This window comes from Amblyomma maculatum, chromosome 1 (genome assembly GCF_055883805.1).
Source record: "Amblyomma maculatum isolate TAMU_Amacu chromosome 1, ASM5588380v1, whole genome shotgun sequence".
NCBI lineage: Eukaryota > Metazoa > Arthropoda > Arachnida > Ixodida > Ixodidae > Amblyomma > Amblyomma maculatum.
Window position 1 is genome coordinate 282279132 of NC_139344.1, and position 144179 is coordinate 282423310.

Below are 144179 nucleotides of genomic sequence, written 5' to 3' on the forward strand. Positions count from 1 at the left end.
AGCCGGGAAATATATGATGTTGACTATTGCGCTTATTATAATCATGTTGATTATGGCGCGTTAAGTCGTAAAAAGAAGAATCGTTTATATAGATGATTTTGACCTAGTATTAGGCTAATAAGTACCAGAAAAGCGGCAGAACACCTGGCGAATACTTTACCTGTCTTGACTAAATCGGCAGCTAGTGCATTTGATTGGCTTTATAACAGAGAATTGAAATACCAAAATTTTAATCGCAAATTTTTGTGTGTAAAAGTTGCAGAACGTGTTGAGAAATTCGTTTCACTTGTAGGAAAGCACTGGACAAGGGTTGGGAGCGGCCTCAGTTCGCCCTTTCATACTGTGTAGCCATCTTCTACCTCGTAAGTGACGTTATCGTGGTCGCTTTATTTCGCTTCAAGCAAAGGCCGCGAAGTTGAACTTTGCCACGTGAGAATGCGCTCCTAGACCACGAGAAACCATCCTAGACCCCTTCACTGATTGAAGGAACTGGATCACGCAAAGCTAGCGAATTCAGCGGTCGCAACGATGGTTTCGTAATTATGAAAGACGCGCGCTTCTCTCGCGATATGGGACGATACAGCCTCGCTCCTGTCGCGTGGTATTCCTTGGCGCGTTCCTTGTAGTTCTCATTCAAGTGTGGGATTGGCCATAAGGCGTCGCTCCTATTGCGCAGCGTTTAGGGTGCCTCGATGTTCTCTTAGCCACATGCCATTCTGGTAAAAGCCGGAAGCGCCTGAAGCGGAGGCGACGCGCATGAACTTTCTAGGATTTTTTCTCTTTTTGCCATCGCGTCACCGCTCCCTCATCGCGTCATCGGGCCGCCGCCCTATCCCATGAAGTCGCGCTATTCGCATGATTGCTGATGATTGCGTCCTCTATCGCGCAGTGAGTAACATATCTCATCAAGCAGTTATACCAGGTTTCCCAGCTAACTTCAACCAGGGGTTACAAAATAATGTATTCAAGGTAGGTCAGTGAAACCAGTTGCATACAACTACCAGCCTCCTTGTGCACCACAGACAATTTTTTTATTTAGCAATTACTTAATTATCTAATTATGTTAATTTTTCTAACTTACTAAATATTCACCTTAGACCGAAAATGTGAATTGGAAAGTTGTAGAGCACCTTCAGAAACTCCTATTCCTATAATTGCGATAAAGAAAGTCTCACGTGTATCTTTTTTTCCAGGCTCAAAAGAAAGCCAGCGAAATACAAATAAAACCACATGACTAGCGCATTCGCGCGCAACGATTGCGGTGCTCTCAGTCGCGGTTTGAATGAACGAAATCACCTGCGGCCGGGCCTCATTGGCCACGTTGCAGCGGCAGGCCGTTAGCTTGCGATATGGCTTCTTCGCCTGCGTCAGCCAGCCGGCGCACGTGACGGTGCATGTAGCAGCGAGCGCGGCGAGCCGTCACCACCGAGATTCTAACAAGGTCTTTGCATCACCTTCTCTCCCATCAGCGAACGTCACGACAAGCGGATGAGAGATAAAGGATCAGCCTCTGAACCTGCTCGTACAGGCTTGGGTAAACGGGCAAGACGACATCATGTGACTCGACTCAGATTCGCGCCCGCAACTTCATTTGCTAGTGCTTTATCGCCATCCGCCTATCGTGACATAGGTTGCTGGGGTGCGCAGGCCAAGATCTCGGTGGCGATGGGCGAGCTCGAGCTCGCTCCAACTATGTCAACATTTCAGCCTGCCGCTGAAACGGGACCATCGGATCACGGCCGCAGCTTATTTCGTTCGCTCAAACCCCGACTGAGAGCACCACAATCGTGGCGCTCAAATGCGCTAGTCACGTGGTATTATTTGTATTTCGCGGGCTTTCTTTTGAGCCTGGAAAAAAAGATAAACATGAGACTTTCTTTATCGCAATTAATGGAATGAGGGTTTCTGAAGGTACTCTACAACCTTCCAATTCACATTTAATGTCTAAGGTGAATATTTAGTAAATTAGAATATATAACATAATTAGCTAATTAAGCATTTGCAAAACAAAAAATTCCCTGTGTTGCACAAGGAGGCTGGCAGTTGTATGCAACTGGTTTCACTGACCTACCTTATATATATTATTTTGTAACCCTTGGTTCAAGATAGCCGGGTCACCCGGTATGCACACACTTTACCTTGCTTGTCCGTGTTCGTGCTGTCAAACCATCTCTCATTTGTATGCAAACCAACTTGCCTGCAGTTTTCTGTCCTCCAAAAGTATAGACGTTGAATATTAGTTGGTCATATGGAAGTTCGGATGTTTTAATTTGTGGTCTGGCAAATTCCACAAGTTGACTTTTAGCGGCGAGAGTGTTTAGGAGAGGAGCCTCTCGGTATTCTTCGGCTCGTCTTTACAATTGCTTGTCCCATTAGTTCATGGCCATAAAGTTGAACAGGGTTCAAGTGTACACTGCAAAGTTGAATTCTGAGGTTTCCGGACTAGTGTTACGTTTCTCGATCAGCATCCTTAAGATTAAAGTGCCAAGTTTCATCATAGTGCTTTATCCTCCAAGACACTCAGTCTTGTTTCAATAATTGCAATGCTTTTAGTGTCCTGTTCAGTGAGCGTCTGAGCATTTTCTACCTGCTACCAGTCTGGTGTGGTTTCCTTTTTAAAGGAAAGTGCGGTATATGCTACAAGTATTTTTCATGTAGCGTGTTAATGTGCAGAATATAACCTTCAATTGTTAGCACTGTATTTGTCGCTGCTCTTGTCTAGTGTACGTGTTTTTGTTTACGCTGTTCTTCACAGGACACTTGTTAGCGTCAATATGTACGCGTCTTTTGTCGCCAAATGGTCCAAATTTGCTCTGTCACAGCGCCGAGGGTAATTGCGTTTTCGATATTATAAGAAAATTGATCTGACTGTCCCTTATAACGGTCTACTACAAACCTCTAACTCCAACCAGATGTCTAACTGCCATACTCATCAGAAATTAGTTCTCCAGCCTACTATTTAACGTTAACCATCTGTTTTAAATGTTCGGCAACAGTGGTAATATTTTACCCCATAAGCAAAGCTCGCACGCCAACAGCCTATATTTTAAATTTTGGAAGCGGACTCTTTTGTAACACCTGGGGCCCTTTTCTTGATACGCATAGCCGCTGTTCGGCGCCGTATTGTCTGATTGGTTTTCAGAATAGTCACGTGTTTCAAATTTGTGGCGCGAAAGTTTGAGCTGTCGAAATGACTTCTTGCGGGGAAGTGAAAATGATGTGGCCTTGCAAACGGATTTTTAGCAGAGATATTCATGTTGCCTTGATGGTAAATATAAGTAATTGTGGAGGGAAAAGGAAGGTATGAATTGCAGAGAGGAAAGCACTTGTCCTTGAATTACGAATGGGGTGAAATGTACTGCTTGCTGTCAAGAGGCGCTTCCTGAAATCTGACCGGCTGATGCTGTGCAGCGAGAAATACTTCATGCATACACATCATACGGTGATGTCAAAAGGACGTTTCATAATATAAAGGATGTGCTGCCATTGCCGCAAATGGCGGAAGTTGGGCGCCACATTTGGGACCACATTGAGACAGAGTCTATGCATTGAGAAGAGCGCATAAAAGCATGGCGAATTTCACGTGGAGTATAGGCCGTTGTTAGCTCACTACAGCTGGGTAGACAGTTACTCTGGGTGGTAAAGTGAGCTGAGACATCTTGTTGTAATTGCAGATAGCCCTGAAACGACGTCGTAAGAGTACTTTTCAGCTGCGCAACCTCTTTGAGGTTTAATAACCAAGACTCAAATTTACAGCCGCACAAGGGCACTAGCAGTACTCCCGTTGCAAACGCTTTGCCCTCATAGAGCAACCATCGATCCGCGTGGTTGTTGCCAAGCGCAGCAATGGCAGTCTGCTAATTCAAGCGGTTGATCTGCGCGACACAAGGCATTTCGGAGAACACGCGATGCTTTCGAATTATCTGTCTGGACGGTTCGTGAGTGCGACATCCTGAAGAGTCATATAGTGCGGTGGCTGTGCAAGCATGGATGGATGGAATCAACTTTATGGAACTTCGCGGCGACATGCAGCGAGGGATCACCAAGGACTGCCTTAAACGTCGGCCCCAAACTATCTTTTTTGTCTAGCACTATGCTTTCACTTCCATTTTCATGAAATGAAGAGCCTTCCCACGAAGAAAGAACCATTTAGAATTACTGACAGCTTCGTTTTTAATAACGTAAACTATGTGCCATGTGCATATGGCGCATGGTTGCTTGCCACATGTGATGTGTTTCATGTAAAGCTTTGCTCAGGTATGCATGAAGGCTCACCATTTGCTGTTTTTTTTTTTTAAGGAAACAAAAATAAATACTCAAGAGCCCGTTATAACGATATGCTCTAATCAATGCTGTCATTGACTTTTTTGTGCTGATTGCTTTTTTATTACAACCAAGAAATAAAACTCCTTTTATTGCTTTGCATTTTACCGTTTCGACACTAAGGGATGCGCGCAAGCGGAGTAACCCGATAGCTTCATGCCGCGATTTCCTCAGTCATATTTCGCCTGCTTTCCCTTCGCTCAGCTTGTCCCCCTCTGCACCCCCGTGTACAGTACCGTACTGGGCATCGCCTAATTAATCTCCCTGCTATTCCGTTCTTGTTTCTCTTTTTCAGACATCTTTCAAGTTTGGCCGGAGCCTTTCGCGCGCTAGTGCATGAAAAGTAACCGACTTATACCCCTGTCACACGGGCACTTGTAAGGCCTCTTTCTTTGCTCCAAAGGCGGTTGACGCGCAACTACACGGCAGAGTGGTGAGGCCTTTGCAATAAAGGCTCGTAGCGGGAAAGACGGTCGTTAGCGGCCTTCAGCTGCGTAAAGGAGCTAGCCCAAACCTGAGCGCCACCGAGCGGGCAAAAAAAAAAAACCCAAAACGCTGACACAAATATAATTTGTAGTATTATATTTAGCCCTAAACGATTCTATTTAGGCGTTAACTTTGCATTTCAATGAAGTTTAAAAATCTCGAGTGTTAATAGAAGACTGCGAATGTCTTCAGCAGCCGCATCGACCTACGTGTCTCTTTGTTGTGAAGTGCTAGAGTCAACTAGAAGATGTGCGTTTACTGCGGTGTTTTTTCTTCGTTGCTTTTTGCTTGTGCCTACATTTGTCGCTTTGTTGTTTGCTCGCTAGTTGCTATTTATTTCATATTGTCTCACTTTATTCAGCCGTTTTATATATTTAATGTGATTTATTAAACATATTGTATTTTATTTTTCGGCCAAATGTCGATGGAGCCGGTTGTGAAATTCAGGCATCTCAGGCGGGCACGCAAAAGTGCACGTCGAGAAATGCGGCCAGAGGACCACGTGAACGTTCTGGGCCCTTATCCGCTTGTGGGAGAACCACCGCGTCCGCCGCCGCGCGCAAAGATGCCACACCGGTAATTCTCAAGGCGATTTCGCACTTTGCTTGTCCTGGCTCTCGTCACTCATAGTTGTGGTTGTAACACGCACGTTGATTGATTACAACTTACTAAAACTTCTTCGAAATCCGAACTAGCAAATTACACCTCGCACGCGAGAGCGCGGAATGCGAAAAAGGCGGAAAGACGAGTGCGCGTCTAAGCGGTCAGAATGGAAAGGATAAAAGAAAAACTTTTGTTACTAAGCACCCACTTCAAACCCTCAGAATCTTTGTTTATTAATGAGTTGGCTTTAGTCTCCCTAACATAAGCAAGGGCAGTCTTGCTCACTTATAACTTAAGCTGAAAGATATCGTCTACATACCTACGGAGAATACGTAAATTATCATCATCATATTCATCTCCTTTGCATTTGCCGTGTAGCTGCGCCACTTTTTAGTTCCGCTCCTTTAATGCAATAAACCTCCCTTGCAGTAAAGACTTTAGAAGTTCCGTGTGACTGGGTTAGTGTAAGGCCCAGTTCCCCACCCACTCACTTACTCTCTCTCTCTTTCTGAGCTGCTTTCCGCGCTTACACAACTCAAGCTAACACAAGACGTCATAAACTTAAGTATACTTGCTCACCTGATGGTAGCTGGTCATAACGCGGCTGTTCAAAAAAGGTGGGCAGCACAGCCAGTGGCTAACACGAATTGCTACTTTGAGACTGCGAGCCTTGTCCTCGGACATGGATCATGCCGGCTGTGCAGGCGTCTCTTCACCAGTGCTGGAGCTGCTTCGCAAATCTGTCGCTTCCTTCTGTTTACGACTAGGTCGTTAATGGTTTTATTTCCTGCATTCAAATGCCGCTGATAAATGAACTTAAGATGTCATCGGCGCTAATGAGGAGCAATGCCACTTTCCACTCCCATTCTGTGCCAAGCCGTTACGAACATTCGGTTGCCGTTCTTTCAGAGAAGCGGAGGGGGAGGACCAAGGCGAAATTGAGGATCTTGATAGCTGGTGCGGGGCGCTGCGGAAAAACAAGCAGAGATTTACCCAAGAACTGACACGCACAAATGAGACACCAGAAATAGACGCCCATCTACTCCACCTGTGGGAAGCGAGGAGGGGACTGTTAAGAAGATGGAAGAAACAGAGGCACAATCGAAAGCTTAGGATGAAAATTGTGGAGATCACAAAGAAGGCGGCGGAGTACGCTGAACAACTGACGAGAGCCAACTGGGGCAAATTCTGCGACTCTCTGCAGGGGACGCTCAGCACTTCCAAGACGTGGCGAATTCTAAAAGCCATCATGGACCCCACCAAACAGAAGCGAGAGGGGCAGAAGTCGCTGGAGCGGTTGCTACACACATTCCCAGGCACGAAGGAAGATGTGATCAAAGCCGTCTACGACAAATGCTACGGAGTAGACCTAGAGGATCCATATCCATACGCAGAAGATTACAAAGGAAACCCAAATCCGAAAATGGACGAGCCGATCACGGAGGAAGAAGTCCGGACGGCAATAGCAAGTGCCACTCGAAACACAGCGGCTGGTGACGACAAGATCACTAATGCCATAATTCGGAACATGAGCAAGAGCAATATCAAGGCACTGGCGCATTTCATGAACAAGCATTGGGAAGCAGGAACGGTGCCAGCGCAGTGGAAACACTCGGTGGTCATCATGATCCAGAAACCCGGGAAAAAATTGGCAATAGAGAATTTGCGGCCCATTTCTTTAACTTCGTGCCTGGGAAAGATTTTCGAGAGGGTTGTCAGTAATAGACTGAAAAATTACTTAGAGGATAGCGCTCAGATGCCGGACACCATGTTTGGCTTCAGAGAAAAGCTATCAGCCCAGGACGTTCTCCTGCAGATTAAAGAAGAGGTCTTGACAGGTATCCCACGCTCGGCAGAACACGTAGTTTTGGCAGTGGACAGTAAAGGTGCATTTGATAATGTTAGTCACAAGGCGATCTTAGATGGCCTGGCAGACACGAATTGTGGAACCAGAGTCTACGAGTACGTTAGGAGCTTCCTGAGTAACCGGACGGCCGAAATCAAGATTGGCAATATAGAAACAGAGACCTTCTCCCAGCCCAACAAAGGGACACCTCAAGGAGCAGTCATTTCGCCCACGCTGTTCAACGTGGCAATGATTGGCCTGGCCAGGCGCCTCGAGAAGGTGGAGGGCATACAGCACGCTATGTATGCTGATGACGTCACCATCTGGACGACCACAGGATCACTCGGGGAGAAGGAAGCGAAATTGCAAGAAGCAGCATCTGTCATCGAAGAATATCTAAAGCAGAGGGGCTTGGAGTGCTCATCACGAAAATCAGAACTGATCAGATTCTGGCGAGGGAAGGGCAACCGCTCTGCTCCCACAGATCAAGGCCACAAGCTCGAGATCCGGCTACAAGGGGAGACAGTGCCCTAAAAGACAACCGTGAGGATCCTGGGGATGTGGCTCCAATCGAATCAGAGGTGTCAACACACGCTTAATCTGCTCAAGACCTCGACCCAGCAAGTCGCCCGAATGATAGCACGGGTGACCAGCAAAAAGATGGGGATGAAGGAGCCCGACACACTCAAACTTGTCCGGAGCCTCGTTATTAGCAGAGTAGCGTATGCTCTACCCTACTTCAATATGACCAAAGGAGAGGAAGACAGAGCGGACGCCATCATCAAAATGGCTATCAAGACCGCACTCAAGCTCCCCAAGAACACACCGAACCACAAACTAGCAGCTCTGGGTCTGCACAATACAATACAAGAATTAGCAGAAGCCCAAATCAAGTCACAGCTAAACTGACTTCTACAAACGAGGACGGGAAGACGGGTGTTGGAAAGACTGGGATATAGCACACACCTACAGGTTTATAACAAGACAAGAGATGTATCGCGGGAAGTCAGAAATTGGTACCGAGTTCGGCCCATACCTAGAAACATGGACCCCCGCCTACACCCGGGAAGAAGGCAGGCAAGGGCAGAGTATTATGAAAAAACATTTGGCCAACAAGACACGCAGCCTTATACGAAACCAACGCAAAGAGGGCGATAGCCACGGTCACAGACTGCGAAGGCCGGGAGGTAGTTAGCGCCTCGATCCAAAACTGTACAGTCACGGAGGCAGAAGAAGTGGCTATCGCATTGGCCATTAGGCAAGGAAGAGAAACGGGAGAGAGTCTGACGATACTGTCAGACTCTCAATCCGCATGCAGAAATTTTCAACGGGGTAAATTATCTAAGGTAGCGCACCAAATCCTTTCTTCCACAAGCGAGCCAACAAAACAATGCACTCAAACACTAGTGTGGATTCCGGGGCATGCAGGGGTCACGGGGAATTTGTACGCAGACAGGGTAGCACGAGGACATGCAACCTACCGTGCGCCCAACAGTCTCGGGACAGAGGACCTGATTCCGCTTGACCCTGACTACACCACAATACTACAACACTATAGAGGCTTGCGGAAAGTATATCCGGAGCCGCATAAAAAGCTCAGCAACGAGGAGGCCATAGATCTGAGGCGGCTACAGACGGGCACCTTCATTAATTTACACATATTACACATGATACATACCACGACATTCAGAGACGAGTGCCCGTGGTGTGGGAAGACCCCTACCCTGTACCACATAACATGGGAATGCAGCTCACATCAACTACAAAAAATTGAAAACCCAAATGAAAGACAGTGGGAGGCTTTGCTGGCCAGCTCAGACCCGGAGGCTCAGCTCTACCTGGTCACAAGAGCTCGCAAACTGGCGAAAGCCAGTGGTGCCCTGGACTGGGGGCGCCAACCGCTCGTCAGCCTCGGTTGAAGAGGCGAAGAAAAAGATCCCCGAGCAGTTAATAAAGTTCACTCACTCTTCAGATGTAACGCTCTTCGCGTCTCGTAAACTCGCTCAGCTTCTCCGTGCGTAGCTGCTGCCGAATGTCCGACCGCAAGTAGGTCACGATACACTGAGACCGCAATGCCGCAAAATGTTTCACTCGCTCTCATTGCAACTCGAGGCGTCCGCGTCGCGGAATGCACCGCAGCAGCTCGGTTCGTGGAGTATCGCCGTTTTTCATACTTGGCGCTAATGTATACAATAGCAGACTGCAGCGGGCTTTTTTTTTTCTACCATTTTTTCTTTCTTCAGTATTCGTAACACGACTGTGCGCTTACTTAACCTGGCTCAGTCCTACTGCGCACGTCAAGCGTACGTCACAATTTGAACAAAATTGTGAATTGTCTAGAATAGAGCCCCTGGTATGCGTGTTCTGTGGAAAGACACGGGTTCAAGAAAGAGCGAGCAAAAAACAGCGACATCTTCGCTGCTCAGCACAACAGACAAGACTCTCCCGATAGTGCAGAGGCGTTTATTCAGAGGTAGCTTGGCTACGCGGGAAATTTCACGCCGACTGGTAGTTTTTCAAGATGGGGTAGATGTTGTCGAAGGCCTTGTAGATGTGCTCCCGGACTTTAGCTCCTGCAGGAGTGCCCAACCATCAATCCGAGGTAATAAGAAATTATACACAAATACCTTGCAAAGGCGCAAAGAATGCTTGCTCGTTGACTGCTAATCTTAGGAACTAAAGTTAGTAAATGGAATTTACGTGTAAATCTTTTTCAAAAACGTTCCATTTACACAATCGAATAGCGTTCTGAATACAAAAATTAGTAAAATAAACGGGACGACACATTTAAATTAAACGGTCTGATGTGGAACACACGCATCTGGAAAACTTTACCTTAAAATTATAATAAAGAACTACGTTCTGTTAAGCGGGGATCCAGGCACTGGTAGCGAGCAGGACCGGAGCAGGGGTGGCCTAACTTGCAGTCAGCTGGTCCGCAAAATCACTTCCTGTTCCTCTTTCTCGGGGATCTGCCCACTTAATCGGAACTTCTTCTTTACAATCTGGCCCCCGCAGAAAAGAGGAGCCATCCTGGCGACTCAAGGAGACGAAAGGAATGCGGGATCGTAGTAAGGCTTCAAACGGTCGACGTGAACAATCTCACGCCCACGGCGGCGAAGGTCGGTGGAAGCGGCTAGCGGTTCAACTAGGTAATTCACGGAAAAAGTCTGTTGGAGCACTAGGTAGGGTCCGTGGTACTTGGAAATAAACTTGCTGGTCAGACCGGGTGGTGTCGATGGGACCCAGAGCCACACGTAAGCACCGGGAGAAAATTGGTGGACAGAGTGGCTGCTGTCGTTGTGCGCTTGTTTCTGGACTTGCTCGTCCGAAGTGAGTGAGCGAGCAAGTTTGCGACATTCTTCAGCGTGCCTGGCAGCTGCTGAAAGCGATGTATACTCTGAGATATCAGGACGGTAGGGAAGGATGGTGTCGAGTGGAGACGAAGGTTCACGCCCGTACAGCAGAAAAAATAGCGAGAATCCGGTAGTTGCTTGAACGGCGGTGTTGTAGGCGTAGGTTATAAATGGGAGAATCTTGTCCCAATCGGAGTGATCGGAGGCGATGTACTTGGACATCATGTCACCTAGTGTGCGATTGAAGCGCTCTGTCAGTCCGTTCGTTTTGGGTGGTACGCGCTGGCTGTCCGGTGGATGGTTTGACATTCGCGTAGGAGCGCTTCGATAACCTCGGATAGGAAAGATTTGCCTCGATGACTTAGAAGTTCACGGGGGGCATCGTGCTACAGAATGAAATGAAGAATAAAGGACGCTATAGTGGGTCCGGTGGCATCCTGAAGTGCTGCTGTCTCCGCACAGCGAGTAAGGTGATCGACGGCCACGATTATCCAACGATTTCCTGCAGGTGTGTACGGCAGAGGTCCATACAAATCGATGCCAACACGATCGAATGGTCGGTATGGGCACGGAAGGTGCTGTAGTGGAGCTGGCTGATGGAGAGGAGGTGGCTTGCGACGTTGGCAATCGATGCACGAACGCACATACTTACTGACGAAGGTATACATACCACGCCAGTAAAAGCGCTGTCGCAACCGTTCATAAGTCTTAAATACACCCATATGGCCACACTGCGGATCGTTATGGTAAGATGCGCGGATATCACTTCGGAGGTGGCGAGGTACGACGAGCAGCCACTTACGGCCATCTGGCATATAGTTGCGTCGATAGAGAAGACGGTCATGAAGGGCGAAATGCTGCGCTTGACGACGAAGGGCACGAGGAGCCGGTGAAAGTGACGAGTTCGTAAGAAGATCGATTAGTGATGTAAGCCACGGATCCTTGCGCTGTTCTGATGGCATGTCGTCGATGGACAAGGAAGACAAGGCGGAGCTGGAGACAGGGACAACGGAGCGTCAGGCGACACTGGCGAGCGAGATAAAGCGTCTGCGTCGGAGTGCTTACGCCCTGTACGATAGATGACTCGGATATCATACTCTTGTAGTCTAAGCGACCAGCGGGCGAGACGGCCGGTGGGGTCTTTTAGTGGAGACAACCAACATAAAGCGTGGTGGTCCGTAACATCAAATGGGCGCCCATACAAGTATGGCCGAAATTTCTGAAGCGCCCGAACAATTGCCAAGCATTCCTTTTCTATCACCGAGTAGTTGGTCTCGGCCTTGGTCAGTGTTCGACTTGCGTACGCCACAACGTATTCATCAACACCGGGTTTTCGTTGGGCAAGAACAGCGCCGAGGCCGGCGTCGCTGGCATCGGTGTGCACTTCGGTAGGAGCAGCTGGATCAAAATGGCGCAATACTGGGGGTGAGGTAAGTATCGTGCGGAATTTCGTAAAAGCAGTATCGCAAGCCGGCGACCAGGTAGAAAGATCTTTGTAGGCGCTGAGAAGTCGCGTCAGAGGAGCAATGATGGTCGCAAAGTTCCGAACGAAACGCCTAAAATAGGAGCATAAGCCTATGAAGCTGCGTAGTTGCTTGATAGATGTTGGCTTCGGGAACTCAGCGACAGCGCGGAGTTTAGATGGATCAGGAAGGATGCCATCCTTGGACACTGAATGCCCTAAAATAGTAAGTTGGCGAGCGGCGAAATGGCACTTTTTCAGATTGAGCTGCAGACCAGTGTCGCTAAGACATTGCAAGACAGTTTCAAGGCGAGTTAGGTGGGTCGCGAAGTCGGATGAAAATACGACGATGTCATCCAGGTAGCAGAGACATATGTGCCACTTCAAACCGCGGAGAATATTGTCCGTCATGCGTTCAAAGGTGGCGGGCGCGTTACACAGGCCAAACGGCATCACGTTGAACTCATAGAACCCGTCGGGAGTGACAAAAGCTGTCTTGGGGCGATCGTCTTCAGCCATTGGAACTTGCCAGTAGCCAGATCGTAAATCGATTGAAGAGAAAAATTCCGCTCCATGCAAAGTGTCCAGCGCGTCGTCTATGCGTGGTAGCGGATAGACGTCCTTTCGTGTGATCGCATTAAGGCGGCGGTAGTCCACACAAAATCGAATAGACCCGTCTTCTTGACTAAAACGACCGGGGACGCCCAAGGGCTACTGGAGGGCTGAATAACACCTCTACTGAGCATCTCATCGACTTGCTCATCAATAATGCGGCGCTCTGAGGCTGATACACGATAAGGACGTTGGCGTAAAGGTGCATGCGTACCAGTATAGATGTGGCGGGCAACAGTCGATGTCCTACCCAAGGATGGCTGCTGGATGTCAAAGGAAGTTCGAAATCGGTTCAGCAAGTCGAAGAGCTTGGCGCGTTGATCTGGAGCGCGAGCACTGTCGATGGCTTTGTCAAAGGCAGCAAGAGGCGATGAAGAAGACGAGGAACGAGGTGGGCTAAGGGCACTTATGCTGTCGGAGATTGTGTCGGCACAGGCGGAGAGAAGCGCCGGGACGGTAACAAAATTTTCTGATCGAACAGGGTCGGCATGCCCAACGCACTCGCCACATTGCAACGTGAGTGGATAGAACGTATCGTTAGTAATGGCTAGTTCGGTTCGGTCGCATCGTACACTAAGGACGGTGCAGGGTAGGGGAAGACAGCGTCGCGAGACGAAAAGGGAAGATGGGGTGAAGAGCACTGTACAATCATCAAGAGAGGCACAGTTTATAGGCACAATAGCGGCAGATAAAGGCGGGATATCAGCAGCATCCGCAACGTGGCATTTGGCTTCCCCAAGAACGTTAACGGCGGTCGGTGCGGTGCTCAGCGCAGAAAACTCTACCTCGGCACGAGCGCAATTAATTACGGCGCGATTGCGACACAAGAAGTCCCACCCTAAAATAATGTCATGAGAGCAGTCACGAAGAACGATAAAACTGATGACGTAGAGAACGTCCTGAATGGTGACTCGAGCCGTGCAGGTACCGAACGGTTTGATGTACTCAGCAGTGGCGGTGCGCAAAGAAACCCCAGAATACGGCAGAACAACTTTTCGTAACAAGCGGCACAGTCTAACGTCAATAACCGACACAGCAGCACCAGTATCTACAAGCGCAAGAGTACAAACATTTTCAACGGTAACTTCGATTAAATTGTTCGGTGGCGAAGCAGGACTTTCACTGTTCGACGAAAGCGCAGTTCTTGCCTGCGGCACTGCGCCTAGTGGTTTTCCGGCATTGGTGAGGTAGAACGGCGACGCATCGGCGACGGAGAGCGACGGCGCGGAGAGGTTGAGCGGTTGTCATGCGAGAAGTGGTCAAAGTGGACGAGGGCTGAGGGGGGGGCGCACGGAGAGGGGACGGCGGCTGCGCGTAGGTGACCGGGCTCTGATCGAAAGCGTACCGGGACGGGCGACGGCGGCACAGGCGTGCAACATAGCCAGGGAGACCACATGCAAAGCAAATCGGCCGATTGTCCGATGTGCGCCAAGGGCATAGAATAAGTGGCGCCTGACGCTGAGTGAAAAATGCAGGAGGGGGTGGTCTTGCGGCAACCTCAGCATAAGACAGTGGAGTGGGTCCGGGCGTCGCGACAGCGTCGGCATGAATGAGCGGAGCTGTGAGTGGAGCGGCATGAAGAGTTGGTTGTCGAGGGGGCAGAAGTGCATTCGGCAACTTGTTCCCGAATAACCTGGCGTATGTTCGAAGCAAGTTGTGAGCTGGATTGCGGAACGTTTGAAATTAGCGATAATTGCCGGGCACCTTCCTCCCGTACGAAGTCCTTGATTTCTTGGATAAGTGCAGAGCTGACAGTACCATCAGACATAGCCGCGATCGTGCCTTCAGGTTGTCGAGGGACGATGCGTTGGCGACGAAGGTCGTCGTAGCTTTGACACATCGGGACAACATCATTTACAGTGCGGGGCTGTTTGGCGATGAGAATGTTGAATACGCCTTCATGGATGCCCATCATGATGTGGCGAATCTTCTGAGCTTCAGTCATCGATGCATTTACACGATGGCACAAATCTAAAACGTCTTCGATGTAGCTAGTGAATGTTTCTCCTTTCTGCTGCACCCGCTCGCGCAAACGGTGTTCGGCGCGAAGCTTGCGGGCTGCAGGGTGACCGAAGACATCCATAAAGCGAGATCTGAACGAGGCCCAAGTTGGAATGTCAGCCTCGTTATTTGTGAACCACAACTTTGCGACTTTTGTGCGGTAGAATATCACGTTGTTAAGCTTCAAGATGTCATCCCACTTATTGTGGGTGCTTACACGTTCATACGACGAAAGCCAGTCCTCCACGTCCTGATCGTCGGTACCGCTGAAGAACGGCGGGTCCCGCCGGCGAAGCATCCCGGAGCATGGAATAGAAGGGGCCGAGGTAGCGGGGCCGGTGGTGTTAGTGCTGGAGTCTGTCATTGAGGTAGGAATTCGGCGGCTGCGGAGCTCCCGGGCGAGGAAATGGAAGAGAAATCCCGCGACCTCCACCAAGTGTTAAGTGGGGATCCAGGCACTGGTAGCGGGCGCTGGTAGCGAGCAGGACCGGAGCAGGGGTGGCCTAACTTGCAGTCAGCTGGTCTGCAAAATCACTTCCTCTTCCTCTTTCTCGGTGATCTGCCCACCTAATCGGAACTACTTCTTTACGGTTCCAATAATAACGCCTGCAAGCAGGCTCGTAGATAATGTAGCCTGGCAACACTGATCTGCATGCACGCCCTACCTCTCGAAGCTTACCATTATCACATCGTGATGACGCAAGGGCGGCTGTAACCAAATTGTGCCATGACATAAGGCTTTTTGCTTTACTCAAGAAGGGGTGAAACTCATTTCCCAAGCTTTTCATACCACATAAACGTCTAGCTTATGCGTTACAAAACAATGCACTGGGTGTATTTTTTTTTCTTTTTTAGCATGTCCAACATTTTAAAAGGAAGGTAACTGGTCATATTTTTTCTTGAAGCTGTATTAGGGGCTATGGTGGCCACCAGGTAAGAGGCAGAATTCTTTAAATGTTATTTACTTCGCTAATTAACTAAATAGGTTGACTTCTTAATTTTATACTTTGGGGGATATTTTCATTTGTAGAATGTAAACTCGTCCTCCAAATAGTATAGCCTAGAAAAAGAATTGCTCTAACTTAACCCTGCTGAGCTCAGACGAAGCGAAAGCTTCGTTAGGCTCGGTTACAATCCTCGTTAATCGTCATCATCATCACTATCAATACTATCATTATTATCAACTAAATATACCATCATTATCATCGCTGTTGCAATCAATATCATTATCACTAACTGCCTCGTCATTATCACCGCTACTGCCATCCTGACGCTAGAGAAGGAGAATTCATATACGATCTATTTCTCACGGGCCTGACGTGCAGTGGTTTGCGCGCTTGGCTGGGGTAGCAGGGACAGTGGCTCGATTTTCGGTGGAGACAGATTCTAAACCGAAAAGCTTCTCTACAAGTGTCGGAGCCGAGCTTCGCGTATGCCGTATGCCGCGACCGAGTGACGTCACAGCCAAGGCCAGCTGTACAGCCCCCTCGCCAATCTCTGCCGGTGTTGCCTAGCAACGCTTAATAGGTGTGCGACTCCTTCTCATTAACAAAAAAATTAGTCTTCATCCGGGAATCGAACCTCCATCACTTGGATCCCCAGCCGAGCGCTTTACCGCTGTGGTCGTGAAACACTCTACATAATTCCGCTTGTCTACCGTGAGGATAATAGCGGGATTCCGCGAGTTACAGATACTGCGATTGGCACGCAATTTGAAAGTACTAAAGACTAAAATAGTTAAGTCACTCAATTAGGGTGAGGTCAAGGATGTGACGTCACTCATCTGCCATCAGCTATAAGGACAAAGCGGGAACAAGTGCGCTCCAACGCCGCCGGGCGACGCTTCTTGTCTTCCGCGAGTGACAGATGCTGCGCCTTTCCTTTCCTTGTAAACGAATTGTAGAACGCCGGTGAACTTATACGCGCTCGACATGGATGCCAAGGAGAGTTTAGCTGCTGGTGAACGGCGCAGAAGACTGGAGAAATTAACTTCTTCTGATCCCAAGGTAGTCACTGCTTTTCGCTACGTATATCCAGGCATAACAGAGCTAGGTCATCTTTCTTTTTTTTTTTTGTAAGTGTCAATATATTCGCTGCCCATAGCAGCACTTCCAATCAAAGATCAAAGGTGGCGCATGGTACTTGTTTATAGCCACTCTATGTCATCTGGCTCATTAAAGGCCAAACGTGAACAGTCTCTGACCTTGACCCGAGGTCGGGTAGTGAAGCTTTCGCTTCATATTCTTCTGAAAAGATATTGTTACACCTTACACAAGACCTACAGATATCAGCCAGCTAAGTGGCTTCACATCATAACACAGCGCCACCGGAGGCGCCCAAAGTAGGCCGCCTCGGCGCTATGATGCCGGATTGCAAGCGAAATGACTGTGCGCGTTGGGTACCGACGCGACGGCTACGAGGCTGCGGAAACAGACAACGAACTGTCGCGCGCCCATCTGGCTCTCGGGTGATGCCAACATATTGACAAAACCTCTGGGTAGGCCAGCTTTGTGTTACTGAGTGAAGTCGCCTATCAGGGCTTTGTCAAAGCTATTTGTGGGCCCTTCAAGAGTTTTTTTTTTTTTTCTCGGCTATAATAGCTGGAGGACGAGCTCCAATTCCGCAAATACCAGCATACCTCCTAAAATAAATATTTTAAAATTCATGTTTCTTGCTTATTGGCGATATAATTGAAGCATTTTCCCTCTTACTTAGTGCCCGCCGTAGCCCCTAACATAACCCCAGGGAGAAATAAATTCAAAGCCAGTTACATTTTTTTTTTTTTTTAATTTTTGACCCTTTAGAAACGTCCGGTATACCTATATAGCATATCATACAAAACATTTTCTAAGCGGTAGTTTTTCTAACCACTTTAGTCAGCAGTTTTTAAGACGATCTACAACGTTTCCTTTGACACTTGTTCTCGAAGCCAACAGTTAGGAAGCTATCTCATTGGCCCACTAATTAAAGACGTTTAAAGAACAAGCATACTGCACACTAGGCCATGCGACTCTCCACTCCCCTGCATTGGTTTCTCTGGGTGGTGACAGACCACTTTTTTTAAAGACTTCTTTACATTTAGTTGGCACACCCGGCATATGGTTGAACAAACAAGGATAGGGAAAAAAGGGGCTCGTGGACTCGGAGGTCAATGTTTTAGACCGCATAGGCGGCGCGTGGTCGTTTTCTTCTACATTCTAATGAATTATCTTCCAAGTACAAAAATAATTGCACTATAATTTCCCATTATTCAAAAACACACTTTAATAATTACGCGGACGCTATCGTCTTCATAGTGGAATGCGATAGCGTTCAAAGCAATGCTGCTGCTATAAGTGTTTTGTGCACGCTGATAAGATCAACTCCGCCATGTCACGTGGTCTCGTGATGTCGCTCAACCCTGCGGCCATGTCAGTCCCGTCCCGTGTAAAATGCACTGCTGTTGCGACCAAAAGACATATGCTGCGCTGCGCTCTGGATCGCCTCGATCATAGCACTCTGACAAAAGACTGCTCTCGGACCTGGCCACAGCCCACAACCGCTATTGACGACTACAAGCCATTGTTTTGCCACGTGGAAGCGTTTAAGGGACAGAACAAGGACAAACAAGAACACACACGAGCGCTAACTCTCAACAGTTTATTGTGAACCACAGGGCAGTAAACATACACATTGTGCTGGCGCAGGAGGACAAACAATTTCAATACTTTCTCAGATAATCTGGTTCCTTTCGAGATAGTTCAACAGATTATGACAGTTTCTGCAGTGCACATCAGGAAAACCACCTCTCTTTTCTTTTACATTAACGATGCTCGCGAAGGCGTTCGTTCAGGCACTTTCCACTTTTACCTATATATTTCTTTCTGAATGTCAATGGTATTAAATAATTGATTCCATACATTCAACGAACGTGCTTACATGTTTAGTGGTACACGCACCATTTTTCGCAGGGCCAGATTTTGTCAACTTGCAGAGTTTGTGCAGCTTTTCAGAGGCTGAAAAAACGACCTCGACAATGGCCCTTTGTACAATCTTTTTCAAGCGATAGGACAAAGTGAATGAATAGAATAATAGTAACTTTTTGCTTATTTGCTGAAAGAGGAGGTAGGATACTTAGAGGGGAAGAGATTTGATTCGGAAGGATTTCGGAAATACTTGCAAGGACATGCTTAGGAGACCTGGCGTCAGTTAGGCTCTGTACTTGTTCAGCAAAATTTGCTGCCATTAGCTGAGGGCAGGACTTTTTTATGGCATTAGATAGGCATAACTTTGCAATTACCCTCTTAACAAGTTTGGAGTGCGCAGAATCCTGTGGGAGCAGTGGCTTGTCGGCGCGTGGCTCATTTTTTCCAGTAAATCTGATCGTCCTGAAATAAAATGTTGATATCAAGGAGCCGGACACTGTCCCCTGATGGCAACTTATGAATAATGACTAGAGGCGAGAAGTCTGTGCGTATGAAATTTAGTATGTTAGAGGCAAGTGATTCGAAGGAACCAGAATCACAGTCTAGGAAGATTAAATAGTCGTCAACGTATCTAAAAACTTTTGTTACCTTTAAGTCAACAAGGTGGCTGCAAAGCGCTCTGTCAAGTTCGGTCAAGTATAGATCGCTAAGCACCCCCCCCCCCCCCCTTTTTTTTTTTGCATATATGGCGACTCGTCCCTATGAATAAAATTGGACTTGAGATAAAGGCTTAAATGTTCTAAAAACCCACTGCTAGACGTACCCGATGCATTCTGGGAGGGAATGACTCCAAACTTGTCAATGCAGGTTTGAACACAACTAAACAAACTAGCTTGCGACAAGGAATAAAACAAATCCTTAATATCTGTAGAGGAAGCTCGTAAACCCTGAAGCGGTGGAGACTTTACGTAAGTAATAACAGCAATGCAGGGAGTCCTTGACTAAGAAGGGATCGTCGATTTGCAACAGGCTGAGCTTTTCTAGAAAGAAAAGAGCAATACACTTTTGCCACGTGTCAGAGACAATCGCCCTGAAGGGAACGACCACCTTGTGCGTTTCAACACTGAAGAAGACGAACTTTGTGTGCTGCCTGCAGGCAAAGAGGGCGGTTTTACTCTCATGTCCCACGGGTTGTTCCATTCAAAGGCCCTGGAAGCAGTCGCTAATGCTTTCGAACCTCACCTGAAGCGGTCTATTTCTAAGCTAAAAACTAAAGCGAAACAGCTTTGTAACAGGCTGCAGCTACAAAGAGATTTAAACGGCATAGAATCGTCCAAACAAGATCACCTTGACCTCTTCTTCCCCCCTAGGTGCCCACCTCCTCTTTCAGCAAATAAGCAAAAAGTGGCTATCCTTCCATAAATTCACGACTTGTCCTATCGCTTGAAAAAGATTGTACAACGGGCAAATGTGAAAGTCGTTTTTTCAGCCACTGAAGAGCTGCAGAAATTCTGCAAGTTGACAAGACCTGGTCCTGCGAAAAAGGGTTGGTGTACCACGAAATATGTAACCAAGTTCGTTGAATGTATGGAATCAACTGTTCACAGCATACCCTTGACATGCGGAAAGAAATATATAGATCAGAGTGGAAAGTGCCTGAACGAACTCCATTCGCGAGCAACGTTAGAATGTAAAAAAAAAAAAAAAAAGAGGTGGTTTTCTTTATGCACACTGAAGAAACTGAAGATTGTGTACCTATCTATATGGAGCATGCAATGTCATAACCAAGAACCCTAGCAAATTTGCCCGAGAAATCACTGAAGCAGAAGTCATAGATAGCTTAGGTGACTTGTGCATCGCGAAAGGGTCTGTTGGACAATCTCGAAAGGAACTAAATTATCTGAGGAACTACTGAAATTGTTAGACCTCCTGCGCCTGCGCAATGTATCACCATGTCGTGTATATTTAATAAATTGTTGGACGTTAGCGCTTGTGTGTCCTTGCTTGTCCCTGCGCTAGATTTGTTTGACATGTGTTACCGACAAGCTAAAATTGCCACCTTAATAGTTTAGCTTGTGTCACAAATGGCATCTGCGCTTCTGGCTGCTTCTCTGTTTTTTCATCCTTCTCCCATGTGAAGGGCAGACAAGCGGTAAACAACGCAATAGAGTTCGAGACAAAGTTTGTTGAAAAACTGCCCATCAAATGGTTGCATTGTGCAAAGCAACTGCCGCTGAACGTGCACGACTAGTACGAGTTTCAAAAGTGAGCCGATAATTTGCGTTTTTTTTTTTTAATTGCATTCCCGTGCTTCGCGGCGACCATCGACATTTGTCTTTCGAACGAATTCTGCCTTTGACGTTCAAGCATGACGTCAGTGGTAAGGAGCTGTCATTGACTATCCAAACACAGAAATTCAGTAAAGAAGATTGGGGAGACTACTGACGAACCAATCTACGATGATGATGTAAATATATGCCACAAGATCCCGATGCGAAACACAGATAGGATAAACATTGCCGCCAGCTTTGTACGCCTAAACCAGTGTCATGCTTTTGTGGTCAAGGCAATCAAGCAAAATATTACAAATTAGAAGCTTGGCTACTATGACAAAGGGGTGATTCATGTCAATGAGCATCTTATGCCAGCCAATAATCAGTTGCTGTCAGCATAAATGGCGAGCAAGAAAAAGGTATCTTGGAAATTTGTCTGGACTATGGTGGACAAAAGTTCTAGTGCGGAAATGCGAAAATTGTGACGTCATTAGATTAAAGGATAAGTTCGACCTGCAGACGATCAAAGAGTATAGGAGGGTTTCATTAGTCACTCGCCTCTTTTCAAGTGCACTAGTTATTACTCTGGATTATTATCTCGTCTGCGCCCACTACAATAATAAATGATTCCATGCCAGTTTTACGACTTAGCTGTCGGTGCTGCTCGATCGGCTCAAGATACAACCAACATTCAGATACCACAGACAAGAGCCGACGCAGCAAGGTACCTTCGACTGCTCGTCTGAAACGAGACTATAAAGTCGTGGTCTACCCATGCAGCCTGGACATCCCGTTCGCACTGCTTTCACCCTTACTTAAACTGCAAATACTGTTCGGCCTCCCCCGCTGGGACGCTGCGCTGCTGTACCGCCTGTGGCTGGGAGTGGTATTTACAAATGCCTATTCCCAGCTCATCGCAATGGCAGACTCTCCAACGTGTGAGCAGTGTGGGTGTGATAAATTTTTTCAGCTCATACTTTATGACTGCCTTCGGTTTCAGCGAGTTCAGTGCAGCTGTGACTCTCGTCCTCTAATAGAAGCAAAACGTTCGCAACCTTGGACAAGACCTTCATCACAAAGGAAAGCGGTGAAGGCGCTCCTGAAGTTCGTAAAGGACTCGGGGTTGAGTTCCCAACTATATCCTTAACCTATAACTATAAATTAACTATAGACTTAAGCTATAACTTTTAAGTGCACGCCCTCTGTTCCTTTATTAAAGGTCGATGGACACGTGACAACATTGTTTCCGCTCTTTCCTTTTTTTCCATTTATCCCCCTCCCCACCGTGTAGCACAGCCTACTGAACATCACCTGATTAACCTGTCTGCTTTTTTGTTCTTCTGTATCTTTTTTATTACCGAACAATATCTTATCTTCCAGTACTGTGTAAAGTATTTAAAAGCGTAATTAACAGTAGGCTAGAGCATTTTTTTCTAATAAGAACGTTATACAACCCTCCTAATAAGACTTCATAAAAGGCAAATGTACAAAACGAACTTTATTAACGGTGAAAGACCGAATCATTGACAGCACTGAGCACCGCAGGTATACTCTGGGGCTGTACTTAGACTTCCGCGAAGCGTTCAACTGTGTTCAGCATGATATCATCTCGAGAAAGCTATCTGCCTATGGTGTAAGAGGCGTAGCTTCTAATCTGCTGAGAAGTTATGCAATAGATCACAGTACATGGTAGTAGGTAGTATTTGTTCTGACACTATTTCTTAAGCAAGGTGTCCCTCAAAACTCTATATTAGGACCCCTTATGTTCATAGTACACACTTATGACATCTCTTGAATACATGAATCAACCAACATAGTCATATATGCGGACGATACCAATGCATTCCTTACAACCCGTTCGATGTCTGCTCTAGAAGATAATAAATTCTTACATTAAAACGTTGCATGTCCGATTACGGGCTCATAAACTTAGATTTAGGCTGAAATAAATTATATTACGTTCTGACCGATTAATACTATCGAACGTTATATTTTAAATGTCATATATGAAAATACGCAACAAAAACAAGTCAATAACTATAAATTACCAATTTTTTGATTTACTGAAAATCTTTTTTGAAGCACTCACATTTCCGGACTACGGGGGACGTTCGGAAAGTAAGTTTCGTCATTTATTGCACTATTTTTCGGCATAGTCACCACCGACATTGAGACATTTTTTCACAGCGTTCAATCAGCTTGAAGAACCCACTATGAGAGAAGTCAGCGCCCTGCGATGGTACACCAAAGCCACACACATCAAGTCTCGCATAAGATCAGATGCGTCGCTTTGGATGGGAGCGACTGGATCACCCGGTCTACAAGGCTAGATCTTGCCCCATCGGACTTTCACCTGTTTCCTGCATTAAAAGCCGTACTCTCTGAACGCCACTTCAAAAGCAGTGTGGAGGTGGAGCAGGTTGTGCAACAATTCCTTGCATCGCAGGGCACCGACTTTTACCAGAGTGGGTTCTTCAAACTGATTGCATGCTATGAAAAAATGTATGAATGTTGGGGGTGAATATGTCGACAAATAGAGCAAGTTATACATTCCATGACACATTGGTGCATTTCTAGGGGTAAAAAGAAATTCCATGTGAAAATAAATGACGAAACTTACTTTTACAACGTCCCTCGTAGTTGATGGCCTGAGCAAGGTTGTCGGTATAAGATCCCTAATTAAGCACGTACCGCTCTGTGTCAAGAGTACAATATACTATGTTTTACATTATTCGCGGTTCACTTAGTGTGTCCGTAATTCGGGTACGTCAACCCATACAAATCTGCAGAGTCATGGTCGTTTGAAAAAGGGTTTTAAGCATGATTAAAGAGTATTATGGAAGACCATAACAAGCCTGTACTGCGCCATTATTCCTCTAGCACAGCATGTTAAAGGTCGATTATATTTGTTACTTCCGCGTGTTCCAGTACATCCATGGACAAAGACTGGATACATCAATACCATATAACAGCCCAAGCAGATATGAACTTCGAACTCACCAGACGTTTACCCATAAAGTTTCCTCGGTTCTTAATAGGCTTAATCTAAATGTTGATTTCTCCGTTAGCAGTATTATATCTAAATGTAACATTAAAGTATATCTGACTGCAAACAATTTTTCAGTTTTCCTCAATTTATAACATTTGAAGTTCTCCATTGACCTTTTATCTTTACACGCTGATGGAATTTTCTTGGTAATGTCGATTGTACAAATCGCCAATGTTAGCAGTTTACTACTGGATGTTCATGCCAGATTCATGTATAACTGTAAATATTCGGTTGATTTTGTTTTCTGCACATTTTGTGTTCCAGTTGATATTGAATGTGTACCAGTACTTTTAGAACGAGAGGAAGAAGATGGCTTACACGGTATGGAAGAACACTGAACAAGGGTAGAGGAGGGGGGGGGGGGGGGGGAAGCTTCAGTTCGCAGGTCAAATCAACGTTTCGAAAGTGGACTTGTCTTCATCTGGGCAGAGAGATCATCACTGGCAGGGGTTTAAATATGCTTTTGCTTCCGAATAAGAAAAGCTGGGGAGGGGGAAAGTGGGTGAGAAGAAAGTAGGTCAAGGAGTGTGGAGGGGAGGATGGGTAAGAAGAAAGTAGGTCATGGAGGGCAAAAAATATTTTTAAAAATATTTCTTAAGTATGTATTTTTCAGCCCAGAACCGGGCAGGGATCCTGTTGCCTGCAAAAGAAATAAAAGCGGCAGCACCAGGAAACACTACAATAGGGGGTGGACGATTAGTCACCACCTAAAGCAGGTTCAGAGCAGATACACCTTTCTTAAAAAGGGACAAGCTTTCTAAAGAGCCCTAATAAGGAATATATTAGCAGGGGAACAATTGTTAAAAACTTTCCACAAAGGAAAGAGGGGGGGGGGACTAGAAGGAAAAAGAAACATAACCCCGCAGTGAACCACACCTAGCACGCAAAAAAAAAAAAGAAAAACCGAGGGCCAACTTAAGTAGGAAGTGATAAGGCGAAAGCATGTTTGGATAAACAAGTGCAACTTATGCTATTGCGGAGGGGAATGGAGTGTACATGTGCTGTGAATAAAGTGCACAATTTGCGCTATGTGGGATTGTTTTCCCGAATGGTTATGGTGCAGAGGGAATATACTTAAGGGATTCTAAGGTTCCTTTAGAGATATTTATTCCTGCTGGTTCCAATGTTCTAAATTTATGGATTAGATATGCCTCTCTATTTTTTGTCCCTTGCAGATTTAAAGCCTGGCTGGAGAATATATATAATTTAATTTCTTCGAACTTATGGTCTTTTTGATTGAAATGCTGGGAAACTCCTTTCGAGAGGTTTTTGCCTGTGTCTGCCCGATAGCCATTAAACCATATGTTCATTGGTTGCCCTGTCTCTCCAATGTACTGCTTATGACAGAAGGAGCATTCTAGAAGGTAGACAACTTTTGAAGATGTGCAGTTAAAGCCCGATTTTATGTGAAAAGTGAAATCGCTTGCATTACTTTAACCTTGGCGTCTTTTTGTATATGATTGCATGTCTTACATCTAGGTCAAGAGCAAGGATGTGGTTGTGTTGGATGCTTTGTCAAGTTTAGAATGTACTAGAATATCTATGAGGTTTGTGTTACGTTTGTATGTTATCTTTGGTGCCTCCGGGAATACTTTCTTCAGGCGTTCATTACACGTTAGCATGGAGTGGTATTTCCGCAGTATATTGTTTATGTTTGGAAGGGCATTGGAGTATTTTCTTACAAAAGAAGCCTGGCGTTCAATGTTGGCCTTTGGTCGTTTCGTGAGCACATCGTTGCGATTTAAATTGCTTGCTTTTTGAGGGCCATATTAAGGGAGTTACCGGGATAGTTCTACTGAAGTAGTGTTGCTTTCAATGAATGTAGTTCATTTAGGTAGTCATTATCATCGCTACATATTCTTCTAAGCCGTGTCGCCTGTCCTACAAATACTCCTTGCTTAAAATATCTCGGATGATGACTCGTAAATCTAGGTATTGTTGCTTATCCGCTGGTTTTCTGTACAAGAAAGTTTTAAGTTTTCCATTTTCCACTGACGCCATGGTGTCGAGAAAGTCGACTTTTAATTGTGACGACTGACAAGTGAATTTAATGCTACTGTGATGATTATTAAGATTCGAGACGAACGTCTGGAGTGAGTCTGATCCATGCTGCCATATCATGAAAATATCGTCAATATAGCGAAGGTATATAAGTGGCTTTTCCGGAAATGAACTTAGTATATTGGATTCTAGAACTCCCATGATATATTCATGGGAGTTCTAAAAACCTCATAAAAACTTTATAAGGAAAACAAAAACCTCCCGAAAACAGTTTCCCAGCATTTCAATCAGAAAGATCTTAAGTTCGAAGAAATTAAATTATATCATCTCCAGTCAGGCTTTAAATCTGTAAGGGACAGAAAATATAGAGAGGCATATCTAATCAATAAATTTAGAACATTGGAACCAGCAGGAATAAATATCTCTAAAGGAACCTTAGAATCCCTAAATATATTCCCTCTGCACCATAACTATTCAGGGAAACAATCCCACATAGCGTAAATTGTGCACTTTATTCACAGCCCATGTAGAATCTATCCCCCTCTACAATAGCATAAACTGCACCTGTTTATCCAAACATGTTTCCGCCTTATCACTTCCAACTTGAGTTGGCCCTCGGTTTTTCTTTTTTTTTTTGCGTGCCAGGTGTGGTTTTGTGTGGGATTATTATGTTTCTTTGTCCTTCTCGCTCCCCCCCCCCTCCTCCTTTGCAGAAAGTGTTTAAGAATTGTTCCCCTGCTAATATATTCCTTATCAGGGCCCTTTAAAAAGCTTGTCCCTTTTTAAGGAAGGTGTATCTGCTCTGAACCCGCTTTAGGTCGTGACTAATCATCCACCCCCTATTGTAGTGTTTACTGGTACTGTGGCTTTTATTTTTTTATTTTTTGCAGGCCAAGGGATCCCTGGTTCCAAGCTGAGAAATACATACCCAAGAAACTTTTTTTTTTATATTTTTCTCCTGCATGACATACTTCTCACCCATCCTCCCCCTCCAGAAGTGAATAAGACTGGGCGTGTTGGTTAGACATTGTAAATCAAAGAGCACAGCGCGGGAACAAAAACGACGACCCCGTTGTTCCCGTTTTTGTTCCCGTGCTATGCTCTTTACACTCTCCCTCCACACTCCTTGACCTACTTTCTTCTAACCCACATTCCCCCTACCCAGCTTTTCTTCTTGGGAAGCAAAAGCGTATTTAAACCCCTGCCAGTGAAGATCGTTCTGCCCAGACGAAGACAAGTCCGCTTGTCGAAACATTCGCTCGACCTGCGAACTGAGGCTCCCCGCCCTCTACCCTTGTTCAGTGTTCTTTCATAACAATTGTTTTGTCGCATATGTGCTTAAAAACTGGTTTCGTTTATGGTGTTAAAGCCCCAAATTGACTCAGGCTACCGGGAACACTAGGTGACGGAAAAGCGCAAGGGACGGGACCCAAAGAATGAAACAAAAAGACACACATGGGTGCTGACTGCTGGCTTTTCGGGTTGCTGTCTGCTGGTCTCGGACAGTGTCTTTCGGCCTTCGCCAACAGTTTGCACCCCCCGAAGTTTTGGCTATGCTTGACGGATTCACCTTGTCAGCCAGCCAGGGGAACCAAATCCTGGAGCTTCTGGTCCGAGTGGCAGCGGCAGACCCGCCTCTAAATAGAAGCCCTTTACCTTCAGTTGCACTCCAGCCAAGCATCCAACGTAACTTGGAAGGAATGTGCTCGAATGCTGGACAGCACGGTGGAACTCCTATGGCAACAACATATGCGCGAGCTACGCACCTGGATGCCAAAGAAGCCCTCTGAGGCCTGGAATCTCGAGAACACCATTGACAACGTTGTCTTACCGCACGATGTTCAAAATGTTCTCAGCCATGGACCGAAATGCGCCGTAGAACTCAAAAATTCAGCAGTCAGCGCCTGTGTGCGTCTCTTTGTTTCAGACATTGTGTCCCGTCCCTTGGGCTTTTCATCTCCATGCAGAACCGACTAGCCCACCAACTCGCTCTTCTATGAGGGGCGCTATGGTGGAGGGCTCCGGAAATTTAGACCACCTGGGGTTCTTTAGCGTGCACTGGCACCGCACTGCATACGGACGCCTAGCTTTTCGCCTCTCTTGAAAAGCCACCGCCGTGGCCGGGATTCGATCCCGCATCCTTCGGAAAAGCAGACGAGCGCCCTAGCCACGGCACCACCGCAACGGGGTTGTTTAAAATTTATGCTCGGATATGTATCCCTACACTGTTAAGGTATCATTTCACTGTTCTGTTAAACTGCATTCGGGCGCCGAGGCCTCGTCAGGTTTTTCAGCATTTTGCCTCAGCTGTGCGTTCCTACACATAGATAAGAAATAAAGAAAAAAAAATAAAGACAACTGAGCTGGTTCACCAAGGTGACGGATTGGTGAGCAGTGGACAACCTCGGTTCGTTCTCTGAATTTTTTTAGCGCGCCGGCACTATGCATGCTTCTGTGGCGTAGAAAAAGTCGTTGCCTGTCTGTGCACTTGTCCTCACGAGCAGGTGGAATGTGACATGGCCACAAAATAAGAGATCATTGGCTTCAGCGACATCACGTGACCACAGATCATAGCTGAAATAGCACGTCTTTTGAGACGGGAATTCGAGTCTCCGGGACACTTGAACCCCGAGTCAGACACGCTACTCCTAGGCTGGGTAATCTGTGTTGCCATCTTAGGCAGCATACATCCTGTCATGCCAATTGAGGCAAACCAGTTGAAATAGAGCAAAAAATTGGAGGGACCCATCAGCTCCGCCTTAAAGAGTACGATGTTACAGCGTTAATGGCTCCCACCTGCCGGCTTCTCTTGATGATCCTCGTTCGCGTACATGCACTCCGCTATTCACTTATTTACATATACTTTCATGCATGCCCATTATATCATACATTCCCACTAGCAAAAAGTCTATAGGCTACCCCATTATGTGAATGACCACCCAAAATAGATATATACCAACATCAGGTCTACAAACAAAGGGGGTGCTCTCGACGACGACGCTTCCCGGGGGTGCAAAGTAGGGTCATAAGAATACGTGCAATGCTAAGTCCGCAGAAATACATGGAAGAGAAAGTTTTCAAAGCAGTTTTCTGCTCTCAAGGGGCACCTCTGATGTTTTTATTTTTGTTTGTTTGTTTTTTTTTTTTGGTACAGAGCAACCATGAACCTCTTAGAACAGACTTCGAAAGCATGAAATGCCATTACAAAGGCGCAGTCTTTTTAAACATCCCGAAATGTATAGTGGTGCGAGTGGTTTATAGAGGGCGGCCCATAGAAACAAATGTAAACACAACTTACCCGCAGCATTTTTCTCGTTTCGCAGAGCACCAGACAAGATGACAATCATTGATCTGGCGAGATTTTTGAAGAAATATGTGAGAAAGTATGCCACATCATTTCGGAGGCAATCTTTTTAAAATGCCGTTAAAAATATGGTTTCTGAAGCCGTACATACTGCCGACAGGCTCGTTATCCGCTGGGTATTTCTCCGAATTCCGCAAGCTTCTCTTGTAGCCTGATATACTGCCATACCGACTAAATTTGCTTACCAATAACGGTCGTTCAAGGTGTGCAGCCTAGGGAAAGCTACATTCAAAAAGTACTGCTCGATCGTCATGACAAGGGAACGAGATAGAATGGCCCACTAACAGACGGCGCCGCAGACGACGCTCAATTCGAGCGCGGACGACGCCGGCGTCCGCGAACGTGACTTGTGTGAGCAGACGGGCATTTTGGTCGTCTGCTTTTGCGCGCGGTTCGTTTATCGTGCTATAAGAGGACTACCTCCAGATTGAAATTTTGTATCATTTGAGCGGCAATATTGTGACATATATGCCCTGCATCGCTGGACGCTAAAGAAGACAACGATCAGAAACAGTGACACAGAAGACGACAAAGTGGTAGCAACGTTCAGTGCTAGAAGAAGGTTAACGCTGTTGTGATTCTGTGCTTTGTGTGCTGCGTCAACCTGGACTAACCTTCGTGCACTAACTTTGCCACGTATCATCTTGGTGGAGGTGACCAAAGATCCCCGTGTGCACACATAAATCCATTTAAGCAGCCGAAAGCTGGATTTGCGCAGTGGCCGCCACCTACCTGGGATCACAACGTCAACAACGGCCACTATGACCTCTGAGGCAGCTCCTACCACCGCAACAACATCGGCGCAACCACTCGTCCTCGCAAAAATCCGCCACCCTCCCATCTTCAATGGCGAAGACAAGACAGATGTGGACGACTGGCTGGATGAATACGAGCGATGTAGCCGGAACAATCATTGGGACGCGACCATCATGCTGGCCAATCTGATATTCTATTTGGCGGGAACCGCTCGCACATGGTTTCAAAATCACGAGCATGAGCTGGTGACCTGGGAAATTTGCAAGCAAAAGCTTCACGACTTGTTCGGAAAGCCCATTGGACGGGCTCTCGCAGCCAAAACCGAACTTTCGTCTCGCGCCCAATCCACCACGGAGTCCTACCTGGCCTACATCCAAGACGTGCTCGCGTTGTGTCGAAAGGCGAACAGCTCCATGCTGCAAAGTGAAAAGGTAGGGCACATCCTCAAGGGCATCGCAGATGACGCGTTCAACATCCTCTTCTGCATGGATTGCGCTACCGTCGAGTCGGTGCTTCAAGTTTGCCGAAGATTCGAGCAGGCTAAACAACGACGCCTGGCACATCGCTTTGAGCGCCTTCCGAACACGGCAGCCACATCATCCTGTGATGATCTGGCTCCTCTGCAACAGCCTTCTCAGTCCGCAACAATGACTCGGATCGTCAGGCGAGAACTCGAGGCATTAACTCCTGCACCATTCCCATCTCCAGTGCCTGACACCGTGGCCATGATACAGGCTGTTGTCCGACAGGAACTTGCCAACGTCGGTCTTTCCTCCAACGCCGTACCGCCCTCGTCACCATCGCATCCTGTTCCTGTAGTGGCTGCTGCAACCACTAGCCAAGCACCCCACGTCGCTACGTTAATCGCAATCCTGCAGAGTGGCGCACTACAGATGACAGGCCAATTTGTTTTATTTGCTGTCGAGCCGGCCACACTTCCCGTTATTGCCGCAGTCGCACCTTCCCCACACCTCGTTCCTATTACAACGCTGAACATCGGTACTGCTACGGACCTCGACGCTTCCCTGCCCAACCTTAGCAGCTCCGCCCCGCATATGATGGACCTGGACACTTCCCTGCTCACCCAGATGAACCTCACACCGAAGCCGTATCAAGTGTCCGTCACTCCAGCCGATCTCCATCTCCACGGTCTCGTCGATCTCGTTCACCGCTGCCTCGTCGCAACTCCTTCCCATCATACGCCGGCGCCCACTCGGGAAACTAGCGAGTGCAGCGCCCGGGAGTGACGCTGCATTACCGATCCGCACTGTCAACTCGGAACTGACCCTCGCACCCAGACGTAACCTCATTGACATTTTTGTTTACGGAGTCTCAGTTTCTGCCCTTATTGACACTGGCGCCCACATTTCCGTCCTCAGTTCCTCGCTCCGTCAACGCCTCAACAAAGTCCTCACACCCGCTTCCTCATCTACCGTTCGTGTTGCTGATGGCAATACAGCTACTGTGATTGGTATGTGTACTGCAAGAATTACCTTTGCCGACCGCCATATCCCTGTCCTATTTACAGTCCTCACCAGTTGCCCTCACGACGTTATATTATGACTCGACTTTTTAACCGCACATTCCGCGCTCATTGACTGTTCTGGACTGCTTCATCTGGACCTGCCACTCTGTCCTGACAAACAGGCCTCTGATACTTCAACGCTCCGTCTCCGCTCCTCTACATTTACTCGTCTGCCACCAGAAGCTGCAGTGTATGTGCTCATGTCGCCTTTCCCCTCCGTTCCTGATGGCGACTACGTTGTTTGCCCCATAACCAACGTGACACTGCAGCGTAGAACCGCTCTCCCTCATAACATCGTGCACGTAGAAAATAACAACGCTTATATCCCAGTCTTGAACTTCAGCCTTTTTGTGCACGTTCTTCCTGAGGGCATTACTCTCGCCTAACTGACCCCACTGCCTGACGTCACAGTTGCCGCTCTTTTGCTTGACCCTACTGCTAAAGTGTCGACACGGCCTGCACCGTCCCCTTCTCCGGAGGCTCGCATATCAGGAATGGTTGCACCTAATTTGCGCCCTGACCGTGCTACAGCACTTACGAGTCTTCTGAATTCGTACAGCGATATTTTCGAGACGCCCGCCCAATTCACAGAAGACCTTATCGAGTCGCCATTTCAGAACGACGCGTCATAAAAGATGAAGTGGACAAGATGTTAGCAAAAAACATTATAGAGCCTTCGAGCAGTCCCTGGGCATCGCCTGTCGTGCTTTTTAAAAAGAAGGGCAATACCTGGAGATTCTGCGTTGATTACCGACACCTTAACAAAGTTACAAAGAAAGACGTTTACCCGCTCCCCAGGATAGATGATGCCCTCGACTGCTTGCACGGTGCCAGCTATTTCTCTTCCATTGATCTTCGTTCCGGTTATTGGCAGATCGCAGTCGACGAACGGGACCGGGAGAAGACCGCTTTCGTCACTCCCGATGGCCTGTATCAATTCAAGGTGATGACTTTCGGCTTGTGTAATGCGCCCGCAACATTCCAGCGCATGATGGACTCTCTCCTGTGCGGCTTGAAATGGACGACGCGCTTGTGCTATCTCGATGACGTCATTGTATTTTCTTCTACATTCGAGAGCCATCTCCATCGCCTTGATGCCATTCCTGGCGTCTTCCGAAGAGCTGGCCTTCAGCTGAACTCGAAGAAATGTAGCTTCGGCCGACGTGAACTCAAGGTGCTCGGTCACGTGGTCGACGCCCGTGGCGTTCAACCCGATCCAGACAAAATACGTGCTGCAAATGCATTTCCTACACCCCCTTGTACCAGTGACGTGCGCATCTTTCTTGGGCTTTGCTCCTATATTCGGCGGTTTGTACCTAACTTTGCGGAGACGGCTCGTCCACTCACCAATCTTTTGAAGAACGACGCTCCATTTTGCTGGGACCAAGAACAATCCCAAGCCTTTTCTGCGCTCATTGCAGCCCTCACCAACCCGCCCGTCCTGGCACACTTCAATCCTTCGGCCCCAACGGAGGTACGCACTGACGCCAGTGGTCACGGTATTGGTGCCATACTCGCCCAGCAGCAGATGGGTCGCACTCGCGTCATTGCTTATACCAGTCGCCTCCTTTCTGCGGCTGAACGGAATTACTCGATCACAGAACGTGAGTGCTTAGCCCTCGTGTGGGCCATTACAAAGTTTCGCCCTTACTTGTTTGGCCGCCCGTTCTCCGTCATCACCGACCACCATGCCTTATGCTGGCTTTCTACGCTGAAGGACCCTACTGGTCGCCTGGGTCGTTGGGCCCTCCGCCTTCAGGAATACACTATTTCTGTCGTCCACAAGTCTGGCCGGCTGCACGCTGACGCCGATTGCCTGTCCCGCAACCCGGTAGATCCCCCACCTGCGAGCGAGTGCGACGATGACACATATGTGTTGGCCATCTCTGACCTTTCAAACATTCGCCATGAACAGCGCTTAGATCCCGAGCTTTGCAGCATAATCAATCGCCTCAACACCGATCACCTTGATGCTAACCTTGCTCTGTTTGTGCTCAACAACGGCACCTTATACCGATGGAATATGCGACCAGATGGCGCCGAGCTTCGTCTCGTAGTCCCCGAACACCTGCGTACCACCGTTCTTCAACAGCTGCACGACGCACCCACAGCGGGTCATCTTGGCGTATCTCGTACATACGATAGCGTCCGCCGCCGCTTCTTTTGGCCAGGCCTCTATCGCTCTGTTCGTCGTTACGTTGCTTCTTGTGACCGGTGTCAGCGACGGAAGAAGCCCTCGGCTATGCCTGCTGGATCCCTGCAGCCGATCGACATCCCAGTAGACCCGTTTTCCCGAGTTGGCCTTGACCTCCTCGGGCCTTTCCCACTTTCTGCGTCGAGGAATAAATGGATTGCAGTGGCCACGGATAATACTACGCGCTACGCTGTCACCCGAGCGATACCCACCAGCTGTGCAACTGATGCGGCTGCGTTTCTTCTCCATGTTGCTCCACGCCAGCTGCTCACTGACTGTGGCCGTTGCTTTCTTGCTCGAGTAGTCGACGAAATTCTTCGGTACTGCTCCATTAAGCACTATTTTACCACCGCTTGCCATCCACAAACGAACGGCCTCACCGAACGCCTCAACCGCACGCTCACGCACATGCTGTCAATGTATGTCTCCGATGATCACCGTGACTGGGATATCACATTGCCGTTTGTAACATTCGCGTACAATTCTTCTCGTCATGACACAATGGGCTACTCACCGTTTTATCTTCTATACGGCCGCGACCCTCCCCTTCCATTTGACAGCGTATTGCCTCCCACCACTAACGCCAGTTGCTACGTTCGTGACGCTATCTCCCGAGCTGACGCAGCCCGTGTTATTGCTCGCCGACGACTGGCCTCCTCCCAAAATTCTCAAAAACGGCGCCATGATTCTCGCCACTGGGATGTCCACTACTCTCCGGGCTCTCTCGTCTTGCTCTGGACTCCCGCTCGTAGAGTTGGGCTGTGTGAGAAGCTCTTGCCACGCTACGCAGGACCCTGCCCTGTCTTACGGCCAGTCACTCCTGTGACATACGAGATCACCCCTGTGCATCCGCCGCAACAGTCCGCTATGCCACGCACCGAGATTGTTCATGTCGCCAGAATGAAGCCGTACTACCCCTGCAGTAGTTGGTCCTAGTGCGCACCGGGACTGTGCTTTTCGTGGGGGGGGGGGGGGGGGGGGGGTAATTTGACATATGCCCTGCATCGCTGGACGCTAAAGAAGACAACGATCAGAAACAGTGACACAGAAGACGACGAAGTAGTAGCAACGTTTAGTGCTAGAAGAAGGTTAACGCTGTTGTGATTCTGTGCTTTGTGTGCTGCGTCAACCTGGACTAACCTTCGTGCACTAACCTTGCCACGTATCAATATTTAACAGGAAATGTAGCCTGGGCCACGGCAGCACGTCGCACTACACGAAAAGTTGGCGCGATCACGAGAAGCACGAGAATAACCCAGCGGATAGCTGCTTGTTCAGGAGTATGTCGGTCTTTACCATGCCCATTTATCGAGGCATTTCAAAAATTTATTGGTTTCAAAATGACGTAGCATACTTTGTCGCACTTTTTCTTTAAAACAGCCTCTAACCATGAACCACCTGCCGTGTGCATTGGTGCTCTCCGAAACCGGCAAATTATTTTAGCAAGTTTTCTTTGTATACATGCTGTAGACTTGTATCCTCATACGTTTCGCGATGTTTTAAATATACTCTGCCTCTGTTATGAGATTCCGTAGCTTCACAATGTGTTCTACGATGCTTATAGTTAGTCTGCACCGAATGACGACATTACAGGTGCACTGTGGGGTAAAAAAAATGATTTGAAATTTTTTGGATCCATGTATTCCTACGGGCGCCAAACCTTCTTTTCACACCCCTCTCGGCCCAGCCTGGCGACAGCAGTGCCACCGCATCTTGCTTACGTCTCAGATCAATTTTGGTCTATGGGGAGTATTCACGCGACGTCAAAGCTAACGTCAGTGCGCCGCCGGCGCCAACTTTGCGTCCTGTTCTGACTGGTGCGGTCGGCGGCTCAGCTGCTCTTGTGCGTCCGTTTGCTCTGTCACTTAACTTTATGCTAGCACTAATGTAATGAAAACTAAGTCGCAACCATGAGTGAGAGTTTGAACTATCTGCAAAATCTGCGCTATGCAGAGGGACCGGTGCATAAAAAAAAATGCCTGTGGTTTAGTACTGGTTAAACCTGAATGGAAGCGGAAGCTTCTTTTGTCTACTACATTATTCCCCTATCCAGTGGCGTCGCGAGGGGAGTGCGGTCCGCACCGTGTGCAGCGCTCCGAAGGATGCAGCTGGACGGTGAGAGGGAGGGAGGGGCGGAGAAAAAATGAATTATTGCGTGAAGACGCGAAAATGCTCGCATTGGTGCCGCTGAGACGGTTGGCCCTAGTTTATGACAGACTCCACGCCATTTCAATGTTGGACCGGGCCTGTGTACGTGCGTGTGCCCTGGAAATGCCAGCATTAACTCAATACCCATCGGAAACCCCATGCGCGGGAGCGTGAGACGACACCCGTCGGCGGCCGCGCCGCCGCATCACCTCTTTTTGTGTGCAGTCCACTCCTGTGCGGCGCCTCCGCACAGGGTGCGGGTGACCCTAGCAACGCCACTGCCCCTATCACGCCCTATCAGTGTAGGGCGCTACATTATTAGAGACACTTAAGCTCAGCCATTAAGGGTATGACGCGAGAGCGTAAGCTACCAGCCCACATATAAAGTCATGCTTCAACCATGCCTGCGTGTCGTCGGGGTAACGAGAATGCAAATGGTTCTGGCAGGCTGATTCTGATATCACCCTCCCGTATGAAAGGAGCCACCAGAGTCATGGTCATGATGTCATGGTATACTGATTCTAATGTCACCCTTCCACATGAAAGGATAGTCCCGAGTTGGAGCTCTTTCAGGCACCACCGACACTGACGCTGAAGGCTCGAGTTGGCAGCCGTAGTGAATTTTGCGCTTCAAAAAATGAAACTGTGTAGCACCGACCCGCGTTAGCAGTCGCTGCACGCGACTGCACGGTAGGCGTCGACTTATGGCCGCCCACGTATAAATATGCACGGCATTCATGCCTTCCTTGTGTTCCGGGTTGGTTTCGTCACGAAAACCCAACTGAAAGCAAAGAATCCCTCGAAGGCATGGAGGAAACTACACTGCTCATTACAAGCGGCTGCTTTAAAAATCCCTGGCATGAAGCAGACCAACCCGCGCGTTGCACAATTACATGCGTGGCGTGAAATGCCTCTCGCAGTGATACTGCTGAATTCTTGCAGCTCAAATTTCGCGCAGAAAACACATTTTGATTTTGTATACAAAACTTGTTTGTGGTGCTTGCCTGATTCGATCAGAAGAAGTCTGATATTAGCACCGTCTGTGGTGGCAACAAAGCAAAGAAGCTGCTGTTACAGCAACGACACCGGTTTCGCCACCTTGCATTGCGGGCTCGATATTATTTTTTGCGATGCACAAACCAAACTGTTCAAATTTAATAGTTCTGACGAAACAAAGTTTCGCTTGTTATAAATTATAAAGACGTTTATAGCTCTTCAAACCTTCCAAAACAACTCTGCTCGTCTACGTTTCTCCACCGAATCTGTATGTGTTGTTTCTGTACAGCATGAGATGACGCCTCAGGTGTCATCACTGACACAGCGGCTTGCTTTACTTCGCAGCCGACGCAGACGATGCGAACATCAGACATCTTATGATCGAATGAGGCAAGTAATCCGAACCAATTTGGTATGAAAACGTTTTGACCAACAGATGCCATTTCTGCGCGAAATTTGAGTTACAAGGATGCAGCGGTTCAGGCAAGAAAAGCGCAATACGCGTTATTTATGCATCAGTTAAAGTACTGGCTAATTAACTTTATTGCACACGCAAGTCAGTCACCCTCAGTCTTTGTTGAGCCCTCCATTCAAAACTACGATTGCCGCAAAACACGATGGGAAGGTGTTGGCGGCGCACTGCATGTGCATGGCTAGAAACGGTGAAGCATATTGTCACGTACGTTGCCGCGCTTCTCTTGCCGGGAATACGGCGTGCAAATGCGTGAAGAGCAGTCGTCCACGGATCGTAGTAACAGCTGGCTGCCAGGACACATCCGGAAGATTTCAACCCAGCCCATTGTTAACACAGACTTCCCATCTTCCGTGATACTTGCGCGGTTGAGCCGTGCCACCCATACGTGACGTCGCATCTCGGAGAGTTGTTTCGTTCGGACGGAGTCGTTCGTGTGTACTTCCGGAACTGTAAAAAGGCCGAGGTCCTTCACGCAGCTCTTCCGTTGCTTGCACTGGGCATGGTTATTATATTCTACGACAGCGCAATACCCTATAGCTACGGATGCCACTACTTGTGGAACCGAACGACAGCATTTAATACGTACCGGTGCGGACAGAAGTAAACGGAGCACGCTATTTCTTTCTAAACTTTTTCACGTGTTGCATAATTGAAACTGGGAGTCGTGGTATGTGCAGAGTGTCACTAGAGGGCCAGTACGCATTTATTTGAACAAATAATGCTTTCTTCTCTCCAGTACAGAACGCGTGATTGTAATTTGAACGACAAATCGTGCTTCATTTTCTTATGTCCGCACCGGTACGTTCGCCCTGTTCGTTCGGTGGATACGAAAATCACCTAATGCGCCACAATTATCCACAATGCACAGCGCGCGGCGCGTCAGTGAATACTTCCTATACAGCACCGCTAAACCAAGCTGTACGAACACGCCCGCGCGAGCTAAGAGTCGTGTGTCTGCAAGAATGCAGGGTACTGGAATGCTGCCACTGATCTCATCCTCCCATCACAAAGTTAGCATTTCCAGACAAATCGACTATGCCATATATTGGCGTATTCTCAGCCAACACTACAACCAATCAGTACACGGCTATGCCGGCCATTCACCCGCCTGCCAGAGCCATGCCACTGATTTTACCGTGAGAGCGTTAGACGTCCGTCCCGTTCACAGAAAATCTGGAATCGGCGTTGAGAGAAAAATCACGGCGCTGCCAGGCGGCAGCTGGCAGATGACGTGCCACTCATGCACTGACTGGACGTACGGTTGCCTGACGGTACGTTTGGCAGGAGCTGCCAAATCGGGCCTCTCCTTTCACATGGGAGGAAGGTGATACCGAGAACTAGCCTTCCAGGATACACTTTACTCTAGGCCATTCAGGCACATCTATAGAGCTTATTCACGTGACGTCATTGCAGCTTTACTGGCAACCATGGCACGCACAACGCAACATCGGAGAGGAGGAAAGAAAGAGAGAGAGAGGGCTTACGGCGAATCACGACCCGGCGTCGGTGAAATCCGAGCTCTGATTGTACGGCGTTGCAAACGGGGTCTCAAGTGTGCGACAAATGAACGGCGCGCCGCAGGGAGGAGGCCGGTCACCCGGCGCCGATGGGTAGGAAACATTTTTTATGGGCTTTTAGTTTCGAACCGCCCAACGTTATGGCGTCTCCACAATACAAGGTTGCCACAACTGCCGCCTGCTAAACCTGATAGTGAATAGGGTCTATACGGCTCGGTTAAAGTGGGGCTTTATACGTCGGGTGGTAGCCTACACTTTCGCGTCATGCCATTAAACGCGGAGCTTACGTGTCCCCCCTAATTTTTCGTTCAGAACACCGACGCCACCGAATCTGGATAATCTGGGCAAAGCGGGGCATTTCACGCTATCGCGTTATTAGAGGCACGAATTAAAGAATTCTTGGTAAAGCGTAGTGCATGTAAGCGAACGCGAATCCGCAAAGGGGGCAGCAGATAAGAGCCTATCACGTCCAGCCTTTAAAGCTAGAGCCTGAGTGTCCCTAAAAGTTTTTAGCGGGTTATTGAATAAAGGACAACAGATAGTAGTGCAATATCTGGTTCCAGTTCGTGAGCAAAGCACTACGGCTGCAGGCAAAAGGCGGCGCGAAGACGACAGCGCAAGTGCTTGCACTGTCGCTTTTGTGTTACTCAACGAGTACGTTTTCATTTCATAATAGTATTTCCTTTGGTCATCTACAGAGTTAATGTTGCTAAAACCGCAAGTGACATACAATAAAAGCATATTGAATACTGCAAACACACACCCGCCTAAACAATAAAAACAGGTGTACTGCGAGGTCAATGACCGCCCACTCAAATTAACTGCGCCACCACGGGCTACCGTGTCCTCACCGGTGAGCACCACCTTTCCAGAAACGAAAACCAGCAGCAAGATACTGGGCTGCACCATCCGGTACACCAGACCCGGGAACAGCTCCGGCTCGTAGCTGAAACATGGCCGGGGATAGTACCATGAGCACTAATCATCTGGACAGGCAACTGCGCCACGCTTTCTTTCGCGCTTCCTTCATTCAACGGTTAAAGTAGAAATTAACTACAGGCTATTTCCGAGCTTCACTCGACGGCTGTCTTGTGTCCCTGTTCTCGGGGCTCTCTCGCAAGCATTGTTCATCGTGCTGTTTAGAGTAGGTCTGGAGGAAGGTTAGCTAAAGGCGTTGCGGTTGATGCGGAATAAGGGAGGAATTAGCTTATCATTACACTGCCAGAAATTTCAAAATGGTGGCTATTACGTAGGGTACTTTATCATTCATGGTATATTCCTCCTTTTCTAAAGGCACTTGTCTTCAGCAGCCTTGTAGAGCCGTTTCCGCTACAGTTTGACAGAGAGAAAAAAATACAAACCACAATGCCAGTCGCATTTCTCAGAGCAGAATCAAATCGTGAGCTGCCAGGGACGGGGAAAGCATGCTATATGATCACTAAGAAGCTGGCCCTCCTGGCGGAACATTACAATTTTGAACGGGCGCACTACTACAAGAGCTGATAATAGAAGGATTTTTAATTTTACTTTGGTTCTGGTTTACGGGGTTTAGGTAACGCCCCAAAGTGACTAAGGCTATGAGAGACGGCATAGTGGAGGACTCCGGAATTTTCGACCATCTGGGGTTCTTTAACGTGCCCCGACATCGCACAGCACGCGGACGCCTTGCTTTCCGCCTCCATCGAAAAGCGGCCGCCGAGGCGAGAATTCGATCCCGCTTGCCTGGGCACAGTAGTCCGGCGCCGTAACCCCTGCGCCACCCCAACGGGTTGATAACTAGGAGAATAAGATTGGGATGAAGCGCATTTGGTAATCACTCGCCGATTATGATTAGCAACTTAGCAGTATCACTCAAGAAGAAAGTATATAACAGAGAGAAAGAGAGAGAAGGCAGAGAGGTTAACCAGGAAAGCTTCCGGTTTGCTACCCTGCACTGGGGAAGGGGAATGAGGAGTTTAAAGGAGAATATAACAATTGCACATTATCTGTACGAGGTCAAAGGTCCATTTCTTTTCCTTTTCTTCCTAACCATATCCGCGAAACCAGAAACAGCTGGCCGGAAGTTAAGCGGTCAACACTGAGAATACGGTTACAAAAACGTATCGTAACCTGAATCGTTTTAATACGCCGTCCTTCGCAACTGAAAACACTCAGAGGCCCATTCGTTTTGCACCCTTTCGTGGGCTATCTAACAAGCACAACCCAGGCAGCACTAACCATTGGTTCAATATTGGTATTGTGTTGGCAATGTCCGGCCCAACACATCTCTAGAGCATTTCCAACGCAGTACCAATATTTGGCCTATAGTCTGTGGAAAGCTTTCTTCCGGCCTGACGCTCATTTCCTCTGAGGTGAAATGCTAAAAAAAAAATGGACTCCCGACCTCACAGCGCGCCTTAAACAATGGAGGGGGGTTAACCCTACTTAAACCTTGTTATCAGGAGCGAAAGCACCATCCGCAATGTTTTGAATGTTGCTTCCAAGATATCGGTTAAAGCCGATGTCCTTGTGCAGACGAGACGAAGAGGGCGCTGCTGCCATGTTGCGCGGCCAGTTTGCGGACACGAAAACGTTACGCGATTTTACCGGGCTCTGGACCTCTGGATTAGCGCTTTTGCACTAATAAACACACGCTATCCATGGTACTAGTTGGCTAACCTGCCCTTCAAATCGGACCGCCGTCACCATCCTGTTCATACCGCACAGTTAGAGGCAACGACGCCTTTCAGGCGGCACTGAACCCCCGTAGCACGGTCGTTGACTAAACGAACCAAACCGCAGCGCAAACCTGGCCAGAACCTCTCCCTGTGACGTGTGGACGGTCATAAATCCGCCTCCGGGCTCTCATCGGTTTCAAAGTTGTTTTCTTTTACACATAATTGAGTGAATATGCATATCCCTCCCAACAGCCATCACACCACTGGTTACGTTGGGGAAGCCAGTGCAGGTAGAAAATGTCGGAGAGCTCCAATATGTGGTGGTCGCAACATCTGGAATGTCCTCGGCCACCGACAGCCAACAATTATGGCCTCAACTAACGCATGGCACTCAGGTCGCGCTTCGCCCTTCGGGGCTATACCCACCATGAGAACTGCGAGTGGTTCAGGGCAAGGCTCTCGAGCTTGATGCAGAAGCCAACGTCGCAGCTGGCCACTATGTTCTGCACCTTGAAGTCGGTAAACCTTGCCTGCGAGGGAATTGCGGGAGGACAGTTGTTTCACTCGAGCAGCACACGAAAAACAAGCAGCCGCAGATAAGTATGACGTGAATAGTGTTACAAACAACCAACCCTTGCTCCCGTCCGTATAATGCTTTTCAATGAACTAAAGGTAGCGCCATCTCCTCCATCCTCATGCGCCGCAGCTTCTCTTAAGCGGTGCTAAGGCCGGTCTCGAGGGACAACCGCGCGCTTTCTTCGAGACCGACCGTGCACGGAGTGAGCGCTGGCACTAGGGCTCGCTCGAGCTCTTCAGCGCGTATGTCAAGGCGACAGCCTTTCTAGGTTCATGGTGACGTTCGTGTCCCTTCGCTGGATGTGTCCGCCGGGAGTGTCCGCTGCACTAAATTGTAAAGAAAAATTCCTTCTCCCCCGGGAATCGAACCACTATCCCTCCGATCCCCTAATAAGCGCGCTAACCACTACTGCACGCCGGGCTCGTGAGAAACCGATCGCATTTCTCCTTGTCTAGCGTGAGGGTGATAGTAGCGATGACAATAACGGTGAATTTAGTGACAATGATGATACTAGCGCTAATGATGACTATCAGTTCAGTCGTTCAGTCGTGTCCGACTCTTCGTGACCCTATGGACCATGTCACGCCACGCTTTCCGGTCTCTCACTATCTTCCTAACATCACATAACTTCATCTGCAGTGCCTCGAGGATGCCATCTAACCATCGCGTTCGCTGCCTACCCCTTCTCCGGCGACCCTCAACCTTTCCCAACATCAAATCTTTCTCCAGCGACTCCTCTCTTCTCATCAGATGACCAAAGTAGCTGAGCTTTAACTTTAGAATTTGACCCTCCAATGAGCAGTCAGGGTTTATGGTCGACAATATCGACTGATTTGATCTTCTGGCAGTCCAAGGAACTCTCAAGAGTCTTCGCCAGCACCACAATTCAAACGCGTCAATTCTTCGGCGGTCAGCCTTTTTCACAGTCCAACTCTCGCATCCATACATCACAACTGGAAAGACCATAGCACGAGTTATACGATCTTGGTTGGCAGACTAATGTCTCTGCTGTTTACTAGTCGGTCAAGGCTAATCATTGCTCTCTTTCCCAGAAGCAGGCGTCTCTTAATTTCATGGCTGCAGTCTCCTTCCGAGGTAATCTTGGAGCCCAAGAACAGAAAATCTGTCACAGCTTCCACTTCTTGTCCATTGGTGATCCAGGACTTAATAGGGCAAGACGCCATGATCTTTGTCTTTTTAATGTTCAGTTTAAGCCCAAACTTCTCACTCTTCTTGTACGCGCATCAGAAGTCTCTTGAGTTCCACTTCACTTTCTGCCATTAAAGTGGTATCATCCGCATATCTAAGGTTGTTGATACGTTTTCCAGCAATGATGACTATAGGGGATGAAAATAACGATGCAGTCAGTGAAAAGAGTCCTGCAAAGTGGTTCCGCTCTTGACTTGCCGCAGAAACATCGAGTGAATGTCGATAAAGCTTTGCACCTAAACGCTTCCGTTGGTAGCTCTCAAACTGCCGCATGGGTTCAACCTCCGCCTCTAAGCGTCGGCGAAGTCTCTCAACCCTTTTACTAAGCTCCAAAAGCGAATCACCCACCAGCAGTCTGCGTGTAGTTATCTTACAGCAGCGGTAAAGCTGCCGAAGTGAGATCTAGACCGACACAGTGAAGTGACCTCTCCAGGCTGCGCTCTATCGTTTGCCGCATGTCAGAACACATTACTCAATGTCAAGTGCCTTTTTTGTGAAGTGAAGAAACCCGTCGGCAGTAGTCTGCCAGGCGTGAGCGCAAGATGACCCCGGCCGCGGCGGCTGCGTTTGCGATGGCGGCGAAACGTGAGAAATCCCACTCTGACGCTTGGCAGGCAGCTTCCTCGGTTTGTGCTTCCGATGAACGAAGGCCGAGGGAAAAACATCGAGATTTTTTTTTCTTTTTTTTTTTTCAATTGTTTCCATCGTTAAATCAGCCCAGCCGATTCTATGCCTCAAAAATCGTCCTCCGTGCCGCTTCTCGATTCGCGGATGGCATCGTTAATACCCGTCACTTTCATGTGTGCTGCACTCGAAAGCGCACCAACACGACATCCCGAACGAGAAGCTACGCGAGACAGAGCACGAATTAGGTGTGGAACCTAGTAGCGAACGTGGAGTTGATATGCGCCGCGCGCGCTGTTTGGCACCGCGGGAGAATAGGTATTTAAACAAACAAGAACAAAGTGCGAGAAACCTCTGACTGCATTAGGCAAATGGGAGAGTCGAGCGCCGTGGGCGCAGGCGATGATGCAGGCGGCAATCCTCACAAGATGGCGTACTTTTAGTTTATTGAGGGGCTTTGCTCCCAAATCCGGAATGCTACCCTCTGTCATTGGCGCCATGCACCAGGTGTAAATCAAAAAGAAATTTCGCTTTGCACTGCGCACATTAACGACCGTAATCACGATCAAAAATTATCATGCCAAAGACAGAGGCTCCACATGCCTATGTTATTAGCAACGCTAGTTGAAAAACTGAGCAATAAAAAAAGCCGAAAAGAAGCACGAATAACGATAGCGTGAAAAACAGGACCTGTTCCACGTATTTTGGCGCCCGTATGCTTTTTATAAAGTTCTCAGAGAAAGAGCCTGCTCTCTTGAACGCACATTATTTGTTAGTCTTCCTTCGTTATTTTCTTTGAGAGATGTCCAGGTATTTTTGCTAAAACCGAAGCAAAAAGGAATATACATATATGTGCAGCTGAGAAGGGTGCAGAAAGGGATCTTTCCTCACGGAATTATGCTCGAATACGCATCGTATATTGTTGGGAATATTCGCTACTGTGCGAATATTTAGTGAGCAATCGCGAAGAGCTAGCGCCAGTGCTGCAGTGATGCGCTATTACTTTATGCAGTTAATTACAGCTCTTAAAAATGAAACACTGATCTCCATTAGGTAGTCGGAACATGAAATCAGTATGTAAACTCTACGTTCTGCGCATATGAAAAGTACATTTTGCCGTTCGTGACGGAGCAAGCTGATTAGCGCCACGTCTCATCACGGCGCCCAAGATCCAGCATCAAGGGTTGGTTTGACTGCCTGAACAGCTAAACTCTGAAGGAATGTGCGATGCATTATGAATGGACCGCGTGACAGCACTGAACCCATTCGCCCTGCGCATACCAATCGCGGCAGCATACATGTCCCTTTTTTTTTTTTGTGTGGAAAAATACGGCACGCCTTATTCGAAAAGAATTCGAAAACTTGACAACCAGTTATATTCGTTTCGGAATAATTATGAACATGTACTATTTGATTCGCTCAACGAAACAAATAAAAAAACATATTCGCACATGCCTACCGCAGTAGAAAAATGTTGGCACGGATGTGCATACGCCGTATTGATTTACAACGAATGCCTCGTTAGTAGACGACGCACTATCATTGTCCCCTTATCTCCGGAAAGGCAAGGGTCGCAGGATCACCTGAGCAGCTTAGAACTTTTTTTTTTCTTCCACGTTTTCATGCAGGGATCTCCTGAGCGTCTCGAAAGCTTCCGTGAACGCTGCATTGTCACCATATAGAACGTTGTGGAATCGAGTGGAGCTTCACAAAGTGAGTCACACTGTCAGTACAAATGCAGAATGTTTTCCGAACTGGCCACTTTACTGGACAACACAGTATTCAAGAAGCGCAGCTTACGTTATATCCCAACTTCTGCGTGATCCGAGCAAACTTTCTGGCTGCAATCCTGGCCTGCAGTTCACTGTAAAAATAAAAGTAAATAACGTTTAAAGATCTCGTGTGAACTACCAATTATGCCGGTAAGAAAAACCACTTCAAGCGCTCGTGCACCCCTAAACGATATGGCTAGTCAAGCTCTGCCATTCTAAGGTGGTGACAACGGGTCTGGTGTTTTCTTCCAGGGATCATTTACAGCCAACGCTCCTAGATCATCCAAGTTGGTAAACTGCATCAAAGAGTGGCTGGTCCCAGAGGCCACTTTCCTAGAATGTATGTAAGCGTGTATGTATATAATTGTTACAAGGGAAGCACTGAGGCGTAGCTGCAACTATTCGCCGTCAGGGACACACTCGGAGGACAAACGCACCCTAGCTTCAGTGTCGTCGTTGTTCCTCACACCACAGCGGCAAAATGTCTTCGTTGCCTCAAGAATGGTACCGTAAAAATACCCCCCCCCCCCCCCCCCACGGAAGAAGCAGAGTCCTGGTGCGTACTACACAGGTGAGCGCGAATGATTTATATATATATATATATATATATATATATATATATATATATATATATATATATATATATATATATATATATATATATATATATATTGTTACGCCGCGAGGCGGTGCATTGAGAAGCAGCAGAAGCAGACGAGGTAGAAGCGGCGGGAGCGAGGCGGGCGCAGACTGATCCGGGGTTTCTGAGCCGTGTGCGTCCGTCCTTCATGCGAAGTTCACCTGTATTAAAACCATTTCATCCGTTACATTTGGTGCTAGGCGCAGGGTAAAAACGTTCTGAATCCGCCAGTACCTCGTCGCAGCCGTCGTGCAGCAGGTTTGCCACCTTTATCTCCTCAACAGTACCTTTCAATGGCTACCACCCGCACGACGCAGACTCATGAACAGCGACCTGAAGAGACGACGACCTTTCCCCACCAGCGAGAGCCACGTACGTTCCACGGTGAGCCCGAAGATGACGTTGAGGAATGGCTCTGACATTACGAAAGATGCAGCAAGTACAACCGCTGGAACTCAATCGCACGTCTGTACAATGTTCTTTTCTTCCTCGCTGGCACGGCTCTGACTTGCTTTGATAATCCCGAAGAAATCCTGACAACCTGGGACCGATTCGTTGCAGAAATTACGAAGTCCTCTGGGGATACCCTTGCGAAGAAGGAACGCGCTGAGCATCAGCTTTCCCAGAGAGCCCAGATGCCCGGTGAGACATGCACGCGTTACATCGAGGAAATAATGAAGCTTTGTCGCATTGTAAACTGGCAGATGTCAGAAGAAGACAAGGTAGGGCACCTTCTCAAGGGGATTGCTGAGGATGTGTAACTTCCTCATTTCGCGGGACACCCTTACCACAGCAGCAGATGTCATCAAGCAGTGCCTGGCATTTGAGGCGTTAAAGGCACGTCGGATAGCGCCCAAATTTCGCCGTCTTTCTAAGGTGACAACTGTTTCCGGTATCACATTCCGGAGGCTGAAGACATTGCTTCTATGATCAGGAGGATTATACGCGAGGAGCTGGATATTCAGCGGCAACGGATAAATTTTGATGTACCTTACCACCCGACATCGAGGTCCGTATTATCATGGGAACAACGCACGCCATGGGCTGCACAAAATAACAACGAACCATATTACAACAATGGCGTGGAGCGGACGTCGACCCTACAACCAACATCGCACCCTTATATCCAGCAGCGTCCAGCCCATTCGTATGATGTGCCTCGTGGCACTCCTCGTCGCGCTTCTGTCGCCCCATCTCGGCCTCCAAGGGATCCTGAACTGAACTATCAGACCCGCCAACCACCCGTATGTTACGGCTGTGAGGGCAGCGGACATATCTTCAGCTTTTGCCCTCATCGTCAAATTACCCGACCCCCTGTCCAACGAGCACCGCGCTTCACGAATGGTGCCCAGTGGGAGCAGCAGCCACCCGCTACCTTCTATCGGCCCTCTTCCCCTCAACGCCACGCACGGAATGACTCCCCTGTGTCCGATCGCAGCATCACTCAATTAAGGTCCGGGTTCCCTCGAGGAGGAACCCGCACGTTCGGCTATCAGGTGTTGACCCGGACGTCCTTCCGGATGATTTGGTGGCGGTCGCCAACCGCAGGAACCCCGGATTATGCCTCGATCCAGAAACATGCAAGGTCAGACTTTCTTTTACTCAGCGATCTGGGCAGCGAGTGCACATCACCGAGGTCGACCCTCCCGCCTTCTCCCGACTTCGCGCCGCACGTAGGGTCACGATCGGTTGGACTTCAGTAGAAGTCCAGGAGGATCTACATGTGTCTTTATGTATCTTTGTGCACAGTATGGTCATGCCCTTCGAGCTTGTACACAAAAAACGTCCCCGGATAAGGCGTGTTGTACTCGATGCGCCGGTTCGCACCCCCTTGCGCAGTGTCCCAGACCGATTAAGGACCCAAACGTAAAATGCGCCCCATGCGCAACGGGAGGCCGCCCTTGTGCCCATCCTGCTGGTGACGTCACCTGCACTATCTTGCAGGATCGAGTGGCTCGAATACGGGCAAGAACCAACTATGGCTTTTAGGACCACGGCAACCCCTCGTCCCAACCTTAATGTTAATTTCTTACAAGTAAATTTGGATCACACACGCTGCGCGACTGCCCTCATGGTTAAATGCATTCAAGATTATGACATCACAGTAACTGCTGTCTGCGATCCATACATTACCCCTAAAAAAGAATTTGCAGGAATTCCCCCTTCATTTCATAAAATTTACTGTACTGAAAATCCCCGCTGCGTTGTATTGCTCCACAATCCTAATTTCGATGTCTTTCCTACTTTCATTTCACCTGAGCTTGTTGCCATTTTGTGTTCGACATCGACTTATCAACTTCTTTTCATAGCAGTATATATACCACCTCGCGCAGATATCGAAAGCCTTCATGCTTTACTGGCAACTTGTGTACAGACTTCACCTACAGATAATATTATCATTTGTGGTGACTTTAACGCAAAAAACATCCTTTGGGGCGGAAGTGTTACGGACCTAAGAGGAACTCACGTTCAAGCATTTGCTGCATCCAATAACTTGGTTGTTATTAATAATCCAAATTCCTTGCCAACATATGAAACTCCGTACTCTTCAAGTTGGATTGACATCACATTGGCTTCCCCAAACTTACTAAACGAGGCTTATTTTTGGGACGTTTTGCCAGATTCATCCCTTTCAGAGCACAGATTTATTTCTTTTTCTTTCATTTCTCAACCTTCATCACAGTTTAAGAGGCTTACTAGAGCCAGCTCATGTCGCTTAATTTCCCAGTTAGCGTGTCTGAATTGGTTTCAGCATTTTTACAATCATCAGATCTATTCAGCGCCTGCCCTTGGTAGCGTCCTTTCAAAATTTAATCAGATATTTATCAAACTCTACAACGAAAACTTGCGTTCTGTTAAATCTACATTTCCTGAGGGATCTGTTTGGTGGTCGGTTGATTTGCGCATGGAGCGCTCACGTGTTCGGGCTCTTCGACGTCGTTTTCAACGTATTTCCGATCCTACACAGAGAATTTACCACCGCTCGATTTATTGTAAAGCTCTTGCTGTCTATAGAGCTAACATCAGGCGCACACATGACAATTATGTAAAGGAACTTTGCCCAAATGCTACAAGGAAATTACTTTTTGGCAAGCCATACAAGTATGCTTTTGGAAAGCTCAGGACTCCCTCAATAATTCCTATGCTGAGATACCCTGACGGTACCTATACAGAGACGTTTCAAGACACTACATAGCTTCGGATGAATACGCATATCGCTGTGGACGATCCTTCTTTAGATCTACCTTTACATAATCACGTTAGGGATGATATTAAGCAGCCTTATAATAACTCAGTCCAGGATCCACCGTTCACTCTTGAAGAAATTGAGGCTGTTATAACTTCAATGGATTTAACGTCTTCTGCTGGCCCCGATCTTATCTCTCCTCGTTTTGTCGTTTCCTTGTTTAATGCTCATCCCTTCTTTTCCTCAATTTTCAATTCTTCTCTGTTTTTGGGTCACTTCCCTCAACCATGGAAAATAGGCAGAGTTTTTTTTTTTTTTTTATTCCCAAACCCAACAGACCACCGGACCTTCCGAGCTCATACCGCCCGATTTGTATTAATTCTTCATTTGGTAAAGTACTTGAGCGCTTACTTTATGGTCGACTGTACTACTTTTTATCAAAAAATAACTTGCTTCACAGCAATCAGTATGGTTTCACTCACGGCCGGAATTCTGTCCAGGCCATTTATAAATTACATAAAATATTACAGGATTACAAACAACAGAAGCACCCTGTGGTTTTAATTTCTCTGGACTTTAAAGATGCATTTGATAGTGTTTGGCACCCTTTAATTTTGCGTTTTATAAGGCAGCATCGATGTCCAAAAAATATATATTCCCTTTTAGCTTCCTTCTTAGATAACCGACATTTAACACATCAATCTCCTTCTTGTTCTATTTCGGCTCCTTCTCTTGGTAGTCCGCAAGGTTCGCCTCTTTCTTCATTACTTTGGAACCTTTATGACCTCCTAAATATATATCTCCCTTCCCCAATTCACATTCAGGCATATGCCGACGACACCATTATCCTTGTACCTGGTAAGACAAGTCGCGAGTTATCTACAAGGGCAACCAGCGTTCTGACTTTAGTCCAGCAATGGTGCACCGAAAATCGTGCTCAGTTAAACGCACAAAAATGCCCTTATGTTTTATTTCATAATGGAGTACCAGCATTACATAAGCGTAAACCCACCATCCGTCTTGGAACTCACAGCCTTAAGTGCGAGCCAACTATCAAATTATTAGGGGTTGTTTTTGATTCGTACCTTACCTTATTCCCCATATAAATCACTTGCAAACTAAAACTTTGGCCTCTACCACTAAGCTCCTTAATTGGTTTAATTTACACTTTCGCGTTTCACCTTCTCATTTGCGTCAAATTTATCAAGTCATTCTCCCCTCGATTACATATGCTGCCCCTGCATGGTGGTATCACTGTCCTCTTTCTAGACTAAGAGATCGCGTCCTATCACTACAGCGAATACCACTCCTCGCTCTTACTGGCGCCTACGCTACCACGCGAACAGCTGCACTTTGCGTTCTTGCAAATGTTGTTCCGTTGCCTATTCATCTAGACCAGTTATGTGCCGAGTTCAAGCTTTTTACACTCCGGCAACCTATAGTTTATGGCAACGTTACATACAACCGTTCTGAAATAAAGCCATTGTTCAATCCCTGGGCTGATCATCCCTCAATCAAGTTTAAATTTCATTTTATTCAACTCACCTACCAGGAAGCCATGTTTTGTTCTTCCCAACGCGCACTGCATATCTATACTGCTGGGTCCTTCACACTTGCTCCGCGGGCGCAGCTTTTGTAGTACTTAACTCAACCCAAAACATATTTGTTCATCGCCTTTCTTTGCAGCCACCTCCCAGTGCGTATGAAGCGGAACTTGTAGCCTTTAATTCTGCAGTTGAATATGCTCTTAACAACCCTCCCACTACGCCTATTCATTTCTATACAGATTCTCCGTCTCTGCTTACTGCCATCTCTTCAGTAAATTCGTTTAACCCCACAATTCTCACCATTAAAAAGAACCTGTCGCGCTTATCGTCTCTCGCTACATTCATGTTACTCCAATTCCGGGGCCACTCCGGCATTTATGGCAATGAGTTGGCCGACCAAGCAGCTGGTAGCGCAGGCCAGTACGGCCGTTTACATCCTTCTACTCTTTCAAAACGTTATGTCTGTTCACGCTTACATCGTTCTTCCCTTGTTTTGTGGAGCACATATTGGCGCGAAAATAATGGCAGCACAGAATTATTTAATTGGATACCCGATACCCTCAATATACGACGCATTTGTCCGCCCCGTAATGCGATTACAACTCTAATTACAGGGCATGGCAGATTTCCTTTTTATTTTAAAAGAGTACGTCTCTCCTCCTCTTCACTTTGTTCCTGTGGCAAGATGTGTAATGACGTCCGTCACTACTTCCAAGACTGCTCTCTTACTGCTCCTTTTGTTTCTCGCCTGAAGTCTTTTTGCTCATCAGATATAACAACGTCTAAATACCCGACGTTGCTTCGGAATCCTGTCGCTTGTGCAATTTTAATTCAAATGGTTCAACACATAAGCAGCACTATACCTGACTATTGTCGCTGACATTCTTCTCTTATGTGAACTATTTGCTTGCTATTTCGCATTCTTCAAATTATATGCCGCAGGGTTTATTTTTCTACGTATCTCCTCTGAAAGGTTACCTGTGTGTTTTCTGTTTCTCTTTATTTCTGTCCTAATCCATTATATATATATACATATTCTTTTCGAAACGTGCGTTCCAATTATGTACGTAATTATTTAGATTTGATTTCCTTTTCTTTTTTCTCTAATATTTTCCTTGAATCCATTGTTTTTCTTCTCAGGTATCATTTATTTCTCTCCTTTTTTTTTCTGGCTGCCTTATACTTGAGTGATTTTTGACCTGTTTCCTGTTGTGGCGTGCACGCTGCTGTTGCCAACAGTCCATCCTTGGCTTTACAAGCACCAGTGGATTTCCGTTAGATCCTGTACTTGAGACTGGGGATGAGGGACTCCTCGGAGTTTCCTGCCGACCTCCAACCACGCTCTGTACAGAGGAGTACTTTCAGCCTATCTGATTCGGACACGCCCACTTGCCTGCATGGGGGCGCCTATGGTTGTAGTGCGCAGATCACTTCTACTGGATCACGTTTCTACGTGTCCATTGGTATTTCGTCGTGGCGTGCCCTTCGATGCCGCCAACTCTCCATCTTGGTTTTTACAAGCACCAGCGGATGACCTGCTGATCCTGTGCTTGAGCCTGACGGTGGTGGGGGCGAGAGTCTCGTCGGAGGGTCCTGAAGACCCCCTACCACGCTATGCACAGGGGAGGGCTCCGTGCTCCTGTGTTGAGCAGAGTGCTTAAGGCATGCCTTTCAGTTTTCCTGGATGTGCCTGTGACTGCAGTCACTCTTGCCTACAGAGCCAGGTCCGTATGGACAGCATGCATACTGCTATGAAATGAGTGGAGTTATGTTTTTTTTCTTATTCCTCTGTGATATGTGACATTTTACTTGTTTTGCCTTTTCTGCTGCGGTTGTCACATGAGTCCGATATAGTAATGCAGTAGTTTTTTTTTTTATGTATCTTCCTCCATCGTTTCTCTTACCCGTGCATTTTGCGGTTAATATAATCTGGTTTATTGACGGACGTCTTTTCGCATCAGACTAGATTTAATAGTTTTTTTTCTCTCTCTTAATGTTTTGTCTAGGTATTGCAATTCTTTCTCATCCCCTACCTCTTGTCTGCGGTGTCGGCACTTAATTTTTTTTTTCTTTTGCTTGATTCTTCTGTTCCTAAAATCAGTATTTTTTCTCTCTTTAATTTGTGGACCAACGATTACAATGCCGTAGGAGACTAATGCTCTATTGTTCACCTGATTTTTTATTTCTTTGTTGGGGACTGTCCTGTTTACTATTCTACCTCAGTCTCCCTTTTTTTATGCTTTGGGTTTCGTACGTCTGCCTCTCTCTCCGTATTGTTATTTGCCATTTTGTGTGACGGTGGTTTTGCTGCTGTTCTGGTTCCTGTTTTGTTTCATTTGCAGGTCTGGATGCTACCTTCTGGGTTTTTATTTTTATTCTTCTTAAACCAGCGTGGACCACCTTGCGACATGGACCTCGTTTTTTTTTTTTTTTAATACCTTCTATCGCTTTTAAAAAGTGCTTTTTTTTTTATCTCGAGCTTCTGCTTTTTTTTATTTATTTTTAATTGGTTTTAAGCCTGCCAAAGCTTTTGCTAGTCAGGGCTCCCTCTCATTTTTTTTTTTTCTCAGTTTGAGAGGACGAATAAAATGGTAAAATGGTAAGACCCATGTATGACGGAGGGGAAGCATGCACCCACTGTGACAGGATCCGTTCTGTGTCGTTTCGGGAACAATAACGCTCTCGCCGGAGTGAATGTCAGCGAAGGGGGAGAGCTCGGGAGAACAGGAGGGCCGCTTATCGCAGTGCATAACGCCAAAGAAGTACGGGAACGATGCTATGAAACGACACGACCGAATTGGCATTAACTGTAGCGTTGAAATAAACACATGCAATGTCATCGCTTAGGCGACATGGGGCGGAAGGAAACGTACGTTTCGTTCTCGTATTTGCTTTCCCACCTCTCTCTGTAAGAGAGGGGCCCGCGTACAGGTTAAGGTTGTGAATCAGGGCCTGAAATTTGGCCGGCCAATTGACCATTTGCGGAAAAGCTCCTGCACATGCGCGGCAAAGGCGCAAATAGTGCCCTCAGTAGGCGATTTCGTTTTGGTTGGAAAACATGACCAATGTCAGGGACAATGAAATGAAAGAGCACAATGGTGAGCGAAGCCCTACGTGCACCTATTTAGTGGACGGTTTAAGGTACCAATCAAACTCGCATGCTTTGCACAAGGGCGAGGAAGTTAAATGTTTCACTGCTTTCCTCTAGCACGTATCGTGCGCTCAGCACTGTCTACCCGTGCATTCTTGCGCTGTAGTGCGGCGAATGATTTGAGCTGCTTGTCTCGCTTTCGACGTGTGTGTGTACCTTTGGCTCGGGAAAACATGTCACGTATTTAAAAGTAAAGCCGGACACGTGTAAAAAGGTAGTCTGGATATTTCATGAATGGTTCCCGAGTGCGCGTCGTCTGCTCACGAAGGAGTGTTGGTGTCCTCTTCCGCTGATGCTTTGAGGAGGCGCTGTTCTCTCGCATTTTCTTCTTTTTTGTCGGGGCCGTAATTCGTTCATAGGTGTTTTGTTCTTCTACAGTAGCCACCCTTACGAAAAAGGGCCAATCTCCGTTTTGAGACAAGTAGGTGTAGGCTGGCGCCTTTGACATGTAGATTGCTGGAGTGAGTATATACCTTCACCAAGAGCTATCACCTTACAGAATACGTCAGTGCGGAAGGAGCATCCTGTGCCCTCACAGAAACACTCAACAGCAGCCCTGCAGCATGCTGGCAGGTTTCGCTGAGCCTGCAATAGGGGACCCAAGCATCGCAGGGTGGCGCTGCGGGGGCCAGTGAACAGCGCCCTCTCCGGCTAACGCCATGTAATTGGTCGGGCAGAGTGAATAGCTCGCCTGTAGACTCGTGTTTTTGCGGCTTCTGAACGTGGAGGCAACTCACTTTGCGCGCGCGCGTTCTTTGTCGCTCGCATTGCTGAAAGCTGCTGAAGACCGCAGTCTACTCGCTTTTCGCGCTTGGATTTCCGTGCTGAAAGAAAGCTGTCTTGCGCGCGCGCGCTCCTGTTTCTACTTTTCAAACTCGCGCTTGGACGAAGTGGTGTTTGAAGCGAGTGTGCAACAATCTACACGCTTCGGTGAAGTTTTAAGAAAATAGCCGACAGCGGTGGCTATTTTCGTAGCTCAAATGTCAAAGAGCTGTTAGTCAGCCATGTGAATTCTGTTGAGCATATTGTAGAAGACAATGCTGTTATCGTGAAGGCTAAGTGCGCGTCGCAGGTCAGCGACCACGTCGTGTACGACGTGGGATTTGAGGCAAGTATTTCATTTTTATTATACCCATTTCATTAAGGCCCAGATTTGAAAGGCGCATGCAACAATTCGATGCGCAGTTTGCTTTAATTTCTGAAGAGCTTGCAGATGTAATCTAGTTGGTGCCTATGAACTTTGTAAACATACGTAGATTCGTTCGCATCTCAGGCACGCTTTTCGGTATATGCCAATATGTTAATTTTGATGCCGAGCTCAGAACATTTTATACGTAACTTCCACCTGAATAGAATGTGCATTCACGCGTATACGAAGAAACATCAACCCTTCTGCTGCGAACGAGATATTTTTGCATTTTAATTTTCGAGAATCGCATTCAGCTCTTAATAACTGGTCCCGCAGTTGATCGAGTAATTTCAATCCCACAGAGTAAATGACAGTTCTGGACAAAATCTAGAAAAACAAATTGTCGCTGCGTGGTTATTACTTCATTGTTCCTATAGCTGTTATATTGGTATATAACTGTTTTATTCAATCACTCGCCCCGCCGATGTGGCTCACGCGTTAGGGACTGCTGGTCATGACGACGCGGGTTTGATCCCGGCCGCCGCTCGCTGGAGGCGAACTGCAAGAAGGTATTTAGGAATATAGGTGCCCGTTAAATAATCATGGAAGAGGGAGGAGGGGGGTGAAATTTTCAGGTCTCCAATACAGCTCCCCTCATAGCCTTGTCGCGCTGAGGTGTACGTTAAACACTACAAAACTAAACGAATATGTTCACTCAATTGTATCCTTGCTTTCAGGTCATTTTATATATCCAGCCTTGGAGCTTCAGTGTCTGATTTCTAAAGAAGAAACAATCTGCGTCTTAGCATGAGTTGCGAGGCATCATCCTTGCTCTCTTTTGTTAGTTTTGCTCCGTACGTAATGAGTTCGAAATGAACCAAGCGGCCCGTCTCTGTTATGTGACATGTTTCTTTCGAGCTAGCATGGACATGCCCTGCAAAGCGCCAGATTGCGATTTCCCGTACCAAGTGTACCTGCAAGGCACGAATTCAGGGGCGCTGCACGCATGCTGCTGCTGTGTGCTGTTTAATGAACTCCCGCGAAGATGAGTCCTGCACAAGACAGGCACAACAATGGGGCAAAACCCAGCGGCAAAAATCAGAAGCCCTCTTTAGAGAGCAGCTGGGCCTTAATGAAATGGGTATAATAAAAATGAAATACTTGCCTCACATTGCACGTCGTACACGATGTGGTCGCTGACCTGCCTCACACACACACGAGTAGACACACACTTAGCCTTCACGATAACAGCGTTGTCTTCTACAATCTGCTCAACAGAATGCACATGGCTGACTAACATATCTGCCTTTTTGACATTTGCGGTGCGAAAATAGCCACCGCTGTCGGCTATTTTCTTAAAACCACATCGAAGCGTGTAGATTGCTGCACACGTACTCGCTTCAAACCCCACTTCGTCCAAGCGCGAGTTTAAAAAGTAGAAGCAGGAGCGCGCGCGCGCAAGACAGCTTTCTTCAGCACGGAAATCCAAGAGCGCCAAAAGCGCGTGCGAAGCGAGTAGACTGCGGTCAGGGTGCGAGCGCGCGCAAGCAGCTTTCAACAACGCGAGCGACAAAAAACGCGCGCAAAAAGAGTTGCTTCCGCGCGCAGAAGCCGCAAAGACACGAAAGTCTACAGGCGAGCTGTTGTGACAGCCAACAACACAGCAATACACTTCCCCACATTTCGAGCGTCGCGGAACCACTCCAGCCATGTTTTAAACTCAGCTGTGACACCTGTGTGCATGCCTGCGAAGCCACGGCGGCGGGCCGGCGCGAACACTCACAAAGAGAGGTAACTAGCGACGCGAGCAGCACACGAAGCCGCCAAAACACGTTCGGTCAAGCGCCGCCCCCGACCAATGCTTCGAAATTTTGCCGCATGTGGAGGAGCGCGCGCTGCAGTCGCGCAGCCAAAGTTGAGGTTGGGTTCCTATAAGGAGTAAAGAAACCCAGTATTGCTCACTATTTCATGCAGTCTTAGGACAGCCATTTGTCTGCAACGCGTTTCTATCTAAGCTCAGCACGCGCCATGCAACAGCGACACTTGTACGTATTATCAAGGGACTTTAGTACGTATTGGACGCGAGCGCCACCACTGGAGCGAACTGCGCTAGCGTCGACCTAAGGGAGCAAGTGGGATCCCGTGACTCCTCTGACTGCTGCTGGAGCAGACGTTCGATTGAATTTGTGCATTTTAAAAGCTAATAGTCGCGTTTTATTTCTGTAGTTTTGTTTGATAACCATTCTACGTTCGATCTTGCATCGTTGCTGAAGTGTATTTACGTTGTTGCCATGGTCCGTTATTGCTCTGCATCCGGACGTATGCGACGGAAACAGGCGCAAGCTCCCATTGCTACCCGAAAAATAAGCTCACGGGATCTTCCTTATTCAAGATTTGAATGGGCAAAGAAGCGAGTGGTCATTCTCATGTGTGCAGCAGATATTTCAGCGAGCAAGATTTCGTCCATGGAGTTCGCGCTAAACAGTTTGGTGACTAGCAGCAGAAGTAACGGGTTTTAATTTGCGCTTATCACTTGTGAAGCTAACGAAGACGTATTGCTGGCAAGATGGAAAGGATGCTGCCTTCATGGAGCAGTAAGCTTTCTGAACAAGGAAGGATCGTGCGAAAGACAAAAGATCTCATTCTTCTGAATGAAGGCGTTGGCATGTAAGTTTCACTGAAGTGAACTAAACATTCTGCAGCCACGGTATGCATGATGAGTAGTCTCAAGTAACGTCTGATGTAATTTCAAATGTCAGAGTATGAGAATAAATGGGAAATAAAGCATTACATGTTGTGATATGCTGAGGTATGCATCAGTAAAGCTACTCTGCGCGGGGAAAACAAATATGCGCGCCAGAACCATATATGATTGCCAATGACGTACGGTAGTCAGTGCGTAAGAATTCGCTGCGTGGGAAGCACTTCCTATAAAAATTAAACCACGTCTTCCCCACACTGTACCTTGTCTGTTGTATTATGTTCAAGGGAGCAGGTGAACGGCGCCGTTTCCGCCGGCGCTATTTGAAGGCGGTCAGCATCGGTCAGGCGGCTGGCAGCTCTGCTTCCTCTAGCAAATAATTCTTGTAATTGAGATTCACTGGCAGCTGATTGTTGACTGGTTGCATGGAAGCATCAGTTCCTTCCATAATGGCAACAACGCTGGCCAGTCCACGTGCTCGTCCAAGTAAACTTTCCAGTGAGGCCCACGCTTCTGCAGCTAGCTGAATCGAAGTGCTCTCTTGCTGAATCAAAGGGCTATAATACCTCAAATTAAGCTTAAACAGGCCCAAATCGAATTGTAAATAAATAAATATGTGAATGTAGCATTAGCGCGCAACTAAACTGCATAGGAAACGATCGGACAGAAACAGCTCAACGCGCGTTATCCCACTTAGTGCGTCAAGCGACGACGACATACAAGGCGCGAAAGACGAAGTCGTTGATGGGGTCGGTTGTGCGCAGCGCATCCGCCCCTTTCCGAAGTGGCTGGGCGTTCTTACTCGGTTTTATAAGCGTTCTGCAGTCGACAAATTCGATGAAAACTAAATTGTATATGTTAGTATGAACATTCACCATAAATGCTACAATAGCAAGGTGAGCTATCTGAACAGCGGGAGCACGGCAGAGTGCAGCCTCACTAGCCGCAGGAAACGGCCCGTCAGTAAGCGAAGCTCTCGCGTATCAGCGCGAACGTCACTGAGATAACACAACGAGTCGTTTATTAATCGGTAAAATTTGGCACTTCAGAAGCTCAAGGGATGAAGTCGGCAGGAACACCTGCCCTATCAAGAAAACGTAGACAAAAATTCGCGCGTGTTAATAGTACATCCCATTACGCAGTAACACTCCGCGCATTAGCGATCATGCAATACACGTTCATTTTGTCGATCAGCGTTCTGCACAAGAGAGATACACATGTTTCTAACCAATAAATCTCACCCCGAAACTCAATCGTAGTGAGTTCAAATGATGTGGTCCTTATACTATGGCCCGTATCAACAGCGAACCATGCCACTGCCGCTTGAACACCGCGGTCTTCATAGATGGTACGCATGTTTATTAGTGGTAAGATTCATCTTCAAGTTTCTGACGTGACATTCCTCCTTTAAGCACCGGCCGCGATGCGCCTGGCGAACAGTTCAGGTAGCAAATTGCACATATTGATCATTCAGGCTACAACCCGAAAAGTCGGCGCTCCACATCGTTTCTAAAAACGAAAATGAGATCTCCTATGTCATCTTCTTTCGTCAGCATACGCACGTTTCCGGCAAAAGAGCAACACTAAAACAACATTCAAGCGCACGTGAAGTGCCGAACGCTGCCTTGCGCATTCCAGTTCGAGAGCCCCTTCCCAACCAAAAGTGCCAGCGAAGCTTTCTATTTTGCACGACAGGTGGCGCTCGCTTCTTCGCAAACTGAGGCGGACTAAGTTAAGCCGAGGCCCTGGGGTTTAGAGGCAACAAAGGAAGCGTGAACGAATCGGCGATAGAGGTATCTAAGAGACGTTTGGAAGATTGGTGGATAAATAACATTGAGGAGGACACATGGAAGCTCAATCGAAAACAAACACGGGCATTTAAAGATAACTTGTGTCTAAAAGGAAAGTCGTTAATGTTGACGAATTATCAAAGTTGAAAAATCTGAAAACGAAAGGTCAACTGAGAATTGTGATAACTATCACCACCCCGTTTCAAAGTGGACGCTCCATCCGTTCGTCCGTCCGTCCGTCCATTTTCTAGTGTCGTTTGGACGCTTTAACTGTTTTGTTGCTCTTTTTGGTCACATGTAAGGGTTGAGAAAGCGTTCTAAGGGATGTGGTAGGCAGCAAGTAACCAATCAGGTTGGTACTTGCTGCGACTGGCTATTTATGTGAATGTCGGTTGAGCCCCGAGGCATTAAAACTGAGCCCCAAGGTCCAGTAGAGGGTTCTGAGCTATGGCTTAACGTGTCACCTTCGGCTAGGCCAAGGTAGACAGATCAATGTTTTGCCCAACTTTGCTGTAGATGCTGTCAGTTTTGTAAATTTTTCTGAATTAATGTCAGTTCATCTCTTAGCTCGCATCAAGTGTCGCTGTTTTCCATGTATTATCTGCTCATCACTTCCTGGGGACGATCAACGAAAATTCACTTTTTCTTGGGCGAAATTTCTCTACAGCACAGAGCTCAGTTCAGTTTATGGGGTTTAACGTCCCAAAGCGACTCAGGCTGTGAGAGACGCCGTAGAGGAGGGCTTCGGAAATTTCAACTACCTTGAGTTCCTTAACGCTCCCTGAGATCGCACAGCACACGGGCGCCTTACTTTTCGCTCATCGAAAAATGGCCTTCGCGGTAGGAATTCGATCCCGCATCCATGGAAACAGCAGTCGAGCGCCCTATAACCACTGCACCACGCGGTGGGGCTTTCTACGGCGCAGAGACAAAAAGAGACCTGTATGGGCCAGTTCACGAAGGAGAAAATGTACACACGCCCTCAAAAGGTGAGATGGCCGCTGTCACCTGGGTGGCCTGCTCTGGGCTTCTAGGAACCGACCTGCTGCCGCCTACCTACCGGCGTCCTACTTTGCCGCCTACGACTCGCCTTTGGAAGAAAACCGTTTCTTGGTCTGGCAACCCGGAACTGCATCACAATTCGAAGCGGCTGGAGCGCAGCTTAAAAGCCACCCACCCCCCGGCCACTTCGGGCACGACACCGCACAAAGGATGCCTTACTCACGCTGGTTGATGTTACAGGTTAGTCATCTGATTAACGCGACCTGTGTTAAGAGCAGCGATTACTGTCTTTTTGCGGTGTCGTGCCCACTAGAGATGAATGATGTGTTGAAGCGAGTGTTAGCGTCTTTGTCTGGTTTTCACCTTGCTTTGTGTGAAATTCTGCTCATGCTCGCGGGTGACGTGGAAGCAAACCCTGGTCCAATGAATAAAACTGAAGCTGAAGCATTTGCTGAGGCTCTTGAAATTATTAGTAAACTTGAGGAAGGATATAGTTCTCTATTGGATGAATTCAAAATTGTCAAATAAAAACAAGTAGCAGCAGAAAATGAAGTGCAACTACTGAGTAGTAAAGTGGCGGCCTTGGAAGCGACCCTTGCCTCGCACGCTACTACAGACGATGGGATAAACGCTGCGGATTCGGTTGTTGTCTCAGACCAGTTGGCAGCCATTTCGTCACGATGTGACGATACTGAAAATAGGATGCGACGTTGTAATCTGCTTTTCTTTGGGGTGGAAGACTACCCAAAAGAGGACTGGGCAACGTCTGAACAAAAAGTAATTAACCTCTGCTGGGACAAACTAGGTATCGCCACAACTGGGCAACAATTTGAAAGAGTTCAAAGGCTAGGAAAATATCAGACCGAAAACCAACGCCCTATAATAGCAAAGTTCACGTATTTTAAAGACAAGGACCGCATTGTGTCTTGTGGTTATAATTTGAAAGGAACGACGTTTGCCATTCGTGAGGATTTTTCACTTGCAACACGGAAGGTCAGGTCAAAGCTGATTGAATTCGCAAAAATGCATGACAAGAAAAAAATCAAGCTATCGGTAGTCAAGCTGCGCATGGATTCACAAACGTACATCTACGACATCACTTCTAACGCTGTCATCCCTTTGGAACAATAGCCATTATCCAGATTTGATTTTCCCAACTATCACAAACCTAAACCAGCTGTCGTCTCCTCATTTTTGTCTATTTCATTTGTTAACATACGAAGTATTCTATCGAAACGCACTCTTGTCACATTATTGTCGCGATTCTGACATTATCGTATTCACCGAAACATGGCTCCACCCCGATATCAGTGATCATGAAGCGCTATCATGAAGCGCTATCATTCAATATATATAGGCGTGATCGACCTCAAAGGCGCGGGGGAGGCGTCCTCCTGGGAATAAGAAAAAGTTTTACATCATTCGTCATTGACACTGGATCCGATTTAGAAATAATCTGGACAGCTTGCATGATTTCGTCTTTCAAAATTTTGATAGGTAACTGCTACCGTGCACCAGATTCCGACAGTTGCTTTCCAAATAAACTTCGTGAAAGCATGACGAGGGCGCTTGAACTCTTCCAGGCCGATATCACTTATCTGTTTGGGGATTTTAACTTTCCGCAGATTGACTGGATAAAGCTATCATCTCCTTGTACTGTCTCAACAAATTTCATAAACGTGAGTTTAGATTTTAACCTATTTCAAATAGTCACCAAGCCCACCCGTGGTTTCAATATATTGGACCTCATCTTTACAACAGCACCTGAAATTAGTAACAATTTTTTTGGATAGATTCAGTGACCACAATTTGCTTCAGGTGACTATTAACATTCCGCTACCATTCTGTGGCACTGCGAGAAAGCAAATTCGTGATTACAATAGAACTGATTACAATGCTATCAACACAGAACTTCAGGAATTTTCTGACAAGTTACTGCTCCCTGGTTTCTCTGACCGGTCTGTCAATGACAACTGGGTGCTATTTAGAGAGAAGCTGGCAAGCTTGGTGCAAAACCATCTTCCCCTAGTCACTATAACAAACGATAAATCAAACCCTTGGTTTACAACAAATCATAATCGAATGAGGAATAAGAAAAAACGGCTGTACCAAGATGCAAAACGCCTGAATTCTCCGATTGCTTGGAGTAAGTATAAAAACTACCTGAAAACATACTGCTCTGTTCTTTGTGATGCTAAAGCTAAATATTTTTCGCAAGACCTTCCTTCTCTGCTAAAGAATAATCCGAGAAAATTCTGGAAGATAATAGGTCAGCGTAGCATGAATGAAGACATTTCCATACACGAAATCCATAACATTCCTTACTCTGATGTTGACTGTCCAAAAGTATTTAACTCTTTTTTTACATCAGTATTCACTACAGAAGAGTGTTCTAATGTTCCCCACGTATCTTATTTTGACTACCCGTATATGGCTCCGATTGACATTACATTAGATGGCATAGTCCATTTGATCACTAGCCTTAAGGTATCCTCTTCAAGTGGCATTGATGAGATCAATTCCAAAATATTAAAAAACACTATTTCTGTGTCTAGTACTCTATTACTTCATATATTTCGGCAATCATTATTAACGGTCATGCTCCCTGACGATTGGAAGATAGCAAAAGTGGTACCAGTTTACAAAAGTGGCAATAAACACTCCCGCGAAAACTACCGCCCCATTTCACTAACATGCATCTGCTGCAAGATGCTTGAGCACATTATTACGTCTAATATTTATGGTCACCTGGAATCTAATAATTTCTTCTTTCCCAATCAACATGGCTTTAGAAAAGGCTTTTCTTGCGAGTAACAGCTTTTCGAATTCACTACTGACCTTCATTCCAATATGAACAACAACTTACAAACTGACTGCGCCTTTCTTGACTTCTCAAAAGCATTTGATCGCGTAGCACACTGTCGTCTAGTATCAAAGATTTCTGCTCTTAGCTTAGACTCTCTAACTTTGTCATGGATTCGTAACTTCCTTTCTTATCGCCAGCAATTCACAGTTGTTAATCATTATTCCTCTCCTCTCTCAGATGTTACGTCGGGTGTACCGCAAGGAAGTGTCTTTGGTCCGTTACTCTTCTTAATTTACATCAACGACTTACCGAACAACATTTCATCCAAAATGCGAATATTTGCTGATGACTGCATTATATATAGAGTAATAGAAAGTACGGGTGACCATAGCGCACTTCAATGCGACTTGGATATCATTAAAAATTGGTGTAACACATGGCTAATGACCTTGAATGTCTCCAAGTGTAACATAATCTCTTTTACTCGTAAGCCAGATACTTCTCACTTTCCTTACACCATTAGTAACAACATATTGGCGCGGAAAAATGAATATAAATACTTAGGTGTTCACCTAACACCGAATCTCGTGGGCAAATCACATAATTACTATTTCAGCTAATGCTTCCCGGTCTTTAGGTTTCCTGCGCCGCAATTTACATAGCGCTCCTTCCAATGTGCGTAAACAAGCCTATTTTACATTTGTTAGATCTCAACTAGAATACGCCTCTTCCATTTGGTCTCCCCATCAAAAATACTTAGTCGATATAATAGAATCGATCCAAAACAGGGCCAGTCGTTTCATTACACGGAATTATAGTTATCATTCAAGCGTAACACAAATAAAGCTGGAACTTACGCTCCCTCCGTTAAGACTGCGTCGAGATATTGCCCTTCTATCTCTATTTCACAAATTAATCCATGTCACTCATTCACCGTTATCGCACCTGCAACGACCCTCTTATTCGTCAACCAGATCCCACTCTAACTACAGTTTTGCACGCATTTATGGCAGTACTCATGCCTTTAACTTTTCGGCCTTGCCACGTGTTATACGCCTGTGGAATGACCTTCCAAACCACATCGCCTCTCCGCGCAATCGTGAAATTTTCCATGATCATCTAGTCAAACATTTCATCGGCAACTGTACTTAGGACGTTCTCATCTGTATCAGGAAGCCATGATTGTTTTCACTTTATTTCCCTGTCTTATCACATGTGGTTGCTACGTTGTTACTATTTTTTTTATTTTCCCATCTGAAAGATATGCATCTGTTTTCCTGCCAGGTTAATTTATATGTATGTTTTCTTGGTAATTATTTTGTTCATGTTGGGCTTTTTCTTTTGCGTGGTTGTTATATTTGCAATGATTGCTTAATATATTTTCGTATTTAACACTGTTCATTCCTGCTGATTTTTCTGCCTTTTTAGTCCCTATTATATGTATGTATACTTCTTCTTGTACCCCCCTTGCACAATGCCTCCCTGGAGGCCTGTAAGGTATTGTAAATAAATAAATACTTGCGGCGTGCACTTATCTTGGGCAAGTTGTTTATCCATTTGTGACAAAACAGTGCTGTTTTGTCATAAAGTGCACTCCACCGCAAGTCCTAGGAAACGTTAGCCACAGCTTCTGATTTTCCTGTCCTGCGCTTTTGTGCCCTGTGATCATTACGCAGGCAGCGAAAAAGGAAAGGAAAGATGTAAGGTAAACATCTTGGCCAATTTTTATTCTTGCAAACAGTTTGAACTATCAGTAACAAGCAGTTTTGAAGCAGGCAGTTGTTTGCGGATCCGAGCAGCGTAGTTGTCACTTAACCCATTTTAACCTGTTATCAGTTTGCAATTGAGACATGTATATTTGTCACAGGCAGGCGAATTCTCCTTTGGAAAATATTAGTTTAAAAAATGATCCACAAACTGGCCGACACTGGGTCGACTCTTCCCTTACCATGCACACTTAGCGTGGATCACTGGTGACCCCTAGGTATTTAGCGCTATTTCAAAGCTACCAGTGTGTTTTGAGAGTTATTGCGCCAAACGTTACATAGTCTGAGAAGGTAACTTTTGGTTGCAGGTATATAATTAGTATCGAAGCGAATAATTTCGATGCAAGAATGAAAAGCGCGGGCAAACGTTTTATTTATGAGCATGGCAGAGTCCCTGACAGATGGCGCCCCTGGTTAGTAAACGATAGTGGGAGACTTCCTTGCCGCGTTTTCTTTTCTTGGTGCCTCATGGCAATTTCTTTAATGTAGTAGCAACGATGAACATCATGATGCTATCAGATAGATAGATAGATAGAAACGAGTCAAAAACGTCTATTGCTGTCCATAAGGAAACGCTTTCTATCGCCTGCCAATTCACTGTTTTGAGTGAAACCTAGGACATATTGTAACGGAATGCTCGCAATATTACGGACGTTATTTTTCATGTGTCTACAGTATGTGGCCAAGATCTGCTCCTGTTATATATATTCAGAAAGCTCCTTTGAGCGAGAAAAGCCCCTGCCACTAGGTTGTTTTCTGGAAGGGCGCTGCAGTGAAGGCCAACAGATGACGAAATGAAGCGATGATTTTTTTTTTTCAATGTGTGTGTGTGCGTGTGCGTGTGCGTGCGTGCGTGCGTGCGTGCGTGTGTAAAACGGGTGGTGACATGCACGACTTCTTGGTGATATGTGTGGGAGGGTGCAGAGACGTGACTTCGTAGGTCACGTCGGTGAGTTCCGGCAAGACGCAGTAAGTGTCCACGTAGCGAGGCAGAAGTTTCACGCACATGCCCACACGTCGGGCCGGGGGCGAGAGGAGTACGAGGGGACCAGAAGAGTAGTGGATGTCACGATGCTGAAGGTCACAATTTTTAGAGCGCTGAGAGGCGCCAAGCCGGTCTCGAGCAATATGGCATACGGCATGCATACGGCTTCATCACTCTGATTCTGGCACGCGTATCAATTCTGTGTTCTTTGTATGATCATGCTCGTTGTCTCGACACGCAGCTTTATCAGTTTCTTTGACGCGCAAGATGCTCAGAGATGTTTCTTGAAGATTCTGACCACTCGCGTATATTTCTGCAATATTCTAGATTGTGCTAGTCACCGTTTGCGGGTTTTATCTCGATCTTTCTTTGCAGCCTTAAAATCGAGAGCTGGCACGTGAAACAATCTCTTTCTCTATGGTGAAATCGGCATTCTTTATTCGACGAGCGCTGAGCACGATTGTTTCTGTCGCTGCCGCCGATTGCTTAGTGCTTTTGCAGGCGCAAGTCAGCCCCATAAAGAGTTTATTCAAGGGAATTTCAAGCCTCCTCATTCGTTGCCAACGGTATTGTTACCACTATGTAACAATATAAATAAAATTTTACATTACTGCCTAGTATTTCTATTTTGATGCATATTATGAAACAATAATTTGGATGTCCAAAATGTTAACGTTACTAAGACATGATTCGAATGAAACAATAAAATGATGAAATCCCTTTTCCTACAGTAAGGAGAGTTAAAATGAGGGAACGGGGTGCCGGCATAACCATGGCAAAGGCTGGCACCCTCTGTCAACTAGGTCGCACGCAAAAAAAAAAAAAAAAAAAGAAAACAGGAAAGTGCTCGCGGAATTGCTTAAGAATCTTTGGTGCTAATGTCTTCCAATTAAATATTCTGATGTTAATTTCACAGGCACGAAACATAACAGGCATTTGCGCACCGTTTTCTGTAAACGATCACGTCTTGCTGAAGATTTCTATCAGCGGACAGTTGTGTGTTTTAATCGTGTTGTAAAAACCTTACAATACCTTAGCTATAGCGTCTAAAAATGGATAAGCTGCATGCCGGTTATGCGAGCAGTTTCGCCTTTAGACAAGCGAGTCGTTTCAATCGGAGATTTGGATTCAAATCCTGAGTTCTGTTTAGACTGCGACAAAACGCGACAGTACAATCCCTATAAATTTCTTAGGATCTTGCTCATTCGCGTATTTCGAAAGTACCCCAGATCGCCGATACAAATTAGCCATTAACCATAGGAGCGAGTAACCATGAATTGTTGCCCTGCATGATCTCGTGTTTACACATTTCGCTGTAGCCCCATCGCGGTAATGCAGTAGTTAAGGCCCTCGACTGCTGTTAATTCCCAAGGATGCGGGATCGATTCCCGGATCGAGCCCTGCCAAACACCATCGTATCTTGCACTGGTCGCAAATCATTCAGGATAAAATTAAACTACCATCTTTCGTGAAGAAATCGCTGATGACGTCGGCAGAATTGTGGGCGCGCGGTGGAGGCAGCGCTTACTTTGTCTTGACTTTTTTTACGTGTGTTTGTAGTTCTGCTGACGTTGCCATCGATGACGTACCAACCGGCTCAAGTTTCACCAGTTTCGTGAAAGCTTTTTTCTCATGCAAATTTGTATAACATTTTCGGCGTCATTTACTTATGATGTATTGTTATTTTTGTTTTTTAAATTATTTCGTCTAACCCTTGCATTATTTCTCTTGTTTCTGTTTTCTTGTTTTAATGTTTTCCTGTTCTTGTTCGCATTGAATATTGAGTTTGCACCCCCCTTATGTAATGCCCTCGGACCTTTAAGGGAAAAATAAATGAAATGAAACTTGTGATGCAGACATATCAGGCCTGCAGTGTAAGGCTGCAGACACCTCGCTCCGTGAGTTTGCCGCATTTCCACAACATCCACGAAAGTCGGTGACCTTCTGCTAAGGAGAATATTCGAAAGTTCTTACTGCCATCACTGACTAGGAAAAGCTTCATTCCAAAGCTTTGATGGGAACATGTGAATTAATAGTTTGCAGTACGGCACACGCAAGAATTTAAAATGTATTCATTTTCATGATGGTCATTTGGGCTGTCGAAAAAACGTTTCCATATATGTACTCGGAATAAATACCACGCCCTGTATGCTTCCTCTGTAGAGTACAAATAATTGTGGGGGCCAGCAGGAACAGCTTAGATAAACCATCCCTTCGAGCAGAGCCGGGAGTTGGATAGCTTGCTTTGTACTTTGTTCACCCCAAATAGTTGAGCCTACGCTCTAAAAGCATGCCGGAATCCGCACCCCTCATAAAGGCAGAATTAAGTTTCGGACACATAGCATGCACAGTGTGAACATGCATAAAGCGACCCTCATGGTGCCGTGCCCACAGTGACGTCGGCACTACAGAGGAAACAACGGCGGGGAACACACCTGCGAGCCCCGGTGCAGACGATCTTCCCGGAGCGGAACAGCAGCGCAGTGGTGCGGGGCTCCCGGATCCGCATTATGACGGCAGCGAAGCGACGCGGGTTATACTCTGCGTTGCGCGCGCGCAGAGCGATCTGGCGAAGGTCCAGCTGGCAGCACAGGTTTACGGTGGCCACGATGTTCCTGTGGTGAGGAAGAGGGAGCAGCTGTATGCGTTGTTCTAACTGCTTATAGCACGTGCGCAGATTTTATATTCTCGCTGCTATATAAGGGCAGCTTACCCCTCCTGAGGTGTCCCCTCGTTCCCTGCAGAAGAGTAACCACACACCTGACCAGTTTTGAACTCCAATTCGCCATTTGCCCCTTCGGCGGCTGCTCAGTGTTTTACAGATTCCTGCTCGGAGAAATGGTCGCGACTACCCATCGAATATCAGTAACAGGTGACACGCCTGCACAGGACACCGGTGGCCTCAGGCACACAGCTAGACTCAACTAGTCTTCTTGCCGATCGATTATACTAGCCCAGGCTTACCGCCCGCCTTTCCTGCCTTTGAGGCGCCTTGCCGTGCATACCTAGTTTTGTCTACAAACAGTAGTGGTGCGTTTTAGTACAAGTATAAAAGAACTAATTATTTCTGCTGATAAATTACTGCTCTAAAGTAATTAATTTCATTGCTAAATTATTAGGCCAGAAAATAATTCATTAGAAACAAATTGAAGAAAAGTAATTAGGCTAAAGTAATTTCATTAGAGTAGTTATACTGCCATGTCTGAAACCGGGTACAACGTCAGCGAAGACTTCCCGCAAAGTCTCGTCGTACGCAAGCAGCTTGCTCAGTTTGGAATGACAAGTAACGTGATAATCTAAAAGTCTTACCCGGGCACGGGGCCTGGCGTGGGATGACGCGCTTGAGTCGATTGCACCTAGCATGATCCCAGCCTGAGCCACCACTGCGGCACCAAGCCGAACACGAGATGAGCGGGCCTTCTCTACATCCGGAGTGTCGCAAAGAACAACCGTTCCATGTTAATCACTCATATTGTCACTGAAATGACACCGCCAGAGAATTTGTAGATGACGGATGGTTTTCCCCACGTATCCAGACTTTGATCGCCGAGGGGACGCTTTTCACGGCGCTGGCGAACCCAGGCATCGTCCCATTCCCTTGCGAGCGCTTCTTGAATGCCTGGATTCCTACGACCACATGCCGCGGCGCACCTGGACGACGGGACTTAGTATGAACACTCGACGAGAGAAAGCACGAACTGCTTCACGGCGTGGCCTGGCAACGGGAAGAGGTAGCGCTGAGTCTGACAGGGCACTCCTGAGAGGCTAAACGAATCAGCCACATGACGGAGGAGGGCTTCTGAACATTGTGAAAATATATGCACCACGTCCTCATGACCGCCACAGAACGAGCAAAATGGGTACAGGCTAGCACTTGAACGCCTTGTTGTGGATGGAAAGGCAAACGCGCGCAAGACGGTAACATGAACGACGCCCTGCTGCTATTCAGAAACTTTGTGAGTATCACATTCCAACTTGGACGCATCTGGGAAAGGCCGCTTCCACTAGACATGGGTGGAAGAGTCGGTGTCAAAAGATTGACAAAGATTCTTTAAAGGTGCGATAAGAAACTTGACATCGCCGGGAGGCCTTGCAGACCCCTCAAACAATAGTTGCCTGGGAGTATAAGTAAAGTTGCCTGGGAGTATGTAAAGCCGGAACGAGGAACAAAGTGGGAGTAGGTGCTCCGAGCAAAGAGGCGAAGGTGGTGTAAGGAAGAAAGGTCAAGCATCAAGTCAGGGACATGTCTGAATTCAAGGCTGCTTTGGTCCAACTGACGTGCAGCACTGCGATTACTATATATGTGCCCAAGTAAGGGATGCTAAGGACCCCTGTGTCCCTAAGCTGTTCCGTCATGTAGGCCTCCTGATCTGATCCGTGATTCCATTTCAGAGAAAATAGAAGAACATCTCCAGTTGTAACTCTGTAAGTACATGCCTGCAGAGGTGTTATGCACGCAACAAATGTCAGCAACGAGAGCAAAGGTGACATAACTATAGCTGCACACCAATGTTTCATTTTCTCTGTTCTCAAGCTTCTCTTAGGGCGCATACGGTTGGGGGGACGAGAGCAGAGACGCCGCGCAGTACAGAGCAGTACAGGAGCATGACGAGCGAGGGTGTAACTGTCCTCCCACGGGAACGCTCTCTACGTGTCGAGAGCAGAGCGCCACGACCATGTGACCGCACTTCTCTCCCCTCACCGCCTGCCCGCAGCGGCGGCAGTTGCAACCAGAGGTGAGGCCAACGCTCCGTGTACAGCCGCTTGTTTTGTATGCCTTTGTTCTCACAGCGCGGCGATATGCCTCCTTTGGCCATTTCGACGCCAGCAGCGACTCTCAAACATGAATACAGCACCTGAGCAATGCTTTCCGCTCACCGACGCTTTGAAGCCGCCATTTTGAGCGTCGCCGACTCAAGAGAGAAAAGAAAAAAGATGGCGCGGTTATGACGCTTTATTCCATGTGACTTCTACTCTCGTTTTAGATGAGGGAGCAGCCAGGAGTGCACTCGGGTGCTCTCAGCAGAGGAAAAGCCCTCCTCCTCTAGCATTGGAAGCGGTGATTCTACTCCTGCTCTTCCACTGGAAGGCGCCCGCCCGCTTGTCTGAGAGCACTTTCGAAGTGCTCTCGAGTGTGCCTGCTCTCCCACTCGAATTCGCCATTAGTGAGGGTCCAGCTCTAATAGCCTGTCGGAACGAAATCCTAGCATTCGAATCTCGTCCCCTCACAGACCAGCTCCGTCGACGCGGGGCAGCGCGCATACATAGAACGGGCGTCCCCTTTCACAGGAGGTGGCGGTAGTTGTTAACGTGCTTTGTTTTTTCTTTTATATTTACTTAATAGCGTTATAATTCAGTTTATACTTTAGCAATTTTCTTTAAATTATTTTTAATCCTACACTTCTAGCCTTATGTCAGCTCTCTGCTTTTGAGCCACAAATCTTCTAATCGCTTTTTGTATCTTCCATCGCAGATTCATTCACAAGACTATGGTTATCTATAAACTCTAGGGCCTCCAAGGAGAGTTATGGTACCTGCATCGACATCCGGGTGGGTGAAGAAGAGAATAAAACTGCACGGCAGAAGACAGGACAAGAGAGCAACAAACATGTGTGCTGGCTAGCAATCAAATTATTTATGGCTACAGGTGAGGCGGCATGCAATGGAAACGACAAGGGTAAAATACAAGGGAAAGCAACTGTGCAGCCACACAACCCAATCGAAATCAAGCAACGTCATTGGTTAAGATAGGCATTAGAATAAGATACACTAATTAAAATACGGAAACATTGGGAAGCTAATCTCAATCGGATCACTATCATCACTCGATATAGAGATGAGAACATGAGGCTCGTTTCTGAGGCTTGCGATATATACAAAGGCTTGGCGACACGTGCCTCAGCAGACGGTCGATAACCCTCTTTCAAAAGGAACATGCGTATCTTAATCAGTGATACTGATTGATTTTAATCGGGTTGTGTGGTTCTGCGGTTTCCTTTTGCTAGTAAGCGCATCTGCCTATCCCGTCTTCAGTAGTGCTGTTTTATTATCTTCCTATTTACCCTCTTCTGGAGTCCAAATAGATACCATCCCATTCGAGTAGAAGATGTAAGTTCGATTATTTACGCAATTTTAACACAGGAAACGAATACCATCTTTTCGGTTGGTTATTTTTTTTTTTTTTGCCTTCATCTGCGCATTCTAATGAGCCCTGATCTAGTGTAAAAGAGTCGGGCACTGGCTCTTGAGTTATCATAGAACGATTTCTTCCTGATCTGCCTTTTCCAATTTTGATATAGCTGTACATTCTGCTTCATTTTCTATTGAATTAATCCAGTTTTTACATTCTGCGCTGTTTATCTGCTGCTTAAAGCTCTTTATTTCTCCGTCCTTGTGTCGTGCGCATACTTACTGGTCAGTTTCGTGGTCCTATTCCGCCATTTTCAGTCCCCAGAGCTTTTTCTATGTGACATTTTACATATTTTGGTTGTCCACCAGTTAACTGTATACAATTTCCTCAGGCGTTCTTCATATAATATTTTACACAGCTTCATGTGCTTCAAATGATAGCCAGCCCACATCTCTCTGTACAACCTCGCTTGTGGTTGCGCCATGGGCACCTAGGACTAATCTTTCAACGGCTCTCGGAATTATTTGTAACCTATAAACTGTATCTGTTCCGATGAGCAGGAAACCGCATTCTCGGAAGTAAGCCCTGGCCTGATTATTCCTTTCCAAGTACGTCTCAGTACCTCATAACTGCTGTACTGCCAGTTCATTCAGAGCGTGCCAAAGCCATTAAATATGTCGGAAGAGATGCGCTGTTTGAGTATAGAGTCCCCCATCGCTATTCCACGCTCCCGCACTCGAGCACATTACATCCGAGTATAGACGCGCCTTTAAATGTAAAATTTTTATTCAATCTTTTTTTTTTTTTTTTTCTGTAGCGAGAGCTACACGACGCCAGCCGCTTCGCGAGGTCAGCATGGTCGCGCTGAGCCGTGGTACCACAGCTCCGCCAACTGTGCGCATGCGCGGAGGGACGTCATATTTTCGGTGGACACCTGAACCGCATAGCAACAGTCCCACGCTGACATTGTGTGTTGGTTTATAGGAAAGTAAAGGCATAGTATATGTCACATTTTGTAGCGAGAGCTACATTACGCCAGGTTTTCGAACCGTCAGCGTGGCTGTGCCGTAACCTTTAAGCAGCTAGGGATCACGTCCAGCGAAGCAGCTAATGACGTCATCAGTGATGTCACACCTTAACTAGTACGAGTAATATATATGGCTAATGACTAACTAGACACTTAAGTACTAACTAACGACTAACTAGTCACTAACCAGTACTAACTAATGACTAACTAGTGCTAATTAGCCCTTAGTCATGACTAACTTTGTCGTGACTAATGAAAGAGGTGACTGGAGTCATAACATAATCAGCCACATCATAACCGGAAGTCATGACGACACCAGGCGAATCACGCTTATAAGAAGTTGACCTCGCCGGGCGTCCGATCCAGGCGTCCGTGCGGCGCCTTTAATTTGGCGCTTCCTCAACGCCGCGCCACACAGCATACTGAAGCAGACGCAGTACAGCAGGCATTAGCGGCGTTTCAGATTGGTTTACAAGGAAGAAAAGGCGCAGTATCTGTCACAAACTTTAGTCAGCAGCCAGGTCACTTGTAGCCAGCAGTCACAACTTCGGCGGTCTCGCACTGCGCATGCCAGGAGTCTGTGCGGCGCCTTTCATAAATAAAGCTGAAACCATAGAGTAAACTACTATGTGCAAAAGCCATGTCTTTACTTTCAAGCCAAATCTAAGCGTAGCCATGCAAAGGTAGCTTTCGCGTAACACCAGGTTTAACCACAAGCTAAACCACAGCCAATTTTTTTTTACGCATCTTTCAACTATCTTCTGCCCGCACGCGGCACTGGCTGTGTGGCGGCTCTACTGTCACCGCTAGGACTGCCAATGACGAGGCAAAGTCTAGAGCGGACGCTAATGCTCACGCAAATTAGAGCAGCCCAACGATATAGCCAGGACAGCACCACCATGCAGTCTACTTCAGCGGCTTCTATACCGGAGCCGTCTCAATAAACGAAGGCAGTCACCGGACAGCCTTCCTCATCAATCAGCATGAGCTTTTACAACTGTGCCAGAGCTAGTGGCCACTTTTCTTGTATCTACCTCACCGCGGCATCACTTGGAATGCGTGACACTGTGTGAAAAATAAATGCAGTCCACAACAAATGCATGCTTGCGTGGATATACCGAGAACAGCTGATGATTTAAGTAGACGTTACATCATTGCTTCTGCCAAGAGTGTGCTCACAAGTTACATAATGAAAAGAAGCATAAACTTCATTAACGAAAATCTTCTTGGTGCGATTCCTTGTCATGATGAATAAGAGGGCGCAAACGGAACGTATAGACACAAAAAAATGCAACAGGACAACTGTGTCTACGTTCCGTTTGCGACTTCTTATTCATCAAGAACAGCTTTCAACTAGCCCAACTTTCCATTCTGGTGGTTCCTTGTATATGGATGAAATCAAAACACTAACAACATGCATGCATTCCTGCAATGGAGTTGCCTACGCATAGCATGAATTAGATCGCAGGTATTTTCCTCCCAAACCAGCAAGTTGACCATATAATCCAGTCTGTTTTTGTTACAACGCCAATTATGTGCATCGCAGTAGGCAGAATGACAAGTTCGCGAACGACTACGCATTCGGAGCATGGAGCACATGGACGCCAGCATTGGTCGAAATTATCACTGCTGGTGAGAAACGCCACTTCATAAACTAGATACTGAAGGCAAAATATTGGCTCTCCTATACGATGCCGAGCAGGAAAGGCAAAATAAGTGGTGGTAAAAGCTTTACTGGTCAGCCGAAGAGATTTTACGTGGGGTGGATCGGATCAGGATTGCGGGTTATGGCCAGCAGGCCATGCCTGACGGCAATCACTCCAGCCCATTCAGCCAGCCTCCCCTGGCAGGCCGGGTAGATGCTGGAGACCGCGATCTCCCAGCCCTCGTGGTCGTGAGATGGTGACTGGAATTCTACATGACGTGCTCGAAGGTTGCCCTCGGGGCCACGCAGAGGGTACATTCGAGTTGGCATTGGGACGCGGAAAACAGGGCTAGCAATGCTGGTGAGGAAAGGGCAGGAGCAAACAGAAGTCGAGGATGCTTAATTTGCATGTGTAATAAGGTGTCCCGCACTGCTTGTTGGCCCGGCCCTAAAAATTTAATATTGCTTTTTATTTCAGCTTTGCGCCACCTACGATCATAATGACCGATGGTGATCACTGAGTGGTGTGGAAGTGGCATGGTAATTTGAATGACCGCCGCTGTTTCAGGCGAATCGGTTGCGAATTCGCGCCTGCTTTGTCCGACCATATTATCAGCAATTCTTTGTTGGCTTATCTTAAGGAAGAGAAAGGAAATGCACTCAACTGTAGCTGTGGCACAATTCCATGGGTCCCCAATAAAGGAGCAGGCGCAGGGTTGCCGAAGAGGGCGGACACAGGCGTTCCAGTTAACGAAGCCAGTGAGGTCATATGCAGTGCCGCCAAAGCCTGCAGTGAGCCGAAAAGAGATTCTCGAAGAATGCACACCGGGTGTATGTGTGACCATGCTGAGGCTTAGTGTTTAATTCAACTTCATAAAGCGCTGAGCACAAACAATAAAAAAGGTCCTCAGTATTCAGGAGAAAAAACTGAGATTGAGTTTTATCAAGGTCGTAGCCAAAATAACTTTAGATGTCTTGCCGACAGCGTCTCTTTCGTTTATAAGCAAATGGGCAGTTAATTCTGTGAACCCAGCGAGGCAAATAAGCTGTTATTCTTCGTTTTCGTAGCAGTTCTGCTGAGGCAAGGAATTAAAACTTAATCTCTGCCGTCGGCGCGAAGGTTATTTAAAGTATGTACACATGTATAGCTAACTTTCATTCGTTGCCTGTGTACGCCTTGTTAAGGAAAGCCCTCGGTCTCGTTGGAACGCTATTTTGACTGAGCAGCTTTCTGGGTCAGTCGTCAACCCCTCAGTTTCTTTCTCGGCGTGGAAGTGGTAGAAGAAGAAAGCTATTTTCTTCTCGTCAATACCATCCCCCATTTTCAGGTCAAATCCGTGGCAAGGTCATTGCGGACATTTTCATTTTAATTGCTAAGTTAGCACGTATGATCTTCCACTTGTGAACCATGCGAAAAAGGCAGAAAAAAAATTACGACGCGCGTTTTGTAGCCTCGCCGAACGTATAACACAACATGTTTTGCGGAAACATCGTAGGACATGCTAGGATAAGTAACAAGCTTCCAAGGGTAGAGGTAGAGGTTATGAGCAAGTTGGTTGTTCTTATATCAGAAAACAGCGGAAATAACGCTCAAAGGCACAAGATGGACCGAGACAATGACATCGCTAATTCCTTGACTCGAGATTGGTTGTTCAGCCGAAGAGAACGGCTAAGTTCATTTCTCTTGCGAGAGGCAGGTTGCCAGTAAGGCCTATTCAAGAAACCCGCCGCATCTGTCTCTCAAGTTTATTCGATGCTCACGAAGGCGAACGTTTACGTGCCTACCACTTTGACCAATTTGTACGTCTTTCGGCAGGAAATCGGTATGCTATACACGATTGATTCAGCAGATTCCATGAACTTGTTCTTGTGCTTCTTTTCGCACTCAATCTTGAGAGGCACCAGGCTTTGTCATCCAGCACCGTTTATTAAGCTTGCCAGGAGAGAGAAAACTTTACATTTCCCCTTTGTCCAATCTTTTTCAGGCGATAAGACAAGCCCTGAATGTACGGAATTACCGCAAACTTCTGCTTTCTAGACGGAAACTGGAAGGCATCGGTCTGTTTTGCATGATTAAGGTTTAGGGTGCCTTAGCGACGCTGACCAGGACATGTGCCAGGCACCCTGAAGCAGTCAATTGTAATTGACTGTTTCAATTCTAGACAAGAATTGTGGAAGGCGTTAGAAAGACTAGCTTGCAATGTCCTTCAACACATTTGGAGTGAGAAGAGCGAAGCGAGAGCAGTGGCTTGTAAGTGCATGGCTCGTATTTCCAATAAACATATTCGTCCTCAAATAGCTAATAAAACTCGCCCTCTTGTTCTCTTGGAGCGGGAAGCGCTTCGTTTGCGTCCTGGGCTTCCAAAATTTGTCGCAAACAGAAGCCCGAATTCCTCCTTTGCTATGTAGATTACAATTTCTAACTGTACCTAAGGATATATGAATCAGAGTTTCACCGATCTGTCTATTTTTTTACTGCCAACCGACCTGCTTTTTGGGTGTCCAGTGGTCTAAATTTCACACCCCGCAGGTAGCTATGGTCCCAAATTTGCTAGACCCTTTAAATGTTTCCCTTCCCAATATTCATCCCATGCAAACTAGAAATTCTTCTATTGAAATTGTATTTGACGACATTTTCTCGAATAATGCTAAACATTTAGCATCCTTAATTCTAAACGGATTATTAGAAGATCATTTAGGAGGCCTTTCTGCTAGCTTAACAATAGCAACCGGCGCATCTCAGTGTAACGAAAGGCAGGTGTAGGTATACCGGGTGTCCCAGCTAACTTGAACCAAGGGTTGAAAAATAATATATTTTAGGTAGGTCAATAAAACCAGTTGCATACAACTGGCAGTCGCCTTGCGCACTACAGGAAATTTTTTTGTTTTGCCATTACTTAATTAGCTAATTATGTTAATTTTTCTAATTTATGAAATATTCATCTTAGACCAGAAATGTGAATTGGAAAGTTGTAGAGCACCTTGTCGTGACGCTGGGGCTACGTCGACCCGGCCTTCACTTGGTAGCGTGCAGAGACTCGGGGTTGAAGTAGTGTAAAGAAGACAAAGAACGGAAAATGCTGCGGCATCGCCATCACCATCGCTTGGCTCCGGCGCCCATCTCTCGTGCTGAAGCTGTGCCCTGCGGCTGGCAATTCGACCCTGCTCTGCCCGAATTACTGGCAGCGCTAGACGTTCAAACGAACTATTAAATCCACATCTCACTTGGTGGAGGTCAATCTGAGGTTCCCTGTACCCATCTCGCCCTGGAACTTCGCAGCAGAACGTTGACTACACCAATGACGGAGCCGACTTCATTGCACCTACCTCCGCCCGTCACCTGCACAGGTGCGATTCGTCAACGGGACCCCGCTACCTTCAGTGGAAGCAGCGATGACGACGTCGACGATTGGCTGACCACTTACGAACGGGTCAGCCGTCACAATAACTGGGACGACAACCGTAAGCTCACCAATGTCATCTTTTACTTGAGCGACGTCGCTAATCTGTGGTTTAGAAACCACGAGTCGGACTTTACTACCTGGGCGAGTTTCAAGACGAAATTTTCTGATGTCTTTGGCCGCCCCGCCGTCCGAAAACTCCGCGCGGAACAGCGTCTTCGGTCGCGACTGCAGCTACCCGGTGAAACGTTCACCAGTTACATTGAGGACATTGTTGATATGTGTCGTCGCGTTGACCCGGCCATGACCGAGGCCGTTAAGATACGTCATGTCCTCATAGGAATTGATGACGGCGCTTTCAACATGCTCGTCGCCAAAGGCCCCACGACGGTCAAGGAAATCTACGACCTATGTCAAAGCTACGACGAACTCCGCAAGGAGCGTGTTTTGATTCGCCAGCCTCAAGCATCACTTGCTGGACTAGCCGCGGAGAGGGAGTCATCTAGCCTCTCTGAAAACATCAAGGCTTTTGTACGTCAGGAGGTCGCACGACAACTGTCCCTGCAGCCATATGTTAAGGAGTCGTCACCAACTGGCCTTGTTCCGGAGCTTCGCCGTGCAATCCAACAGCATGTATCTGAAGTCCTCCCTAATTCTGTTCCTCAATCACCTCCGGTCGCACCCTCAATGCCGTTCCCCACGCCCACAATTTCATCGTCCGGCGTTGCGCCACTGAGCTATGCTCCAGCATTCGCGCCGGCTCCTCCCCAGGTATTGCGTCGCTCATATGCCGAAGTTACTTCAAGTCCACCTCCTGAGCCAGCATATGCCTATGCTTCGCCCCCTATGCGTTCGGCACCAACAGCGTTTGCTCCCCCCTTGCGTCAGACACCATCTCCATGGCGCACTGCAGACAACAGGCCTATTTGCTACCACTGCGGCATCCCTGGGCACACTACACGCTACTGCCGGCGCCGAATAAATATGGCCTTTGCTGCGCGGCCTGCGCCACCTTATTTGGCCCCCCAATTCCCCGTCCCATCGGATCCTCCAACAGCATCCCCTGACCCTCCGGACTTCCTGCCTCGTCGTTCGCCATCACCACGTCGCCGCTCCATTTCGCCAATGCGCCGACGACCCGCTACTCAGCCGGAAAACTAACCGCCGCAGTTCGCGAGGCACGAACTGCGTATTCGACAGAATTTCAAAGTCCTCGTCTTAATCCCGCGAATGTTACTGCTGTCATCGTTGAAGGTGTTCATACTCTTGCGCTCGTCGACACCGGTGCCGCTGTATCAGTTATCAGCCAAAAACTCTGCCGCTCCCTCCGAAAAGTGACTACGCCTCTCGAGGGACTATCGCTTCGTACCGCATCCGCTCACAGTATACAGCCGACAGCTATCTGCACTGCTCGCGTCGTCATTGCTGCAGCCTTGTACATCATCGAATTCGTCGTTCTCCCCACATGTTCTCATGACGTCATTCTCGGCTGGGATTTCCTGTCCCAGCATCATGCTATCATTGACTGCGCCAGTCCTCAAGTAGAGCTCATTGAATCGAGTGATGCACCGTCTGATGCCCTGTTCCACGAGCCGTGTCCTCGTTTTGCGACCAAACTCCTCGTAGCTCATGACACAACCATCCCACCCGGAAGCGCTGTTCTGGTTCCCCTCACTGCCTCTTTTACCACCGCCGCGACAGTCCTCTTTGTGCCCTCTAACGTTGTCTGCCGCCGCCGCCACTTACCGCTGCCGTTTGCCGTCCTTGACATGAACAACGGCGCTAGCACACTTCTGGTAGCCAATCCTCTTGCGTCTCCCGCTATGTTGATCGAAGGGGAGTGCCTTGGCCGCATCGAGCCCGTGGACCTTCTGTTCGCCTTTGATGATGTGTCATTCCCTGTTTGCCAAGTTGACGCCTTGACCCCAACTCGTGTGGCTTCCGATCCGCTACAGCGGGACCTTTTTGACCATTCTGTGGACAGCGCTCTAGAGCCGCGCCACCGCGAGCAACTTCTTGACCTTCTACACCAATTCCGCTCCTCCTTCGACATCCCGCAATCTTCCTTGGGCCGCACGACGACCATTTCCCACCTCATCGACACTGGCGCTCATCCACCTCTCCATCAGCGGCCGTATCGTGTGTCGCCGACTGAGCGCCGTGTTATTGCCCAACAAGTCGACGACATGCTCCAACGCGGAATAATTAGAGAATCCTGTAGCCCATGGTCGTCTCCTGTGGTCCTAGTTAAAAAGAAGGATGGCTCCATACGATTTTGTGTTGATTATCGCCGTCTCAACAAAATCACTCGTCGTGATGTGTACCCCCTCCCACGAATCGACGATGCCCTAGACTGCTTGCAAGGCGCAGAATTCTTTTCCTCACTCGATTTACGCTCCGGGTATTGGCAGGTGCCCATGGCAGAGGCGGATCGTCCTAAGACCGCCTTTATTACTCCAGACGGACTATACGAATTTAATGTTATGCCATTCGGACTCTGTAACGCCCCAGCCACATTTGAAAGAATGATGGACACTGTACTGCGCGGCCTGAAATGGAACATCTGTTTATGCTACCTTGATGATATCGTCGTCTTTTCAACCGACTTCCCGACCCACCTGACTCGACTTCGCCAGGTCTTCACCTGCCTAACCCGCGCCGGTCTTCAACTGAACCTCAAAAAGTGCCGCTTTGGTGCCCGCCAGCTCACAATACTCGGACATGTTGTGTGTAAAGATGGAGTTCTGCCTGATCCTGAGAAGCTGCGCGCCGTCGCTGACTTTCCGAAACCGACCACTTTGAAACAACTGCGAAGCTTCGTGGGCCTCTGCTCGTACTTTCGTCGTTTTGTTCGGAATTTCGCAACCATTATAGCCCCCCTTACACAGCTCTTGAAAGGCACCCCTAACCTCTCCTCTTGGTCGCCAGCCTGCGATGATGCATTCGCGACACTGCGCAATGTTCTAACGTCACCGCCAATCCTTCGCCATTACGACCCTACTGCACCTACAGAACTTCACACCGATGCCAGTGGTGTCGGCCTCGGCGCCGTCCTCGCCCAGCGCAAGCCTGGCTTCTCCGAATACGTTGTCGCCTACGCCAGCCGTGCTCTCACCAAAGCCGAGTCCAACTACTCCGTTACCGAAAAGGAGTGCTTAGCAATCGTGTGGGCTGTAACGAAGTTCCGCCCTTACTTATACGGCCACTCCTTCGAGGTAGTTACAGATCATCACGCTCTCTGCTGGCTCGCGTCTCTCAAGGATCCGTCTGGCCGTCTCGGGCGCTGGGCTCTCAGGCTTCAGGAATACGACATCCGTGTAGTGTACCGCTCTGGCCGCAAGCACTCTGACGCCGACGCTCTTTCTCGGTCACCGGTGTGCTCGCCTAACTCATCGTCCCCTCCTCAAACACTCTTGTCAGCACTCACCATTGAGGATATGCCTTTCGAGCAACGACAAGATCCTTGGGTTTCTAACCTGCTAGATATCCTTGGCACTACTTCCGCGGCTACGCATCCTCGGGCACTCCGCCGACAGGCCTCCCATTTCGCCATTCGGGAAGGCCTTCTCTACCGAAGGAACTACAACTCAGACGGCAGAACGTGGCTTCTTGTCATTCCGCGCCACCTCCGCTCCAAGGTTTGTGCCCACCATCATAGTGACCCACAAAGCGCTCATGCCGGCGTCCTCAAAACATATGATCGAATTCGTCAAAGGTACTACTGGCGGGGAATGTACAATTTCGTACGTCGCTACATTCACTCTTGTACCGCCTGTCAACAACGCAAGATTTCTCGCCACCCTGCTGGCCCTCTTCAGCCTTTACCGTGTCCAGCTCGCCCGTTTGATCGCGTGGGAATCGACCTCTATGGTCCGCTACCATGCAGTGCCGCTGGTAATCGATGGGTCATCGTCACCGTCGACCACCTGACCCGTTACGCCGAGACTGCTGCACTTCCCGCGGCGACAGCTCGAGAGGTAGCCCATTTTCTTCTGCACCACTTCATTCTTCGACACGGCGCCCCCCGCGAGCTACTGAGTGATAGAGGTCGTGTCTTTCTTTCCGAAGTAGTCCAAGAGCTCCTGTCGTCTTGTAAATCGATACATCGAGCTACAACTGCGTACCACCCGCAAACAAATGGCCTCACGGAGCGCTTCAACCGTACGCTTGGGGACATGCTCGCAATGTATGTTACATCTGAATCTGGAAGCTCGAACTGGGACCAAGTACTGCCATTCGTAACGTTCGCGTACAACACTGCCACCCAAGCAACAACTGCTTTTTCGCCCTTCTTCCTCTTATACGGCCGTGAACCATCATGTACTCTGGACACAATTTTGCCATACCATCCAGATGCCTCTGAGTACAGTGCTTTGTCAGACATTGTACAGAAGGCCGAGGAATGCCGTCAGCTAGCTCGCACGTTTACCTCCAACACTCAAGGCTATCGCAAAGATCAGCATGATACCGATACTCCTGCTCCCACGTTCCAGGCCGACAGCTTCGTTTGGCTATGCGTTCCTGCCACCAACAAACTAGACACCAAATACCACGGACCTTATCGCGTCTTGGAACGCACATCCCCTGTGAACTACGTCATCGAGCCAGTCACCCCTTCTTCCGACCACCGCCGTCGCGGCCGCGAGATTGTCCACGTTAGCCGCCTCAAGCCATATTACAACCCTCTGGTCGTCTCTTCTCCCTGAGTCGCCAGGATGGCGACTTCTTCACGTGGGGGAAATGTAAAGAAGACAAAGAACGGAAAATGCTGCGGCATCGCCATCACCATCGCTTGGCTCCGGCGCCCATCTCTCGTGCTGAAGCTGTGCCCTGCGGCTGGCAATTCGACCCTGCTCTGCCCGAATTACTGGCAGCGCTAGACGTTCAAACGAACTATTAAATCCACATCTCAGTAGGATTGAATCTTCGAAGTTGGTGAAATATGTACAAGCAGGTTTAATGGCACTTTGAGAAACTTATTTACAAGATTATTTACACGAAAAAGAAGGGTACATCAGCAAAATGGCAAGCGTTAAGAGTTCATAGCGAGAAGCGACTGGATGAGCCGTTTACCCAGGGCCCAGAGCGACATTTCGTGCTCTGCAGCGTCCTTAAAACCCCCTATGTCCAGCCCCTCCCTGAAGATGCAGACCAACCAAATCCAGGGCACGCCCCTCAGATATCGGCATCCAATCGAACACATCACTGCACTGATGGTCTGAAGCACTGACTGGCCCGGCATTGTTTCGTTGAGCCTGGTCACTTGTTGGCGGGAAAAGCTTGGGAACGGCGAGGAGGTACATTTCTATTCTTCAGCCAAGAATCGATAGGCAGCTGGTTCCGGCAAGTGGATTTACTTCTCAGAAACCCAAGTGCACGTGGGCGCCGCATACGCTCCCAGCATTGTCCGTTTTCGACAATTGCAAATCTTTCCTGCATTCCTGGGAAATCACTTAATGGCTGTATGCGTCATGCTCCTTTCTTGTCCTGCACGTCAGCGGACATGTCACTCTGTCGTCTCCTTTGGAAAGTAGACATTCCTCACTGGACGATAGGGCTTCTCGACTGGAAGGGTGAACAAAAGAAAGAAAGCACTTCCTGCATTTCCCGCAGGGGGACGTTTCTTTGTGTTTTTCCAGACGTTCTCTTGACAGGGTCAATTTGGCATTTGCAGGGTGTCCACAAAGCAAAACAGGCTTACAAAACAGGATTCCTGGAAACAGGCTCACTTAGAGCCATTGGACCATCACCACATATTCACAATACTTTTCCATGCCCACAGGCGAACAATAGAGCGCGCAAATGCGGATGCACGGTCGTAACAGCCTCCTCCCCCGCCAGAAGAGTCTCGGAGGGCAGCAGTCGCAGCTGCTGCATGAAGAGACGACTTAATGGCCTGCACGTGAGCGCTTGAAGCTCGCTGTTGCTTGTCGCGTTGTCTTGATTGTTGTAGGCCAAATTGCTCGAGCTGTCTGAAACTCAACCACATGTCTAAACAAGCACTCGGCTCCCGTCTGAAGAGACCAGGTCAAAATAAAACTGCCATTGTTGTTCGAGAAAAGCCCACTCTCAAGACGTTCAGGACCCACGTATTCCTAGAAAACCAAACGTGCTGCTTTACATAGCCACACATATACAAGCGCACGAAAAAAAAAAACCTGATTATCAATTTGGATACATGGTGAGGAACATCTCGGACCGCTTAGAAAGAGCGGCTAAGCGCGTCCGCATTCCCATTTAACTTCCCCTTTTTGTATCTTATTTCAAAATTGTACTGCTGTAAAATCAAGCTCCACCTAAGAAGGCGACTGTTTTTCGATGTCGCAGTTTGCAGCCAAGCCAGGGGACAATGGTCCGTCTCTACGGTGAATTTGGCCCCTCCAAGATAGCACTGCAATTTTTGAATGGCCCATACAATGCAAGCGCACTCTTTCTCTGACGCGCAATAAGCCCTCTCTCTAGAACTCAGTTTTCTGCTCAGGTAGAGCACGGGGTGCTCATTACCGTCGTCATCTCTCTGGGAGAGAACAGCACCTAGCCCTCGATCACTGGCATCACACTGGACCGTGAATTCTCGGTCATAGTCTGGAGCTCGCAATACCGGACGGCTAATCAGCACAGCCTTCAGGTTTACGAAGGAGGCTTCCTTTTGTTCGTCCCAGACTACATTTGTCGGTTCTGTCTTGCGGAGAGCGTCGGTCAGAGGGCTAGCCAAAGCTGAATAGTTAGGGATGTAGTGATTGTAGTATCCCGTCAGACCCAGGAATGCTCGAATTTCCGTCTTCGTGCTCGGCCGCGGATAGTCTGCTACCGCAGAAATCTTAATCTCGCTGGGTTTCCTGAAACCTTGACCTACATTGTGACCCAAGTAGTCCACGGTCGCCCTTGCCAGGCAACATTTCTCGGCCTTTACGGTTAGTCCAGCTTGACGCAAAAGGCTCAGTACAGCTCTTAGATGTACCATATGGTCCGCCCATGAGTCGGAAAAAACCGCAATGTCGTCTAAATAAGGCACCGCGAATGTTTCACACCCCTTTAAAACCCTATTCATGAGTCGGGAAAAACAAAATGGAGCATTTTTGAGCCCGAAACTCATCATTGTTGGAGCCCGTCGGAGTGACGAAAGCCGCGTATCTGCTGGCGCGTTCAGTGAGCGGTACTTGCCAGTATCCTCGAGTAAGGTCCAGCGTAGTCACATATGCCGCTCTACTGACCTGTTCTACTCTCTCCTCAATATTCGGAATAGGATACACTTGATCCCTGGTGAGAGAATTTAGCTTTCGGTAGTCTACCTCAGGCCTAGGGTCTTTACCTGGAGCTTCTACTAAGATCATAGGCGAAGCATAATCGCTTTCCGAGGGTTTTATTACTCCCAATTCCAGCATGCGAGTTACTTCCCTATCCAGAATTTCTCTTTGCCTTGGAGAAAATCGGTAGCACCTTGATCGCACTGGCACGTCTGAAGTCAGCTCAATATCGTGCTCAGTCAAATCAGTTCTGCCTGGCCTGTCCACGAAGCAGGCCTCAAACTCTGTTATTATTTCGCCCAGATCGGACAGCTGGGATTTCTTTAGTTCTCCTCTCTGCTCCGTCTTTTTGAGAAGCTCCTGAGCGTTGCTTCCTTTTTCGCTGAGGCAAATCAAGTTGTCCCCCATCTCCTCAGGAAGGTTTAACGTTAGATTTACCATGGTTTCCCTCTGCTCATAGGGCTTCATAAGATTGCAATGATAAATGCGCACTGCTTTACGCCTATCGGGGATTTTCACTGCGTAGTTAGTGTCAGAAAGCTCTGCAACGACTTTAGCAGGTCCTTCCCACTGTACTTCGAGCTTATTCTTGGGATCATTGGCTTGCTCCATAGCTAAGTCCTCTCGGGTTCCACTTAGAAGTCTCGTGAGATTACTAGACACCGGCGGCAAGAGGTTACTCTCTAGAACGTCCTCATTCCGTGTCTTATCAAGCTCACTTTCTAGTTGACTTATCTGAGATGCCTCGCTCTCAAAGTTTTCTGACCTGCTATCTTCCGCATTTACCACTGTTTTAACTGCCGTTTCCTCCGCTGTGGATTTTTCTGGAATGAGCAGTGTAGCTAGTTCTCGCGCCTTTGAACGTGTTAAGGCTTGCACAACTCTGTCTCCGAAAAGGATGCCCCTCTTTCGCAGCAGCATGTCCGATTTGTTGGAGAACAAATACGGATAGCACTTAGGAAGCTTTCCTGAAACGGCAGCCTCGGTTGTTAATTCGCCGAAAGGGCCCTCGATGACCACGTTCGCGATCGGCAAGCACACACTCTGTTCCTCAACTACCTGTCGGATCCATGCACACTGTCCAGTATAGTCGGAAGGCGATACATACGCCGGATGGACAACATCCATCGTTGCGGCCGAATCGCGCAGTACCTTGCAAGGCTTCCCGTTGACTACTAGGTCATGCAGGTAGGGTTCTAAAAGCTGCATATTTTCATCGCAGTCCCTGACATACGAGAAAGCAATCTTTTCTTTCCGGCAGTTGACGGCAATGTGACCCTGCTCATTACACCTAAAGCCTGTGAGCGGCTTCCTAGCCCCAAGCTTGTTCTTTGTGTTCTGCGCGTTGGTCACTTCCCCACTTTTCTCACTGCCGTCCTTTCTAGGGCGTTTGCCTAAAGAAGCGTTCCTTTCTTCGTTTCCAACTCTAGCAAAGTGCCTTTCCTGACGGTTTTTCACACTGAACTTGGGATTGCGGGGCCTATCCACTGCTGGGTTGCTGAATTGTCGACGCGAAGCATACTCCTCAATAAGTTCGGCAGCTTCAGTTGCCGACTTAATTTCGCCTCGGTCCTGTAACCAATTTCTTTCTTTTTCTGGGAGGCAGTTATAAAACTGCTCCAAAAGAATTCGCTCGACTACAGCGTCCCTATCACTGTAGGAATCAGTGCTCTTTAGCCACTCGCCCAAATTAACTCTTAAATTGTACAGGAATTCAGGGTAACTCTCGTCCCTGGACTTAGTAGCGTTCCGAAAACGTTGTCTGAACGCCTCGGCGCTAAGCCTATACTTTCTCAGAAGGCAAGCTTTGACCTTCTCGTAGTTGTCCGCGTCCTCCTTGCTTAGCCGCGCGACAACCTCCGCTGCCTCGCAGGGCAGAACCGTCAATAATCTCTGAGACCAAGTGTCTCGCTGGAAGGACAGTTTTTCGCAGGTTCGCTCAAAGTTAGCCAGATACAGACCGATATCCCCTGATATCACATATGGCTGCATGTACTTTGACATCTTGAAATCTGCCTCCTTGTTGAGAAGAGGCACCGCTAGCTGGGGACAATTGCCCGACCTCTTGCTCAACTCTAGTTCTAATTTCCGGAGCTCAATTTCTAGCTCCAGCCTTTTTGCTTCTCTTTCAATTTCACGCTTCTTTTCCTCTTTTTCCCTCTCAAGTTCACGCTTCTTTTCCTCTCTTTCCCTCTCAAGTTCACGCTTCTTTTCCTCTTTTTCCCTCTCAAGTTCACGCTCACGCCTCTTTTCCTCGTTTTCCCGCTCTTTCTGCTGTCTGAGCTGCTCCTCCTTTTTTTGTCCGATGAGGTTCCATGCTTCACTGAGCTCCTCATCATCTGTTCCCAAATCAGTGATTGCCTTTATAATCAAGGGTTTTCGTGCCAAACCACTTGTATTAATTCCCAATTCCTCACACAATAGCAACAGTTCCGGTTTCTGCAGCTTTTGTAGGTCCATGATCGCTCCGAGTGTCGGCTACTTCCAAAACAACAGTGCAAACTACCAAACCTAAAGGCGTTTCAACACTTTTTACCAGTTCTAAAATCTAACCCTGTTCTAGAACCTGGTCCACATCAGAAGAAAAGCCAAGCACTCACCCACACATGCGATCGATGTTCCGAGCTGCTCTCTTGTTGGCCGATTGTTGCGCCTGCTTGTTGCTTGAGATGCCACCTCCGATCACCAGATGTTGTGGCTTGTAGATTCTGATCCACCTCGAATCACCAGATGTTGTAGCTTGTAGATCCAGATCCCACCTCCAGTCATCAGATGTTGTGGCTTGTAGATTCAGATCCCAACGCTGGTCACCAGTTGTCGTGACGCTGGGGCTACGTCGACCCGGCCTTCACTTGGTAGCGTGCAGAGACTCGGGGTTGAAGTAGGATTGAATCTTCGAAGTTGGTGAAATATGTACAAGCAGGTTTAATGGCACTTTGAGAAACTTATTTACAAGATTATTTACACGAAAAAGAAGGGTACATCAGCAAAATGGCAAGCGTTAAGAGTTCATAGCGAGAAGCGACTGGATGAGCCGTTTACCCAGGGCCCAGAGCGACATTTCGTGCTCTGCAGCGTCCTTAAAACCCCCTATGTCCAGCCCCTCCCTGAAGATGCAGACCAACCAAATCCAGGGCACGCCCCTCAGATATCGGCATCCAATCGAACACATCACTGCACTGATGGTCTGAAGCACTGACTGGCCCGGCATTGTTTCGTTGAGCCTGGTCACTTGTTGGCGGGAAAAGTTTGGGAACGGCGAGGAGGTACATTTCTATTCTTCAGCCAAGAATCGATAGGCAGCTGGTTCCGGCAAGTGGATTTACTTCTCAGAAACCCAAGTGCACGTGGGCGCCGCATACGCTCCCAGCATTGTCCGTTTTCGACAATTGCAAATCTTTCCTGCATTCCTGGGAAATCACTTAATGGCTGTATGCGTCATGCTCCTTTCTTGTCCTGCACGTCAGCGGACATGTCACTCTGTCGTCTCCTTTGGAAAGTAGACATTCCTCACTGGACGATAGGGCTTCTGGACTGGAAGGGTGAACAAAAGAAAGAAAGCACTTCCTGCATTTCCCGCAGGGGGACGTTTCTTTGTGTTTTTCCAGACGTTCTCTTGACAGGGTCAATTTGGCATTTGCAGGGTGTCCACAAAGCAAAACAGGCTTACAAAACAGGATTCCTGGAAACAGGCTCACTTAGAGCCATTGGACCATCACCACATATTCACAATACTTTTCCATGCCCACAGGCGAACAATAGAGCGCGCAAATGCGGATGCACGGTCGTAACAACCTTCAGAAACACCCATTTCATTAATTGCGATAAAGAAAGTCTCACGTGTATCTTTTTTTCCGGGCTCAGAAGAAAGCCCGCGAAATACAAATAATACCACGTGACTAGCGCATTTGTGCGCCGCGATTGTGGTGCTCTCAGTCGTGGTTTGAGCGAACGAAATTAGCTGCGGCCGTGTCTTCTCGGCCCCGTTAAAGCGGCAGGCCGATATGCCTGCGATGGCTTCTTCGCCCGCGTCAGACAGCAGGCCCACGTGACGGTGCAGTAGCAGCGAGAGCGGCGAGCCGACACCAACGACATTCTAACAAGGCCTTTGCATCACCTTCTTTCCCATCAGCGAACGTCACGACAAACGGATGAGCGATAAGGATGAGCGATCAGCCACTGAATCTGCGCATACAGGCTTGGGTAAAGGGGCGAGATGACATCATGTGACTCGACTAAAATTAGCGCTGCACCTTCATTTGCCGGTTGTTTATCGCCATCCGCCTGTCGTGATGTAGGCTGCTGCGGTGCGCAGGCCTGGCCAAAATCGCGGTGGCGACGGGCGAGGTCGAGCTCGCTCGAACCATCGCCAACATTTCTGCCTGCCGCTGCAACGGGACTATCGGGTCACGGCCGCAGATGATTTCGTTCGCTCAAACCACGACTGAGAGCACCACAATCGCGGCGCACAAATGCGCTAGTCACGTGGTATTATTTGTATTTCGCGGGCTTTCTTCTGAGCCCGGAAAAAAAGATACACGTGAAACTTTCTTTATAGCAATTAATGGAATGGGGGTTTCTGAAGGTGCTCTACAACTTTCCAATTCACATTTTTGGTCTAAAGTCGATATTTAATAAATTACAGAAATTAACATAATTAGCTAATTAAGTAATTGCCAAACAAAAAATTGCCTGTAGTGCGCAAACAGGCTGGCAGTTGTATGCAATTGGTTTCACTGACCTACCTCAAATATATTATTTTGTAACCTTTGGTTCAAGTTAGCTGGGACACCCGCTATATTGTCTGCAACTAGACTGGTCTTCTTCTGTGTGTCTTCCGGATTTCACCCCAATTTTTCAAGCAGAGTTTCTGGCGGTGGTACTCGCTCTACGGAAACTAGACTCCTCTTTTTCTGCAGTGGCTGTAATTACCGACTCTCTATCCTTGTGTTCATCCCTCTCTTCGTCAGTCGATTCTGCAATCGTATAAACCTTCCTCTCCCTGATCCCACGATATTTGAAACTCGTACACATGGTATGGGTACCATGTGCAGCAATGCGACTTTAAATGAATATGCTGATAGCATGGCAAAAGAGTCACTCAATGACCCCGTATTATCTATCCTTCCAGCGACAGCGTATATCACCGCAGCGAGGTTTCGGAGAAAAACTTTATTAAACATACAAACTGGACATCTTTTAATATCTGACGACTACCTGTATCTCAAATATTCTTAGAGTAGGAAATTGTGCCATTCACGGCAACTTGAGGTTTTCTAACAAGGCTGCGCTGCCGTATCCCACCTCTAAATTTCTATCTTCACAGGTCTGGTTTGGCACTTTCTCCAGCCTGCGCATTTTGCGGTGAACAGGAATCATTAGATCAATTTTTATTGTTTTGCCGCCATCTCACTACGTTGAGAAGACAACTGATGGGAAGGCCATTGCAACAGGTTGGCCTCAGTTTAAGTAGTCCGATATTGTGATCATTAGGCGCCACCCTCCTTCGACACAGTCACAGGTCTGCTTTTACCGCCATGCAAAATTTTCTACTGGAGTCAAATCGTTTGCCTTGCTAAATTTTTCAACATCACTTATTCTACAAATTCCAGTGTCAATCTCCCGTGTGCGTTATGACTTTTAATTTCAATTATTTCACATTGTCTTTCCTTTTCCTTTAAGCCTGCAATCATTTTTTTTTTTTACATGTAAGCATACTCAAAAACTTTCTTTGCTGCCCAATTCTTGGCCGATCCCCTTCTGTGGGTATGTGTCATACGTTATTTGGACAACAACAACAACACCAGCGGTTTTGCAACCCAGCAGCACGCGGACTCTGTTGAGAGACCTAGTGGATTATCAAGAAGGCAAGACCGATTTTCCTCCTACGGTGTTCAGGCGTCAGCTGTCGAACTTCGCGTTGCATAATGACGTCTTTGCGAAGAACTTCACACCCAACATGAACGCATACCTCCTTGTCGTTGCCTAAAGAACTCCGAAAGAAAAGTTTGCTGGCTTTCCACGATGAGCCGACAGCAGGACATCTCGAGATGGCACCCACGTTGAATCGAGTCCATGAGATATGTTATTATCCGCGATTACCTGCCGGCGTTGCACATTACGTGAAAACGTGCCGTGAGTGTGAGCCAAGCCGTTTCAGCAAACTTGAATGGATCTTCTCGGCCCATTTCCGACTTCATCAACGGGTAGCAAGTGGGTCATCGTGGCCACCGATTACTTTACCCGCTACGCCGAAGCAAAAGCATTGCCCAATGGTACCGCAGGAGAAGTAGCCAAGTCTTTCGTCGAGCGCATTCTCGTGCGACACGGCGCCCCCGAAGTGCATATCACAGGCATTTACAGCGGAGCCAATCCAGCCATCTTGAAGTACAGCCGGACGAGCCGCCGCAGGACGACCGTCTACCACCTGCAGACAAACGGACTTACAGAGCGTCTGAATAAAACTATCGCGGACATGCTCGCCATGTACTACGTCGACACCGAACACAAGACATTGGGCACCATCCTGCCCTATGCCATCTTCGCCTATAACACCACCGTCCAAGAGACAAACCGGTCTACCCCGCATATATATATATATATATATATATATATATATATATATATATATATATATATATATATATATATATATATATATATATATATATATATATTGCTACGAAGATGATGACGAAGCGGACAGTGGCGCGGGGCGGAGCGCTCGCGCCAGGCCCGCTGGCCATTAAAGCATATTTCATCGGCATGTCATCACGTCGTTCTGTTTCTGTTGTGTCGCCGTGTTCCATCGCTTGTCATACCACATCGCTTGTCATACTACAACACATCGAGTGGGCGTGGGACAGCAGCGATGATGGTGCTAAAGCCTTTCTACTTGCTTTCACAGTTGCTCGTGGTCTACTACAACTTCCCTGCTTTTTGCCTGGATTTGCCTGGAGGACAACCCTTGCTGCCAAATGCTGCCCGTCTCCACGGACTCTTCTCAGCCGGTTATTGTCCTGCCACTTTGAACTTCGCGCCGTTGGACGACAAAAACGCGCTGCCACCGCGCTACTACAAGCAAGACACACCGCCACCGTCATCAACTAGCGTGCAGTGTATAAATTGTCGACCGATGCATCCGCTCGTCAGTGGGCGTGGGACAGCAGCGATGATGGTGCTAAAGCCTTTCTACTTGCTTACGCAGGTCAGTTGCTCACTTTCACTATATTCTAAGCGTACTAGTAATCGCTGTTTACTGCTTGTCCCATGCCCACACACTTTGGGATGCACCATTGCCGATTGTATTCATGTTGTGAAGTTGCTTTTGTTGTCAGGGGATGTAGAGTCGAACCCTGGTCCAAACAAGCAAGGCCTGAGTAACGAGGATATATTAGCTGCAATTAATGACCTGAAAAAATCTATGGAATCGCGCCTTGGGGAAGTAATGGCCTCTTTGAGCGAGGTAAAGGCCAGTCAAAAACAGCTAGAGACCGGTAAAAAGCAGCTAGAGGCCAGTCAAAAGCAGCTTGAAGACAGTGTCAGACGCATTACATCGACTGGCAGCTCTCGAGGCAAAGGAAAGCGATTCTACAGCACTTCTGGATGGGGCTGACGTGAAACACTTCGTAACTAAAGCTGTTCTTGATGAAAGCTATCTTCTGCGGACACGCCTTGATGAATTTGAAGATCAGTCTCGAAGAGATAATCTTATATTTTACGGTTTCGATGATGCAGCCGATGAAACATGGGCGGAATCTGAGCAGAAGATACGGAGACGCCTTCTGAGCTTATTTTCCCTTGAACTAACCGATGAAGGCATTGCAAGGGCACATCGCCTTGGAGCTTTCGTTAAAAAGAAATGCCGACCGATCGTCGTGAAGTTCGCGTCGTTCAAAGTTAAAGATGGCATTTGGGCTCAGAGAACAAAACTGAAGAATACAGGCGCGTCTATACAGGAGGACTTTTGCAGAGCAACCAGGCTTTCGCGGAAAAAGCTCATGGACTATGGTAAAGCAAGTGGCCATAAATACAACCTGCGTTACAACAGGCTGTACGTAAACAAAAAATGCTACGTATATTCTGCCGACACGGATGCCATATGCGAAGTTGAAGCGCCTAGCGGGCGTGCCTCTGAAAATGACGCAACAGCCCCGCCTGCATCACATCTGCCTGCATCAACTTCTTTCTCAGGTTCGCCATAGGAAAACGCAGCCGTTCAGGCATTACCGAATCCACATTACTCGATTCTTTTCACTAACATTCGCAGCATTTTAAATAAACGAGACTCATTGTCAGCCCTAGCCGACACGTGTCTTGCCGATGTGATTGTCCTGACCGAAACGTGGCTGTCTGAAAAAGTTGTTTCTCGGGAACTGTTCACTTGTGAAAAAAATTATAACATTTATAGATTTGATCGCTGTGAGCGCGTTGGTGGTGGTGTTTTGATTGCCGTATCAGATGAAATTGCTTCCTATGGCGTTCCCGTGAATTCTTCACTGGAATTTCTCTGCATTTGCTTACGTTTGAACCACAAGGACGTTTTATTTTGCGTATGCTATCGACCACCTAGCTCACAGCCTTGCTTCTGCGATGACCTACATGACGCCATTTATTCGGTCCTTTCTAAGTTTCCGAAGTCTCCTCTTTATATTTTTGGCGATTTCAACCTTCCCGCCATTTCATGGAACAGCCCCTCTTATCATTTGTTACGTCCTTTCTCAGAATGTTCTGCATTCATTGAATTGTGTTCTACGTTCAACCTTGATCAAATCGTTAAAGAACCAACCCGTGTTACTCAGACATCTGCCAACATACTTGATCTTGTGCTAACCACCTCTCCTGAAACTATATCTTCAATCAGCTTTCTTCCGGGCCTAAGTGACCATAGTGCAATCCACCTAACTATGCCTTAATTCACGCTCGGCTCGCTCTCCAAAAAGATACAAGCTACTTAGGAACTACAACAAGGTGGACTTTCAAGCTATTTATGCAGAGCTCGAGCGCTTTTGCGACACCTTCTTCCCGCAGTTCTGGAGTCGTTCCACTCAAGAAAACTGGCACGTGTTTAAAACGAAGGTGAATGATCTCATAAATGAATATATTCCCACTTGTCGCGTTTCCTGCTCCAAACAAGCACCCTGGTTCAGCGTATCGCTAAAGCGCCTCCTAAATAAGAAGAAGCGCATTTTCCGGCAGCTGAAAAATTCAAAAATTGCTGATAAATGGCCCCTTTATCGTGCTGTCGCGTCACAGTACAAGCAGGCGCTGCAGAGCGCTAAGCATGTTTTTTATCATGACACACTGCCTCATTTGCTCGTTTCTAACCCGCAAAAATTTTGGAACGTCGTAAATATGCGCAAAACAAAAGAGGTCCGACTTCGCTCTATAAATAATATCCCGGTTCCCCCTCACAAGTGTTGCATTGCTTTGAACAATACATTTTTCTCATCCTTTAGTAATTCCGTGGTTTCCACCTTACCCGATATTGCGGTTTCTGAATCGATTCAGATGGAGCCTATAACTATCAATGATGAAGGTGTTGCCAGGCTTATTCAGAAAGGAAAGCTTGCTTCAGCTGCAGGGGTCGACGGTATTAGTTATAAGTTCTTGAAGAGTACATGTTTATATTCATCCATGATGTTGTCCGAAATTTTTACGCAGTCCATCCGTAGCGCATCACTGCCTGACGACTGGAGGATCGCCAAGGTGGTTCCAGTCCACAAGTCTGGTGACGTTCATAATCCTAATAACTACAGGCCTATTTCCTTAACATCTATTCCATGCAAGCTCCTTGAACATATTATCTATTCACACCTTGTTGACTATCTGGAAACTAATTCGTTTTTTACAGATTCACAGCATGGTTTTCGTAAGCATCATTCATGTGAAACTCAATTAATTGCATTCACTAATGACTTGATTTTTGCACTGGACCACTCTTCTCTCATTGATTGCATATTTATCGACTTTGCAAAGGCTTTCGACACCGTGTCACACCAACTGTTACTTTATAAGTTAAGTAAATTAAATATTGATAATGGTATTTTAAAGTGGATTGAGTGTTTTTTAAGTAATCGAAGTCAGTATGTAAATGCTAACGATCATGACTCCCCCATTTCCCCCGTAACCTCTGGCGTTCCGCAAGGATCAGTTCTAGGACCTCTTCTTTTCCTTATCTATATTAATGATCTTCCTTCCTCAGTTACTTCCAAAATAAGACTTTTCGCTGATGACTGTGTTTTGTACAGAGAAGTTACTAACCAAGATGTTGCATGCGCTCTTCAAAATGATCTGAACATAATTGGAACTTGGTGTAATACCTGGCTTATGAAACTAAATGTTAACAAATGTAAATGAGAATTACGCGCACGACTAATCACAACATTCCGTGCTCATACTCTCTTGATGACACCCCACTGACCAAAGTTAACAAGTATAAGTATCTTGGTGTTCAAATAACTGATGATCTGTCCTGGAAGGCTCACATTGAATATATCACTAACGATGCCAACCGCATGCTCGGCTTCATTCGTCGCAACTTTTCCCTTGCCCCTATCTCTGTGAAACTACTGCTCTACAGTATAAAAAAGAAGAACCGAACAAGGGTAAATAGGGTACGCCTCAGGTCGCAGATGAGCCAACGTTTCGACAAGTGGACTTGTCTTCGTCTGCTCTACAAAACACTCGTCCGCTCAAAAATTGAGTACGCTACTCCAGTGTGGAACCCATACACTAACTCTCTCATTGTGTTGCTCGAGTCCATCCAAAATCGCTCTGCAAGGTTCATAATGTCTAATTACTCCCGCCATGCCAGTGTTACAGAAATGAAAATAACGCTTAATCTTCCGGATCTTGCCATTCGGCGCCGCATTTCGCGTCTCTGCACATTTCATAAAATATATTACGGCAACGAAAACTTAAAGCAGTCCCTGTTTACTCCTCCGGCGCACATATCGTCCCGCAGAGATCACCACCTAAAGGTGCACATCCCACAGTGCAGGACAGTCCAATATCTTAATTCTTTCGTCCCCAGAACTGCCTCGGACTGGAATCACCTGCCCTCCACCGTCGTCGTCATCAAGGATTCTGAAAAATTCAAGGATACTGTTAATGCTTATGAATTGTAACTGTTTATTTGTTTGTTTCTTTTTATTCTTATTTTTTTCCCACTCCTCTCTATAACGCCTGATCGGCCTTGAGAGTAATAAAATGAAATGAAATATATATATATATATATATATATATATATATATATATATATATATATATATATATATATATATATATAGGGGAAATGAGGGTGCTCGTTATAATACATGAAGGAAAGAAGCCAACAGTCGGCGAGGCCAAGGAAAGCGTTGGGGATGGTATCTTTATGTCATTTTTTTTTAATGTTTACTTCGATAACCAAAGAAATTAGTAATGTAATCTGTTTAGGGGAAAGATAATTAGACACAAAGTAGAAGAAAAAACAACGTGCCGATGGTGGGATCCGAACCCACGACCTCCGAATAACGCGTCCGGTGCTCTACCAACTGAGCTACATCGGCCGCTGTCCCCCCTGCTACTTTCTTGGGTATTTATGTTGTCTTTATACGAACCTTGAGAGTGTTCACCAGAGCCACCCTCAGCCATAGCGGCGGACGTGGGACGTGACGCTGGCGGTAACAAAGGACGTCCCACGTCCGCCGCTATGGCTGAGGGTGGCGCTGGTGAACACTCTCAAGGTTCGTATAAAGACAACATAAATACCCAAGAAAGTAGCAGGGGGGACAGCGGCCGATGTAGCTCAGTTGGTAGAGCACCGGACGCGTTATTCGGAGGTCGTGGGTTCGGATCCCACCATCGGCACGTTGTTTTTTCTTCTACTTTGTGTCTAATTATCTTTCCCCTAAACAGATTACATTACTAATTTCTTTGGTTATCGAAGTAAACATTAAAAAAAAATGACATAAAGATACCATCCCCAACGCTTTCCTTGGCCTCGCCGACTGTTGGCTTCTTTCCTTCATATATATATATATATATATATATATATATATATATATATATATATATATATATATATATATATATATATATATACCGGGTGTCCCAACTAACTTGAACCAAGGGATCAAAATAATACATTTGAGGTAGGTCAGTGAAACTAATTGCATTCAACTGCCAGCCTCCTTGCGCACTACAGGCGATTTTTTGTTTTGCAATTACTTAATTAGCTAATTATGTTAATTTTTCTAATTGATTAAATATCGACTTTAGACCAAACATGTGAATTGGAAACTTGTAGAGCACCTTCAGAAACCCCCATTCCATTAATTGCGATAAAGAAAGTCTCACGTGTATCTTTTTTTCTGGGCTCAAAAGAAAGCCCGCGAAATACAAATAATACCACGTGACTAGTGCATTTGTGCGCCGCGATTGTGGTGCTCTCATTCGTGGTTTGAGCGAACGAAATTAGCTGCGGCCGTGTCTCCTTTGCCCCGTTAAAGCGGCAGGCCGATATGCCTGCGATGGCTTCTTCGCCCGCGTCCGACAGCCGGCCTACGTGATGGTGCAAGTAGCACCGAGAGCGGCGAGCCGACACCACCGGGATTCTAACAAACCCTCCTTCTCTCCCATCAGCGAACTTTACGGCAAACGGATGAGCGATAAGGTATCAGCCACTGAATCTGCGCATACAGGCTTGGGTAAAGGGGCGAGATGACATGTGACTCGACTAAAATTAGCGCTGGACCTTCATTTGCCGGTTCTTAATCGGTGTATGTAGGCTGCTGCGGTGCACAGGCCTGGCCAAGATCGCGGTGACGACGGGCGAGCTCGAGCTCGCTCCAACCATCGCCAACATTTCTGCCTGCCGCTGCAACGGGACCATCGGGTCACGGCCGCAGCAGATTTCGTTCGCTCAAATCACGACTGAGAGCACCACGATCGCTGCGCTCAAATGCGCTAGTCACGTGGTATTATTTGTATTTCGCGGGCTTTCTCTTGAGCCCGGAAAAAAAAGATACACGTGAGACTTTCTTTATCGCAATTATTGGAATGGGGGTTTCTGAAGGTGCTCTACAACTTTCAAATTCACATTTTTGGTCTAAGGTGAATATTTATTAAATTAGAAAAATTAACATAATTAGCCAATTAACTAATTGCAAAACAAAAAATTGCCTGTAGTGCGCAAGCAGGCTGGTAGTTGAATGCAACTAGTTTCACTGACCCTTGGTTCAAGTTAGTTTATATATATATATATATATATATATATATATATATATATATATATATATATATATATATATATATATATATATTGTTACGTCGTGGTATGACAAGCGATGGAACATTGCAGTCAGTGGCATCGTGATCTCTGCGCGTATTGGACCACCTGACTGTGTTCGCCGCTGATCTGCCCAGTCCTGCTGATCTGCTCAATAAACCCCCATCTTACACTTGGTGGAGCTGCCGGTTAAGATCTACCTTCTCGCCCTGGAACTCCGCAGCCGCACATTACCACCTCCTGCGATGCCTGAGGACGTTAACTACCAAGCCGTACAAGTTGGCTCGACCATCATCTGTACCGGCTCCCTCCGCCAGCGAGACCCCGCCATCTTCAGCGGCAGTGACGACCATGACGTCGGGGACTAGCTCACATCCTATGAACGAGTGAGCGCTTACAACAAATGGGACGCGGAAACGAAGTTAAGCAACGTGATTTTCTATCTCACCGGCGTAGCAAATCTATGGTTTCGGAACCATGAAGCGGACATCCCATCATGGCCCGTGTTCAAAGCCAGCTTCTGTGAAGTTTTCGGCCTTCCGGCTGTGAGGAAACTCCGCGCTGAACAGAGCTTGCGTGCGCGGTCTCAGCAGGTTGGCAAAAATTTTACGAGTTATATCGAGGACGTCAGCGCGTGAACGCACAGATGTCAAAGGCCGACAATATCAAGCACATTCTGCAAGGCATCGATGACGACGCCTTTCAGATGCTGACGGCTCGAGATATCCGCACCGTCGCGGAAGTGGTCACACTGTGTCAAAGTTATGATGAACTGCGCAAACAAAGGGCCATAACTCGTGCGAACGCCATGCACTCTCAGTAGCTTGCTGGCCTGACAGATGCAAGTGAACATTCTGCGCTCCTGCCACAAATCAAGAGCTTCATTCGGGAAGAAGTTACTCAACAACTCTCCCTTATATCCTGCCATGAAGAGCCTTCCTCACACCTAGCTCCCAGTTTGCGCCAGATTATCCAAGAACAGGTAGCTGAATCTCTTCCTCCAGCCCCTCAATCCATGCCTGTTGCAGCCCCGTTGACATATGCGGCTGTTGCTGCCCGACCACCACCTAAACATGCTCCGCCGCAACCTGCCTACGTTCAGCCGCCTCCTGGTCCTACTCGTGATCCTGCGCAGTTTATTGACTGGCTCTAAGACCATGCAATCCCTGGCGCACGACAGATAACCGGCAAATTTGTTACACTTGCGGGCTGGCTGGGCATATTTCTCGTTATTGCCGAAACCGACTCCCAGCGTCGGCACCACCTACTCATGGTTCTGGGTACTGGACTTCGACGCCTCAGTATTCCGCGCCTACTGAGCCTCCAGCCAGCAGTCATTTCTCTCCAGACCGCTCAGCCATGTCCGACCGCCGTTCACCGTCGCCGCGATGCCGCTCTATCTCTCCGATGCGACGTCGACAGTACGCTTCATGTGAGGAAAACTTGAGGCCGCAGTTCCTGAGGCGAGAATTGCGACCCCGTCGAACTTCCCAAGTCCTCATCTGTCGCCGGCCAACCTTGTTGAAGTTTTCGTCGAGGGTGTTGCTGTCATGGCTCTAATTGACACTGGTGCTGCGATTTCGGTTATGGGCGCAAAACTATGTAGCTCTTCAAAGAAAGTGAAGACGCCAATTGCGGGACTTTCATTGCGAACGGCCAGCGCTCAGCATATCAAGCCTTTAGCAGCGTGCACCGCTCGAGTAGTTATCCAGAATTGCCTTGATACGATTGAGTTCGTCATGCTGCCAAGTTGCTCACACGCTGTAATTTTAGACTGGGATTTCCTGTCGCGTCACGCAGCTATTATCGATTGTGCTCGAGCTGAAGTGGGGTTCTCGACTTTGCCCGATGCCTTACTAGATGCTGATTCATCAAATTCCTGTGCTAAAGTCCTCGTCGCCGAAGATATCGACCTTCCTCCCTGCTCTTCGGTGCTTGTTTGTGTCTCTTGTGCCTCTGCTAGCGATGACACCATTCTCTTCACGCCAGCCCATACTTTCCTGCGCCGCAATTGCCTTCCATTGCCCTACGCTGTGCTCGCTGTTTCCGCTGGCCTTTCCATGTTATGGGTCTCTAATCCCTTTAACTCCCCTACTGCTTTGCGCCATGGTGAATGCCTCGGAAGTATCCAGCTAATCGCATCTCTTCTGATCTCTGAGGAACCTGACGACGCGCCGCACTGTGCCGTGACTGCGCTCAGCCCCCCTTCACCTGCACCCGCTGCCCCTCTACAGACTTGTTCCTCCGTTCCATCGATGCCGATCTTCCTCCAGAGCAGCGCACTCAGCTCTTGAACCTACTACATCACTTTCGCTCCTCCTTCGACTCTCATCAAAGTCCTTTGGGTTAAACCTCTACAGTCACTCATCGCATCGACAGCGGCACCCACGCACCACTTCGACAGCGCCCCTATCGTGTGTCTGCAACCGAACGCCAGGCTATTGAAGAGCAAGTCGACCTAATCGTGATTTAGCCCTCAAGCAGCCCTTGGGCGTCACCTGTTGTCCTCGTAAAAAGAAGGATGGTTCTATCCGCTTCTGTGTCGATTATCGCCGCCTTAATAAGATTACGCGAAAGGACGTCTACCCTCTCCCACGCATCGACGACGTTCTCGATTGTTTGCAAGGCGCCGAACTCTTTTCTTCCCTAGATTTACGTTCCGGGTACTGGCAAGTTCCGCTGGAAGCGGCTGATCACCTCGAAATTGCCTTTGTAACTCCCGACGGCTTGTACGAATTTACAGTTATGCCCTTTGCCCTTTGTAATGCTCCGGCAACATTTGAGCGGATGATGGACGCCATTTTGCGTGGCCTAAAGTGGAAGACGTGCCTCTGCTACCTCGACGACATTGTCGTCTTTTCTCCTGACTTTGGCACACACCTCTACCGTCTGAAGCACGTTTTGACCTGCCTATCTGATGCAGGACTGCGGCTGAATTTGAAAAAAAAAATGTTTTACGGCCCGCCAGCTCACCATTCTCGGCCACGTCATCTCCAAAGAAGGTGTATCTCCAGACCCTGCCAAACTTCGTGCCGTAGCAGCCTTTCCCAAACAGACTTCCATCAAAGGTCTACGTAGCTTCCTCGGGCTGTGCTCTTACTTTCGCCGCTTTATTAGAAATTTTGCTTCCATTGTTGCTCCCTTGACAGAACTTCTATCCGGCAGTTCCAGCCTTTCGTCGTGGTCGCCAACGTGCGATGATGCCTTCAACGCTTTACGCCGCATCCTACGGCACCCCCTGTCCTACGTCACTTCGATCCCACAGCGCCTGAGGTCCACACGGACGCCAGTGGTATTGGTCTCGGCGCTGTGCTCGCTCAGCGTAAATTAGGTTATACTGAATACGTGGTCGCCTATGCTAGCCGTACACTCGCGAAGGCTGAATCCAATTACTCTGTCACTGAAAAAGACTGCTTAGCGATTATTTGGGATCTTACTAAATTCCGCCCTTACCTCTATGGCTGCCCTTTTGAGGTAGTGACGGACCATCATGCGCTTTGCTGGCTTTCCTCACTGAAAGACCCGTCCGGCAGACTGGCAAGATGGGCTCTTCGCCTTCAGGAATATGATGTCCGCGTTGTTTACCGCTCCGGCCGCAAGCATCACGACGCCGATGCACTTTCCCGCTGCCCCCTTACAGCTGAGGTCGCGAGCCTTTCCTCTTCCGACGATTCCCCGCCATCGCTTCACATAAATGACATGCCGTCAGCGCAGCGGCAAGATCATTGGATAAATTATCTCCTCGATTTTATCTCCAATTCTACAGCTTCTTCTCCATCGCGTGCTCTCTGCCGCCATGCTTCCCACTTCGCCATTCGTGATAACCTCCTCTACCGCCACAGCTACTGCGCAGATGGCCGCAAGTGGTTGCTAGTTATTCCCCGGCAGCTACGTTCGCAAATCTGTGACTATTTCCACGCTGACCCACAACCCGGTAACGCGGGCGTCTTCAAGACATACACTCGTCTCCGGCTGCGTTACTACTGGCGGGGCATGTACACCTTCGTACTCAAGTATGTTCGCTCATGCCTCACCTGTCAACGTCGCAAACCATCTCAACGTTCTGCTGAAGAGTTGCTGCCGTTACCCAGCCCATCACGCCCTTTTGACCGTGTCGGCATTGATTTGTATGGGCCGCTTCCCTACACTGTAGCCGGCAACGCTGGGCTATTGTAGCCGTTGATCATCTGACGAGGTATGCAGAAACTGCCGCACTTCCATCTGCCACAGCGTCAGAAGTAGCTTCCTTCATTTTGCAGCGATTTGTTCTTCGCCACGGCGCACCTCGAGAGCTGCTCAGCGACAGAGGACGCGTTTTCCTGAGTGACGTTGTGAAAGCCTTGCTCACCAATGCAACATTATTCATAGAACTACCTCCGCCTATCATCCCCAGACTAATAGCCTCACTGAGCGTTTCAATCGTACCCTTGGCGACATGCTCTCTTTGTACGCCTCCTCCAACCACTCAAAATGGGACCTCGTCCTTCCGTATGTCACTTACGCTTACAATACCGCAACGCAGTCTACTACTGGCTTCTCTCCTTTTTTTTCTCCTCTACGGCCGTCACCCCTCTGCTACAATCGACACCATACTCCCGTATCAGCCAGACATATCAGAGTATACTCCTGCGTCTCAAGCAGCCCAGCATGCGGAAGACTGTGGACAAATTGCCTGCGCATCCACGGCTAACACCCAGTACCGCCATAAATCCAACCATGACAACCAACGCTCAACACCGGACTTCTCGTCTGGCGCTCTTGTGTGGCTGTGGATCCTTCCAATGCTCCTGGACTGTCTTCAAACTTTCTTGCTAAATACCATGGCCCATACAGAGTTCTGGAGTGCACCTCCCCGGTTAATTATGTGGTGGAACCTCTTACGCCGTCTCATGATCTACGCCGGCGCGGACGCGAGATTGTTAACGTCCAGCGCCTCAAAACCTATTACGACCCTGCCATCTTGCTCACGCCGTAAGTTGCGAGGATGTCTCCTCTTGGTAATTGTGAAGAGGAAGAAGTGCGCGAGGAACATTGCAGTCAGTGGCATCGTGATCGCTGCGCGTGTTGGACCTGACTGTGTTCGCTGTCGATCTGCCCAGTCCTGCTGATCTGCTCAATAAACCCCCATCTGACAATATATATATATATATATATATATATATATATATATATATATATATATATATATATATATATATATATATAGGAGGGAACCCAAGACGACGCTCGACGCAATGCTGCCGCACGTAACGGACGAGGATAGTTCCAAAGCAAAAGAAATGCAAGAAAGCAAACTGGTTATCTGAAGAGGCTTTGCAAATAGCTGAGGAAAGGAGGATGGCAAAAGTGATGGGGGAAAGAGAAAGATACAAGGTTCTCAATGCGGATTTTCAGAAAATAGCAAGGAGAGATAAGAATGCCTTCCTGAACATACAGTGCCAAGCAGTTGAGGACAACAGCCAATTAAGGAACACAAGAGCTCTGTATAAGACAATCAAAGATATCAAAGGAAGCTTCTGTGCTAAGCTGGACGTGATAAAGGACAAACGAGGCAAGGACCTTACTGAAGCCTCAGAGATAAAGAAGAGGTTGCAGGAATACACAGAAGAACTGTACAAGAAGAACCCGGATGTGCGAACCCAACATAAGACGGTTGTGATTACTGATCTCGAGCCGGGCATCCTGAAGAGTGAAGTTGAATGGGCCTTAGCCAGCCTTGCTAAGAACAAAGCTAGCGGAATTGATGGCATTCCAGCTGAGTTGCCTCACAACCTCAACCATGACGCTGGTAACATTCTGCATACATTATGTCAGAAGATTTGGACAACCCTGCAGCGGCCACAGGATTGGAGGAGGTCAGTTTACATCCCCAATCCAAAGAAAGGCAGTGCCAAAGATTGTTCCAACTACCGCACGATCGCGCTTATTTCGCATGCTAGCAAGGTGATGTTGAACATCCTCCAAGGTAGGCTGCAGCAGTATGTGGATCGGGAGCTTCCGGACGTGCAAGCTGGGTTTCGCAAGGGCAGAGGAACTAGAGACCAGATTGCCAACCTTCACTGGATCATGGAAAAAGCAAGAGAGTTCGAGAAACCCATCTACTTCTGCATTATTGATTATGCGAAAGCGTTTGACTGCGTAGATCACAGCAGATTGTGGCAAGCTCTCCGAGAGATGGGAGTTCGAATTCACCTCATCCGTCTCCTCAGGAACCTGTATGAAGGGCAAGAGGCCACTGTCAGAACTGGGCATGGTCTTACTGATTGGCTTCCGATTGAGAAAGAGTGAGACAAGGCTGCATACTGTCGCCCTGCCTATTTAACCTATATGCAGAGTGCATCATGAGGAAGGCCGGTCTGGACGAGTCTTCAGCTGGAGTGAAGACTGCTGGAAAACGTATCAGCCTTAGATATGCGGGTCATCATCATCATCTTCAGCCTGATTATACCCACTGCAGGGCGAAGGCCTCTCCCATATTTCTCCACTTAACCCGGTTCTGTGCTAGCTGCATCCACTTGACCCCTGCGAACTTCTTAATCTCATCCGCCCACCTAACTTTCTGCCGCCCCCTGCTACGCTTTCCTTCCCTTGGAATCCAGTTTGTTACCCTCAGCGACCATCGGTTATCCTCTCTTCGCACTACATGTCCTGCCCATGTCCATTTCTTCTTCTTAATTTCTACTAGAATGTCGGTAACTTGAGTTATTTCTCTGACCCACTCTGCACGCTTTCTATCTCTTAATGTTACCCCTACCATTTTTCGTTCCATAGCCCTCTGGGTTGTCCTCAACTTAAGTAGAACTCTCTTGGTTAGCCTCCACGTTTCAGCCCCATAGGTGAGTACAGGCAAGATGCAACTGTTGTATACTTTCCTCTTGAGCGACACCGGTAAGCTGCTAGTCATAATCTGCGAGTGCTTGCCAAATGCGCTCCATCCCAATCGTATTCTTCTTGTTATTTCTTTTTCGTGATCCGGGTCTGCGGTTACTACCTGTCCTAAGTAGACATATTCGCCTACTACTTCCAGTATTTCGCTACCTAATGTAAACTGCTGTTCCTTCCCGAGGCTGTTGAACATTACCTTAGTCTTCTGCATATTGATTTTCAAGCCTACCTTTCTACTTTTCCTGTCTAGGTCATCAATCATTATTTGCAGTTCATCCCCCGAGTTGCTTAGCAAGGCAATGTCATCAGCAAATCGCAGATTACTGAGGTATTCTCCATCTACCCTTATCCCTAACTGCTCCCATTCCAAGTCTCTGAATACTTCCTCTAAACAAGCTGTGAATAGTACTGGGGAGATTGTGTCTCCTTGCCTAACACCTCTCTTTATGGGAATTTTGTTACTTTCTTTATGCAGAACTATGGTTGCTGTGCAGCCGCTATATATATCTTCCAGCACTTTCACGTATGGCTCGTCTACCCCCTGATTTCGCAATGCCTGCATCACCGCCGAGGTTTCAACTGAGTCAAATGCTTTTTCGTAATCAATGAATGCTATGTATAAGGGCTGGTTATATTCCGAGCATTTTTCTATCACCTGATTGATGGTATGGATATGATCGATAGTAGAGTACCGTTTCCGAAACCCTGCTTGATCCTTTGCTTGATTGCAGTCTAAGGTTGTCCTGATTCTATTAGCGATTACCTTAGTAAATACCTTATACGTAACAGACAGTAAGCTGATTGGTCTGTAATTTTTAAGGTCCTTAGAGTCCCCTTTCTTGTGAATGAGGATAATGTTTGCATTCTTCCATGGTTCCGGTACCGTCGATGACACCAGGCACTGCGTATACAGGGTGGCCAGGTTTTCTAGCACGATATCCCCCCCGTCCTTCAGCAAATCTGTAGTTATCTGATCCTCTCCAGCTGATTTCCCCCTTTTCATAGTTTCTAGTGCTTCCTTGACCTCGTCCTTCGTCACTGGTGGAACGTCTGACTGTTTTTCCCTACCGCCAATCTCATTACGGTCCTGACTACTTTGGCTACTGTAGAGATCTGTATAGAACTCCTCGGCTACTTTGACTATCTTTTCCATATTAGTGATGACGTTGCCCGCCTTGTCCCTTATCGCATACATCTGGTTTTTGCCTATGCCCAATTTCTTCTTTACCGCTTTAAGGCTTCCCCCGTTCTTTACAGCATGCTCAATTTTCTCCATGTTATACTTCCTAATATCGGCCACCTTGCGCTTATTGATTAGCTTCGATATCTCGGCCAATTCGATCTGGTCTGTTGGATTGGAAGCTTTCATACTCTGGCGTTTCTTAATCAAATATTTCGTCTCCTTAGACAGCTTACCGGTATCCTCTCTAACTATCCTACCGCCTACTTCTACCGCGCACTCAGTAATGATATCTCTGAAATTATGGTTCCTTGCCTCTAGGGTAATGTCGCCATCCTCAGTTAGAGCTGAAAACCTATTCTGTAGCGAGATCCTGAACTCTTCTGCCCTCCCCCTCACCGCTAATTCGTTGATGGGTTTCTTTCTTACTAATCTGTTGCGTTCCTTCTTCAGATTTAGGCTAATTCGGGACCTCACCATCCTGTGGTCACTGCATCGCACTTTCCCGATTACCTCTACATCTTGCATAATGGCGGGGGTTGAACACATTATGAAGTCGATTTCATTTTTAGTCTCTCCGTTAGGACTTTTCCATGTCCATTTCCGGTTCTTCCGTTTGCTGAAGAAGGTATTCATGATTCGTAAGTTATTGCGCTCTGCAAACTCAACTAGTAACTCCCCCCTGCTATTCCTAGAACCAATGCCATAGTCACCTACTACCTTGTCTCCTGCCTGTTTTTTCCCTACCTTGGCATTGAAATCGCCCATTAGTACAGTATACTGCGTCTTTACTTTTCGCATTGCCGATTCTACATCTTCGTAGAAGCTTTCAACTGCCTGGTCATCATAACTACATGTAGGTGCATAGGCTTGTACAACCTTCAGTTTATACCGCTTATTAAGCCGAATTACGATGCCTGCAACCCTCTCATTAATACTATAGAATTCATCTATATTACCCGCTATATACTTATTGACAAGGAAACCTACTCCTAGTTGTCGCCTCTCTGGTAAGCCTCGATAACACAGTACATGCCCATCTTTCAGTACGGTATATGCCTCATTCGGCCTCCTAACCTCACTAAGCCCTATGACATCCCATTTCATGCCCTCTAGTTCCTCTAACAGCACTGCTAAGCTAACTTCACTAGCTAGGGTTCTAGCATTAAGCGTTGCCAGGGTCAGTTTCCAATGGCGGCCTGTCCAGCGGAGCCAGACTTTCTTAGCACCCCCTGCTGCGTCACAGGTCTGACCGCCGCCGTGGTCAGTTGTTCCGCAGCCGCTGGTGACTGAGGGCCGGGGTTTTATGGAGCTTATCATAGGAGGTTGAGGCCAATTACTGCACCAGGGTGGCCAACTCCTGTTCTGGTGAGGGAGTGCGTTGCCGGAGGTGTTCACCGGCATCAGGTCGCACCCCAAACCTGTTTATGCAATTCCATCGACACGCGGATTTTTTTTTTCTTTCATCCGGTGGAGAATTGCGCGGCACCGGGATTTGAACCCCGGTCCTCTTGCATGCGAGGCGGATGTTCTACCGCTACGCCACCTGGGTGCAGCGGTTGCAGATATGCGGGTGATACCACTTTAATGGCAGAAAGTGAAGTGGAACTCAAAAGACTTCTTATGCGTGTACAACAAGAGTGAGAAATTTGGGCTTAAACTGAACATTAAAAAGACAAAGATCATGGCGTCTTGCCATATCAAGTCCCGGAGCATCAAGGGACAAGTGGAAGCTGTGACAGATTTTCTCTTCTTGGGCTCCAAGATTACCCCGGAAGGAGACTGCAGCCATGAATTTAGGAGACGCCTGCTTCTGGGAAAGAGAACCATGGTTAGCCTTGACCGGCTAGTAAAGAGCAGAGACATTAGTCTGCCAACCAAGATCCGTATAACTCGTGCTATGGTCTTTCCAGTTGTGATGTATGGATGCGAGAGTTGGACTGTGAAGAAGGCTGCCCGCCGAAGAATCGACGCGTTTGAATGGTGCTGGCGGAGACTCTTGTGAGTTCCTTGGACTGCCAGAAAATCAAATCAGTCAATATTGTCGACCATAAACCCTGGCTGCTCATTGGAGGGTCAAATTCTAAAGTTAAAGCTCAGCTACTTTGGTGATCTGATGAGAAGAGAGGAGTGGCTGGAGAAAGATTTGATGCTGGGAAAGGTTGAGGGTCGCCGGAGAAGGGGTAGGCAGCGAACGCGATGGTTAGATGGCATCCTCGAGGCGCTGCAGATGAAGTTATGTGATGTTAGGAAAATAGTGAGAGACTGGAAAGCGTGACGTGACATGGTCCATAGGGTCACGAAGAGTCGGACATGACTGAACGACTGAACTGAACTGAATAACGTGAACCATTCAAATATTAATTTGTTCTTTTTGAACAGCCACCAGCGTGCAGACACTGTCATGGTTTAAAATGTCCACGCCCTCTGATCCCCAGCAGGCACAGGCAGACAGAGACAGGGCACAGGCAGACTTTTAGAAAAAGGCACTGCAGCTCAGGTTCAGGTCTTGCGAACTTTGGTACTTGAGAGAGCATGCGTCACATCTTAGAGGCATATCTCAATAGTCCAAGAAGGTGCATAAAATCTGTGGACGCTGGTTTTTTTTAAAGGTAAGAAACGATGAAGCTGCACCAGTTGAACCTGCCGCAAAAACTCCGTAGTTCGATCCGTTAGGGCCGAAAACTCACGAAAATGTCTTCTGGAGGTGGACGGATCAAAGGAGGCGCCTAGTTGCACCACAAAAAAAAAAGAGTCCCGTGCACACGAGCCAAACAATGCCATTCCAACTGCTGAATCTGGCATATTCAGATATCATGTCTAACGGAAGGAAAGAATCCTCCAAACAGTTCTCCAACACCTTCCTGTAGAATCTTGTTGCGTATACGCAGAATGTTAGTAAACGTGCTTCACAGCGATGAAGGCCACTGTCTCCGATGGATCCCTAGGAATACATTTGTGTTATTCACGGGCCTGATGTACTAAAAATGTAGTTCTCTAACATGAAAGTTTAGACGATATACTAGTAACGAAGTTTGAGCTATACGTCTTTTCTGCGGGAATATATGTCTTTCCACAGGAAAGACGTTGGTCAAAGTGGGAGGTGCGTAAATGATCGCCTTCGTGAGCGTCGAAGAAAGGTGAGAAACAGATACGGATGGCTTCTTGACGCGAACTGTATAATGTGAATCGAACACTGATCCTGCCACAGCACCCAGTTCTGACTAATTCAGACCACTCTTCTGACCCAAGTGCAGTTCCCAGCGCGAAATCAACCCGCTTGGCTCGCTATCAAGAATGTACCACCACAGCCAGAAGAAGTTGCCATCTGCTGCGCGAAATTATCGAGGCAGAAATTATTGATAGTTTAGGGTACTGTCCAACGCAATGAAACTGGCCAATGCTTGAACGAACGGCTCAGGGAGCACGGCAACTGCTGTCGATCAGGTGCAGGAAGCAACCTCGCCTTGCATGTAAAAAATGCAAAAACTGTTCACCTTTGTTTCATAACACCATAATAATTGGCAGGGAAAAAAAGACTAAGCACGAACGCGAGCTTCTCGAGACATTTCTAACCAAAAAGAATGAGCTGGCTTGCATTAGTTATCCATCTTTAGTTGTCCCCGAGAAAGAGTGCCGGATTTTATCGGGTGTTTGAGCTGCATCAGTTTGTATTTTTGGTGGTTTTATTTTTGCATGTGCGCTTGCGCAGGAAGGTGATAAGTAGGTTGCGGCAATAATAAACCAGTTGTTAGTCCGGCGGCTGTGTGTATGTGTTTCCTCTTATCCTGAGTTTTTTTTTTTTTTCGCTGTATTTTTCCTACTTGATCGTCTTCGAGTGTGCTGACCCATACTGCATAAGATCCTTCGCAGCTGGGGGATAATATAGTCAACATAGATGCTTCTCCGAAAGAAACCTTTTTATGTCCAAGAACTGAATACTCATTGCATAACAAGATTCAAGCCAACTAGCCCGACAACTCATGCTAAGCCTCGTCCGTACAGAATATCACCGCACTGAAGTGAAAGCTAACGCATATATATTTCACTACCGAAATCGGCCTGTCGTGGGTTATAAAAAATCTGTTTTATGCTATTTATTTTATTTTATTTGTAACATTCTTTCAGAAAAAGTTAACATTAGAACGCGACTCTAGTACACCCCATCACCTATTTTTCTGCACTGTCCCTTTCAGAGGACGATGCTGTTGTTGCAGAACATCGGACCCCTCTCGTCAATTTCTTCGTGTTTTTTTTTTTTTTCGATAAGTTTCCAAATTACGTAGTATAATTTGTGTGTCCTTACCTCTCTTTTCACAGCGTGGTCGCCGATGGCGCGGACCATGGCGGGCGTTGGCAGCAGTAAGCGCTGCGGGATCGGCGTCACCACGCAAGAGCCTTTCGCTGGGCCGTTCTCTGGCATGGACTGCACCGAGCGATGCGGCGAAGCCTTGCGTGAAGGTCCTTCGGTTATACATGCCTTGAACGCCGTCGTCGAGTGCTCTGCAATCGTCGAAACATCGAACTGGCGAGCAAGGTCCTGCAAGTGCCGCTCTTCGGCTGCGTAATAATCTTCTGACGGTGTTGACGGGCCGACATTTAGCAGGACGTCTTCGTCACAAGTGTTCTTTTTGCCAGAACACGAAGGTGGTACAGGATTTTTAGCGTCATTCACTCCAGCACATGTCAAGCTCCTAACTGCGACATTTTGCTGCGCCGAACTCATGTTCAGAAAGGTAACGTGCCAGTGCCGCCGACGCAAAAAAGCAGGTAACGAACTGGAAGCGACTGCGCGCCGAGATGCAAGCGTCCACCCATTCACGGTTTTGTTGTGACGTCACGCGACTCGTAGATGAAACCGAGGCGAGCATTGCTTCCACACACCGATGTGGGCTGAGCTCCGCGTGAGGTTTTTCAACGTGATTTTCAGCTAGCCCAGCGCGACTATCATTGCCGAATTCTCGGCATTACTGCCGATAACTGCGGGAATAGGAAGCGATAAGGGTGGACACGAGCCAGGGGTCTGATGATACTGCTGCATCTTATCCGTTCTTGTGGTGCCTTCACGCGGACGGGCTGCATTATCAAGAATTTAGCTAAGGGCCAGTGGGTTTCGTCTCTTTTCTGACGCGACCGGCTGCCTTGCATATTCCAATAGATCTGTCCACCCTGCATCAACTCGTTGAGGAATGGACTGTTGGCTGAGTTGGAGCATGATTCCTAGAAATGAAGTACATGAGGTGGTACGAGGAGGAAGAAAGAGTTCATTTCGTTCTCCATGCTTGTACATACCTCATGTGCTTCATTTTAAGGAACCAATTGCCCGTCGGCGACATTTGATTGGGCCGTGCTGGGCAACGTCCCAGGTGTATACACTGACTTCGAAGACACCGGTGGAGCTGATTGTCAACACCCGTCCACAACGTTAACCGCCGCCGTCAAGGCCTACAGCCGGAGTTTAGCAGGCTGACAAAGCCAAGCCTGTAAGGGCCATGACTTCCACCGCGGCCAGCCAGTCAGTAGTAAGGTGTGGTTTTATTAGGCTCCGTTTTATTAAGATTTGTTTTTCAGATCTGCTATCGAATGCTCAATCACCGGATCTGCGGCGGTGGTAATAAAAATAAAGGGGGAGAGTGGCAACGAGTGGGTAGCAATATGATACAGAAAATTAACAACTAGCGTATGTATGGTGCAATAAAAATAAAAATAAATTTTTAAATATTAATAAACAGCACACTCACACACTTGCGTTTTTCCTCCATGTAAACGCGGACGCCGCAGTCGGGTTCTAACCTGGGAACTCCAGTTCAGTAGCTGACACACCTACAGATGCCTAGTTCTTTTCTCTTTCTTTTTTTTTCAGCGCTAGTTGCTGAAGCAAAACTTTCCGGCCTTGGCTCAGCAGTGGTCACCGTCACGACCACACAGCGAGCGCGGGATAGGCGCGAGGACATGCTGCTGCATGGTCATGCAGCTTGCTTAGCGATCAGAAAGCTTAGGCCTGTGGGCGATTCCTCTGCCCGAGGCATGCGCACGACAAAACACACAGTGGGCCGTGTAACAAACATTCTTTATCTCACGTTAAGCGCGGGCGTCGTCGAGGCCATCCGGGGTCGTCGTCCGGGTGTCTGCGGGTCGTTCTCGTGGAGAGAGCCAGGGGAGAAGCAGGAGCGACGAGCCAGGAACCAAGAAGAGCCAGACGGCGGCATGAGCCTTCCTTTATAGACCCCTCGCGCGGGACCGGTTATCCCCGAACGAGCGGGGAGAGGGAAAATGGCAGCGCGCAAGGAGCCTTGGGAAGGTGGCGCGGCCGTTGAAAGCGCGGCGCGCCACGGGCGCTAGAGATATGTGGCGTGGGCCCCCACATCTCCCCCCCCCCTCAGCGTCCGACCCGGAGTCCGCCAGCAGGCGATTCAATTCGTCCGGGTCCGGGCTGACGTCCGTGGAGACCGAAGGGGGCGCTGGGGACCCTGCCCGCGCCTGGGCGATGATGGCCTCCGCCGCCGGAGACAGCAGCTCAGGCCGGCTCGATTGAAGGAGGCGTAAGGCTGCCTCCTCCGGGCTGCCCCTCTGGACGGGCCGTCCAGCTGCCAAAGCGGTCGCTGTGACCACTGCCCGGTGCAGCCGCTCCGCCGCCTCTGCACGGCTCCTATGCAGCGCCCCGGCCTCGTGGACGGCGCGGCACACAAGCAGGATGCCGCAGAGACCGCACAGGCCTGCGCGCTCCTCTTCTGTATAGTGGGCCGGGGGCTCGTTGTCGCGGTCCTCTAAGGTAAGGCCCCGGAACGGCAGGGGCACCGACTGCGCGGCCTCTCCGCGGAGAGGCCGGGCCTGGTCTCGCCACCTGGACCCCGCGCAGTAGGAGACCGCCGCCCCGTCGGCGACCGTGGTCCAGGTGGCGGTGTGCCGCACAGTCCTGTGCCGCTTGGACTGCGGCTCCAGGCCTGGGGGTGGGTCCCTCGAACGCTTTCCGTGTCCCACATCACTGGGGGGGCTTCTCCAGTGCCTCTCCGGGCCGGTAGGCCGGTGGCGATGGGCACCGCGCCCACTCGTTCCAGGCCGCTGGCGCAGCCTCTGTTGCTTGTGCACCTGGTGGGTGCCCTCGATCCGGGCGCCGGGATACCGCCTGGGTGGCATGCTGTGAGGGGCAGAGAGGGGTTAGACGAGAAGCACGGGTTTTACCTGGTTCTCAGGTTGTAGCGTCGGTTGCAAACCGTGCCACTACGTGCTCGCCTTCCCGGGGGAGAGATCGCTGAATCGCCTTGAGCTTCCACCGTTTCGCAGTTATCGTCCTTGCGAAGGTGGTAAGCTTTCAAGTCTGCGACGTGCGCCGGACCAGCGGTTTCACCGCTCGCCAACAACCGCAGCTGGTAGGTGAGTGGCGTAGTCCGTGCCGTAACTTCGAACGGTCCAACCCACTTGTGCGCTAGCGACGCGGCGAAACCACGCGCTGCGTTACTAAGCGGGTGCGTTCTTTTCAGTACCAAGTCGCCCGTGTTGAAAACGACGTGACGACGACCTTTGTTGTACTGATCCGCTTGCTCCATGCGCGCGACATCGAGGTTTTCACGAGCCGCGCGCTGCGCTGCCTCAAGGCGCTCGCGGAGCTTTGCCGCGTACTGCGTAAGCGGAGGGGGCGCGGGCCCCGCCGTGTCAAGTAGGGCGTTCTCTAGCGGAAAAGCGATCTCTTTCCCAAAATTCAAGTAAGCAGGTGTCATACCCACCGACCTGTTCACGGTTGTTCTAGTGGCGAAAGCCAGTTCGGACAGCCGTGCGTCCCAATCTCTGTGCTGCTCGGTCGTCGCGACCAGCATACTCTTAACATTCCGATTCACTCTCTCGGTTATGTTGCTCTGAGCGTGGTAGGGACTCGCTTTACTGTGGCGGATTTGAAGCGCCCGACAGGAATCAACAAAGACTTTGCTTGTGAAATACGAAGCATTGTCTGTAATCAAGTCGGAAGGGAAACCGAAACGAGTGAATGTCTCCAACAGTTTCTCCCAAACCCGTTCTGACACCAGCTTCCTAAGGGGGAAAACCTCAACCCACTTGGAATAGTGGTCCGTTATTACCAGGATATATTGGTGTCCGCGCGCGGAGCGAGGGAGGGGTCCCATGATATCGCACGCGACCACTTGCCACGGATAGTTGCTAACTACCGGCTTCATCATGCCAGCGGGTTTCCCCGCCCGAGGCTTGGCTACCTGGCAAACAGGACATGTACGGGCGTAACCCAGCACATCCTTTCTCATACCTGGCCAGGTCGCGACACGGCATAACTTGTCATAAGTCTTACTGCCGCTGCCATGGCCTGCCAGCGCTGAGTCATGGAAGTACTGGAGGAATCGTTTCCGCAACTTCCTCGGGACCACGACTCGGAAGGGGGATGCAATCGCCTCTTCCTCGTCAAGTTGGGGGATGTAGCGGAGCAGTAAGCCATCATCGCCCAGCAGATACGCGTCGTACTTGCCCTCAGCGTTCCCGGTGCAAGCTGCACTACTCGCAAGCTCTGTCCGCACCCGCTGGCATAGACCGTCTGCTTTCTGGGCCTCAATTAGCTCTTCCCTACTGACCGCTACTCCCCATGACAGATTTCTCTCTGCCTCGCTTCTTGGCAGGCGAGTAGTCGCCGCCACCAGCTGCTGCGCCTTCTCTCTCTCGCAGCACCGCGCGGCAACTCTGTCCGCCCTCTCCTCCTCCTCTCCACTAGCGGCGACGCCGCTTTCAGCAAAGGTGACGGAAAATAAAGGACACCGACCAAAAGAAGAGAGATGGACTTCCGTCATCAGACGGGCTTCCGTCAAACTCTTGACTTCAAATTTCAGCAAAGCTGGTCTGCGCCTCTTCTGCGCTTCTGCCAGCCTTCAACGGTGCGCGCGATAACGCATCGGCCACCGGAAGATGTGGGGGCCCACGCCACATATCTCTAGCGCCCGTGGCGCGCCGCGCTTTCAACGGCCGCGCCACCTTCCCAAGGCTCCTTGCGCGCTGCCGGTTTCCCTCTCCCCGCTCGTTCGGGGATAACCGGTCCCGCGCGAGGGGTCTATAAAGGAAGGCTCGTGCCGCCGTCTGGCTCTTCTTGGTTCCTGGCTCGTCGCTCCTGCTTCTCCCCTGGCTCTCTCCACGAGAACGACCCGCAGACACCCGGACGACGACCCCGGATGGCCTCGACGACGCCCGCGCTTAACGTGAGATAAAGGATGGCCTCGACGACGCCCGCGCTTAACGTGAGATAAAGAATGTTTGTTACACGGAAAAAAAAAAGTTGTGGGCGATTCCTCTGCCCGAGGCATGCGCATGACAAAACACACAGTGGGCCGTGTAACAAACATTCTTTATCTCACGTTAAGCGCGGGCGTCGTCGAGGCCATCCGGGGTCGTCGTCCGGGTGTCTGCGGGTCGTTCTCGTGGAGAGAGCCAGGGGAGAAGCAGGAGCGACGAGCCAGGAACCAAGAAGAGCCAGACGGCGGCACGAGCCTTCCTTTATAGACCCCTCGCGCGGGACCGGTTATCCCCGAACGAGCGGGGAGAGGGAAACCGGCAGCGCGCAAGGAGCCTTGGGAAGGTGGCGCGGCCGTTGAAAGCGCGGCGCGCCACGGGCGCTAGAGATATGTGGCGTGGGCCCCCACAGGCCATGGCTTAGGTTCAGAAAACAAGGGGAAAAGAAAGACTGCCCAGAGTGCTCAAGAGCTTAAAATGCGAAAGCCTTGTCTCTTCCGCTAATTCGCTACTCCCTGGCGCACGACTGCTGTGTGTGGCGTGTTGTGTCAACATCGCTAGATGGCGCAAAACGCCTGTCTAACGTAAAGTCCCTTGATAATTTGAAAGTAGCGACACTCTCCTCCGCGCCGCGCTTTCCTCCTCGATTCTCCTCGCGCGGCGGCGGCGAGCGCTGCGCACGACACGCTTTTTCCCCCTGACGCCCGCCGGCCGGCCGCAGCAGTGAGTGAAGCGCGAGCTTTTGGGCCAGGTCAGCGCTCCAGGAGTGCACAAAATTTTTGAAAAATTGCGAGAAAAGCATTGAGAATGCCTTTAGTAAAGTTCTTGAATTGATTGCTTTCTTCTTAGAACTGTTTGAATGGGGAATGCTGATAAACAAAGCTTTCAGGCGAGTTCTGTGCTACAGACACTTTTTAAGTCTCATGATAAGGTTTTACTTTGTGCACTTAATCTAGTACTACCTCTGACTTTATGTTTGTTTTTTTTAGAGCGTGAAATCTGTCACCGCGGTAAAACTTCAGAAAACGATCCAGGCTGGTGCTTTGAGCTTCAAGATTAGAGAAGGTTAAAGCAGGACTTCGTCTATTTCGCTACTGTCAAGCTATCTCTCTAAGCATAGTATATGTCACGTGATCAACCATGAGATTGTATTATTGGTTAATTGTACATGTATTTCAATCAATTACTGGGCCAAATTAATTGATAGTAAATTGCAATTAAAACCTAAATTTTAGCTGCAACACCGAACCGTATACCGTTGGAAAGCTTAGGCCAAGTGTAATGGCACTGCGCTAGTTAGCGATCCGCGATAATCTGCGTTAATTAGTTAATTTTGTATAAAATCAAATTTCGAGCTGTTCCTTGCTGCTTCGAGGCAAGGAACAGTTTTGCCACGGCAGTCTTGATATGATGCTGATGGAGGAATTAAATAATTTTATGAGTACGTGGCCCCTCACTGACCGCGTGTGGTTAAAGACAGCAGGGTACACTGGGAGAAGTGGTGGGCCCTATTGCCGATACACTGAAGTTCTGGGGCAAGCATGCTGTGGTCTCATGCGCTGTGTAAAAGAGCTTGATTTCATTGAACGCAACAATCAAATAAAAAAATTACAAGGTGCACATAGGTCTTCAACGTGCGGAAATGAGAAAGCATATAACTGCCAATTCATTAACTATCGCTATCCTATCTATCACTATATCTACTAATGCCAGAGACCTATCGTAACTGTCACTATCCGCAACGAACACTATCACCTCACTATCCGGGCCTATTACTATAATTTACTATTATTATCCGTAACAGTCACCATCATTACCTATCACTATTCATAACCATCACTATTTAATCTGATGCCGTCCCGTGACCCATTGATATACTTCAATTTTCATTGACTTACGTTGTCAGTCATATCTCTATTATCTCATAATATCTGACGAGACAGCTATACATTGACTTTTAATTCTTATACTTTCTTGTTTTCTCATAAATGGAGGTGAGAAAAGAGCAAGCCACAGAAATAACTGACTACTGCGCGAGGTTCATGTCTCTGTCGAGGAGGCTTCCTTTACTTCAGGACAGGTCGGTGAGAGAAAATTGATGGAACTGCGTTTGGTCTGCTTTTTTTCGAGTTCGTGTAATATTGGCGGCTCAAACTGGTCTTCAGTGAAATGTAGCTAGAACATAGAGCGATGAGATAATTACTCAGGCTAGGTGAAAAAAAAAATCTTGCATACAATTGAAATGAGTAATATGTTACAGTGTTAAGAATTGTTGCTCGCAAAATGTTCCCCTATTTTTACATAATAACTATAATCATCATTGATTGTTTAAGTTTCGTAAATACAGAAAATTGATGCAATGATTCCGGCTGATTTGACATCGATGGGATAACTTTTCTCGCAATAAATGAATACGCGGAATCGCGCTTTTAGAGCTCCAGCTTTCAAAGCGAAGGTAACCTGCCAACGCCTAGTAGTCATGGTCAAGTGAAGCGTGTGTGATCATATGAACACCTCCTGCACATTGGCCGTATCCCTGATAAAACGAACGCATATTTTTTAACCCACGCGTGCGTCGAAGCATGGCAAGACACATTCAAGAATTGAAAAAAAAAATGCCATACGACCTAACTAGTGCAGATTACCCGCAATACCTCGGGTTTACTTGCCAAAGAGTTTTTCAGGGCCAGCATTCAATGCTCCCGAGTAACCGACGCACACTACAAGTAAAAGCTGGAAAGGCTAGCTCCTCTACAAGCCCGAATTTTGATTTTTAGTGAAGGGGGCCAGGGATCCTAGCATAATCGCGACAAATGCAATCGAGAGACTGTAATTTTCCAGTTATTTCTGACAGCAAAAAGCAGATTATAGCGCCCTGTTTCTCACTGTACAGAAGTCGAAGCGTGTTAAATGATGGAGCCTTGGAGCCTCGCAGAATATTCAGCATGCTGCAGAGGACAACCTTATTTTTATACAATGAACATGCTGCCGCCGCAAAAATATTGAGCAGCAAGCAGGAATAAAAAACGCAGCGTCAGGTGACGCGTTATTACGGGGAGTGAGAAAGGCACTCGACGTCGTAAACAACTCTGTTGTTTCTAGGAATAAACGTCTTTCGACTAATCTTGTGAATCCATTGACTCGTGCGCAAGCCGTCACGCTTGCCTTGAGATATCATGAATACCGCATAACCATCTTCAGGTCGCTTGCTGCAGTTGTACGCGCAACAGCACGGCATAGAGCTTGCACGCTGCAATAAAAGCACAGCGCGCAATATTCGCTCGCAGAGACTGGGGGAAAAATGGCGCGAAGGAAAAATAAAACACAAGGAAAACGCCGGACGCGCGTCGGTTTCCAATGGCAACGGCAGGGAGACCAATCGTCGCTCAGGAAATCGGGCGGAGAGCCGGCCTTCAGCGAAGGGGCGCGCAAGAGGCGAGGAGGAGGCGAGGAGGTAGCGCGGCGGCGGCAAAGTTCAATCGTTGGCGTAACTTTCCAAGTATCAAGGGGTTTTAGTCTAACGGGAGATTCATTCTCTGCGTTTTCTTTTGAATTGCGCATGCGTTGATTTCGAAACGCTTTCGGCACCGCGGGTGCTAGTACAGTGGCTGTAGCGCTAGGAAGCCTACCTAGCGGCCGCGGCTTTAAGGGGTGCTAGAGGACCTCGATACCAGCGCCGCCGTACAGGGTGGTGACACCCTTTGGCATGCTCCGCGCCGCCACTTTCTCCGCGCTCGCCATCTTGGGGCATGTCGCTTCGTGCCGTTGCTGCGGAGTGTCCGAAGCGGTTGTGCTGTGCGCTGGGTGCTGGGCGATTGTACTGTGTTCAGTCACGAAAACTAGCATGCCAGGCTGTTGTGATCCATTGTGTGCTGGCTCAGCAAAAAAAAAAAAAAAAGAGCCAGATGTTTTCGTTTTCCACGGAATAAGAGACGGAGGCATGTATGGGAGGCGAAAGTGAAGCGTGAAGACTGGACGGCGAATGGCAACGCGAAGATCTGCAAGGTAAGCCACAATACCTGTGCTGCTTTTATGCATCCAAAAAATTTCTTTTCAGCGAATAGATGCATTTCGATTGTGTAAAAAGGTCTAGCGCAGACACAGACCCCTAGAAAGATGACAAACACACACACAAGCGCTTGCGTATGTGCGCGTGTCGTCTTTCTTGCGGTCTGTATCTGTTTGTACTTTATTTTATTTATTGCATACTGCCAGCCTGAATTTCAGGCTTTAGGCAGAGGTGGGGGGTACAGAAGAATACAATTCAGGAGAATACAAAGTACACACCCCCGCAGGGGGCACCTGTTAAGGCAGGTGTTTGTGTGTACTGTGCGACACCACGGACCCCAGCACTCACGCTTAGCCGTGCGTGGCATCGTCGTGTCTGCGGAAAAGGGGATCCTGGTGGTTGAGCCGATGCCGAGTGTTTGGACCTTTAAGGCCCCTCGGCGAAGGCAACACACCACTTTGGCCCACGCTTCCCACAGATGGCACCTCCGGGCTTATCCACCCGGGGGAAATCAGCAGTCGCCATTTCCTATCCTCCCCTCCATCTTTCACTTTCCTATCTTCCATCCTACAACTCTCCTGTCCTCTACTCTCTTCTTGTTTTTCCTTACTTCCTGGCGGCAAGGGTTAACCGTGTGTGGAGTAACTACCCTATGTTACCCCTGTTACGTTTGTGGGTCGCGCGCCCCTCGGTAGCGTTGGCCTGGCGTTCCGTGGACGGCGGACGGCATCAAAGGTGCCAGCAAAGACGAGGCGTCTTCTAACAAAACAACCTTTACTGCAACATCAGGAAGAAACGGGCAGTGAAGCTGACCCGGAGAGATTACAGACACTCTCACACAGCTGGTGTCTAGCGTCGTGTCAACGGCGCGTCAAAGTAGTCTCTCTCTCAGCGGAGTCTGCCGCTGCTTTATATAGGCATGCCAGTTCACAGGGAAAGGGTAAACCCTCACAGGAAAGGGAGAGCCAAACATGTTGGTTCACGACGAATGACTCAATCGCAGGTGTTCCGACCTCATCTCCTCCACCTCCTGCAGACGGGCGAGGGGGCGCCCTCTCTCACGACCTCCAGGCTTGGCCGGCGTTTGCACACGCACACGCACGCACACACATTTGGCGCGTGGCAGGAACACGTCGAGTCTTGCCCGCGGGAGGAAGCGTTGCGCGGCCGATGAACGGCGTCGAAATGGCCGATCCGCTCGCGGTTCTGCCTGTTGCTATGCGGTGGCCGCGTCAGCTGTCCCACTTCTCGGTGGAGAAACGTAACAGACTGCCCCGCCGGGGAAGGGAGATCCCGAAGGGCAGGGGACTGCATCCGCTGTCCGGAGGGATCGGGATGTTGCTGCTAGCCGGGGTCGTCCAACTCAGCTTCTCTTGAGCTCAAACAGCCTGAAGAAGTCCTTGGCAAGTCCGGGTTTCCAAGGCACTCTGCAACTTGTCTTCAGGAGAGATTTCTGACAACCTACAGCATCACAACCACGCTAAAAACTCAACCGGTCAGCCAGCAAGCACGGCACAAACTTCACTAAGTTTTGCCAGACTATTTCCCTCTTATGCCCCCATCTACATTAAAGGGCAGCTTAGCAGCATTTGGAACGCGTCCACAAATTTGAAAATCGCATTTTCAAAACAGCACTTCAAACAAAGATAATACAATACAATATGTTCAAAATCCTATGCCAGGAAGAAAAACACCAACTAGTGAATACAGGCTTCTTCTCACGTCATGGGCTCCGACTTCAGCCATCGGTGTTACCATTGCGATCACCCTTTTCACTAAAACTTCGGTTGTCCGTTTCACGGAGCAACCTTACCTTCCTGTTTCTGTGCGAAGAAACACATGAGCATAAGTTACTCACTTTTCTGAACAACCTATCCCTCTCCTTACGGGTTGCGCACCAATCACGCATTTTCTTTGCACGGGCGCATTTGTGCCTTTGGGATAGTCGCCTTCTCTTTCGCGATAGCTTCAACTTTCTCGCTTCTTTCTCGCGCCTGCCTTTCCGTTTTTTTTCTACGGCAGCACTGAAACACATGCTTTGTGCTTTCTTTTCGCAATCTTTGGAGTTTGCTCTCCTTACGATTGCGGCATTCTTTCTCGCGCCTGCCCTTTCGCGTTTTTCGTCGGCAGCGCTGGAATACTAGCCTTCTGCTTTGTTTTTGCAATCGTTGGAGTTTGCTCCCCTTACGATGGCAGCATTCTTTCTCGCTCCTGCCCTTCCGCTTTTTTCGTCGGCCGCACTGGAATACTCTAGTTCCACTTTCTTTCGGCGCGAGCTCTGGCAAGCTAGCGGTAACCGGAGCTAGTAGGACACCGGTGTCGTCTGAGTGGTCAAAGTGCGGCGCCGCGTCTGATTCGCGGCCAGCAGCGCATGACTCACTTTCAGTCAAATCCGAACAACCGCTTATGCCAGCCCTCAAGCTAGGCATTTCCACTGGCTCGCCACTCACGTTACACGGGTCCTCCGATGAGTCGCATCGCTCAGCGTTAACCGGCGCACGATCAAGCTCCGTCGACAGCTGGGGCGCTTCGGATTGCGTGAGGGTCATGTGTGCCACGTCCGCGTTCGCACTGGGGTTGCTTTCGCGAATACAACCCAGCGTGGTTTCGGAGCACGAACTATTCTGACTCTGCTCTGGTCGTTCGCTGTCGCCTTCGCAAGTCTCGCCCTCTACAGCGGACGCGTACTCCTCGTCGGTCTGCCCTGGCTGATCACAACTCGCGGGCTGCGCAGTTTCGCTGATCGGCACTTCGTTTTTCTGCGTGCCCTGCTCTACGACACAGCTGATTTTCTCATTTCCTAGCTGATTTCCATCTCCGCCACGCTCTAGACCAGCTTCTGCATTTAACTCGAGAGGCGGTTCAGCTATTATCAGTTCCCCACACTCATTTGATGGAACTGTATCTCCTACAGCTACTTGGGTCGGCATGCAGTTCACCTCGCTGGACAGCGTCCCTGCGGATTTCTCGCCGATTAAGCCTGTGCTAACCGTCTCAGCTAGTGGCTCGACCAAGGTAACACGATGCTCTTCTGTTCGAGAATCGGTCGGCTCACTACTGCGGTCACGTTGCTCGGCCGCTTCTCCAAGCTGTTTCTCACACTCCGGTGCAAGTTCGATTTGCTCCGGAACTTCCGCACTGTCTAGCCAATCGCTTACAGCGTCTTTCAACTGATACGCCAAATCAAAGTACGACTTGTAACACTTTTTCTCGCTCTCATATCTTTTCCGAAGATCATGAGGCGTTATCTGATATCGTATCAGCAATGACTCTTTTAGTTCATCATAATTTTTCAAGCGGTCGCCAACCAATCGCTTGAGTTCATCCGACGCTTCAGCGGAGAGAAGAGCTACCAACATCTGCGCCCAACTATCTCGCTCGAAACGTTTACTTCTGCAGACACTTTCGAAGTCTGCCAAATACTTTGCCATATCCTCGGCGATGAGGAACGGTGGCGGACCGTCTCGCGGTATTGAACTGTTACAATGAATGGCATTAAAAGCTTTAATCTTTTCCACGCTCATTCCATGTGCTGAAATCTCCAGCTGTATCAGTTTGCTTACGCGGGCGTCCTCTTTCTCGTAACGTTCCCTACGTTCACGATCCTCTTTCTCGCGACGTTCACGTTCCTCTTTCTCATGACGTTCACGTTCCTCTTTCTCATGACGTTCGTCAATGATCTCAAGGCATTCCAAAAGCTCGTCATCTTCAGCTTCCAACGCAAGAACAGCCTTTAACACTTCTGGTTTTCTGAGTTTGTCTGACAAATCCAGATCCAACTCCTCCGCAAGCTCCAGCAATTTCGGTTTGCGCAACGACTTCAAATCCAAATTCATGGCTGTTCCGAATGCTGCCTTCTCTACTGCCCACTATTGCCTTGCTGCACTTAACCCAGCAACAACGACAACACAATTACCAGCTCTGTTCTCTACTTAACAAAAGCCTGGCAAAACTCAGTAGAAGAAAGTCCCGCACTCACCAAACCTCGCAGCCAAGAATCCAACGCAGTCGTTCCGCTGCAGGCAACCAGTCATCACACAGGGCTCGTTGCACTGCTCCCGCCTTTCCGCTGAGCTGCTTTGATTCACGAGTCACGCCTCGGACATCTCCGCTCTTCCCACCAGATGTTGCACTTCGGTCAGGCCTGGCTCGTTTCACCGACCACGGTCACTGCTTGGTCGTCCTCGTCTCTCCGCTTTCCGCTGTTCACCAGTTGTTGGACGACGGTATCGCCTGGCTCGTCCCTCCAACCACAGTTACGGCTTGGTCGTCGTCATCCCACCGCTGCCACCAATTGTTACGTTTGTGGGTCGCGCGCCCCTCGGTAGCGTTGGCCTGGCGTTCCGTGGACGGCGGACGGCATCAAAGGTGCCAGCAAAGACGAGGCGTCTTCTAACAAAACAACATTTACTGCAACATCAGGAAGAAACGGGCAGTGAAGCTGACCCGGAGAGATTACAGACACTCTCACACAGCTGGTGTCTAGCGTCGTGTCAACGGCGCGTCAAAGTAGTCTCTCTCTCAGCGGAGTCTGCCGCTGCTTTATATAGGCATGCCAGTTCACAGGGAAAGGGTAAACCCTCACAGGAAAGGGAGAGCCAAACATGTTGGTTCACGACGAATGACTCAATCGCAGGTGTTCCGACCTCATCTCCTCCACCTCCTGCAGACGGGCGAGGGGGTGCCCTCTCTCACGACCTCCAGGCTTGGCCGGCGTTTGCACACGCACACGCACGCACACACATTTGGCGCGTGGCAGGAACACGTCGAGTCTTGCCCGCGGGAGGAAGCGTTGCGCGGCCGATGAACGGCGTCGAAATGGCCGATCCGCTCGCGGTTCTGCCTGTTGCTATGCGGTGGCCGCGTCAGCTGTCCCACTTCTCGGTGGAGAAACGTAACACCCCATATTAGGTTATAGTTATGGTGCACAGCTGGCGGAGGCAGAATTGTTCGGAGTTTCCTGTCCCGTCCCCCTGTTGGGCTCCATGGTGGGTGGCTGGCACCATGGCCGAACAGCATACCTTTTCATGGATTCCTCCCCACAACCAAATGATCGCCTTAAAAAAGGCAAACCGAAGCAGCATCTGACTTTTTCTGCAAAAAACCAGAAGTGTTCATCAAGTTCCACATAATCCACAGTGAAAAACCAGCCCGTACAATATCTCCATTCCTTGTCTCTAAGACTCTTACCCAAACCCTAGGACGAGGATACAAAGTATCTAAACTAGCCAGTGGAGCCCTTCTACTGGAAGTCCGAGACCATGTCCAATGCTCGAAAGTTTCACAGCTTGAGAACTTTGGGGAAATCCCCATTACAGTATTTGCACACAGATCCCTGAACTTTGTACGTGGAGTGATATCCGAAAGCGACTTCTTGAACCGCACAGAGGAAGAAATACTGGAGGGACTACAAGAACAAAATGTGACTAACGTGAACCGAATCAAAATAAGAAAAGACAACAAGGAAATGTCTACCAAACACATTGTCTTGACTTTTGCAACCTCCAAACTTCCTGAATCAATTGAAGTAGGGTACATCAAAGTAACTGTTCGACACTACATACCCAACCCCAGACGCTGCTTTAACTGCCAACGCTTCGGTCATAGCTCACAGAAATGCCGCGGCCGCAAAACATGTGCTAGATGTGCTGCAAAGGACCATGTATCCGATTACTGTGCTGCTGCGCCGCATTGTGCAAACTGCGAGGGGGACCACCCCGTCTACTCTAGGTCATGACAGTCATGAAAAAAAAGAAAAGGAAATTATAACAGTGAAAACAACCGAAAACATCAGCTTCAAAGAAGCACGTCAACGAATCAAAGATAAAAACCCATTTGTTTTCACAGCGAAAGCAAACTACTCCAAGGTGGCATGGGGGGGGGGGGGGGGGGGGGGGCGACGCGCCACACTTGGATCTGGTTCCTGCTCAGTCCATGCTGCAAGCAGGAGCACCTCCGCCTCAAACAGGGACAGCAAAAGCTGCCCTGTCAGCTGAGAAACAGGGCCCGCCGGCCCCTCAACCGGCTGCCTAAAAGGCTTCTTCGCGGAAGAAGAAGCCTGAAATCTCTTCTCCCGCAGCTCGTCCGCGAACCTCCAGCGCCTCCGAGCAGGCGATGGATACTACCCCTCACTCGTCCCCGCTCCAGCGGTGGCACTCTTAAACGAAAAAAAAAAAAAAAAAAAGAAAGAAAGCGAAATAAACAACAGAACCGGATAATCCGGAAACCTAAGTTTTTAGCTCCATCTTCACAAATCATTAAACATGGCATTTCTGGTCCACTGCAATTGCCGTGGACTCATTAGAAACTACAGTGATGTATTGGCTCGGCTTGCGAAATGGGGCTCCCCCTAGTGCCTCTTTCATACTGTGTAGCCATCTTCTTTCTCTCGTTCTACCCTTCTGTGGAGATGTTGGCTCGGCTTGCGAACTGAGGCTTCCCCCCCCCTCTATTCTTGTTCAGTGCTCTTTCATAATGATTAGTATTTAATTACATATACCTTGCATGACATTGCAAAGCCACTTTTCACCTTTATTTTGTGTCTCATGACATCTCATAACTATCATGATTACACTTCTTAAAATGTCATATGAGCTAGTATTAAGCTATGAGTTAGCATTACGCTGCTAACAATGATATATGACTATCAGACGACATGCACCTTCGTACGACGTCACGTGACCCTTTGGGATCACAACTTCTGGCGATGCATTCTGCGGACACTTCCGGTGACGGCTTTTTCCTCTCGTGAGTCATATAACTAAGGCGTTTGCCTTAAAATATAAAAAAATATATATACCGTGATTCTTAGCGAAAAGCGGCAAATTTGCATGTGTCTCCAACCGTTTGTGCCCGGCGCGTCGACTCCGCTGGCTGTCGGCCGCTGAGTAAGAACGACCACACTGACGTGCCAATATATTTGCTGTTGTAATGGATGCTAAATTGTTGAAACCGTCCAAGTCAGGCGAATTCGAAACACATGATGAAGGAACGGTGCTCGATATTTTTGGCCTTACGCGAAATTTTTAGGAGCAATCTGGAATTATCATCACTTGAGCAAAACAAGAAATTGGACCGCATAACTGAAGCTGAAGGATGATATCGCGATATGCCAATCGCGATGAGGTTCTGCGCAGCGACTGCAACGGCTCAGAAATCGTGAACGCAGTTTTATATTGCATTTCAGGGTTCCTGACTAGGAAATAACAAAATAACAAAATAAAATAACGGATAACAAAATATGCTTCATTGCTCAAAAACATTAGCAAGCTTCGATCCGCCTTAAGATTAGACGCGAAGCGCCTTTAACACCGCATTTTCATTCCGTGAATAGCTTTTTTTTTTTTCATCTGGTTTTTGCGGAAAGAAAGCCACAGTATGTTTCAAAGCATTTAACACAACCATTTTTCTCTTTTTTGTTCAAGCTGGTTCTTGGGAAAAGGAAGGCACTATATCTCACTTCTAAGTGGACATCTGAACTTATCAGAGATGCATCTGCTGTCGTTTCGGATCACCATTGCAAACTAGCCCTGAACGCTGCACAAAGTGCGAAGCGCCACAATTTTCACACGAAAACACGTGCGTATTTTCTCCGACAACGTTTTTATCAATTCTAATACCCTAGTCACACGGTCATTTTCAAAGGCGATTGAGTTGATAGCCTTCGAGATTTTCAATCGCGATCGAACTAGAAGGAGTTGTGCCGCTGCTACACGGCAAAACTCGAAGGCTATTGAAATAGTTCTGGTGTTTGGCGCCAAATTTTATGGCGCCACTATCGTTGCTTTCGGTTTTGCTTAAAGAAATAAAATCTCTCTATAAATGCAAAATAAACTATAACTGTTACCTTTTTTTTTTTTTTTTTTAGTAACTGCAGGTGTTTAGTTGTTATTCAAGAACAACTTTTTTTTTAACGCGTTGGCGTTGATACGACTGTGCTTTTCATTGTGTTTTTTTTTTCTCGGCGGCGCATGCTATAGTAGTAGAGAAGAGTACATAAATAATACGCCTAAAAAAAGAGCGATACTATTTAAAAATTATTACGGGTAATAATATTTTACCGCGTAAATTAAAGATATAAAATAACGCTTGTTCACGTTTTTGTATCGTAAACGCGCTGTGCACGTGTGTGCGTGACGCTCCTCGGGTCAGCGCTAGCAACCTTGCAGACGTTCGAGGGCCTTCGAGTTCTCGATAGAGTTCTGGGCTGCTCCGCTGACTCGATAGACTATTGACTCAATGGTCATTGAAAACGCTCGTGTGGCAGCTTTCGAAGGCCTTCGAGTCGATAGGCAGTCGCTTTGAGGGCCTTCGAAATGCCCGTGTGACAGCGGTATAAGTTACGGCGACGGCTTTGATCGGCCGAACTAGCTGTACACTCATGCCTCGTTAATGTGGACACTTGGGTTCCCGAGAAAACCTGTCCGTAAAAAGCGAGTCGTCCGTAATAACAAGCCACCAACAAAAAAAAAAGAAAAAAAAAACATCGTAGGTCAGCTTTTCTGCATATTGGACTGGTCTGTGAAGCTGAAATTGGCGATTTTCGAAACTCCAGGCCAAATACCCCGGCCATTACCATGATTGAAATTACGCAGTGAAACTTGATGCGCAGTGGCCCGTGATATAGCGGGAATGGCATGGCGTGCATAAAAGAGCTAACTTCTACAACAACTGCTCACACATATATGACATCAGTACTCAGCCGACGGAAAGCGACCGAATTTCGTTTTCTCAAGCTGCAGAGAGAAATTTCTTCACAGCCATGCACGTAGACATTACGGAAAATAGTAAGATGCACAGGCTGATCGAGCAGCTTCGTGCTGCATGCAAGGTGTGAAACCACAAAAGAGAAAGGTCATCACTTAGCAATTTGCAGTTTTTAGTTTGCCTTCGTCGACAACGTTACTTCAACCAGCTTCAGTTTAAAAACTCCGGAGTGAATGAAAGCTTCCAATCCAACAGACCAGATCGAATTGGCCGAGATATCAAAGCTAATCAATAAGCGCAAGGTGGCCGATATAAGGAAGTATAACATGGAGAAAATTGAGCATGCTGTAAAGAACGGGGGAAGCCTTAAAGCGATAAAGAAGAAATTGGCCATAGGCAAAAACCAGATGTAAGCGATAAAGGATAAGGCGGGCAACGTCGTCACGAATATGGGCAAGATAGTCAAAGTAGCCGAGGAGTTCTATACAGATCTCTACAGTAGCCAAAGTAGTCAGGACCATAACGAGATTAGCGGCAGGGAAAACAGTCAGACGTTCCACCAGTGACGAAGGACGAGGTCAAGAAAGCATTACAAACTATGAAAAGGGGGAAATCGGCTGGAGAGGATCAGATAACTACCGATTTGTTAAAGGACGGGGGGGAGGGGGGGGGGGGAATATCGTGCTAGAAAAACTGGCCACCCTGTATACGCAGTGCTTGGTGTCATCGAGGGTACCGGAACCATGGAAGAATGCAAACATTATCCTCATTCATAAGAAAGGGGACTATAAGGACCATAAAAATTATAGACTAATCAGCCTACTGTCTATCACGTATAAGGTATTTACTAAGGTTATCGCTAATAGAATCAGGACAACCTTAGACTGCAATCAAGCAAAGGATCAAGCAGGTTTTCGGAAACGGTACTCTACTATCGATCATATCCATACCATCAATCAGGTGATAGAAAAACGCTCGGAATATAACCAACCCTTATACATAGCATTCATTGATTACGAAAAAGCATTTGATTCAGTTCAAACATCAGCGGTGATGCAGGCATTGCGAAATCAGGGCGTAGACGAGCCGTACGTGAAAGTGCTGGAAGATATATATAGCGGCTGCACAGCAACCATAGTTCTGCATAAAGAAAGTAACAAAATTCCCATAAAGAAAGGTGTTAGGCAAGGAGACACAATCTCCCCGGTACTATTCACAGCTTGCTTAGAGGAAGTATTCAGAGACTTGGAATGGGAGCAGTTAGGGATAAGGGTAGATGGAGAATACCTCAGTAATCTGCGATTTGCTGATGACATTGCCTTGCTAAGCAACTCGGGAGATTAACTGCAAATAATGATTGATGACCTAGACAGGAAAAGTAGAAAGGTAGGCTTGAAAATCAATATGCAGAAGACTAAGGTAGTGTCCAACAGCCTCGGGAAGGAACAACAGTTTACATTAGGTAGCGAAGTACTGGAAGTAGTAGGCGAATATGTCTAATTAGGACAGGTAGTAACCGCAGATCCGGACCATGAAAAGGAAATAACAAGAATAAGATTGGGATGGAGCGCATTTGGAAAGCACTCGCAGATTATGACTAGCAGCTTACCGGTATCACTCAAGAGGAAAGCATACAACAGTTGCATCTTACCTGTACTCGCCTATGGGGCTGAAACCTGGAGGCTAACCAAGAGAGTTCTACTTAAGTTGAGGGCAACGCAGAGGGCTATGGAACGAAAAATGGTAGGGGTAACATTAAGAGATAGGAAGCGTGCAGAGTGGGTCAGAGACATAACTCAAGTTACCGACATTCTAATGGAAATTAAGAAGAAGAAATGGAGATGGGCAGGACATGTAGTGCGAAGAGAGGATAACCGATGGTCGCTTAGGGTAACAAACTGGATTCCACGGGAAGGAAAGCGTAGCAGGGGGCGGCAGAAAGTTAGGTGGGCGGATGAGGTTAAGAAGTTCATAAGGGTCAAGTGGATGCAGCTAGCACAGAACCGGGTTAAGTGGAGAAATATGGGAGAGGCCTTCTCCCTGCAGTGGGTATAGTCAAGATGATGATGATAATGATGCCGCGCGGCGAATGGCGCTGCAGTCGAATTAGGTTGGTTAGTTCGTGGGGTTTAACGTCCCAAAGCGACTCAGGCAATGAGAGACGCCGTAGTGGAGGACTCCGGAAATTTCGACCACCTGGGGTTCTTTAACGTGCACTGACATCACACGAGCGCCTTGCTTTTCGCCTCCATCGAAAAGCGGCCGCCGAGGTCGGGATTCGATCCCGCATCCTTGGGAACAGTAGTCGAGCGCCGTAACCACTGCGCCACCCCGGCGGTCGAACTGAGCTTCATCGCACCGGCGCGTTTGCCGGCGGCTGCAGGCGTGTCAGCCGCGCGCTCGCGAGTTCAAAGCGCTGACTTGACGCCGTGGAACGTAGTGGCTGCGGAAATATGATGAACTTAGCATTTTTATTTCCTTGAATTATTTTTTGCATAGTTCGCTGAGTTGAGTAATAGATTTCATTCATGTATGCGTGGTGTCCCAAGTTGCCACTGCACCTAATAACTGTAGCGAGAAGGATAGACAACGAACTAGAGCACTGCTCAGGCCTTATTCTCCGACCCGGACCCATCGTTTGAAAATCGAGCCCAACCCGGGCTCACACTTCCAGGCCTGGGTCCGGTCAGGGCCCGGCAAGGGCCCATGCTGACATGAAGTAGGCCCGAACCAAGCCCGCTCTACCAAGTCTCGCCCTTGCCCAGGCCCGGCAGTCAGTCTGAGCGGATTCCTTAAAAAAGTGCAGTTATGGCGAAAAAAGAAATGCCTAACGCTTTTTTATTCCAGCGTAAATGATTTATTCCTCATTGACTTGCAACAGTACATAAGAGTCTACATTCCAAATAACGGCTTACGAAACCAAGCGCGTAGACGAAAAAATTTCCAAAAGACTGCATGAAGTATTTCTGTGTTATCGAAAAAGCACGAGACTGTACTGCCAAGTAGACTGTACTACCAAAGCTCTTATCTGGGCTAGTTGGTTGCTAGATTCCGATGTAGTTGCTATCACAAGAGGAACTGCCCACCTATTTTCTGTATGCACCTTTCGCGTACTCTAGCCACAAAGTCCGAAGCGAGATTGGGATAAATTTATCAATAATATTGTATGTGCTAATAGCCGTAATTCTCCCTGTTATCTGAATTGCTGAATTAGCACTTATAGGTATGCTGTTCATGATATTTTTTTCCTTTGGTCATGACTGTATTTCATGTGTATTTTTTACTTTATTACTATGGGTGTACTCTTGATGTAGCCAACCCACTCCTTAGTCCTGAATAGGACTGATGGTATTTTTAAAATAAATAATTGATACTGCCTAAATGTTTCGTAATCACAAATCAAGATTTAAGGTTTGAGAGCTATAGGTTAAAGGAATTTCAAATTGGCTTCTTATTAGCAGTTAGCTCTTGGGGCATATTATTTGCTCAATCACACAGGATGCATTCTGTTTTTTTTTTTGCACAAAAAGACAGGACACAAAAGAAACGAGGTAGACAGGACAAGCGCTTGTCCTGTCTACCTCATTTCTTTTGTGTCGTGTGTTTTGCGCAAAAAAAAAAAAAAGAAAAAAGAACAGAATGCTTAGGCACCAACTAGCCTTCAAAAGCGTACTCGCAAGTTATACACACAGGATGCCCCCGCCTACTATGCCTCTAGAACCTGTGTTAGCAAGGGCAGGAGAAGAAAAAAAAACCTACATATTCTTCTTGTGAAGCGTTACTGCCACACTCCGCATCCTTATGAAGACGAAAAGCAAAACATCTGTTTACTGTGCATGTATTTGGGTTTGAATACCCGAATATTCCTATTGCTGTACGCGCTTATTCAATGCCGTTTATCGCAGCGTAGAGATAAGTTTTTTTTTTTTTTTTTGAGGGGGGGGGGGGGGTGGGGGGGGGGGGAGGCGAGGCTAAGGCAGAGAAAGGCTATATTTGAAAAGACGGCCGCCTGCCGAGCGTATGAGGCTTCAAATGGCCAGTCACTAAGGCTACACAGACAGAAAATAGAGAAGACACAGAAGTGCCTTCTGCTAGATCCGACGAAGTGTGCTCACCAAGGAGGTTATATATTGATATAACCTCCTCGGTGCTCACTGATTGCTGAAAATCCTCACATGTGTAGACGCTTGCTCATATAAACGAGGCTTGTGTCATGCATTGCAGTGGTCCATGAAACATATGCCGTAGAATAACGCGCTGCAGTGTTTGGCGCTTTTTCGTTTGTGTCGTGGAACAGGCGTGCGCGCCCTAAATTAACGTGGGCAAACCAATGCCGCTGATTAAAATCCCTCTACAAATGAGCTTTCCCTCATTCAGCCTTAACAAATGTACATTTAGTGGCTTATTCCTAAACCACTTAAACGATTTTAATACCGGGATTCGTTCATTTCCGAAAGAAGACTACACAGCTAGCTGTAGCCTGGCCTGGATCTGCAACTTCAAGCCCTAGTCCGACCCGGGCCCTGCAAAACAGTCATTTTCAGGCTCGGCCCGAACTCATGTAGTGTTCCAAACGGAACAACTTTATTTATCCTGCCTACAAGTTCATTTTTAAAGCGTGTGTATGTCCGCGAGTCCTTTTCGTGCTCCGTGATACTACGCGCAGTCGAAATATGGCTTACCAAGATCCTTTGTTGGGCGAGTTGGTAAACATCCATTGTTAATTTAAACAGCGCGAACAGGAAGACACAGGACAAGATACACGGAAGCCACAGTACAAGCGCTGACTCACAACTCAGCCTAAGCCTTTACTCCGAGGCCCTGATAAAAAGCAAACATGAAGAAAAAGAAACAATCACGTGAAACAACCCATTGGTTCACCTGGCACACAAAAAGTCACTCAAAAAAGAAATTTCTTTGCTTGAAAGAGCAAGAGAAGTCTTGCTGACACAGTTATTGCCCCTTGAAATAAAATATGCTTCAACTATTTCTGTCGTCAACTTTTCTTTGTGGCGATACAAAATCCTAACCTGGTTAAACATGGGAGTACACTTCTTCTTCTCCTTCATTGTTTCACAGGAATGGCAATGTGAGACCAGAAATGTATTGTCCTTGCCACTTTCCAAGTTGTTAGGGTGTTCCAGTAGTCTCTTGTTAATACAGCGTCCTGTTTGTCCTATACAACAGGCTCCACAAGAAAGCGGAAGCCTGTACACAACACCAGTCTTGCATCTAACAAATGGGTCTCTATGGTTCACCCCATATTCTTGCTGCTTCGATTCTCTTTCCCTTTGAATAGCTGGGCAAATCCTCTTCATCTTGAGCGGGGCGGTCAATTCGACATCCACACCATACCTCTGGCCTACATATTTGAGGCCATGTGAAATTCTGTGCACATACGGTACCACCGCAACCTTCCTCTTCTTCTCACCCATGCTGGGCAGAGATTTCTGTCTGAGCGTTCTTTTAAGGCTCTTCAGTAACCGGCAACTGGCCTTAACCGACTCTCGATAACCTTCCTTTGCAATTCTAGTCAAATGCCTTTCAAAACTGTTGCCCATGCCGTGGTAGCAACATTTCTTCAACGCATTTTTGATCATCCCATTCTTCACTAATTTGGAATACCCCGAATTGGAGCTTAGCAAGGGCTTCACCAATCTCGGGTTGTATTCCCAACAAACATGATCCTCACCGAACTGAATCAATAAATCTAAAAACTTTAACCGTTCATCCACTGGTTCTTCAATAGTAAATTCAAGCCCAGATCCACACTCAGTAAAAACATCAATAATGTCCCTCATTCTTGATTGAATCCTTCACGATCTGTGAATACTAAAAAGTCGTCCACATACCTGAAGGTGGAATGACGTAGGCCCCTCAAGTTGACCTTCAGGTCTCTGTCCACGTACATTAAGAAGATGTCACTCAAGATCGGTGCAACACTCGACCCAATGCATACTCCGGCCTTCTGCGTATACAGCTTGTCTTTCCAGCCTATGAAGGTGGAATGCAGGTAGAACCTCAAAAGTTCGATGAAAAGTTCGATGCGACAGTCAGGAGCCGGTTTCGACCGTCGCGCCACCTACCCGGGTAAGGCGCCGGGCGCCGCCCGCGATGTACAGCGGAGGCGGGGAGTTTTCAAACTCCAGTTCTATTAACGTTGTTCGTCGACATGGTCTGCAGTACGAAGCATCCAGGTGGGGAAGCAAAAGATTTTGCTCTCATCACTGTTCATATTAACACTGCAAAAATACATTGACGCCAACGGCCCCTGTGCATTTCCGCCATTCAGTTTCGTTCAGTCGTGTCCGACTCTTCATGACCCTATATGGACCATATCACGCCACGCTTTCCGGTGTCTCACTATCTTCCTAACATCACATAACTTCATCTGCAGCGCCTCGAGGATGCCATCTAACCATCGCGTTCGCTGCCTACCCCTTCTCCGGTGACCCTCAACCTTTCAAAACATCAAATCTCTCTCCAGCGACTCCTCTCTTCTCGTCAGATGACCAAAGTAGCTGAGCTTTAACTTTAGAATTTGACCCTCCAATGAGCAGTCAGGGGTCGACAATATCGACTGATTTGATCTTCTGGCAGTCCAAGGAACTCTCAAGAGTCTCCGCCAGCACCACAATTCAAACGCGTCAATTCTTCGGCGGTCAGCCTTCTTCACAGTCCAACTCTCGCATCCATACATCACAACTGGAAAGAGCGAGGCATAAATACACTGATAAAGTTTGGTTCCCAATAAACCGTCTATACTTAGAGTTACCCGTATTAACAGAAGTCATATTAACAAGGCATGACAGTATACGCTTCGCGTTATACAGAGCGGGTCTTTCTGTGGCGGAGCCAACAATTAAAAAAACCTCCTTGGCTCTGTGCAAGACGAGTGGTTGACTCGTGCACCCGAGCACCAAACTATCACACCAGCATGCTGATCGCGCTCGTAGAAGACATTTCTCGAGGCATGGACGACTGCGATATGTTTTGACGCCCTATCGACGAAGTTCTGGGCACTTTGATATAACGCGTCGATGATAAAGCCTGAGTAGCTTTGGGAGGTTAAACCCCATAAACCAACCATATGAACTGTGGCTCCCCGCCCCCTGACACAAGTCTGTGCGCCGCACGCTCTCGCGCTCTTTCTTTTCCCAAGTACGAGTGCACTCGGCTGTGCCTCAACGGCACGTGCCCGTCTGTTGCGTGATATTTGATGGATCGCGGCGGTGAACTTGATAAGCGCGGTATGTACTCAGCATGCTTCTGAAAACAGAACACAGACTGCAGTGAAGCGCGATTTAGTTCTTGCCCAGGCATCAGTCTTCGGCGCGACCGCCTCCATCGTACTGCCCCACCGCTGTAAACACCGCCGCTGCCGCCACGCCAGCCGTGCCTTCCGCTGAAGCCGTCAGAAAAGAGTTCTAAAATTTGTTTTTCTCGTAATATTAATAGGTCCTTAAAGAAGGCATTTCAAAAATTAATGCTTCTTGTGAAATGCCGAGCTATACGGTGGGAATTTTAGCTCACCGCCGGTGCGGTGCCAGTGTTTCTGTAGGCTATAGCTCCGCTGCTAAGGCGTCGACGTAAATAATCATTTCTTTTACTACGAAACAGTGGGGTTGAGAGTAAAAAAGTTTCATGATCGAGTGATCCATTTATTAAAACGCCTCGCTGATCTATTACAAAGGGCCGTCCGCTGTGGCTTCGAAGTACGTAATTTAGGTCTAGCGACGATTAGGGAGAAGCACACAGCCAGAGCGCCGTCGTCCTTCGCGCTCGCGGGCGCTGTTGCTGTAAGCTTGCGGCATCTGGTGCTGTAATTGTCTCATGAGCTTATCGTCTCCTTTCATGATGCGGCTAGGTCCAGACTTGGGCCTGTCAACGAGCAGCGTACTGGGTACCTCGACGTGGCGTCATTGTAACTTCAGTGGCAACCATGACAGGCACAACGCAACGTCGGAGAAGAGGAAAGAAAGAGAGAGGGAGGGCCTGCAGCGAACCGTGACATGGCGGCGGTGAAATCCGAGCTCTGGTTGGACGGCGTTGCAAACGGCGTCTCAAGTGTCCTACAAATGAACGGCGCGCCGCAGGGAGGACGCCGGTCGACCGGCGCCGATGCGTCGGAAACATTTTTTGTGTGCATTTAGTTTCGAACCACCCAACTTTATGGCGTCTCCACAATGAGGGTTGCCACAACTGCCGCCTGCTAAACTTGATAATGAATAGGGTCTATACATTACGGTGCTGCCTCATAGAGCGTAAAGAGCGGACACTTCCGTAGGTGAGTGAGTGAGTGAGTGAGTGAAAAACTTTATTAAGTATATTTAAGGGAGGGGGATGTGTAGGTGGGGTCCCTAGTCCGGGACTCCAGCGGCTGCCGCTGCTACCCGCGCACGTTTCACGAGGGCCCGTTGGGCCTCTAGTCCAGAGCTGGATAGGGCAGCCTCCCACCCTTCAATTGTTGGCACTGCATTCGGATCATCTGGAGGATTGTGTGGGCAGGTCCACACCATGTGGTGCAGGCCTGCCTTTTCCCCGCAATATTTGCATTTGGGGTCGCAGAACCCGGGGTGTATTGTGTTTAAACGGGCTGGTGTGTTATATGTACCTGTCTGTAGGCGTCGCCATCTAACTTCCTCCGCTTTGGAGAGCCCCTTGGCTGGGGGTGGATATTTTCTGCGAGAGTCTGCAGTGCTGTAACCTCTCCGCATATGTCGCCAGAGGGCCGGGATAGGGCGGTGTGGAGGATGGAGGGGTCGAGTCCCGGGAGAGGAGAGCTCGGGCAGCGGCATGGGCGCACTCGTTCCCTTCCACGCCTTGATGTCCCGGTGTCCAGACGAGGCATTTGTCTTGTTCGGGGTGTCCATAATTTTTCAATATTCTGGCAGCCTGGGGACATATTCGCCCTTTGATGTAGTTACGGTAGGCAGCCATAGAGTCTGTTATTATATAGGCGCAAGTAGTATGCGTGGCGGCTAAAGCAATGGCCACCTCCTCCGCCATTTCTATATTGTCATCGCAGATGGTGAGGGCATCAACCAGTTGTTGTTGGTGTATCACAACCGCTACCGTGTACCCCGCTTCTGACTTTGCTGCGTCTACGCAGTAGGATTCAGTGTCCGTCCCGTACTTTTCCTGGATGTATTTGGCCCGCGCCTTCCGGCGCCCTTGGTGGAACAGAGGATGCATATTGCGGGGTAGGGGATTGGCTATGAACGAGTCTGACCACCCGGGCGGTATAGCCTGTTTTTGTACGAGACCTTGCGGGCTAGTCAGGTTAAGGTCCATAAGAACGGTCTGGCCCGTGCGGGTTGCTGCTAGTCGATTTATCTGGGTGGCGCGTTGGGCGGCAAGGAGTTCTTCGGCTGTATTGTGCACCCCTAATTGCAAGAGACGTTCTGTGGATGGGCTTTGGGGCAGGCCCAGCGCCTTTTTAACTGCGTTTCGTATAATGAAGTCGATTTGCTTATAGTCTCCCGTTTTGAGGTGCAGATACGGTGTCGAATACACAATTCTATTAATGATGAATGCTTGAACGAGGCGCAGGGTGTCTTGTTCGAGCATACCCCTGTCGTTGGTAGTGACCCTGGCTATCATACGCGCAACCTGCAGACTGGTGTTTTTGAGCCGAGTGAGGGCGTACACATTTCTGCCCTTGTCGTTGATGTAAAACCCTAGAACCCTGATGGTGTACTTCTGTGGTATTGGGTTTCCATTGAGGTTGACTTCAATAGTGGGTCTGCGTTGGCGGGAGCTGTGTAGTACCAGCAACTCCGACTTTTCGGGGGAGCAAGTAAGGCCGCAGTTAGCGGCGTAGGCTTGCAAGATGGTTACGGCCTCTTGAAGGCGGTCTTCGATTTCCGCGGTAGAATAGGCCGTGGTCCAAATAGTGATGTCATCCGCGTAGAAGGCGTACCGTAGATGCGATACCTGATTTAGCTGGGCTGGGAGTTTGATTAAAGCAATATTGAAAAGTAAGGGTGATAGAACAGCACCCTGTGGCGTGCCGCGTGTGCCTAGCTGTATTTGGCTGGGTTCTGCCAGACCGAGGTTGGCGTAGACGGTACGACCGTGAAGGAAATCTTTAACATATGCATAGGTCCTTGCACCACATTTGATGTGGCTCATATTTTTCAAAATAGAGTGGTGCTTTACGTTATCAAACGCCCCCTGGAGGACAAGAGCGAGAATTGTCCTGAAGAAAGGCTTGTTAGGGGGGTTTATGACTTCTTCCTTAAGCTGGAGGAGTATATCTTGGGTGGATAGGCCAGGCCGGAATCTGAACATGGTGTGTGGGTACAAGTCGTTTTCTTCAAGATACCGGGTGAGCCTGATGTGTACCGCCTTCTCCATAACTTTCCCTACGCAGGAGGTGAGAGAGATGGGCCGTAGATTGTTAATATTTATGGGTTTGCCCGGTTTGGGGATGAAGTGCACCTCCGCAGTCTTCCACTCGTTTGGCAGCCGGCCCATGCGCCAACAGTTGTTAATGTAATTCGCGAGCTGCGTGAGGGCTGCGTCGTGGAGATTGGCGAGGAGTCCCACCGTGATCTTGTCTTTCCCAGGAGCTGTGCCTCTGCGCGTGGCTAGGATGGCGGCCTGTATTTCTTTGATGGTGAATTCCGCATCTAGTTTCTCGTTTGGCTGCCCATTATAGGGAGGGAGGGGGTCCGTGTCGACTGTGGTGCAGAAGTACTTTTGTTTGATGGTTTGTACGAGATCTCTATTGGAGCCGCGGTAACCATGTAGAGCCCTAGCAAGGTTCTTGCGTTGGTCGCTTTTGGTGTTGTTGGGGTCAATGAGGCATCTGAGTAAGCTCCAAATTTGTTTCGAGCTAAGGTTACCACTCAGGGAATCACATCTTGTCAGCCAATTTGATTGAGCAAGGTTCCATGCATAGTCCTCTGCAGCTTGCGTTAGGGTTGCGATGCGGCGTTTGAGCGTTCTGTTGTGGCGCTGGTGGCGCCAACGTTTCACCAGGCCTCTGCGGGCGTCCCACAGGTGCAGGAGATGGGAGTCAATAGCAGGGCGGTCTAAAGATGTTTTCAGGGTTCGGATGTGCTTAGAGGACAGGTGCCTAAGGTCCGATGCCCAGGAAGCGTAATCAGTGATATCTGGGTGATCAAGATCAGCTTGCTCTTTTCGAAACGCGGTCCAATCAGTGATTTTGGCAGTACCGCGCATATGTCGATGCGTTTTGCTTGCAAGATGGATGATCAGAATGAAATGGTCACTGCCTAAAGTTTCCAGTGTGTTTTCCCATAGGCAAGCTTTACCGCCGTGGGTTAGTGTGAGATCGGGGCTGGTGTCACGCGTGACACTATTGCCAAGTCGAGTAGGTTGGGTCGGGTCGTTCAGCATGGTAAGCATGAGGTTTGATATGGTGTCTGCTAGGATGCGGCCTTTCTTGTTTGCTTTCGGGTAGCCCCAGGATGGGTGTTGCGCATTGAAATCGACCAAAATAAGGAGCGGAGCTCCTTGGGCGACATTGAGTGCCTTTGTGAACACCCTGGCGCAAGGGAAGGCAATTTGGGTGGGTTTACTGTAAATGTTGAGAATGTAGGTGCCCGTACCGTTGCGGTGTCTAGGTAGGATTTGTACAAAGTCGTACACTACATCATCTTCTTCTTCTAGATCTAAAGCAAGTGCAGTATAATCCTTGTGAACCATAATGCAAGTTGCTTGAGTGCGTTGGTGTGTGGAGTAATTAATGAGTTTTGCGGAGTTGTTAACCTCCTGTAAAGCGATGACATCTGGTTGGTTTGGGAGAGAATCAATTTATTGTTGGAGTGAGGCTCTCTTACGGCGGAAGCTGCGGCAGTTCCACTGTAGGACGCTTAAGTTGTGGGTGGTTGCTGTCCGGATGGTAGGCATGGTACAGGTGGAGAAGATTCTTCGGAAATGGAACGCATAGGTTCGAGGGTGGGTTCGAGGCAGGATTCCAAGTCTTCGTACGCGACAGCGTGTCGGCGACGGAAGCCTTTCAATCGTGGGGAGGCAGACCGCATGAGTTCCGCCACCTGTTGTTGTAGGCGCGCTGTCTTAGCGTCGTGAACTCATTGGTTTTGAAACATAGGATCTAGTAAGAGCTTAATTTCTTCCCTCATCTGTGGCACGACTGGTTGCATAGCATCCTGAATCATCTGCCGCATACTTTGAAAAAGTTCTGTCCTTAGGTTATCTATAGCCTGGGTTACCCACGTTTTAATTTCGGTATACTGCTCCGGTTCCCCTGTGGCTTCAGATCGGATGGTGGGGGGGTTGGGTGCGAGTGGAGAGGCGCTAGTGTCAGTGGAGGGTAGGGGGTTGGTTTGGGTGATGTGTTGTTTTGGGGTTGAGATAGGAGCTGTTTTAACCGGCGGTTTTCGGCTTCGAGCGTGTTGAGCTTATCTTGCATTTTGGTTTGTGCCAACAACTGAGGGGAAGTAATGGCTACCTTAGCCCAGCTCACCTTTTGTGCGGAGCCGTCTCGCTTGTCTTTTCTTTGACTGCCGCCTCGCCGCCCGGGTGAAGTGCTGGAACGCCGGGAGTTTGCAGAGCCTCCGCTGGACGACCGCAGGCGCTGATGTTTATGTGGCTCATGGTGCTGCAAGCGTTGTCTGTCCCTGGATGAGCGGGTGCTGGTTTGATCGGTGCCAGATCGCTGACCTCGGGGGGTTGGTGTCCGATATTTAAGTTTGCATCTGTTTAAGTTGGTGAGGTGATCGCCTCCGCAGGTGAAACAGGTAACTGTGCACTCATGGCCAGAAGATGGGTTCTGAACACCACAGGAGGGGCAGCATGACGCGTCCGGATGAGGACAGACGTCTTGGCGATGGCCTACCTGGCCGCATTTCAGGCACGTCGGTGTGGTTTTCTTGTATAGCCGGACCGGGGTCGCTTGCTGGTAGAAGAAGATGTGTCGGGGTAATTTGTGCCCGTCAAATGTGAGGGCTACCATGACTGTTTTCCCAAGGCGGCGAACGCCGATGACCGCAGCATGTGGAGAGTAAATGGCTTGCATGATTTCGTCTTCCGTGGTTTCCAAGTCGACAGGAATGACTCCTCTGCATATAGCATCTTGAGGCTTGAGGTATGCAGTCACTGCGTACAGATTACCTCCGACCCTAATGTGCTTGATGTTCAAGAGCTTGCGGACAGCTTCCTCGTTGCGTGCTCCTATGACGATGAGATTCTCGTTCCATTCGGGCCAGATGCTCAGTAAGCGCGCCTGCGGCTGAATTCCAGTAGCTTCATGAAGCGCGTGGCTGATTTTTCCGCTGTTCTTGAATTGCCTTAGATCGAGGGTATCCTTGGGTTTTATAATTACGACTGCTTCCTCCTTGCTGATCTCTGCCTGTGTTGAAGGACGCCAGCGGGCGGCCGCGTCCGTGGTGAACTGTCTGTCGTTGCAGAGCCGGACGCTTCCTGACCTTTTGGCGCTGCGACGTGGCGTTGGCTGGAACGCACTTGGGTCCATATCTCTTTCTGCCTTTCGAGTAGCGTCTCCGTGTAGGCGTTAAATTTTGGAGAATCGTTCACCTGGATTGTGGAAGTTTGCATTGCGTCGGGGTCGTATCCCGTGACGGTAGCCATCTTGATGTAGGTGGTAGCATACGCCTGGATCTGGGGCCGAAGCCCGCGCTCAGGCGGTTAGGCCTAGCTGCAGGCCACTGCTGAGTTTCGGGGTTCAGAATTTACGGGAAGCGAGCCCACCTGGTCAGGAAGGTAGTCGTGGCGTCCCAGAAGTGTCGGCAGTTTCTCAGGTGCACGTTGCGACAATGCGATGCTCGTAGACGGCCAACAAGGCATAGATTGAGCAGGAAACGAGCCGTGCGGCCGAGCTGCGCCAGCGCCCTGAGCGGCTGGTCAGACCGTTGATTTCGTCGAGATTTTGCGGCGCGTGATTTTGCTCTGTTTCGGTTTCGATAGAAATGCTTTGAATTCTGATTTACCTTTGGTTGCTAAAATATTCAACTACATCATCTAGAGTTGCGCGCAAGTGCTTTAACGATGCCATGCATATGGACGTATTAAATTCGCGGATCGCAACCTCTTTATTGGAAATACCTTCAAGGCTATCGCAGAACATAAGCGTGGCTGTTCATGCAGGTTAGAATAATGCAATCAGAGCTGTTCTTATTGTAATTTTTTGCCGTTATTGAGCCGCTTTTCTCTGTGGCACGCAAGGAGGCAGTGCATCCATACAAAAAAGTTTATTTTCTTGTTTACATATTGAATGGCACAAAAAGAATACTGGATCACACACTTGATAAAATACATCATATTACAAAGAGCAACAAGATTGAAGGTATGGTAAAGCACGCGGCACAGTGTCACGATGAAAAAATGTCTCATACCCGCTGTGTGTTTTTCCTCTAAACATTACCTTGAGAACAACAGATAAAGAGCTGTGAACGGGTAGACACAAGTAAGGAGGAAAAAATGCGGAATTTCTATAAATCAGCCTTGATCAGTAGGCTGTTAAGAAATTTAAACACAACACACTGAATGCATTATAATATCCCAATGCTATGCTTATAGGTTGTATTCACTGTCGGCTGCCGCGCGGGGGACGACGGGAAAAATGAAGCATTTCCGCTTCCGGTCCGCCATAGCCTTGGTCATCGTCGTCGTCTGCTGCGGTTTCGTTTGGGTAGTTCGGAAGATCCGAGGTGCTGTGAACTTTGTAATTTACTACAATAATGGCCACTTGCGCTGTCTACGGATGCGGCAATAGGTCCTGCAGGTGTAAAAATTCCGAGAACAGTACAGCTGTCAACTTTTTGGGGTAGACGCCTGCTGTGGCTGGTCTTGCAAAGTTGCTTCTGCTGCGTCGTTTTTTTAAAGCATTGCCGTGCTGACTGTCCCGCTCGATGTGATATAAAAGCGGTTGTGTATGTGCAGGTGATCGCACTTACTCAATGACAACTTCATAAACATGTTACTTTCAACCCTTGGAGGAGAACCTTTCCGACTGCTGCCCTTCTGCTCCGGGTACGTGTATGCAGTAACTGCAAGCGCGCTAAAGCGCTAG

The 144179-nt window shown here is 48.0% G+C and overlaps 2 protein-coding genes across 6 annotated transcripts; one reads left to right on the forward strand and one right to left on the reverse strand.

Annotated features, from left to right (window-relative positions):
• Positions 1 to 9701: 9701 nt before the first annotated feature.
• LOC146206698 (uncharacterized) lies at positions 9702 to 112243 on the reverse strand. 5 transcript variants are annotated; one of them, XM_084591499.1, is made up of 7 exons: positions 111530 to 112134; positions 75903 to 76024; positions 68871 to 69050; positions 45760 to 45823; positions 41976 to 42079; positions 39744 to 39838; positions 9707 to 9831 (listed from the first exon to the last, which is right to left on the reverse strand). In XM_084591499.1, the coding sequence occupies exons 1-7, from the start codon at positions 111947 to 111949 to the stop codon at positions 9755 to 9757; spliced, it is 1062 nt and encodes a 353-aa protein (XP_084447625.1). In that variant the 5' UTR covers positions 111950 to 112134; the 3' UTR covers positions 9707 to 9754. The 5 variants fall into 5 exon arrangements, with proteins under 5 accessions (XP_084447628.1, XP_084447626.1, XP_084447625.1 ...); XM_084591502.1 differs by lacking the exon at positions 41976 to 42079 and having other exon boundaries at positions 9702 to 9831; XM_084591500.1 differs by lacking the exon at positions 39744 to 39838 and having other exon boundaries at positions 9703 to 9831; positions 111530 to 112138.
• Positions 93057 to 94089, forward strand: LOC146206699 (uncharacterized). Its single transcript, XM_084587565.1, has 2 exons — positions 93057 to 93264; positions 93452 to 94089. Exons 1-2 carry the CDS (start codon positions 93057 to 93059, stop codon positions 94087 to 94089), a joined length of 846 nt encoding a protein of 281 aa, XP_084443691.1.
• Positions 112244 to 144179: the final 31936 nt, after the last annotated feature.

Bases quoted from the DNA above. Each gene is read 5' to 3' on its own strand.
- LOC146206699 (XM_084587565.1), top strand. From the start codon at position 93,057: ATGATGGTGCTAAAGCCTTTCTACTTGCTTACGCAGGTCAGTTGCTCA. The intron at 93,265-93,451 runs GTAACGAGGATA...ATCGACTGGCAG, and splicing joins TCCAAACAAGCAAGGCCTGA to CTCTCGAGGCAAAGGAAAGC.
- LOC146206698 (XM_084591499.1), bottom strand. From the start codon at position 111,949: ATGAGTTCGGCGCAGCAAAATGTCGCAGTTAGGAGCTTGACATGTGCT. The intron at 69,051-75,902 runs GTTGAGTGCATT...TCCTCACCACAG, and splicing joins GGAATTGTGCCACAGCTACA to GAACATCGTGGCCACCGTAA. The intron at 9,832-39,743 runs GTGAGGACACGG...GCACTCCTGCAG, and splicing joins TGGAAAGGTGGTGCTCACCG to GAGCTAAAGTCCGGGAGCAC.